This window comes from Oryx dammah, unplaced genomic scaffold, assembly GCF_014754425.2.
Source record: "Oryx dammah isolate SB20612 unplaced genomic scaffold, SCBI_Odam_1.1 HiC_scaffold_16, whole genome shotgun sequence".
In the NCBI taxonomy this organism is placed as follows: domain Eukaryota; kingdom Metazoa; phylum Chordata; class Mammalia; order Artiodactyla; family Bovidae; genus Oryx; species Oryx dammah.
Window position 1 is genome coordinate 43,885,286 of NW_024070200.1, and position 144,179 is coordinate 44,029,464.

Genomic DNA, 144,179 nt, shown 5'->3' on the forward strand with positions numbered 1-144,179 from the left:
AGGGGATCTTCCCGACCCAGGTACTAAACCCGCATCTCCTGCATTGACAGGCAGGTTCTTTTACTTTTTTTCCCCAGTCTTGGGGCATGTGGAATATTAGTTCCCTGACCAGGGATCAGATCCACAGCACCTGCAGTGGAAGTGTGGAGTCTGAACCACTCGACCACCAAGGAAGTCCCTAGACCAGGACAGCTTTTGTGGTGAGGGCTGTCCTGTGCATGAAGGAATGCAAACATCCCTGGCCTCTACGCATGGGACCAGTGCCCCGTCCCCACCCACCCCCCCCCCCGAGTTATGAGGGCCAGGAAGGTCTCCAGCCATGGCCAGATACCCTCAGGGAGGCACAACTGCCCCCACTGAGAACCACATAGTGAGACAAAATCTCCCATGATGTTTCTCCAAACGAGGACACTGAGGGGCTAGTGGCTGGCCCAAGGATTGGGGGAAATGGTGATAGAGCCGGGCCTTGACCCAAGCCAGTGCCCTGCGGTTTGCCTGAGAGGCCAGGCCAGCTGTCCTCGGGCAGCAGTGACTCAGCCCCTTGTCACATGCCGAGGCTGCACATTCACCTGAAACATGGGTTTGCTGTCACTCTCGTTAGATGCTCACTTGGGGTTCCTCCACTAGTCTCTGCCTCCGTGTTCCTCTCGGGCACTCGAGCACATGGCCTATTGGGCTGGCCCTTGCCCTTGCTCTCTGTTCCTAGGTGGCCACTTGCTGGACCTCCCAGTGCCTGGGAGACCCCAGGGCCATGGCTCCAGTGGAGCCTGGGAGCACCTCCCCTCCTTTCCAAGAGGGACCCCATGACCACTGCCCACACCAGGCCCACTAAAGCCCCCAGCACCTGGGGATGGAACCCTTCACACCTCCAGCCCCTCTGGTGACTTCAGCACCCCACGCCCCCTCCCTGCCAGCCCCGTCCACCTTTCTCATTTCTCTCCTGTCTTCCCTGGTGTGTCCCTCGTGCTAGCTCTGTGTCCCATCGCCTTGACCATCATCTCCACTTTGTTTGTGTCCTCAGACAGATGTTCCACCCATCTGTGCTGTCCGGCCGTGTCTCCTCCGCCCGGGCTCTGCGAGCCCCCGTGGACTGTGCTTGTGGGGAGCTGCCCCCGCATTCACCAACCTGTCCGTCCGTCCGTCCGTCCGTCCGCCCCCAGGTGCTGCTCCATCCGCCTCCTTCACATGGCTTCCTCGCCCAGCGCCGCCACGGCCTCACCGCCTCCGTGGTCCCCATTCTGTCTGCGTCCCCATCCTGACTGTCTCCCCTCTTTCAGGTTCCCCGTGGGCTTGTGTAAGTGCCTCTCCTAGACGCCTCTTCACCCAGCCATGCAGGGCACAGGTGGCCTTCAGGCGTTCTGGCCGCTGAGACCTTTATGCAAACCAGGTTCCTGCCTTACGGAGATGCAGGCCAGGCCAGGCAGGGGAAGGACAGATTGGGACATGGGTTTATCCCCCTTTACTCCGGAAGCACCAAGATTTACGCATAAAGCAGCAGTATGTGAAGACTTGGGGGTCATGTCACCAGGTGCGGGGCAGAGGTCAGAGGGCATGAAGTGGTAGGTGGGCATAGTTGGTGAGTTGCCCAGACAAGGAGCTCATGATGGGCCTCACTGTGTGGGTCCATGGGTCCTCAGACCTGTTCTCATGTCCCGGGTGTCCTTTTTAGTCTATCATCATAATATGCAGCCTTATGCAGCACCCAGGCTAGCACATGGCCTTTTAGCTTTACCAGCCAAGAGTGCACCCCCAAATCCTACCTCCTGTCCCCAGCTACTCTCTTAAATATCTCCTGGGCCAGCTACAAGGCTTGCTGTGTGCACCCCGTCAGTCCGCTGCCCTGATGCCCCCACATGGATGTGATCTCCCCCTTCTCCTTCCTCAAACCACACCCTGGTGAAACCCACAAGACTGTCCCCTCCTATCATCTACTGAGTGACCAGAAGCTGCCCACAGCTCCACTCAACAACATTTTGCTGTAAAATTTGGTCACAAGCTCTTGAGGGGCCAGTTCCAGCTTTGCCCATCTGTGTCATCTTAACCCAGCAGATGCTTGCTCACTGGCATGTCTGTCTTTAGTTTGAATAGGATCCCAGTGGAGGGCATGCAGGAGCCAGGCTCTCTCTGCTCGTGTCACAGCCCTTCCCCTCTATTCCCCTAAGTGGAAGATGGGAACAGCTCTGGGGGAGCAAGTCTGCTGGCCGAGCATCAGGCCACCCCATACAACCTCCTATGGTGTGGACATCCATCTATCTACGTGGATGTGATGTATCCACAGTCCTGGAGTTTCAGGGGCTCCAACAAGAGCAAATATCTGTTTGCATCTTTATTTTCAGCCTGTGGCCACAGAGCGAAGCCTAGTCTCTTGCTCATGAAACTACAGAGCAGGTAGAATCCACATGGCAAAAACCAACGTTGGATTCTGAGCCCCACCCCACTCCCAATCCACTACCAAAAAAAAAATTTCCCCAAAATCTGAGGACCTGATTTCCCTGCACCACATACCAGAACTGTTGGTGCTGACCCCAGGGATTCTAGCCCAGCCCCTGGTGGCCCTCATCCCCTCCCGAAGAAAGAGAGGAGATCCCAGACCAGAGCTTGTAAGAGAGGGCAGTCCAGCCCACAGCCAGGGGTGGGGTTGGAGGGGCAAAGCAGCAGGTGACCCCTGCTTGTCACCACCCCTTTCCTGGGGTTCGGTGGAGAACCTCATCAGGCAGCTGCATCTTACTTTCAGTCCCTGATGCCAGCTCACTTCTTTCATCCCCTTTGACATCATCAGGAATTTCTTGGCAGAAACACCAGGCTTGGGGGACCCAAATGATCATAGATAAGATCCAGGTGCCAGGAGTCACCAGGTGTTGGCATGCATGTTTAGGTGCTGCCTGGGAAACCAGAAGCAGCTTTTAGACTGGGGGGTGGGCACTTTCTTTCTGCTCCCTAGAACGTCAGGTACAGACATGTGAGGGCTCTGCCTCTGTCCATAACAGCCTTGTTGGCCAGGCCCTGATGCAAGGCAAGGCTGAACCCCACCCAACAGGCCAGATGCCCACGTGGAGAGTTCAGAGCTAGCCACACATCGGGTGTTTTACCCACACTAAGCCCCCACTGTACTTCCCTGTACACTCAGATGCTCAGCACGGTCTGTGTCCACACAGTACTGCCCTTTGCGGGCCCTCCTCCAGCCTTTTCTGCCCCCACCGCCCCTTACTCTAGCCACTCTGACAACACCATATATTTCCCACATGGCTCTGGACTCTGGGGTGTATGTGTGTGTGTATGTGTGTGTGTGTACATGACTGAATGAAGTGTGCTGTTCCCTAAAGCCCCTCACTATGTAGGTGATGAACAAGAATAGAGTCCGGGACTGGTGGTGCCACATGCAAGTGACTAAATTGCCCACCCATCATCTTTCCACACCTGGATCATAATCCCCAGTAAATCATTCAGGGAAATCACTGAGTGGCCCTAGGACCCCAGATATTTTTTCACTGGTCTGGGTGGTCAGTACCCCATGAGGCATTCAGAAACATCCTGCTTCTTTCAGTCATTCACAGTCAGCGAGCAGTCACTCGGCCTTCCCTCTGCCTCTGTCCGAGATAAGAGGTCCTCCAAGCTCTCCAGGCTGCCTGGTGCCCACCAAGGGCAGGAGGAGTGGGGCACCCCCAGAACCCACCAGTCAGCCCTCCAGCCCCAGAGTGGCTTCTAAGACCTTTGAACTCTTTTCTACATCAGATCCACCAGCCTGTGCTTCAGATTTGGAGTTTGATGGAAAACCAGGCATGTATTGGGCTGGCCAAAAAGATGATTCTGGTTTTTCCATAAGATGTTAAAAATTGGAACAAACTTTTTGGCCCACCTGATAACAATCATGAACTATTAATGGCTGGAAGGACTCAGAGAGGTCTGCCGGTGACAGCATGATTCTTGCTTTTTTTTTTTTTTTTTCCTTTTTTACAACGTGCAGTAAAGAAAAAAATAAAATTATATTTGACAGTGTTACCCTGTATACAAACGCATATATGCCTAACAGGGACAAAAATGTCTCAAAGCAATTTTAGACCATGCAATGAACTCAGATATTTCCCTATTCTCTCTTTTTTAAAACTTTTTTTAAAAATTTATTTATTTTTTATTTTACTTTACAATTCTGTATTGGTTTTGCCATACATTGACATTAAAACTTTTTTTTAAAAAATCTGATCAATGCTCACCAAATTGATTTTAACATCCATGAAAGAGTCAAGACTGACAGTTCAAATAGTATTTCTCCTCTCCACTATTTCTCAAACTCCAAAAATCCACCTCCTTTAAGACTTTGTCATACCCATGTGTCAGCTGTATTTGCATGTACTTAATAGTCTCCTTTAAATTAACTGTTTCCCAGAAATAAGTATTTAAATTTATTTTCTTTATTTAAAGAAGAAAAACTATCATGACAGCAAATGGGAAACCAGCATATTTGCCATAAATATATATGGTTACCATAAAAAATAAATACAGTGAAAACAAAACAATGTTATTAAATTCTTACCAGATCCTGATGTATGCCAAGGCTCTGATCCTTAGTGAGTCCTGTTACTATTTGTTCAAAAAAGAAAAAATGAGTGAGGAAAATGGCAAATGTTAGGAAGTGTCAAAACCATGATGCTGACACTCATGCTGCTGGGTGGTGGGGGTGAAAATCAAATGTTTATCATCATATGAATCAATTTATTTAAACAGTGTCTGAGCATCACCTAAAATCAACTCTCAAATCACCTAGAATTGTCTCAGCTAACATGAGCTCTATTGTACAAGGGGAGCCTGAGGACTAGAGGGAAAGATATGGCTCAGGGTCACACAGCAAGCAGACAGGGGACTGAGACCAGGTTTCTATCCTTGCTCTACCATCCTCCCTGTCTTGATCCCCTCTGGAGAGGCAGAGTTGCCACCAGGAGACAGAGGTGAGATGGGTAGCAAGGAGGATCGCTGCGGCTGTGTGCTGAGCTGAGAGGAGTCGATAGAGCACTTTGTGGGGAGTCCCTCGAGGGAGCAGTAAGGAGCTCTCCCGGGGCAGAGTGACCACCAGAGCCGTCACAGCATCATCCCCAGACCCAGCACCCTATAAGAGGCACCAGACAGGGTGTGAAGGACCAGTGACTGGAACCCCTGCTTCAGAGCCACAGATCAGAGAGGCCTGGCCCATCCCCGACAAAGGCTACCAACCCCGACCCAGACCAAATCCAGGACGGTGGTCTCAGAGAGCAGGGCTTTCTGTGCTGGTAGCTCAGTGCCTGGGTGGGCAGAGGTCCCGGTGGGGCGAGAAACAAAGGCAGAGACATCTCGGGGAGAGAGTGTCTGGGGGTGACTGGTGGGAATGGGGGTGGCACTACAAGGCACCCTCAGGACATGATTCTGGGATGAGATTGCAATGGAAAGTTTCAGGGGAGAGACGGAAAGGAAAGGAGAGCCCGGTGGGGGCTGGCGGCCAAGCCCCAGGACTCTGGGAGGGGGAGCAGCCAGGTAGAGGGGCACCTTCTGGCTTGGCGTGGGAGGGGATGGTCCACTGAGAAGCCCCAGCTGGCACCATGTCACCTCCACCATCCAGAGGACTGACCCTCTCGCCCAGCTGGCGATTCAGGCCCACGTGCTACTGTTAACTCTTGGCAAATAGAAACCCCTTTCCGTTCAGCAAAGCGAACAACCCAAGGGGTGTGTCTGTTCTTGGGAGAGGCGCCAGCGTTTTAAGTGAAAAACCTCTGTCAATGCCGTTTGCTTCAAAGTTGCGACCCACCCTGTGTCCCTTACCTGGGGATGTACCTCACTGACCTGGCCTTCATCGAAGAGGGTACGCCCAACTACACGGAGGACGGCCTGGTCAACTTCTCCAAGATGAGAATGGTGAGTTCCCCGCAGCAGAGGGGGCAGGGGCAGGGGGACATCAAAACCCGAGCCCGGGCCCACCAGAGCTCTGCCTCCAGGACTGGCCGACTGGGGGGAGCCTGAGCCCAGCTCCTCCTGTAAGAACAGTCACCCCCTTAAGTAGCGATTAGCACTGGCCTGCTCTGAGCCCCTGTACCTCCATTCCCTCCTCTAACGCCTACAGGCTGAGGAGTGGGGTTGTCCACCTTACAGGGAGCAAGCTGAGGCTGGGAGAGATCCAGGACCAGCCCCAAATCACCCCTAAGTAAAGGGCAGAACTGGGTCTGGGGCTCTGTCTGACTCTAAAAGGTGGATCTTTATTCCAAGCCCATCCAGTGTTATTCAGATAAGCACTTGCTTTTTTTTTTTTTAACTTTATTTTCTTTATTTTTGACTGTGTTGGGTCTTCATTGCTACACATGGGTTTTCTCTAGTTGCGGTGTCATTGCAGCGGCTTCTCTTGTTGCAGAGCACAGGTTCTCAGGCACACGGGCTTCAGGAGTTGCAGCTCACAGGCTCTAAGCACAGGCTCAGTAGTTGTGGTGCATGGGCATATTTGCCCCGAGGCATGTGGGATCTTTCCAGACCAAGGATCAAACCTGTGTCCCCTGCATTGACAGGCGGATTCTTAACCACTGAGACCATGAGGGAAGTCCTAGATAAGCCCTTGCTTTATGTGGCCACAGCCGAATCATTTCTAAGCAAGTAGGTTTCCAATTTCCCCAGAGAAATCTAGGACCTGGGAGGGGAGATGAAGACCCCCTTCCAGCAGGGAGCCTTGTTTATACCCATCCTTCTCCCCTGTTGTCTCCAGCCAGGGAGCCTCTATTTGTATTGGTTCTGTGTCCTGGGCTTCCTCCTAAGGTTTTGTTTAATTGGTAAGATTTCTCTGTCAAGGGCAAGTTGGCAGCACTGCCCTAGTGGCAGGACGGGGAGACTTTGTGTGGTCTTGCACACCGTGGGCACATGGAAAGTGGCCTTTAGCTGTTGCTGGAGTTGAGGGGAGCTGTTTTAGGATGTTGTATAAGCTGGCACCACTGATCAAGTGATGTCTTTCTCGCTCAGTCACATACTGTAATTTTTGTTGTTTTTCAGTCCATAAGTCATGTCTGACTCTTTATGACCCCATGGACTGCAGCACACCAGGCTTCCCTGTCCTTTACCATCTCCTGGAGTTCACTCAAACTCAAGTCCATTGAGACAGTGCTGCTATCTAACCATCTCATCCTCTGCCACCCCCTTCTCTTCCTGCCCTCAATCTTTCCGAGCATCAGGGTCATCAGGATTTTTTTTTTAGCAACAAAATCACTCATTTATTTTCACTACTCAAAGAAAATGATTGGTAATTTTCTCTTACTATATTACCTGTGAGTTTTTAAAATAATTGTCATCATCTTTAGTGTAATCTGACTGAATATATGTTTTACATTTCAGAATATTCATCTTTTTATTGAAGTATAGGGATTTATAATACTGTGATAGTTTCATGTATATGACATAATGATTCAGTGTTTTTTATAGATTTTTTTATATATGAATGGATAAAGAAGATGTGGTGGTGGTGGTGGTGGTTTAATCGCTAAGTCGTTTCTGCCTCTTGTGACCACATGGACTATATAGCCCACCAGCTTCCTCTGTCCATAGAATTTTCAAGAATTCTGGAGTGGGTTACCATTTCCTTCTCCAAAAGAAGATGTGATGTGTATATGTATATATACACATGCACACACACACACACACTGAAATATTATTCAGCCCTAAAAAAGAATGAAGTGCTAAGAGGTACAAAATGTTATGTATAAAATAAGCTATAAGTATATATTGTACAATACAGGGAATGTAACCAGTATTTTATAATAACTACAAATGGAGTATAACCTTTAAAAATTGTAAATCACTGTATTGTGCACCTGTAACATATAATAATGTGCATCACCTACACTTCAATAAATAAATAAATTGAGGTTCTGCCATTTGCAGGAACGTGGATGGACCTCGAGGATATTGAGCTTGGTGAAATAAGTCAGAGGAGGACAGATAGTCTGTGTTACTCCTTATAACCTATAGATTTATCGATTCTTACCAAGGATCAGCCTTTGAAGCAGGTTGCTGCTATAAGGAACATCATGATGCTTCAGTAGCATCTACCAGGAGGTAAATTAATAGGCTGAGTTGATGGCTATTGATGTCCCTTCTGTTCTGCAGGGGGAGGGGGTCCAGGGGTGATACTAAGAGCAAATTGTTTCTAAAACTCACCTTCCTGGGACTTCTCTGGTGGCCCAGTAGCTAAGACTCCATGCTCCCAATGCAAGACATAGGTTTGATTCCTGGTCAGGGAACTAGATCCCACATGTGGCAACTAAGACATGTCTCAGCCAAATAAATAATAAGTATAGGTTAAAATAAATATTTAAAACTCTCCTTCCTTCCCACAGATATCCCATATCATCCGAGAGATCCGCCAGTTTCAACAAACTGCCTACAAGATCGAGCACCAAGCAAAGGTGAGCTGGCAGCATTTGCAGTCACTTCTGATTTCTCACGAGTGCTATGGCGGCACCCCCACCTCTTCTTGCCTCTTCCCCTCCCCTCCAAACCCAAACATTTTCTGCCTTGAATTCCCTGGGCCCCACTCTTCCAGGAAGCCCTCCTCCCTGTGTCCTGTCCCCTGACCCGCCACAAGTTCCCCCTCCTTCAGACAGAGCTTGTGATCATCCCATAGCTCCCGTCTGATCTTTACCTGCCACAGGATGACTTAGAATCATGCCTGGTCTCCTCTGAGGCAAGAGAGGCCATGTTTATCACATCTTTTCGATATGCTCACAAGTTTCAAAATTCACAACTAGAAAGGGCACCCAGCAGAAATTCCCCCAGCCTCCAAGTAAGTTCCCCTCCCAATGCCAATTGCATCACTCATTCTTTGTGTGTGTTTGCAAGCACAGCAAAACTTGTTTTTTTTTTACTCTGTTAGCAGACCATACACACGCACATATTTCTTTGAGGCTTCCCACATGGCTCAGTGGTAAAGAATCTGCCGGCCAATGCAGGAGACGTAAAAGATTTGGGTTCAATCCCTGGGTTGGGAAGATCCCCTGGAGGAGGAACCCAATCCAGTTTTCTTGCCTGGGAAATCCCATGGACAGAGGAGTCTGGTGGGCTGCAGTCCATGAGGTCACAAAGAGTCGGACACGACTGAACATGCATGCACTCTTTTATGATAAACTTGCCCTGTCTCCTGCCAGGTTCCATGAACTCACTGTCTTTAGCTGATTACCACAGGGAGAAGAGAAACCTTAATCAAGTGTGCCGCTTTTTCCTTGTCATTCACTCATTCTTTCATTTGGCAAGTGCTTATTGAGCACATACCAGGTACCAGGCACTGTATTAGGCCTTTGCCCCCTTCTTAAACTTGCCCTTGAGCTCCAAGGTGCAACACAAATAAATGTTACTGCCCTTTAGACTTGGAGAAGGAAATGACAGCCCACTCCAGTATTCTTGCCTGGGAAATCCCATGGACAGAAAAGCCTGACGGGCTACAATCCATGGGTGGCAAAAAGTGGGACACAGCTGAAGAGACTTAAGGATACTAAGCACGCCCTTCAGGCTCCTTCTGTTAACAACTTTGCAGTGGTGGTGTTTGCTGCCAGTCTCAACAGAAGCAACACTCTTAGGGAAACAAATGCTCATGATGGAGAAAACTGACCAGTCTGCTGATTTCCAGAGTGTTTGGAGGGTTGAGATTTTGTGCTCTACAAAGAACTGTCTGTATGAAGCTACTGCTGCTGCTGCTAAGTCACTTCAATCGTGTCCGACTCTGTGCGACCCCATAGACGGCAGCCCACCAGGCTTCCCCTATAAAAGTCTGGTCCTGGGACTTCCCTGGTGGTCCAATGGTTAAGACTCTGCCCTTCTACTTCAGGAGGCATGGGTTCAATCCCTGGTTGGGCTACTAAGATCCCACATGCTACATGGCATGGCCAAGAAATAAAAATAAGTAATTTTTTAAAAGACAGAAAAAAAAAAAAGTCTGGTCTACTTCCCATAGCTGTAAGATTGCCGCGTCTTTATCAGAGTTCGTCTAAATGTGAAATCTGAGGTCATCTTCCTGGAGGTGCTGATTGAGAGCCATTATTCAGACACAGTAACCTTTTCATTGGTGACTAATGGTCAGCATCCTAGACAGCCAGATCTGTCTCTCACAGTAGCAGAGGGTCAACTAGCAAAGAAGCTCACAGGACTTGATTTTTCTCCAGCAGCTATCAGAAGGTTCCCAATTACATACTAAGAAATGTAATTGTTTTCTTCCTCCTGATCTAAGTGTCTGTGGAAAAGCATGAACCTTCAGCTCCAAACAACTGACAAGTCACTGAACCTTGGAAACGTGAAAGTGTTTAGTTGCTCAGTCCTGTCCGACTCTTTGTGACCCCATGGACTGTAGCCTGCCAGGCTACTCTATCCATGGAATTCTCCAGGCAAGAATACTGGAGTGGGTTGCCATTCTCTTCTCCAGGGGATCTTTCTGACCCAGGGCTGGAACCCAGATCTCCCATGTTGCAGACAGATTCTTTACCATCTGAGCCACCACTGAGCCTTGGAGAGATTCTTTATGAAGGGTGGGGGTCTGACTGTGAGATGTGGGCTCTGCTCTCTCGTCGTACATTTAACACACAGGAGTCCAGCAAAGCACTCGGGAGCTGGGTAAAGTGGGGCACGTGGAGGAAGGAGAATAGTTTAATCCATGTGGTGACTCTTCCTGATTTTCCAGTCTGAGATTTTGCCCTGGAGTGAGCCTCGTGAGGGGAAGAACAGGGAGCCTCCTTTCTTACACAGCCTCAGCTTCCACGGTTGGCTCCTGGGGGATTCTCTCTCATGCTACACAATCCCGATGTTAAAGAACATTTTTCCAACATATGGAAATACTGAAAGAACTGTCTCTGGAGTAGGAAATGGTAACCCATTCCAGTATTCTTGCCTACAGAATCCCATGGACAGAGGAGCCTGGTGGACTACAGTCCATAGGGTCACAAAGAGTCAGACACAACTGAAGCAACTGAGCACACACGCATGAAGGAACTGTGAACACCCATACATCCACAGCCTAGATGCTACAATTGACATTTTAGATATATAGATACAGATGTGAATGTGAAAGTTGCTCATTCATGTCCAACTCTTTGAGAGCCCATGAGTCCATGGAATTCTCCAGGCCAGAATACTGGAGTGGATAGCCATTCCCTTCTCCAGGGGATCTTCCCAGGTCTCCCACATTGCAGGCGGATCCTTTACCAGCTGAGCCACCAGGGAAGCCCATAGATAGAGATGATTATATTTTGAAATATCTATTTATTTGGCTGCACCAGGTCTTTGTTGCACCATGACGGGTCTTTAGCAGCAGCACTTGGACTTTTAGTTGCAGCATGTAGGGATCTAGTTCCCCAACCGGGATGGAACCCCAGCCCCTTGCACTGGGGGTGTGAAGTCTTAGCCACTGGACCACCAGGCAAGTCCCATAGATATAGACGATTTTTTTTATATGAGCCTAAAATATGTCTTCTCTTGCCTGGAGAATCTCATGGACGGAGGAGCCTGGTAGGCTGCAGACCATGAGGTCGCTAAGAGTCGGAAACGACTGAGCGACTTCCCTTTCACTTTTCACTTTCATGCATTGGAGAAGGAAATGGCAACCCACTCCAGTGTTCTTGCCTGGAGAATCCCAGGGACAGAGGAGCCTGTTGGGCTGCCGTCTATGGGGTCACACAGAGTCGGACACGACCGAAGCGACTTAGCAGCAGCAGCAGCAAAATATGTCTTCTAACACATAGGAATGGCGGTCAACTGTAATTTTGACCATACGTGATTTTCTATTATTGTGAAGACAAACAATTAAGACAATACTAAAAAATAGTATTAAGACACAACAGGGACTTCAATGGTGGTCCAGTGGTTAAGAGTCCACCTTCCAATGCAGGGGACATGGGTTCAATCCTGGTTGACGAATTAAGATACCGCATGCCTTGCAGTGCAGCCAAAAAATAATAATAATAAAGAAGCAAAATCATAAACATTAAAAAAGAGACCCATTGTTTTTAGTGCATCTCTGCCTCATGTGCAAGCCTGATGCCCCTCTCCCCGTGATGCTGCCTGATTCCTGGGAGACACTCAGTGACCACCTAGTATATTGTGTAGATTGCATCACCTTGCATTCCTTCTTCTCTTTTCCTTTTCTCAGGTAACCCAGTATTTACTGGACCAATCTTTTGTAATGGATGAAGAAAGCCTCTACGAGTCTTCTCTCCGAATAGAACCAAAACTCCCCACCTGAAGCCGGTACCCAGCCCAGATCCAGCCGCTCCCATGGACACGTGCTATATGATACTGTACATAGTCGTTTGGTTTCTCTGGGTTTTCTTCTTTAGTATGTGCTTCTCCAAGAATACAAATCCGTTCTTGTTCTTAGATTCCCATAGAACCAGAATATGAATTTCTGCACCGTTTAATACTTGGTCTGCCCACCCCACCCCTCGTCTCCTGCAGTGCCTGGTTCTTTTCATCAACCGTCCTCTCAGTCTGTCCTTCCCGGCCCCTTACTCTTCTCCAAAGGGAAAACAGACTCCGCTCATACACAACTCTTAGGCACCTGTCCTGCTTCTGTCCGTCCCCAGCCCAGGCCCCTGGGCTGAGTTGGCCAGGCTACATCCTCCGGCATGTTCCATGTAGTTGTGATAACTGGGTGGGGGGTGGGGGGAGGCGGGAGGGGGAACCATACCCCAGAGTCTGGTCATCGACAAATCTTCCTGCTGATGATGACGCCGATTTCCAGAGCAGCTTTTCCAGCCCAAATCACAGGTCTCCAAACTCCGCACCTCCCAGTGACCCGGAGGGAAGAGGGCCCTGTCCGCTGAGAACCACGCCCCGCGACAGCCCTCGAGGCCACTGCCTCGGTGCCATGCCGTTCCCGGCTCTGGAAATAGCACCAGGGGGCATGACCATAGGTCTCCGTAACCCTGGACAAGGCCCCAGAACTTCCCGAGGAAAACAGAATCACAACACCAAGTCGTGTCGACTTTGCCAAAGGCGGCCAGCATCCACTGCAAGTCGAGAACACGTGAAAAATGTCACTTTTCCTCTGAGCCGCCTAATGGTCACCACAAAGCTTACGTTGAGATGCTCCCAGTCTGTATGCCTTGTGAAAAATAGTACCACACTGTAGATTTAGAAACTCAATAACCAAGTGTTTTTATTGCATATACTGTAGTCCTGTCTAAATGCCTTCTAGCAGGAATATAGTACTGTAGTGCTTATTCTGTGAATACTACCATCTATTTTTTACATTGTACAGTATAGAAAACACAGGTCAACTCTGAAGTGGCAGGCATGCTCCACTCCGACAAACAGACAACTTTTGCTGTAAGCAATACCTAGTGGTATGAGAATTCTATTTCAAGTCCTATAATATTTCAACTTACAGCTTGTTTGGAAAACAATTTCCATTTTTGTAAAAATATATGTTTCCTGATTACCTCTTGCTAATAAATCTATTCTATCTCAGGGTGAACGGTGGAATTTTGATGGGTTTCATTTATCCATTCAAGGAGTGTTTTGATGAACACTTGGTCCTTCTCAGGCTCTGCACTCAGACCAGAGGTCTGGAGTGGTCAGGGCACCCACTCCTGCTTTCTGGGGCAACTCATAGTCTGAGGTCAAAGAGCATGAATTCGAGCAAACTCTGGGGAATAGTGGAAGACAAGAGGAGCCTGGTGTGCTACAATCTAGGGGGTTGCAAAGAGTCAAACACAACTAAGCTACTGAACAACAACAACATAGTCTGATGAGGGGGACTGTTGCAGTTTTCTATTGTATCAGGAACAAATAGCTCCAAAACTTAATGGCTGAAAACAGTTTTGCACAATTCTATGGGTTGTCTGGGTCCAGCTGGTGGGCCTTGCTTGGGGTCCTTTGTGAGGTGAGGATCTTAGTTCTCTGACCAAGGATGGAACCTGCACCCCCTGCATCAGCTGCTGGGGAAGGAGTGTCTGGAGAGGTGTGTTGTAGTTGTCTCAGGAGTATGGCCATACCACCCCGGTGCATCCACCACCCCCCAAGAATTTATATCTAGCCTCTGGGCATGCATACCTCAGTAACTATAAGCCTGCCCTGATCCTGACCTCCTAGAGCTGGTGACCTGGCTGAAGAGAAGAAACACAAAGCAAACAACCCTCACGTTCCTAACTGCAGCTCACATCTCCTCCAGGCTCCTCAAAACAAAATACCTAGAGGGCTTCCCAGGTGGCTCAGTGGTGAAGAATTTGCCTGCCAGTGCAGGAGATGCAGGTTCGATCCCTGATCTGGGAAAACTCCACATGCCATGGGGCAACTAAGCCCATGCGCCACAACTACCTGTGCTATAGAGACTGGTAGCTGCAACTCCTGAAGCCCATGCTCTCTAGAGCCTGTGCTCTGCAACAGGAGAAGCCACTGCAGTGAGAAGCCCATGCATCACAGCTGGAGAATAGCCACTGCTCGCAGCAACAAAGACTCAGTGCAGCCAAATAAATAAACTACATAGAAACTGCCACCACCTCGTGCCCTACGGCCCCCTCACTCTACTGGACCAACCTGACCTCATCAACTTCCCCACTGCCCCTGGGTCTCCTTAACACCCCTCCCTGTGGTACGAGCTAGAAACCCAGAGGTCACCCTGACTCTCACTTTAAAGGGTCACCTGATCCGGGCACTGTTAACCCCTAACTACCTCTCCACAATGGCCACAGCTCTTCATCTCCTCTGCCACCACCTTTTATGAGCAGTTCCCAAATTTTTTATCTAAGGGACCCATCTATACTCGCAAAAACTATCAAGGACCCCTCCCAGAAAAAGACCGTATAAGTGGGTTACATCAGTAGGTATAATTGTATTAGTGGTTATTTTATTTGAAAAACTTCAGGAAAGATTTTAAATAATTATTTATTAATTCATTTAAAAATAGCAGTAACACCAGCAATCCCACTTGTAGGTATTTGCCCAAAAGAATTGAAAACAAGGTCTCAAAGACATAATTGTACACTCATTTTCATAGTAACTTATTCACAATAACCAAAAGGTATAATCAATCCAAGTGTCTCTATCAACAGATGAATAAACAACCAATGGTAAACAAACAACAGAATGGGATTCAACCTTTAAAAGGAAAGAAATTCTAGGACTTCCCTGGTGGTCCAGTGGTTAAGACTCTGATCTTGCAATGCAGGGGGCTCAGTTAGTTCAATCCCTGGTTGGGGAACTAAGATCCCACATGCCGCACCATGTGCCCTCCCCAAAATAAAAATGAATAAAAGGACACAAACTACTGTTGCAGAATCTGAAGTCACAAAACACACCTCAGAGGACACTCAAGACAATGGAGAACAGTTTATTACACCAGCGGGTCCAAGGGGAATCGGTTCCCAACAAGGCCTAGGATGATTTCGGGGGACTCGGTTTCATACCCTCTGCTACATGACTGGTTACACGTTAGTAATTAGTTTTACAACATGCAGGCGTGGAAGAATTAACAATTACAACATGCAGGTGCAGACGTTATCGTTAATCTGAGACAACCTGACCCTTACTTCCAGTCGTTGTTTGCCACCTGTGAGAAGGGGGTTTCCTGGTTTTTCTTTAACGATGGTTAACAGGGTTCATGTAGAAGGCAATGGCAACCCACTCCAGTACTCTTGCCTGGAAAATTCCATGGATGGAGGAGCCTGGTAAGCTGCAGTCCATGGGGTCGCTAGGAGTCGGACACAACTGAGTGACTTCACTTTCACTTTTCACTTTCATGCATTGGAGAAGGAAATGGCAACCCACTCCAGTGTTCTTGCCTGGAGAATCCCAAGGACGGGGGAGCCTGGTGGGCTGCCATTTCTGGGGTCGCACAGAGTCAGACACGACTGAAGCAACTTACCAGCAGCAGCAGCAACAGGGTTCAGGCTCAGTTCACATCCTGCCTTAAGTCTTCAAGATGGAATCCCTCTTGCCCTCCTCCCAGTGACCCCAACTCTACCACTTGGATAAAGCTTGAAGACATTATGCTAAGTGAAATACACCAATCACAAAAAGGCAAACATTGTACAATTCCACATGTATGAGGTCCCTAGAGCAGTCAGATTCATAGAGACAGAAAACAGAATGGTGCTTACTAGCATTTTGTTGTTGTTGAAATTTTTAATATTTTAAAAAAGACATTCACTATCTGATAGCTTTCTTCCAGTATTTTTTAACCATTCAGATGTATTTCGTGGGAATATTTATTCACATAATTTTCCTTAATACATTTCTTTCTACACAAGACTGAATTTAAAAGTCTCTGTAACATTTTCAATTATAGCAATAACACTTTAATAAATTATAAATTAACAGAATCTTCATGTTTGCTTTAGAAAATCATTTATCAAATGTTAAATTGCACAAAGGCAAAAACATGGCTCATTCATCCACTTCTGCTCAGCACCAAGCCTGGCATGTCATGACATTCTGCACAGAATGTTTGTTGAATGAATGAACCACATCTTCACTCTTTAGATTGTGAACCCTGAATGGGCAACACTAGCGTTGCCTGGGAATCTGTAGAAAAGCAGGATCGCCCCACCTCAGACTTCTTGAACCTGAATCTGAACAAGCTCTCCAAGTGATATGGGAGCACGTGACCATTTTAGAAGCACTGTATTTGCTTCTAAATCATTTCAGCCCCTGGATGTGTCCATACACTGCCTCTCCAATTGCACCACTCTCTATGCCAATTAGACCTAACTACTGATTGTTCTCAATTTTTTATTTTTATGTCAGTCACTTCCGCTTTTCTTTAACTGTCCTTCTCGGAAGCCTTTACCGATTTTCCTCAATCAGGGGCTTCACCTGTACCCATCTCAGGTTGATCTCTGCCTCATGTCAAGGACCTCTGTCACTTCCCTCCTGTGATATTCCACATGGTCTGGGTGGTCTGACTCAGCCCGTGTCTCATGTGGCTCCCAGTACCACACCTAGCCCATGAGAGATGCTCTTGTCAGGTCTGATTCAGAGTGGGACTGCCAGGAAAAGGGAGTGAAAGGAAAAATAAAGTAAAGCTCATCAAAATTAAAAACTGTTGCACATCGAAGAACATTCTCAAGAAAGTTAAAAGACCACCTACAGAATGAAAGAGAATCTTTCTGCAAATCATATATTGGATAAGAGTTTACTATCCAGAATATATAAAGAACTCTAACAACTCAAAAGCAAAAAGACAACAAACCAGTTTTAAAAATGGTCAAAGAGGGGACTTCCCTGGGGTACAGTGGCTAAGACTCCTAATGCAGGCAGCCCAGGTTTGATCCCTGGTCAGGACACTAGATCCCACATGCTGTAACTAAGACCTGGCCCAACCAAATAGATAAATAAATAGGTGGGGGGGGGGTTGTTTTTTGTTTTGAATGAACAAAGAACTTGCATAGACATTTCTCCAAAGAAGATATGCAAATGACCTATAGGCACATGAAAAGATGTTAAACAACATTGGTCTTTCAGTTCAGTTCAGTTCAGTCGCTCAGTCGTGTCCAACTTTATGAGACCCCACGGACTGCTTTCGCCAGGCTTCCCTGTCCATCACCAACTCCTGGAGTTTACTCAAATTCATGTCCATCAAGTAGGTGATGCCATCCAACCATCTCATCCTGTGTCATCCCCTTCTCCTGCCTTCAATCTTTCCCAGTGTCGAGTCTTATCCATTGAGTCAGTTCGCATCAGGTGGCCAAAGTATTGGAGCTTCAGCATCTGTCCTTCCAATGAATACTCTACTCAGGACTGATTTCCTTTAGGATGGACTGGTTGGATCTCCTTGCAGTTCAAGGGACTCTCAAGAGTCTCCTCCAACACCACAGTTCAAAAGCATCAATTCTTCGGCACTCAACTTTCTTTATAGTACAACTCTCACATCCATACATGACCACTGGAAAAACCATAGCTTTGACTAGATGGACCTTTGTTGGCAAAGTAATGTCTCTGCTTTTTAATATGCCATCTAGGTTGGTCATAGCTTTTCTTCCAAGGAGCAAGAATCTTTTAATTTCATGGCTGCAATCACCATCTGCAGTGATTTTGGAGCCCCCCAAAAATAAAGTCTCTGTTTCCATTGTTTCCCCATCTATTTGCCATGAAGTGATGGGACTGGATGCCATGATCTTGGTTTTCTGAATGCTGAGTTTTAAGCCAACGTTTTCACTCTCCTCTTTCACTTTCATCAAGAGGCTCTTTAGTTCTTCGCTTTCTGCCGTAAGGGTGGTGTCATCTGCATATATGAGTTTATTGATATTTCTCCCAGCAATCTTGATTCCAGCTTGTGCTTCAGCATTTCTCATGATGTACTCTGCATATAAGTTAAATAAGCAGGGTGACAATATACAGCCTTGATGCACTCCTTTTCTGATTTAGAACCAATCTGTTGTTCCATGTCCAGTTCTAACTGTTGCTTCTTGACCTGCATACAGATTTATCAGGATGCAGGTCAGGTGGTCTGTTATTCCCATCTCTTAAGAATTTTCCACAGTTTGCTGTGATCCACACAGTCAGAGTCAATAAAGCAGAAAGTGAAGTGAAAATAAAGTCGTTCAGTCGTGTCTGACTCTTTGCGACCCCGTGGACTGTAGCCCACCAGGCTCCTCTGTCCATGGGATTCTCCAGGCAAGAGTACTGGAGTGAGCTGCCATTTCCTTCTCCAGGGGATATTCCCGACCCAGGGATTGAACCCAGGTCTCCCACATTGCAGGCAGACGCTTTAACCTCGGAACCACTAGGGAAGCCCCCAATAGAGCAGAACAGGTAGTCAATAAAGCAGAAGTAGATGTTTTTCTGGAACTCTCTGGCTTTTTTGATGATCCAGCAGATGTTGGCAATTTGATCTCTGGTTCCTCTGCCTTTTCTAAATCCAGCTTAAACATCTGGAAGTTCACGGTTCATGTACTGTTGAAACCTGGCTTGGAGGATTTTGAGCATTACTTTGCTAGCATGTAAAATGAGTACAATTGTGCCGTAGTTTGAGCATTCTTTGGCATTGCCCTTCTTTGGGATTGGAATGAAAACTGACCTTTTCCAGTCCTGTGGCCACTGCTGAGTTTTCCAAATTTACGGGTATATTGAGTGCAGCACTTTAACAACATCATCTTTTAGGATTTGAAATAACTCAACTGGAATTCCATCACCTACACTAGCTTTATTCATAGTGATGCTTTCTAAGGCCCACTTGACTTCACATTCCAGGATGTCTGGCTCTAGGTGAGTGATCACACCATCGTGGTTATCTGGGTCATGAAGATCTTTCTTTGTACAGTTCTTCTGTGTATTCTTGCCATCTCTTCTTAGTATCTTCTGCTTCTGTTAGGTCCATACCATTTCTGTCCTTTATTGAGCCCATCTTTGCATGAAATATTCCCTTGGTATCTCTAATTTTCTTGAAGAGATCTCTAGTCTTTCCCATTCTATTATTTTCCTCTGTTCCTTTGCATTGATCACTTAGGAAGGCCTTCTTATCTCTCCTTGCTATTCTTTGAAACTCTGCATTCAAATGAGTATATGGATGCAATCTCAAAAACAACAGAATGGTTTCTGTTTGTTTCCAAGGCAAACCATTCAATATCACAGTAATCCAAGTCTATGCTCTGACCAGTAAAGCTGAAGAAGCTGAAGTTGAACAGTTTTATGAAGACCTACAAGACCTTCTAGAACTAACAACCAAAAAATATGTCCTTTTCATAATAGGGGACTGAAATGCAAAAGTAGGAAGTCAAGAGATACCTGAAGTATCAAGCAAATTTGGCCTTAGAGTACAAATTGAAGTAGGGCAAAGGCTAACAGAGTTTTGCCAAGAGAATGCACTGGTCATAGCAAACACCCTCTTCCAACAACACAAGAGAAGACTCTACACATGGACATCACCAGATGGTCAATACCGAAATCAGATGGATTATATTCTTTGCAGCCAAAGATGGAGAAGCTCTATACAGTCAGCAAAAATAAGACCGGGAGCTGACTGTGGCTCAGATTATGAACTCCTTATTGCCAAATTCAGACTTGAATTGAAAAAAGTAGGAAAACCACTAGACCATTCAGGTATGACCTAAATCAAATCCCTTATGATTATACAGTGGAAGTGACAAATAGATTCAAGGGATTAAATCTGATACACAGAGTACTTGAAGAACTATGGATGGAAGTTCATGACATTGTACAGAAGGCAGTAATCAAGAGCGTCCCCAAGAAAAAGATATGCAAAAAGGCAAAATGTTTGTCTGAGGAGGCCTTACAAATAGCTGAGAAAAGAAGCAATGCGAAAGGCAAAGGAGAAGAGGAAAAATATACATTGGTCATTGAGTGAGTGAGTGAGTGAAAGTCGCTCAGTTGTGTCCGACTCTTTGCGACCCCATGGACTATATAGTCCATGGAATTCACCAGGCCCGAATACTGGAGTGGGTAGCCTTTCCCTTCTCCAGGGGATATTCCCAACCCAGGGATCAAACCCAGGTCTCCCACATTGCAGGTGGATTCTTTACCAGCTGAGCCACAAGGGAATCCCACATTGGTCATTAAAGAGATGCAAATCCAAACCACAGTGAGATACTATTTCACACCCACTAAGATGGTGATGATAAAAGACAAAACAAAGACAAAACAAAAAATAACAATTCTCCGAAAGAGAAATGGGAATCTTCATACATTGTTGGTGGGATGTAAAATGGTGCAGCCACTCAGTCACTGTGGAAAACAGTCTGTCATTTCCTTAAAAAGTAAAACATAGAATTACAATATAATCCACTAATTCCACTCCTAGTGTATACTCAAGAGAAATAAAAACATATGTTCACTCAGAAACTTGTACATGAATGTTTACAGCAGCATTATTCAAAATAGCCAAAAGGTAAAAACAACCCAAATAACCATCAACAACTAAATAGATAAACAAAACATGGTACACATACCATGGAACATTATTCAACTTTTAAAAGGAGCAAAATGCTGATGCAGTCCATAAGTTGGATGAACCTTGAAAACATTATGCTACATTATAGAATCCAGACACAAATGATCACAAAGTGCATGATTTGTTTCATATAAAATGTTCAGAACAGGCAAATTCATAAAGACAGGAAGTGATTAATGGTTGCCAAGGGGTTGGGGATGGAGGGAAGGAGTGTGGTTACTTAAAGGACATGGGCTGTTCTTTGACAGAGGGTTTTTTAAAAGTTTTTAAACTAGAGAGAGGTAGTGCTTGCACAATGCTGTGAAGGCACGAAACACCGTTGAATTCTATACTTTAAAATAGTTAATTCATGGCACTTCCCTGGCATCCAGTGATTAAGACTCCATGCTTCCACTGCATGGAGCATGGGTTCGATCCCTTTTCATAGAACTAAGATCCCACATGCTGTGCAGTGCAACTAAAAAATAAAAATAAATAAAACAATCAATTCATGTTATGTGAAATGTTCCTCAGAAAGAGACAGAGGAAGAACTGACTGTAGTTTCTCAGTTGTGTCCGACTCTGCGACTCCATGGACTGCAGCACACCAGGCCTCCCTGCCTTTCACCATCTCCCAGAATCTGCCCAAGTTCAGTGCTCACTAAAAAGTACCCCTGACGTGAAATTATATCAGTTATTGTATCAGAAGTTATATCAGTTAATGGGAGAACTCTGAATTGTATGCTTTAAAATGGTGAATTATAGATACTACATAGATTTCACTTCATTTGAAAAAAAACAGTAAGAAATGAAACAGGGAATGGGGCTGGTCAGAGAGAGCTTCTCATTTCTCCCAAGTGTCCCAAACTGGGCCTGGAAGAACTAGAAACCCCAAGTTTTCTGGCTGAGACAGCCTGAGTGACGGCTGAACAGGTCTGGTGAGATGCCCAGGGAGACGGCAGGGGGCAGGTGAGGGGCCTGCCGGGGTCCCTGAGCAGCTGGCAGGGGAGTCATGCAGGGCCTGATGGTGAAGTGGCCCAGCCTGATTCTATTTTCAGTCCATCAGCCCCTTATCAGCACTTATCACACATATGCCGTAACGTATGTTTACTGTGCAATTATTGCCCAAACTCAGATCAAGTGACTCCCAGCCCAGGAAGAGTCAGGGTCCACTTCTCTTTGCTGGGAGGGGAAGTAAATCCTGCTCGCACAGGACAGGGTCCCGGCAAACCGGCTCCTCCTCTTCCAATCTAGAGCCTCCCAGTGGTACCTCCAAGCTTCATGCCCACCCATAAACTCCCTACACCCATTCTCGTTATTCCCCAGGGGCCTCACACAACAATCCTAAAGGAAATCAATCCTGAATATTCACTGGAAGGACTGATGCTGAAGCTGAAGCTCGATTACTTTGGCCTCCTGATGCGAAGAGCCGATTCACTGGAAAAGACCCAATACTGAGAAAGATTAAAGGCAGGAAGAGAAGGGGGCGACAGAGGATGAAATGGTTGGATGGCATTACCGACTCAATGGATATGAGTTTGAGCAAACTCCAGGAGATAGTGAAGGACTGGGAAGCCTGGCATGCTGCAGTCCATGGGGTCACAGGGAGTCGGACACGACTGAGAGACTGAACAACAACGTCTCTCACAGCTGCTGAAAGCCTCATCAGGAGAGGAGCATAGAACCTCCAAGCCTCTCTCAGCCAGGACCCGAAGCCCCTCAAACACCACCATTAATGCCACCAGCGTTTTATCATCTGACTCAGAATAAATAACAATGACTACTGCTGCTGCCACCTCTGTCCAGCCTGCAGCGCGTCCGGCTCTGTTTCTGAGCAAGAACTCCCGGGTGTTTTAAACCTCCATTTCACAGAGGAGGACAAGACACAGGAAACCTGATTTTCAAAATATTTAACTGCCATGAGTTATGGCATGAGTACTGACCACCAAGACTAACGGCCAAGAGGGTGCAAACTGGCTGAAAATCAACCAGTTCTGCAGGGCACCCTCCAAAGTTGTAGAGGCTAAAGCATCACATTGTGGATACAGATGATGGATTCAGGAGTTGGGGAAGAGAAAGTTCATGCACAGGAGGAAGAAAGGGGTTGGAGGCTGGGCTGAGGCAGGGCAAGAAGCTCAGCTATGGACTGGTGTGAGGAGTGCAGTGGAGCTGGACACTGCAAGCAGAATAGGGATATATCAAAGAAAGTCTTAAGGGAAAACAAAGGAGTGCAGACCATGACAATTTGACATGCTCTGGGCTCCAGCCCCCAAGTGCTTTCTTTGATATATCCCTATTCTACTTGCAGTGTCCAGCTCCACTGCACTCCAGGGTCAGGAGTGAAGCCAACTCAACAAGGATAAGTGTCCACCACACAGAAGTGGCTTACAGAAAAGTCTAGAAACGTGCTCCCTCACAGGGCCAGGACAAGGGTGAAAGAAGTGAGACATACACCCCAGATGCAAAATTTAGGATGTGCGTGCTCAGTCATTAACTCTTGTCTGATTCTTACAATCCCATGGACTGTAGCCTACCAGGCTCCTCTGTCCATGGGATTCTCCAGGCAAGAATACTGGAGTGGGTAACCATTTCCTCCTCCAGGGGATCTTCCCAACCCAAGGACTGAACCTGCATCTCTTGCATTGGCAGGCAGATTCTTTTCCACTGAACAAGCAGGGAAGCCCACAAATTTTAAGGGAATGTCAGAAAACTCAGTCACCAAGATACATAATATTTTAATACAATATTATAAAATAACAGAAATTAATGGAAAAATCTTTGATGAGTAACATCACATGTTAATAAAGAAAACAATGACAGGATCAAACCCTGTACTTGTTCAGCATAGCTTTAGTGTATTCTCCCAAATCCTGGCCATAACGACTTACAGCTTTGGGACTTCTCTACTAGCACTTTCTTGGATGTGAATGCAGCATCTTTAGGACTTCACCAAGCCAGTGGTGGTTCCCGTGTTCCCTGACTTCTTAGGGGACAAACAATGCCTTCTCAAGCAGCTGGAGGACATTTTCAGGCCCACTTCTCTGACTCAGGGCAAGGGAAATAACCAAGAGGGTTAAACAGGATGTCTCCTTGTCAACAATGGAACTTGGGATATATGTTTGTGTGAAAGTGAAAGTGCTCAGTCTTGTTCAGTGATGTCTGACTCTTTGTGACCCCATGGACTGTAGCTGGCCAGGCACCTCTGTCCATGGGCTTCTCCAGAAAAGAATACTGGAATGGGTTGCCATGCCCTTCTCCAGAGATTGAACCCAGGTCTCTGCCATTGCAGGCAGATTCTTTTCCATCTGAGCTACCAGGGAAGCCCAGGGATATAAGTGTGTGTGTGTGTGTGTGTGTGTGTGTGTAGCTAATTATCTTTGCTATACAGTAGAAACTAACAACATTGTAAAACAACTATACTCCAATAAAGATTAATTTAAAAAAATAAATAAAAATATAGAGGCAAACTTATATATAGGATGGATAATTAACAAGGTCCTACTCTAGAGCACAGGGAATCATATTCAATACCCTGTGATAAGCCATAATGGAAAAAAAACATGAAAAAGAATGTATATGTGTATAAGTGTGTGTAAGTGAATCACTCGGGCTTCCCTGATAGCTCAGTTGGTAAAGGATCCATCTGCAGTGCAGGAGACCCTGGTTTGATTCCCCAGTCAGGAAGATCCACTCGAGAAGGGATAGGCTACCCACTCCAGTATTCTTGGGCTTCCCTTGTGGCTCAGCTGGTAAAGAATCTGCCTGCAATGCAGGAGACCTGGGTTTGATCCCTGGGTTCAGAAGATGCCCTAGAGAAGGGAAAGGCTACCCACTCTAGTATTCTGACCTGGAGAATTCCATGGACTGTATAGTCTATGGGGTCGCAAAGAGTCAGACACAACTGAATGACTTTCACTTTCATTAAGTGAATCACTTTGCTGTACTGCAGAAATTAATACCATATTGTAAATCAACTATTGAAGAGCCTAAGCTATTCCATCTTGTAAAAGAACTCCATTTTGTAAAGGTACCGGGCAAACAGACTTAGACTTTGGATATTGCCTAAACTTGCCCCACTGTGCGCGAGCCAATCAGCCCTCAGGTTAAACCTCCTGACTTTAAGTTCAAGAATTTGTGATTTACCTTGGAAGTAATGATTTACATTTGTGATTTACCTTGGAAGTAATGATTTACCATGGAAATGAAAACCAATCAGAACCCAACACCTAACCCTTCCACAGAAGGTAACCAATTAGACGTCTCCCAACACGGAAACTCCCGTTTTTCGAATTTTTCACGTGAGAATACCCTATATAAGCAGTGTAACCCAGAGTTCGGGGCTCCTCTCCTTAGCCGCTGCGTCGGTAACGGTGGGAGCCCCAGCTCAAGCTTGGTAATAAAAACTCTCTTGCTTTTGCATCGGATATCGGCTCCCTGGTGGTCATTGGGAGATTTCTCAACTTGGGCATAACACTATCTACATTCAATAAAAAATTTTTTTAAAAACCAATGGAACTAGCAAGAGGTGCAAGTTCATATTACAATCCAATTGAAGTTGCTCTTTGATGCAGAATTATACACTTCCTGCATTCATTACCTTTCTCACGCTACAAATTCTCTGGTCACTCATCTCTATATCCACTGATCCATCCTTCCCCTCCTCCATCCATCTACCCACCCATCCATTCATCCACCCATCCATCCATTCATCCTTGTTTCTAACCAAGCATCCATTTTGTCATTCAACCATAAAGCCGTTTCCCTATATATCCATCCATCTATCCTTTCATCCATTTATGCATCCCTATAGACCACCTGGATAAGGAGATGGCAACCCACTCCAGTATCCTTGCCTGGAAAATCTTATGGACACAGGAGCCTGGTGCCCTGCAGTCCATGGGGTCGCAAAGAGTCAGGCACGACTGAGCGACTAACACTTATAGACCATCATCCACCCAAACCACTTAATCAACCCTCTGCTTACCTACTATGCAAAATCAGCATGTGGGTGTGAAAAGAGCCTCATCACTTACCAGCACACCTACTTAACTCTTCAAATCTAATTTCTTCATCTAGAAAGTGGGTGTGTGTCTTCTCAAAGAACCTTCATAATGTTGTTATGAGCATGAAAGAACAAGATCCATGTACATGGTAGTTATTATATTATTATGGCAATTATTATTATTGTAAGATGCTAGAGACAGAAAGAAATAAATCTGGTGAGGGGCCCAGTTTTCCAGCCAAGATGTTCACTCTGACAAGTGATCTGGAAAACCAGTTAAAGCCATAAGCAACAATTGTGGAAGGGATAAAATTCTGAGGGGATAAGAGGAATGACCAGCAGATTTGGTTTAAAGAAAAAGGACAAATGAAGGTGGACTGAGCAGTGACCCCTAGAACAGTTAGCAGGAGGCAACCTTTTTTTCTTTTTGGGCCCACCATGCAACATGTGGGATCTTAGTCCCCTGATTAGGGATTGAACCTATGTCCCCTGCCACGGCAGGCAGATTCTTTACCACTGAGCCACCTGGGAAGCCCCAGATGCCCACTTTGTGGAGAACTCTGGACTCAGCTGGCCAGGAGTTCAAACCCCAGCATTCTTAGGTATTAGCTGTGGGGCCATAGCTACTTAAGCGCCTCTGTCACCTCATTTCTATCTTGGGAGGGGGAAACAGAGAGAATTAAGAAAGTTTATTCACGTAGAGTACACACATTGAGTCTAACACATCCCTAGAGGAGGTTGTTGAAAAAAATAGATGCGACATGAGAGTTGGAAGTTAAGCTTTATTTGGGTAAAAATGAGGACTGCAGCCTGAGAGAGCACCTCAGAGCTCCGAGAAACTGCTCCAAGGAGGCAGGGAGCGAGCCAGAAGTTTTTCAACAAAGGGCAGATAATCAGAAGTCAAAAGGAAAGAAAAACCAGATATCCCAAGTTAAGGAATTAAGCAGTTTTCCATGTATGGGGAGATGCAAGAGTCTGGGCTCACTGAAATCATCCTTTGATGTGCACCTCAGCTGTCTAGGGCCAGTATCCTGTGTTTGAACATCCTAAGTTTCTCAGGGCTGCAGTCTGTTGGCTTCGAGATGGCACATGTTCTTTCCTTCCTGAATTTCCCAAGGCTCACCAGCTTACACCAGACTGTGATATCCTTTGTTTACTGATAAGGCAGGAAATATTTTCTTTCTCAAGGTAATGACTCCTGGGTGTGGAGGATGAGACCTGCTGTCCCCTCTCAGCCTGCCCAGACTCCAGAAATGCAGCAAGTTGGCACCGGAGCCTGAGACCACACACGCCCAACCCTCTGTCCCCAGAGGCACCAGTCAGCCTGGGCATGTCACCTGCTGTACTAGTTTCCGGTTGCTGTGCACGAGATCACCACAAATGTAGGCACTTAAAACAATGCAAATTTATGACCTCACATGTAGAGAAGTCCACATTGTCAGCTACAAATTGGCACTTGCCATCCACCTCTACAAGGATTAAATCATGTGTTTCTGCAGCTACTGACCTTCCACACCCTCGGAAAGGCATTCAGGGTGGAGAGCAGAAACGAGGCACACTGTACTTGGGCATGGAGGGTGGAAACTGGCAGGACAGGTCTTTAGATAGTTAAATATTTTCAGGAGCCATTTTGATAAGCTCAATTCATGTGTCTCCTCATATCTAGAAAAGCAGTAAATTCCTTCATGGTGATATCTGCTTCCCATGACTAGCAGAAACCTTCTGCAAAAAAATATATGCTTGATGGCACATACTCCCCCTTCCCCAAAATCATGTCTATACTGACCTTCCCCCCACTGCCTCTTTGGAGCAGTTTCTCAGAGCTATCTGAGGTGCTGACTCCCAGACCCCAATTAAACTTAACTCACAATTCTCATATTGTGCTTTTTTTTTTTAAGTCAACCACGTGACTTTGGCCAGTTCCTCTCCAGGTCGCACACAGCTGAAAGCAACAGGTCAGTGAGGCTGCCTTCTTTTCCAGTTGAGGTGGTGGAGATGAATCTGCTTCCAAGTTTATTCAGGTCATTGGCAGAATTCAGCTCCATGTGATTGCTGGACCAAGGTCTCCATTTCCTTACTGGCTGTGCACTGGGGTCATTCTCAGCTCCTAGAGGCCAATCACTTTCATTGGCTCATGGCCCCCATCAAAGTCAGCAATGGCAGGGACAGTCTTTCTTTTTTTTTTCTAATTTAATTTAAATTTTTTTATTTTTAATGTGAGGATAATTGCTTTACAATATTGTGTTGGCTTCTGCCATACATTAACATGAATTAGTCATAGGTATGTGTATGTCCCCTCCATCTTGAACCTCTCTCCTACCTCCCACCCCTTCCCACTCCTCTAGCTTGTCACAGTAGAGTCTTTTTCATGGTTCAAAGTTCTCTGACCTCCCCCTGCCTCCTTCCTCTGACCCTTCTTCTTTCTTCTGCTGCTTGGAAGGACCCCCGTGATTACATCAGGGCTGTTCAGCTAATCCAGGATAATCTTTCAAAGTCTGCTTATTGGAAGCCTTCATTCCACCTGCAAAGTCCCTTCCCAGCTCTGTGTAGATCATGTTTGATCAAATAACCAAAGCATGGAAACTAGAATTCTGCCTGCCACCCCTGGCTCAGGGCTCTGTTGCCAGCACCAGTCCTCAACGACCCTCTGTAGGAGCACAGAGGACCAGGACTGCAGAGAAGCCCTCGCAGAAGTGATGCCCAGCTGGAACCAGAGGAGCCGATGAACTCACCATGCAAGCGGGTACAGTCAGCGAAGGACAGAGACAGAACCCAAAACTGAGCCCACATCTGGGTGGATCACTATTACAGTGCCATGCTTGGGGCCAGTGTTTCACCTATAACTAAAGTGTACGGATGTGACAGTTGGTCCATAAAAAGGCTGAGCGCTGAAGAATTGATGCTTTCGAACTGTGGTGCTAGAGAAGACTCTTGAGAATCCCTTGGACAGCAAGGAGATCAAACCAGTCAATCCTAAAGGAAATTAACCCTGATATTCACTGGAAGGACTGATGCTGAAGCTGAAACTCCAATACTTTGGCTACCTGATGCAAAGAGCCAACTCATTGGAAAAGACCCTGATGTTGGGAAAGACTGAGGGCAGGAGGAGATGAAGGCGACAGAGGATGAGATGGTTGGATGGCATCACCCACTCAATGGACAAGAGTTTCAGCAAATTCCAGGAGGAGTGAAAGACAGGGAAGCCTGGTATGCTGCAGTCCATGGGGTTGCAAAGAATTAGACATGACTTAGTGACTTAACACACACACAAAATGTAAACCTGTATTTAACCACTGTGGAAGGCAGCGCACCTACCTCCATTTCACAGATGAGGAATCTGAAACCCCATGTGAGAGAACTACCAGCTTAGGTCATACAATGAATGTGTGACAGGACTAGAACCAAACATTACTCTAAAACTGATCAGGCCAGTGCTGTTCGTGTTTCGGGCCTTCCTGAATGATCCACCAAAGAGGTCACTGGGGACCCAGCACAGAGAACAAGTTTGGGGTCTGAGGTCTAATGTTAAGGCCCTCAGTCCTGCCACTCTCTGGGTGGCTTGGATGGGCAGAAAGAGGAGCGGTTCCTGCACACCTGAAGGATAGAACATTGCAGAGGCTGGCCAGGTTTATCCCAAGGCCAGGGGCTTAAATTTCCAAGTAGCAGCAACCATGCAGGGTCATTCCTCAGACAGTTGCCTCAAAGTGTACCCAAGGGGCATCCAGACAAGGGCTGATTTATAAATTGATAAAGATCTGCTTTATCTGAAAAGACAGTGTCCTATGGCACTGCTAATCTTCATGCAGATTCAGTGTCCACCCAGCAGCACTGAGCGACCACCTGTAAGTGCAGACTCACAAGCTGTACCCATACAGGTCAAATCCAGGAATCTGCTCCCTCGAGGGCTCCACTCCACACAGGCAGAGTCAGGCAGAGATGGAGGTTTCCTCCTGTCTGAGAGAGGGAGAGGGCTCAGGTCTGATGGGCCAGTGCCAACAGGCTCTGACACACCAAATGCCTAGGACTCCAGAAGAGCAGAGTGAGCAATCGTGGTACTGGGAAGCACACTTACTGGAAACGTTAGCATCAATGCTTGGAGCCTCAGTTTCCCCATCTGTAAAATGGAAGAGCAACAACCTGCCCCTTGGCAAGGTGATGATGTAAGTGAACAACTCGGCCCCACTGGCTGCTTGACAGGTTATTGCAGGCAGGTCTAACTGCCCTCTCCTCTCCCTTGAAGCAATCCCTGAGCACACTTAGTTGAAAATGTTCCCTGTTCTGTTTATCTCACACCCGGACTCTTACACATCCTATTCTTTTTTTTTTTTTTTTTTTTTCAGATTTGCAAAATAGAGAAAATGGCCCTACAGCTGCTAATATGACTCTCGACAGAAAGACTAAAACTCCTTGGGGGAGGTGCTTGCAGGGATGGAACAACGTCATAAAAATAGCGATCTAACTGCTCTAGTTTGAATTTATCCCAAGTCTGAAGGGCCCATCAGGGTAAAGTGAATAATGAGGGTGGGAGATGGGAGCCCTGGCGTGAGGAGAGGTCGGGATATGCGGAATCTGGGCTGAGGACAGGCACCACCCTGGCCCACCCGGCCAGGTCTGGCAGATAAGCAGATGGGCAGGACCCCTGCAGACTGAGTGGTCCAACTCGCCTTTCCTTGCAGAGGAGAAGGGGAGTGATGTCCCCGGAGGAGAGGTGAAAGATGAGAAGAGGGTAAGGAGGCGACTGAGACCGAGGGAAGTCGAAGGCCACCATCTCTCAGGAGCAAGGTCTCCCGGGGTTGTTTTGCTCCCTCCACCTCTTCCCCCTCCTCCTCCCCGGCTTCCTCTCCTCCTCCCATCCCCCTCCCTCCCCCTCCTCCCGCCCCGCCCGCCGCCCGGCCCCGCCCCTCCTGCCGTCCGGAGCACATTTTGGCCGCCTGCCCCGCAGCCCTCCAAGCCAGTGCGCCGGCCGAGCCGTCACAGCCGCCGCGATGTGGGCCGTCCTGCCGCTGCTCTGCGCGGGAGCCTGCCTCCTGGGCGCCCCCGCTTGCGGCGCCGCCGAAGCCGTGAACTCTTTAGGTACGGGGACTCCGGGGACGGGGACGGGGTGCTCCCGGAGAGGAGCCGGCAGGTCGGAGACTCCGGAGAACTTGGGCTGGTCCGGACTCCGCGCTTGGGAGGAGCCGGGCAGCGCACGTCACAGGCCCGAGGCCCTGGGGCTCTGCAGGTCGGGACCGGAGTCCAGGAAGGGTAGCCTGTGTGATGGTGTGGGGTGTGGGCTAGAGAAGGGGGAGGTTTGGAGGGTGAGGGTCTTGCGGGACCCGAGGAGAGGATGGATAGGTGCCCGGGGGTCCCCCTTGCTCAGGGGCGCTGACAAGAAACGCCCCAGCGGCCCCTTCTGCTCTCCACCCAGTACCTGGAGACTCAGAGGACCCGGATCTCCCCCTGCCAGAGGCTAGCAGGGACTTTCCAGCCTTTTCTGGCAGCTCCCAGGAACTGGGCACAGGGGACGTCCCCAGGGGTGCCTTGAGAGCCTGTGAATGGGTAGGACCTGCCCTTTCAAGGAGTGATTGTGCAGAGCCATAGCAGATTTAGCCCCTGAAAACTGAGGCTGTTTGTTCCAAGGACCCAGGGTGTAAGGTCAAGCCCCAGGGCTCCCCTGTACGCCCCAGGGCTTCCACTCAGGAAGCTGAGTGGTCCAGCTTCCTGCTGCTCTTACCCTAGTTCTGTTGATGCAAATCCAGCCATCTTCCCAAGCTAAAGGCTCTCCCGAAGGCCCTCCTGCCTTGCCCCCTGCCCACCACCCTCAGCCTCAACCCACCGCCCACAGGCTCTGACCTCCCAAGACCACCTGCCGCCTCACCCTGAGGACAAAGAATTGTAGCCAAAGAGTAGCCTGGGGATAGGACAAAGATCCCTGAGGAGGAATCTTTTCCACTAGAATCTTGCCTCATTCCTCCCAACCCAATGATACAAAGAAGCCCCCCAGTCTTGCAGACCTGGGAGGACGCCCAACTCAGCTCAGTCCCAACCTAAAGAAACCCAGCTGCCCGCAAGCCAGGGCCGTGTGGCCTGCGTGGAGGAGGAGGGCTGGTGCTGGAAGCCGTTCTTCCAGAGTAGGGTTTGGCATGCTTCTCCTGTGAATGGCCAGATAGTAAATATTTTAGGCTATTTGTGGACAGTCTCCGTATGAGCTACTTAATTCTGTGCTGAAAGCAGCCAAAGGCGGTATGTAAATGAATGAGCCAGTTGTGCTCCCAGAAACTTTTATTTAGACACACTGAAGTTTGAATTCAGATGATTTTAAAGTGCTACACAATGTGGTTTTCAAAAAAACATTTTTAAACATGAAAATTCTTAGCTCGTGGGCCATACAAAAACAAGTGGCAAGTCAGAGTTTGCTAACCCCTGTTCTAGAGAGTACCATGTGCTCCCCGAAACAGCACATAAAGAAAGGATGTGTGCTTTCTTGCAAAAGTCACAATGGACTGAAATGGTTCTGAGATTAATGTGCAAGGGTCACCAGATGTCCTTCTGGTCCCACCCCAAGATCACCTCTGGCTTTTTGTCCCTCTGACCTCCAACGAATGAGAAGTAGTGCTGGATTTTCATGCCTGCTTGTAGCTTTTGAAACCTCTGCAGGCAAACATTGGTCAGTTGTCCTAAACTCCATCTGCCTCAAGCCCTGGTCCTACACTGAGATCTGTCTTCCTCTAAAGCCATCAGGCTTCCCTGGTGGCTCAGATGGTAAAGAGTCTGCTTGCCAATACAATAGACCTGGATTTGATCCCTAGGTTGGGAAGATCCCCTGGAGAAGGGAATGGCAACCTACTCCAGTATTCTTGCCTGGGAAATCCGTGGACACAGGAGCCTGGCAGGCTGCAGTGCATGGGGTCGCAAAGAGTCAAATACAACTGAGCAACTTTCACTTCACTTTTTCACTTCTGAAGCCATCAGCTATAATGGCTAACCAAGATTTGCAGTCCTCCAATGGCACCCCACTCCAGCACTCTTGCCTGGAAAATCCCATGGACGGAGGAGCCTGGTGGGCTGCAGTCCATGGGGTCGCTAAGAGTTGGACACGACTGAGTGACTTCACTTTTCACTTTCATGCTTTGGAGAAGGAAATGGCACCCCACTCCAGTATTCTTGCCTGGAGAATCCCAGGGATGGCGGAGCCTGGTGGGCTGCCGTCTATGGGGTTGCACAGAGTTGGACATGACTGAAGCGACTTAGCAGCAGCAGCAGCAAACCGCACGCAGGGGATATCCTGGAGAAATGTGCATTTCTTTCTCAGGAAAAATGGCTATCACTTGGTTTCTGGAACAGATCTATGACCCACAAGGGGAGAGCTAAATTCCATACAACTGTGATCTTCCAGCTGCAGGGTGTGGATTGGTGGCACACGTGTGTGGTCAGTTGTGTCCAGTTCTTTGTGACCCCATGGATGATAGCCCGCCTGGCTCCTCTGTTCTTGGGATTCTCCAGGCAAGAATACTGGAGTGGGCTGCCATTTCCTCCTCCAAGGGATCTTTCTGACCCAGGGATCAAGCCTGTGTCTCCTGCTTTGGCAGACGGATTTTTTTACCACTGCACTACCTGGGAAGCCCGTGGACCAGTGGAGGAACACAGAAAAGTACCAAGTGATACCAGTACAGATAGTAAATCCATTTCCACACCCTTTACTTCCAAGTGTCAGCTGCTGGGGTCCTAGAAACAATGTTTAACAATAGAGTGCCATGTGATGTGGGGATGTACAAAGGAGTATGAGGAATTGTGTGACTTTGCTCTAAAACTTGCCTTCTGTTCCCAGAAGCAATAAGCAATCCTGCTTATCTGAGCAGAATTTCTCAGCCCTTTGAAAGGGCTGAGACAAAGATCAGAATTAATGCTAACCCATTCAGAAAAACAGGTAATAATCACTCGTGAATATATAAATCCATGAGGAGGGCATTAATTAAGTTTAATTTACCTCATTAAGAGATGCCTCTCGAATGCAGGTTTACTTTTTATGTTTAACAATTGCTTTTCATTAGGTATAATATATTTGACATATTTTTAATCAGTTGGAGTCTTAATAATGATGATGACTTAATCCAGAATGAACTTTTATAATATCCAGAGGTATATGGGTCACCAGGAGTAACAATAATTTAAATTTATACTTTCCATGCTTGTCATTGCATAAAAGGATACTAGAGCAATAAAGTATAAACAGATACTCCCTGGGACTTCCATTGTGGTCTAGTGGTTAAGACTCTGCACTTCCAATGCAGGGGGCATGGGTCTGATCCCTGGTCAAGGAACTAGGTCCTACATGCCCTGCAGTGTGGCCCCCCAAAATAAATTAAACAGATGCTCCCTCAGGATAAAATTCTGTGAGATGTGGATGGAGATGGGGGTTCAAGGAGAAAAAGAAACTACATGAACTATTCAGCTCTTATAGAAGGGCTTGTTCATGTTATTGATGGTGGGTATCACATCGTGATGGTATATGGAATTCTTTGGCTAGCATCCTTTGAAGATGATGGAACAGTCGTATTTTTAAATGTCATTAATTGCAATAAACTGGTGTACATCCTTTGCAGCTATTTAAATTTGAAATGCAATTTTACATTTAAAAATGTACAAGGGTGGATATAGTAAGAGTCTACAAACAACTAGGCAGCCCGTTTTTGTAAATATAGTTTTATTGAAACAGTCACACCCCTTCATTTTCACATGCGAGGGTAGAGTTGAGTAGTTGTAACAGACTGTAGAGATTGCAAAGTCTAGGATATTTATCATCTGTCCCTTTTTAAAAAATTGCTGACACAGGGTATATAAGGGTTTTTAAAGTATTTATTTGTGTTATCATGAATAACAAGCTCTCTGTTAAATTCAAAACTTTTTTAAATTTAATGTATTTATTTTTGGCCTCGCCATGCAGCATGTGGGATTAGTTCCCCAATCAGGAATCAAACCCCCTGCACTGGAACTACAGTGTTAACCACTGGATCAATAGGGAAGTCCTGGCATATAGGTTTTTAAATTAACTTCTTAAAATATGACGCAGAAGAGAACACAAATCATTAAATATGCATTTCAGTGAATTTTCATCATCTAAACATACTCGTGAAACTGGCACCCAGATGAAGCCACAGAACAATACCAGCACCCCACAAGCCCCCTTTGACTCCTCACTAAGTATTACCATTATCCTGATTTTTAATACTATAGGTTAATGGCATGTACTTTTTCAAAATTGATTTGGAGCACAAAAGCAGTAAGAATTTAGTTCCTTTTCAAATTCTGCGTTATATACCACCATTTTTGGTGCTTTAAGTTTAACCCAGTTTATTAAAATGCAAATCAGTTCTCTTGTGCCCCACTTGGCTATAGACATGACCACAATGCACCCAGACCTAATTTTTTTTTCTCCTTTTTGCAGAGAAGTTTCACTTTCAGTCATGGATGGTGCAGGTCAGTGTCCAACTTCTTCTTTCTGAAGTTTCTCACTTCACTGTTTCCTATTATCAGAACAAACTGTCCTAGATTTGAGACGATGAAGGAGGAATTTCCAGCCCCCTTCCCCTGGGTCTTTCCCACATGGGGATGAGTCAAACGCTACAAAAAGATTTCGTTAAGTGAGTTCCTTCCAAACAGTGGTCTGGTCCCCAGTGGTGAATTTGGCTAGCAGCCTTGGAAACCTTCAGATTCATTTACATTTTTTGTATTCAAATCACATTGTGTAACTGGCTACAAAATCAATCGAAAAACACTGGTATGCATATTTTTGAAAAATGGTGATTTCTGCCATGAACTTGACCTAGTGCCAGTTGTAGCGTCCAGGCTGACCTAAACGTGACAGGCCTTCTCTGTCTCTTGACTGACTCTACGGCAGCTGCATAGGCTTCATTCTGGCCACAGGCCCCTGGAGGCAGAGGGGTTCCTATATAAACTTCCCCATGCTCTGCAGAGACCCAGGACAGTGTCCCACCTCTAATACAGTTTTGGCCTGAGAATCATGGCAGGAAGAAAACCTCCATTCCTCCTCTTAGAAGACAAAACCGTTACCCTCTGGTGAGCAGCATCCTGTTTCCATGACTTATTACTAATGTGTTTCAGCATCAAAAGAAATACAGCTCAGAGGAGTACCACCACAGGCTGCAGGTGTTTGCCAGCAACTTGCGGGAGATCAATGCCCACAACGCCAGGAACCACACATTTAAAAGTACGTGGGAACACCTTGCCTCCAGGCCGCTCATCCCTGGGAGAAGGGAGCAGCTCAGATCTGGAAAGAAATGAATGATTACAGGGTCCACTGGGCTTGGGAGCGGGGCAGGGGGAGAGCAGCCACCAAGGCTCTGAAGCTAGGCTGAGCCAACCTCACTTCCAGCTCTGCTATTGTTCTCTGAGATTCAAGGGGTTGTAACTTTAGGGTGTCCCTCCGAAGGGTTGTGGTGTTCCTGCCATCTGAGGGTCCAGCCCAGATGCTGAGCCCCTGGGCTGCCGAGGGGAGCAGTGCTTCTGGACTCACGAGCAGCTCCTTAGGACATCTGCCTTCAGTCTGGGTTCGTTTCACTAGAAACACTCGCTACATACACTGAGGACTCAGAAGTGACGGCACTGTCGACTAAGTGAGTAACATGGGCAGAAGCATGAAGTGGAAGGAAACCTCAGTTTGACCCTCATTTCTGCCCAATATTGGCTGTGTCAACCCTGGGGGGCCTTGCCAGCTCTGAAGTTTCACTTGACTGTCAAGTGGAGATCCTAAGGCTCCTCCCGCCAGGCTGTGAAGACTGAAGGAGGTAACAGGTGGCAGGCACTTGGCGCAGGTGTGGTGGTTCTGTACCCGGACGTCCACCAGAGCTACTAACGGGGCATCTAAAAAATGAGTGCCCAGGCCCACTACGTCCGCATCTCTAGGGTGCAGCCCAGACACTGGTACTGTTGCAAAGTTCCCCAGGGAATTTCGAAGCACAGTCAGGGTGACCTTGGTGTAGTAAATTATAGTTGACCCTTGAACAGTATGGGGTTAGAGGCACCAACTGTCTGCACAGTTGAGAATCTGAGTATAGCTGATTGTCTGCCCTCCATATATGCATTTCCTCCATACGTGTACTTTCTCTGTATCCACGATTCTGCGTCCCATGATTACACCAACCCGGGATCATGTTGCACTGTAGTATTCACTATTGGAAAAAAATCCACGTATAAGTGGATCTGCCCAGTTCAAACCACGTTGTTCAAAGGTCAACTATACCTCAATAAAAAATAAATTTAAAATTTGGTTTTAAAACAGTTCAACTGTGTCCATTCCGTTTAAAAATTTAAAGAAGCCAAGTTGAGGGCCTGTAAATAGGACACGAGGGAGTGTGAGATTTCATTATCTTTTCTGTTTCTTTATTAGTGATCTACTGAACACCTCTGTTTTGTTTTGTTTTTTTGTTTGACTGTTTCCTCTTCTGCCTTCTCTTTTTTCAGTGGGACTGAATCAATTTTCAGACATGAGCTTTGCTGAATTAAAACGCAAATATCTTTGGTCAGAGCCTCAGGTGGGTATTATTCATTGGGACCAAATCTGAGTCTTTTCTGTTTGGCTTTTTTTTTTTTTTTTCCGCTGCGCTGGGTCTTCGTTTGCTGACAGGACTGTCTTAAGTTGCAGTGAGTGGGTTGAGTGGGTGCTACTCTCTGGCTGTGGTTCACAGCCTTCTCCTTGCAGTGGCTTCTCTTGTTGCAGGCTCCAAGGGACGTGGGCTTCAGTACTTGTGGCACTTGGGCTTAGTTGCTCCAGAGCACGTGAGATCTTCCTGGAACAGGGATCAAACCTGGGTTCCTTGCATTGGCAGGCAGATTCTTGACCACTGGATCACCAGAGAAGTCCCAGCAAATAATATTTTAGCATAAGTAATATCCAAAGTATTGCATGGGATGTACACTACAACCTTTTCATCATTGATCTAAAATTCAACTTTAACTGGGTGAACTGTATTTTTATTTGCTAAATCTGCCCTCCCTGTCCTAACTGCCCCAACCTGAGCCTCCACAAAGGACCTGTCATTTAGCATTTGGAACTAATAGAGTACAATAGGATGGTTCTGACAACCATAATCTTTCTCATTCTCCTGTGGTGACTATTTTAATTACATACTTTTCCATCAGAAATGGGTTTTTTTTTTCCCCTGAAAAAATTGTAATTTGTCATTTCAGAATTGCTCAGCCACCAAAAGTAACTACCTTCGAGGTACTGGTCCCTACCCACCCTCCATGGACTGGCGAAAAAAAGGAAATTTTGTCACACCAGTGAAAAATCAGGTATGCATGATGGTCCCCAGTTTTTCCTCCAAAACAGCAACATTCTCAGACAGTATGCTAGGAAGAAAAACTCAAGAGAATCCCAAAACACAAAGAGTAATACCCCCAACTCCATTCATTATCTCTCCAGCTGCCTTCCTCCAAAAGGCCAGGAGGTCATTGTTTTTATGGATGTAGTTCCTCTCTGGGCTGAAGTGTACCCCTTCCCTCCTGCCCCACTGCCCTGTCTAAAGCTCCCCGCTGGCCGTAGGCCTCTCCTACAGTCACCCTAAACATCTGTGCCCTTCTGTAACTGGATACGGGACCCCATTTCTACACGTCTTTTCTTCCTGTCCTCCATCCACTCCACAAGGCACCAGGCCCAGCCCCTCCCTGGCCCTCTGCCTCCCTCAAGGGAGCTGCAAGTGGTCAAGGAATGCAGCTTTGCAGACATGCTCTAAAGAGGACCTCCTGCAGGACACTGCGTGTCAGGCAAGGAAGGTGGTGGCAGGTCCCTGCACTGAGGGCTGAGGACGGGCAGCTGGCTGGAGGGCCCCACACACTGCTGGGCCCTGGGAAGCCTGGGCCCTGCTGTCCCCGGAAGTGACAGTGCAGTGGCCATCTTCAGAAGCATCCCCACCCCTTGCTCCTAGGAAACACAGGGTGAAGGTTCCCCTCCTGGTAGCACTTGGCTTTCCACTGAAACTCGCCATGAGAAACATTTTCTCCTTTTCCTGAAATCCACATGACACGGCCATGATGCCCCCAGGCTCACTGGATTCCCAGAGCCTGCCTAGTGAACTAGACAGTTCAACCAGAACCCGGAAGCCAAAACGAGCCTCCGCTCCAGCAGAGGGGTAGGGTGAAGTCAGTTCCCTCCCCCAAGACCCCAAGGTGGCTTTTAACCATCTGAGAATCCCAGGACAGTTCAAAGCCCAACAGGTATTCAATGTGGAAGCCTGAACCCCCTCACCCTCTGGGCAAGGAAGAAGCAGAGGTCTGCCAAGGATGTTCTGGGTCCTCTTGTTAGCTAGCTATCAGGCAGGAGAGAGACCCCTGAGCAGAGGGGCTGGAACAAGGTGGTCACCCCTGTGGGTGTATATGGGCTCTCACTATAGCCACCATATGGTTACAGGTCTGACGACAGGATCTGACATTAGCTCAGCAGCCTCAAGGGAGGCTGAAAGTGCAAAGCAAGCGGGTCTGCACTCAAGGCCTTCTCTGTCTCTTTCCTCAGTGGCCAAGCCCGCCTCCTTGACCAGAGATACTCTGATCAGGCCCTCCCCACCTGCTGCCAAGGGAAGGATTTGAGAAGAAGAGACTGGGGATGGGGGGAGGGTGAAGGCTCTTTCCAGGAGACAAGTGAGGAGGAGTGGACAAGAACAGTGAGGAAAAGATCTGAGGAGACATTTCAGAACTAGTCTATGGACGGTTGAGCCAATGAAGGGCAGAAAAGAGACAAAGATGGGGATGAGAGAAAGATGCTAACAGCAGGTGGTGTTACTGAACCTGTGGGGTAACTGCATGACTGGCAGGATCTTATCTGTGCTCTGACAGTTCTGTGGGGCAAGCATGGTGGTTCCTGTTTTACAAGTGATGAAACTGGGGGATGAGAAGACACCCCTTGCCCAGCTCACATGGTAGGTGGAGGCAGGCCTGTGATCTGAAGTGGGCAGGCAGGCTCCAGCACCCGACACCTGGCCCCAGTGAGGTGTCAGGAGACTGGTCAGTGGCCGTGATCATGGTAGAGGATGAGGAGATGGATGGCTGGGGCAGGACACCCAGGGTCTATGGTGTCTGGGGTGTATACAGGTGGGGTCCTCTAGGAGGCAGGTAGTCTGGGTCTGGGCAGAGGTCAGGGCCGAAGTGGGGTCTGGGAAGTTGTTAGTTTGACAGGACTGTGGTGATACTGGAGGGGGACAGGTGAGAGAGAAGGTTCTGGAAATAGGACTTTGGTGAGTCCTTCTATTGAAAGCAGTGGGAAGAAGAGAAGCCAGCAGGAGATTCAGAAGTAGAGGGACTTCCTAGGCAGTCCAGTGGTTAAGACTCAGCTTCCACTGCAGAGGGCGTGGGTCGATGCCTGGTTGGGGAATTAAGATCCCCTGTGCCTCATGGTGCAGCAAGGAAAGAAAAAAAGTAGAAGGACATGTAGAACAGCACAGAATGGAGTCAGGAGGAACTCCGGCCCTTGCAGGACAGTGGGGGTTGGTCAGCGAGGGGCCGGATGGGGAGTGCACAGCTGCTGCTGCCCCTTTTTTACAAGCCTCAGTCTTCTCATCTGTAACATGGGGAGAAGGATGCCAGCCACTTGGGGCTTGTGAGGATCAGCACGGACAGATGTGAGTTGGGGCTTGGTCCACTGAGGTTCTCAGGAGCCCGAGGGGCCCAGGTTCTGACTCCCCTTCTCCACTCCAGGGCAGCTGCGGCAGTTGCTGGACCTTCTCCACCACCGGGGCCCTGGAGTCTGCTGTCGCCATAGCAACGGGGAAGTTGCCCTTCCTGGTGAGTGACCAGCCACGAGGCGGGGTGGGATGTGGGGTAGCGTGGGGTCAGGGTCTCCTCCTGCAGGGGTCACAGCTTGGCTCCGAGCCCTGACTTGGTGGGGCAGGCCAGGCCTTCAGGCTTCTTCAGGGCGTTAGAAGACAGTGGCCATGTCAGCTGGACTTTGTGTCCCAGTCTCATGGATATTTGGCATGCAAACCTTCCCTGACGGTTTGGAAGGACTGAGGCTCATTCCTGAGTGGGTCTGGGTGTTCCTCGGTCTGGGAACCCAGGGCCTTCAGGGAGCAGAGCCTGCCTGGAAGGCAGCCCTGTAGGAGCTGCACCCCCTCCCAGGCTGGTCGTCTTCCTGCAGGGGAGAGCAGGGACCTGTGTATTCACCCCCAGAGCCCCCAGAGCAAGGGGTGACTGTCGGACCACGGCATCCTGCATAGGGAAGCGGGGGAAGAGAGGGCTAAACTGGCAAGGGCCACCAGGGCCCAGGAGTAGGGAAGGCCTGTCCCCTCCCTCCCACATGCCACCATGGGGGCCCACCTACGTGCACCCTTCCGGCCCCTCCTCACCCTCTCACATGCCAGCTTGGCTGCCAGGTCATCACTGAGCTCTTCCCCCAAAGGCGCTGGCTCTGGGCTGGCCCCTCGGACACAGAGATGGACCTTGCCGTGGGGGAGTATAACCTGATCCTCCTGACCCAGAGCTGGTGGGGCCACGGGTGTGGTCGGCTCAGGGGCCCCTGAGCTGGGGGCTCTCCCGGTGAACACCTAGCTCACCAGGTATGTGTTCCTTCTCCAGGCTGAGCAGCAGCTGGTGGACTGTGCCCAGAACTTCAACAACCATGGCTGCCAAGGGTACGTCCCAGACCGGGGTAGGGAGGCCTGGAGCCCCTTCTCATTTCCCGGGGTTACTTCTGTTGGATCTAGGATGGGCCAAGACTCTGTCCTGGGTGGGAACAAAATTGGCCCCGCTTAAAGAGGAGGATGGTCACCCCATATACCCGAGGTCCATCAGCTGGAGTGGGCAGACCTATAAGCCAGGCCCAGGCCTGTCTGCTCCCAGAATCTGTCCTCTTTCCCTGTTGTCACCTGGCTGTCACCCCTCAGCACATTTGGCCTCATCCACCACCCGGGCCTCTGGGTGAGTGGCCAAAAGAATTCACAGCATGAGAAGCACATTGTCCTGCAGAAGCAAGATCCACACACGTGTCTGGTCGGCTGTCTGCGAATTCTCTAGGGCAGCAGTCCCCAGCCTTTTGGCATCAGGGGCTGGTTTCATGGAAGACGATTTTCCCATGGACTGGGGGTGTGGGGAGAGGGGAGATGCAGTGGGGATGGTTTCAGGATGATTCAAGTACAGTACATTTATTGTGCTTTTATTTCTAATCTAATGTTGATGATGACAGGAGGTACTGGTCTGCGGCCGAGAGACTGGGGTCCCCTACTCTAAAGCTTTGGCTGCCCGAGCTCGGCAGGCTGTGTGAAGGAACTTTTCTATAGATGAGGTGCCACGTTCAGGCGGAAACACTGTATTTTGCTGGGCCTGCTCTCCTGGCCCGTTTATTTATTTATTGAGGTCTAGTTGAACGACAGTGTTGTGTTAATTACTGCCGTACAGCAAAGTGACTCAGTTATACACATAATTGTTTTTCAGTCGGTAAGTCGTGTCCGACTCTTTGCAACCCCATAGTTATAAACATATTAAAAAGCAGAGACATCACTTTGCTGACAAAGGTCCGTATAGCCAAAGCTATAGTTTTTCCAGTAGTCATGTACCAGTGTGAGAGTGGGACCATAAAGAAGGCTTAGCACCAAAGAATTGATGCCTTTGAACTCTGGTGCTGGGGAAGACTCTTGAGAGTTCCTTGGACAGCAAGGAGATCAAAGCAGTCAATCTCAAAGGAAATCAACCCGAAATACTCATTGAAAGGACTGATGCTAAAGCTGAAACTCCAATACTCTGGCCACCTGATGCAAAGAGCTGATTCATTGGAAAAAACACTGATGCTGGAAAAAACGGAAGGCAGGAGGAGAAGAGGGCAGCAGAGGATGAGATGGTTGGATAGCATCATTGACTCAATGGACATGAGTTTGAACAAACTCCGAGAAATAGTGAAGGACAGGGTAGCCTAGCGTGCTGCAATCCATGGGGTCAGAGTCAAATATGACTTAGCGACTGAACAGCGACAGTTATATACACATACATACATTCTTTTTCATATTCTTTTCCATTATGGTTTATCACAGGATATTGAATATAGTTCCCTGTGTTATACAGTAGGACCTTGTTGTTTATCCATCCTAGATATACCAGTTTGCATCTGCTAACCCCAAACTCCCAGTCTGTCTACCTACCTCCTGGCCTATTCTTCAAACAAGTTGTTAGGGATTGACTCACGGTTCCCAGTGTCTCCAGCCCTCATCTCCTCCTCACATGCAGTGCTCTAAGACCTTTCCTGTGCACACAGGTATAAAGCCAGGCCCCTCGTGTTCCCCCAGAGCAGGCTCCCAGCCTTACCTCCCGCCCCCTCCCAGCGGCCCAGCCCTCTCCCAGGCGAGTCCTGCTTCAGCAGCAGCCAGCACAGGAGTCTCCTGCAGGGAACCACGCTCAGGCTCATTATGGGACTCAGGGCTGAAGTCACTACCATGGCCCCCCAGCCCCGCCAGGGCAGACATCTGGCATGCACCAGCCTCCGCAGGCCCTACCTCTATAGGGGCCGGTCCCAGGTGGGCACATCTCTGTGTGCTTCTTGCAGGGGTCTCCCCAGCCAGGCCTTCGAGTACATCCGGTACAACAAGGGCATCATGGGTGAAGACACCTACCCCTACAGGGGCCAGGTAACTCAGGCAGCCTGGGCTCTGTCTTCTTGGTCTGCAGGGTGCTCCATCTCTGTGCTCCCAGCCTGGGCTCTGTCTTCGTGGTCTGCAGGGCACCCCTGGGCTCCCCCCATCTTTGTTCTCCCCACCTGGGCTCCATCTTCTTAGTCTGCAGGGCCCCCATTTCTGTTCTTCTCCCAGCCTCAGGACACACCCCTCCCCTACACCCTCTTGAGGACTCCTGCTCCCTCCTGAATTCTGTGTTGTCTCTTCATGTGCACTCTTTCGCCGCCTCTGTTTGTCTGAGCCCCAGTGCTCAGCTGTCCTGGGGCCTCTTCGCCCTGTCCATGGCAGCACCGTCTCTGCTCATGGCCTGGCCCGCACCTCCTGCCGAGGGTGCACCAGAGTGCCATCTGTGGGCTTCTACACTCCGTGTCCATGCAGACAGTGCTCCTGGGCCCAGGGCCTCCCCTGATCTCACCTCAGCCCCGCCTGTGCACGACTGGGCACCCTGACTTTCCCCCAAACCCAGGACTCTCCTCCGGTGTTGCCCCTCCCAGCCATGGGAGGCACCACCTTTCCCAAAAACCTCTTGGCTACTTGTGTCCCTTTCTCAGGGCAATCCCCCTGGCCCAGATCCTCCCCCTACAGAGACCTTCTTGCTTCTGCTCCTTGGTCTGTCCTGTGTCCCTTCCCCCACTCAGCCCTTGGTCCCCCTTCATCCTGGATCTCTGAGGGTGGTCTGTCCTGGGCCACCCTCCCCCAGGGGCTGCCAGAGTGGACTCTCAGACCAAGCTCTGAGTACACTCAGTTCAGAACTCTTCAGAGGCTCCCCAGGGCTTGCAAGATAAACTCCAGACTCTCTGGCCTACCTTCCAAGTCCCTGTGCCCGAATCTGTCTGCCCAGTCTTGTCTTTGACTTAACTCTCCCCTTGGAAACCTTCCGCTCCCACCCAACTGCTTGCTGCTTCCTAAACTTCAGGTCCTGTGTTGTCATCCTGACTGTATCTCCGTCTCAGAGGGGCTTGCTCTTCCCTGCACGTGTCCTGCCTCTTGTTGGTCATCTTCCCTGGACTGAGACTGGCCCTCCCCCCTTGCCGTGCAGGCTCTTACTGGGTTCCTTTTCTCAGCAAGCCTCCTTGGACTGGGTCAGGCCCCTTCCTCATGCTCCCACCAGGGGCTACTTGAGCCCACCTCTGCCAAAGCCAGCATGGTCTCCTCCCACTGGACTGTAACGTTCTCAGGGACAAGGATGCCTCTGATTCTCTCCTAAGTGATCCCCCTCACCCAAGTCCTGGTACCTGTAGCTTTTGCTTTGTCAATGTTATCAAATTGCATGGGGTGGCGAGGGCAGGGTAAGCATCCCCAACCTGTATCCCATGACCTTTGCCCCCTGAACAGGATGGTGACTGCAAGTACCAGCCCAGTAAGGCCATTGCTTTTGTCAAGGATGTAGCCAACATCACACTGGTGAGTAACAACCCTTCTCTGCAATGGGGAACACGTTTTGATCAGGAGGCAGCCTCCACTGCCATCGGATGGCCAAGGATTATGGCACAGCAGCCTTTCTGGGCAGCACATCCCTTTGACTGAAAAGGTTTTGATTATTAATGAATGTCAGTCACCGTGATGGCAGCAGCGTATAAGATGGAAGGGATAGGGATAGAGCAGGAGTCAGCGGTCAGGTGCTCTGGTCCTGGCCCAAGTCTGCACAAGTCTTCATTCTCTCTTATTTTTAATTTTTGGCTGCACTGGGTCTTCATTTTTGCACACTGGCTTTCTCTGGTTGCAGCGTGTGGGATTCTCGTTGCAGTGGCTTCTCTTATTGTAGAACATGGGCTTCAGCAGTTGCAGCATGTGGGCTCAGCAGTTGTGGTGCTCGGGCTTAGTTTCAGTTGCTCCATGGCTCTGGGACCATGGATTGAACTTGTATCCCCTGTGTTAGAAGGCGGATTCTTAACTACTGGATGACCAAAGAGGTCCCGATATTAAACACTTTAAATTATAGTTACGCAAAGATTACTTTGCTTAACAGTGAAATGATATACCTGAATCTGTGGCTGTGAGTTTGGTTCACTTTTTTTTTTTTTCAAATTCATTTGTTTGGTTGCGCTGCGTCTTCATTGCTGTGCATGGGCCTTCTCCAGTTTCAGCGAGCGGGGGCTACTCTTTGTTGTGGTGCACGGGCTTCTCATTGCAGTGGCCTCTCTTGTTATGGAGCACAGGCTCTAGGTGCATGAGCTTCAGTAGTTGCAGCACACAAACTCAGTAGTTGTGGTGCATTGGGCTTAATTGCTCCATCGCATGTGGTATCTTTCTGAACCAGAGATTGAACCCCTGTCCCCTGCATTGGCAGGCAGATTAACCACTGGGCCACTAGGGAAGTCCAACAGTTCAGTTCAGTTCAGTTGCTCAGTCATGTACGACTCTGCGACCCCATGGACTAGAGCACGCCAGGCTTCCCTGTCCATCACCAACTCCTGGAGCTTGCTTAAACTCGTGTCCTTAGAATCAGTGATGCCATCCAGCCATCTCATCCTGTTGTCCCCTTCTCCTCCTGCCCTCAATCTTTCCCAGCATCAGGGTCTTTGCCAATGAGTCAATTCTTCATATCAGGTGGCCAAAGTATTGGAGTTTCGGCCTCAGCATCAGTCCTTCCAATGGATATTTAGAGTTGATTTCCTTTAGGATTGACTGCTTGGATCTCCTTGCAGTCCAAGGGACTCTCAAGAGTCTTCTCCAACACCACAGTTCAAAAGCATCAATTCTTCAGCAATCAGCTTTCTTTATAGTCCAATTCTCACATCCCTACATGACTACTGGAAAAACCACAGCTTTGACTAGATGGACCTTTGTTGACAAATTATGTCTCTGGTTTTGAATATGCTGTCCAAATTGGTCATAGCTTTTTTTCCAAAGAGCAAGTGTCTTTTAATTTCATGGCTGTAGTCACCATCTGCAATGACTTTGGAGTCCAAGAAAATAAAACCTGTCACTGTTTCCACTGTTTCCCCATCTATTTGCCATGAAGTGATGGGACCAGATGCCATGATCTTCACTTTCTGAATGTTGAGTTTTAAGCAAGCTTTTTCAGTCTCCTCTTTCACTTTCATCAAGATGCTCTTTAGTTCCTCTTTGCTTTCTGCCATGAGTGTACTAACCACTTAACTTGTGTTATCTCCTTTAGACTCAAGACAATCTTAGGAGATTTTGCCTTCATTATTGCCTTCATTTTATAGATGAAGAAAGGTTCAGAGTGGTTAAGTAACTTGACCAGGGCTGCAGAACTAGAAGTGTAAGCTGGATTGAAACAGAGATCATGGCATTCCAGAACCTTTAATTGGGATGTTTCTGACTATGATACATTTATCTTGAGAAAACAGCCGGTTTCTCTTAGACACACTCACCAGGGGCTGACCCACTCTGGCCCATTTGCCAGGAGAAATATCAATAACCTCAGATATGCAGATGACACCACCCTCATGGCAGAAAGTGAAGAGGAACTAAAAAGCCTCTTGATGAAAGTGAAACTAGAGAGTGAAAAAGTTGGCTTAAAGCTCAACATTTAGAAAACGAAGATTATGGGATCCAGGCCTATCACTTCATGGGAAATAGATGGGGAAACAGTGTCAGACTTTATTTTTGGGGGCTCCAAAATCACTGCAGATGGTGATTGCAGCCATGAAATTAAAAGACGCTTACTCCTTGGAAGAAAAGTTATGACCAACCTAGATAGTATATTCAAAAGCAGAGACATTACTTTGTCAACAAAGGTCCGTCTAGTCAAGGCTATGGTTTTTCCTGTGGTCATGTATGGATGTGAGAGTTGGACTGTGAAGAAGGCTGAGTGCCGAAGAATTGATGCTTTTGAACTGTGGTGTTGGAGAAGACTCTTGAGAGTCCCTTGGACTGCAAGAAGATCCAACCAATCCATTCTGAAGGAGATCAGCCCTGGGATTTCTTTGGAAGGAATGATGCTAAAGCTGAAACTCCAGTACTTTGGCCACCTCATGCGAAGAGTTGACTCACTGGAAAAGACTCTGATGCTGGGAGGGATTGGGGGCAGGAGAAGGGGACGACAGAGGATGAGATGGCTGGATGGCATCACTGACTCAATGGATGTGAGTCTGAGTGAACTCCGGGAGTTGGTGATGGACAGGGAGGCCTGGCGTGCTGTGATTCATGGGGTCGCAGAGTCGGACACACCTTAGCGACTGAACTGAACTGAAGAGGTGGACTGGGGGTCAATCCAATCCCTTTTGCCTAGTGCCCAAGAGAAACTTGTCTGTGACACGTGCAGGCCCTGACGAGCAGGCAAGCATGGGCATCCAGCCCTCCTTGGCCATAGGAATGGCCAGCCCCATGATGCCCACCACCTCTTGGTGGGCAGGCCTTCCTGGTCTCACCGGCCCTGACAAGGCCTTTGCTGAGTACAGGGAAGGAAACAGCTTGCTTTCCAGGCAGTCATTTGCCCTTTGCAGCCAGGTCTCTGCCCCTTCTCCAGGGAGAGAGGACTGAGGAAGGCTGGTGCCCTGACCTCTTCAGCCTGCTCCTTCAGCAGAGCTCTGGTCTCAGCTCTTCCTTGCTTCAACTCCCCAAGGTCTCTAGCCAGGGGAATGGCCTCCTCAGCTCATGGTAACCCACTGGTTCCCAGCACAGATGCTTTAGGAAATCCTCCTGCCTTGGACCCACCCCAGAAATGCTAACATTATTGTCTGGGGTGCAGCTGGGGCGTTGGGATTTTTTTAAAGCCCTCCAGGTAATTCTAGGGGCTTCCAGGTGGTGCATTGGTGAAGAATTCCCCTGCCAGTGCGGGAGACTCGGTTTCGATCCTTGGGTTGGGAAGATCCCCTGGAGGAGGAAATGGTTACCCACACCAGCATGGGTTACAGTCCATGGGGTCAACAGAGTCCGACGCGACTGAGACAGCACAAGCACAGCTGGTTCCAGCCGCTGCTGTCTGCAGCTCCACTTCAAAGCTGCAGCTCCTAGGAAGCCCCGGACTTCCTCCCACTGCCCCACCCCGACCCCAAGCTGACGGGGCTGAGTCCTTCTCGGGCACACGGTCCTTTGCCAGGTCTTGTTTCTACCACCATCTGAGCCTTGTCTGCTCACGTACTTCTAACCCTGGTGTTCTACCAAAAACAATGAAAGCTCCTTAGACTAGATTTGTGGGTGCAGGGGTCCTGGGGATGGGAACAGATGAGTCCCACTCACCTCTGCACCCCCGGGAGACCCTGGCTTATGGAAGGGCTGTGGCATGTGGTTGTGAGTGAGAGTGTGAATGAGTCTCCACTGCACCCTGGGCTCAAAACCAAAGGGTGCAGATTCTCTTGGAGCAAAGCAGAGAGGCCCAGCAAGGTGCAGGGAGGTCATAGGGGAGCCAGGGTTTTGGGGAAGGGGCCATAAGCAAATAGAAAACACAAAGGATCCTGGCCATTCACTCACAAGAGGGCTGTGCTGTGCTTAATCACTGTTATGTCTGACTCTTTGCAACCATATGGACTATAGCCCACCAGGCTCCTGTCCATGGGATTTTCCAGACAAGAGTGCTGGTATGGGTTGCCAATTCCTCCTCCAGGGAATCTTCCCAACTCAGATCAAACCCATGTCTCTTTCATCTCCTGCATTGGCAGGCAGGTTTTTTACCACTGCACCACCTGGCAGGGGACCCCTCACCAGCCCCCAGTGTCCAGAGCAGGCTCTGCTTACAAGGAAGGGAAGTTTCCCTTTGATGGCAGCTTTTTGGTCTAAAACAACTTTCTCTTCCCTCCTCTGTGCCTGTTACCTACTTTGGAACAAAGGGCAACATTTCTCGCGTGGGGTGGGGAAGTGGCAGAGGCCAGCATGTCCACGTGTCCGCCCCTCTGTCCACAGAACGACGAGGAGGCGATGGTAGAGGCCGTGGCCCTATACAACCCCGTGAGCTTCGCCTTCGAGGTGACTGCTGACTTTATGATGTACAGAAAGGGCATCTACTCCAGGTGAGCAGGACCCCAGCATCCTCAGGGGAGGAGGGGCAGGTGGGCTCCCCATGGCCAGGCCTGGGACTCACTCCGGGTCTGACCGTTTCTCCACCCATGCCACGTTTGCTGGCCTATCACATCGCCCTGCAGCCCTGAGGGTCAGGACCCCCGGTCCCTGAGTTAGGGAGGAGGAGAGGAGTCACACAGCAGGTCAGGGTCCCCTGTTTGAGCCCAGAGCTCCCCCTCGCTCAGCAGAAGAGCTGCCTCTGGTGGTGAACACCTGTGTTCAAAGCTGTGAAGATATGAAACAGGGAAGGGAAAGCAGCTGCTCCCAGATGCCAGAATCCCATGCTGAAGAGTCGAGAGTTCTCGTGTGGGCTTCCTCTCATCCATTCCTCTTGCCTGTTTTACAATGAGAGTGAGTGCAGCCACTTCCGGTCGCTGCCCCGCATCTCCTCGATGGCCTCGATTGCAGTCTGGCCAGCCCTAAATGCAAGCGTATTCCAGGACTTTCTCCTCTGCCCTCTTCTCACATATGTCTTGAACTCCACGGCCAACTGTTTGCTGAGTCTCCAAGCCCCCTTCTGCCAGCGGGCCTCTTGAGCAGTAGACCCTGAGAGGCAAGGGCCTCCCCACCACATGAAGCTGGATGGCCCACAGGGACCTCAGATCCTGCCTGTCTCCTCCCCCTTATCAGATGCTGCCCCATGATTGCTGCTCAGAAACATGTCCTCTCCTCACCATTGCCTCCTTACTGCTTTGTTCCTGTGCCCCGACTAATGGTCCATCCTCCACCCGGAGCCAGTCAGCTTCTGAACACCCTTCTCACCACACCACTTCTGCACACACACACACACACACACACACACAAACACACCCACCATTGTCCCATGTCTTAGCTTGGCTTGGGGAGCCTCTATCTGTCCTTTTTTCTCCAAGTTCGAATCCCATCAAAGCCACCCACATCCTCCTTGTTCTACCCTGCTCCTCTGCCCATGGAATTTCCCAGGAAAGAATACCAGAGCGGGGTGCCATTTTCTACTCCACTGAGCACCCACCTTCCCAGGGAAGCCTTCCTTGCCCCAACACCCTGCCCATTCTGTTCCCACTTGGTCGGGTCCGCTTCCCTTGGGCTCTCGTCAGCCCCCTAGTTGTCACTGTATAGAACCAGCCTCTTTACCTGCCTGCTCCCTGCCAAAGGGAGCTTCCTAAATCCAAGAGCACAGTTGGGCATGCTGCTGGTATCCCACACCTTGCCCCAGGCCTGACATGTGCCAACAGCTCAGTTACACATCGGTTGAATGATTGCATGGCCACTGCAACTTGTCCGCTTGAAATTCTCAGAATTTCCTCATGAGAACTAGTTCACTGTCTTAAATGAGAAGCCTGTATAATTGCCCTAAATATAGAGTAATCATGAAAATTAAATACAGTGGCAACAAAGCAGTGTCGTGAAGCTCTAGCCGGACAGTGCTGCCCTCAGAAGGTGCAGTCGGGGCTGCTCCTTCCTTGTAATGTGAGCGGTATTGGAAAGCATCAGGTGTCAGGGCCCAGCCAGCTCCATGCTACATCTCACTCCTTTGGGTCAACAGAACCCAAGGGGCTGAAGAGAACACTTCTCCTGCCCTGTGACTATACCAACGTTAACTTACCAGCTTCAGTGCCTCCCAGTCCCCGCTCTGGAAAACATTGCTCTAAATCACTTGCTGGGTGTGACTGAATCATATGTTATCCTTTCATCCTTTTTTTGGCCACGTGGCATGTGGGATCTTAGGTTCCCGATCAGCGATCAAACCCACACCCCTTGCATTGGAAGCACAGCAACTCAATCACTGGACTACCAGAGAAATCCCACCCTTTCCATATTTTCAAGCCTTTATTTATTTTCCTTTTCCAGTACTTCCTGTCATAAGACTCCGGATAAAGTAAACCACGCGGTGCTGGCTGTTGGGTACGGAGAAGAGAAAGGGATACCCTACTGGATCGTGAAGAACTCTTGGGGCCCCCACTGGGGAATGAAGGGGTAAGCAGCTTCTAGGTCCCGAATGCTGAGAGGGAGGCATGATTGCCCAGGTCTGGGGGGCCCTCGGTGGGAGGGAGGGTGTGTGTCTCCTCTGCCTCAATGTGGCTTCCTAGAAGGGGCTGCTCAACTAAGCCTGAGCCCAGGCCAGAAAGAGGGAATTTGAGGATGTAACCTTCACACCCCTCAAGAACCCTCCAGCAGCCCCTCTCTCATCCCAGACCCCAGATTATAATGACTGTGTATCCAGGCACAGGGGTCTGGTTCAGTGGGTTCTGTGACCACTGCTAGGAGACAGTCCACAACACAGGGCCCAGCTGGGATTCAGCCATGTCTGAGAGGCCCTGAGGGAGAGAAACCAAAGGAACAAGTTTATGGATGGTGGACAGCCCCTCCTTCTAGAAGGGGCTGCAGTCAGGTGGCCTGGGGACATATCTCAATGTGATTTTGTCTCTCCAAGTCTCAGACTTGATGTCCTCATCTGAGGAGGGGTCCCCAACATGAGGCCAACTAGGCAAGACTGAGAAGGGGGCCCTCAGGAGATTCTGGAGAGAAGTGAAGCAGGGACAGAGTAATGGGAGAGAGTTCATGTGGTGGCCAAGTCGGAGGTTTCCTGGAGACCAGTAAACCCAGCGCTACTCTTTTGTGAATAAATGGGAGGGCCTAACCCCTGGAGTCAGATCTTGGCCAGGGCTCAGCCCCTCCCTCTGCCCAGGTACTTCCTCATCGAGCGCGGGAAGAACATGTGTGGCCTTGCGGCCTGTGCCTCCTTCCCTATCCCCCTGGTGTGAGCCCCGGCGGCAATGACGGGTCCGTGCAGAAAGCGAGGACCAGGCAGTCGGGGCCCCAAGATCCTGCCCTGGAGGACATGTTGGGAGACCACCCCTAACCCGTGGCCCTGCACTTTGCACCTCACCCCCACGCCAAGCCTGGAAACCCAGAAAAAACTGGGAGGTGAATCCCATGGAGCAACAAGCCTGCCCACGTCTTCTGCTGCAAGAGGTCACCACCAGCCAAGTGCCTTACACATGGTTTCTCACTGATCAACCCCTTGTGGACAAGGAATGTTCTTTCTTCCCAGAAGGGCTGCATTTCACACTGGGGAGGAGCTCCACTGTCTCTTCTGTGGTCTTTAATAAACCTGCAGTGGGCACCTCCTGAGCCAGGTCTGTGCTGTGGGCTGGGGTCTGGGTCTGTCTCCAGGCCCAGTCTCCTAAGAGGGAGGCATCCAGGGGTGGCTGGCTCTCTGGCTGGAAGGATGGCATGCAAGGGTGCTGGTGGAGCTGTCTCCCAGGTGGAGGACCCTGGATGAAAGAGCAGATTTTGATATTTTGAGCATGTGGGGAGGGAGGAGGAAATACACCAGGCTCTGGCAGAGAGTGACATCAACCCACAGCATCAGTTAGGAAGTCTTACTCTCCACGTGGCTTACCCATGCTCAGCTTCCTGCTCCCGGCTCACCTGCCCTACCCCTTGGGATGGCCCCTATGTCTCTCTTATCAGCCCCTTCCCCTGACCCTCCTGCCACATCCACCATCCCAATGTGTAGCTGTGGAGCCTCTGGCCCCTGGGGAGCAGGGTCTGCAGCATGAGTTGGTGCTGTTTTTCCTACAAGTCACACTTTCCTAACGAGAAAAGCTTTCCAGACTTCCCTGGCAGTTCAGTGATTAAGACTGCACTCCCATTTCAGGGTCATGGGTTCAAGCCCTGGTGGGGGAACAAAGATCCCACATGGTGCCTGGAGAGCAAAAAAAAAAAAAAAAAAAGCTTTCGTGTGATTTACAGCAGCTGTATTCATAACTACCCAAATGTGAAAATAACCACATTCATCATCTGACAGAAATGAAGAAAATGTGGTCTATGCGTATGACAGAATGTTGTTCAGACATAAAAGGGAAGGAAGTTCTGATATAGGCTACCACAGGGATAAACTTCAGAAACACTACAGTGTGTCAGTGAAAGACCACAGGTTGTGTGATTCCATCCACCTACGATGTCCAAAGCTGGTAAAGCCACAGAATCAGAAGGAAGACTGGTGATTGCCAACAGCTGGGGAGGAGGAAGATGGAGACACTGCTTATGGGTCTGGGCTTGCTTTTGGGGGCCTTGAAAATATCCTGCAGTTATCGACGGTGGTGGCTTGCACAACCCACTGAATATACTTAAATGCACTGAGTTTTATACTTTTACAGGGTGAATTTTACGGTATGTGAATTTTTTTTTTTTTGGCTGCACCAAGTGGAATGTGGGATCTTAGTTCCCCAACCAGGGATTAAACCAGTGCCCCCTGCAGTGGAAGTGCAGAGTTCTAACCACTGGACCACCAAGGAAGTCCCTGAATTGTTCCTTAAGAAAAGCCTGTCTAGGGTTGTGTGTTGTGTGGGATTTCCACGGGAGGCTACCCATGTAGCTAGGCACTGGCTCTGCACCCAAGAAACCAGGCCCTTCAGAGATGAGAGTTCTGCGCTGAGCTGAATGGGCTTATTTAATGAGTAACAGTGAAGGCATTCCACGTAAAGGGCAGAAGATGTCAAGAGCTCAGTAGAGGCAGAGAGCATGGCGGCACAGCTCTGTGTGGAAGCCTGTATGTGGCAGGGAGTCGAGTCTGGGAGGTAAGAGGAGGGAAACACACCAGTGAATCTGGAAAACCCGGAGAGTGACAGGCTCCTGTACGCCCTCCTGTACCCTTCTGAGTCCCTGAGGTTTTACTGGAAGGATACTTATCTTCACCCACGGCCCCTCCCCAGGACCATGTGACCTAGGCCTGTGAATGACAGGCTTCACCCTCCCAGCCATGGTGACTGGTCCAGGGAGCCGCACAGGGCTCAAGATGGGTGAGTCAGAAGCAGTGAACGTGGGATTTTGTGGGAAGCATCAAAAAGGCTCTTCTGGTGATCACTTTGTAACATATAAAAATATTACAGCAGCCTGCTGGACATCTGGAACTAACACAGTGTTAGTCTAATACAGGTCAATTACACTTCAAGTTAAAAAACAAGAGGGTTTAGAAATGGATTCTTCCTAGAGCCGCCAGAATGAATGCAGCCTGCTGAAAACTGATTTTAGTTTCAGTGAGAGTGACCTCCCAAACTGTCAATAATGAAAGTGTGTGTGGTGCTTTAAGCCAAAAAAGGAGGGCAGGGCAGAGTGGGGCCTCTTCCCTGGGTGACCAGGTTACTAAGATATAACTTACAGCTTCCTGTTTGGCCACTCTGCTGAAATGTGAAAATGCCAAAATTGAAAATGAAGCCAAAATAGAGGAAAGCAGGGTCAAGAGATGAAACATTCCAGAGAACACAGTTTAAGCATCTGGATCAATGTCTGAAGCCTTTCCAGAGTTCTCAGTTACATAAGCCAATGAACTCTGAGCTAGTTCTGAGTTACAACTATCATTTCCAACTAAAACCACCCTGATGAATGCAGTAGGCTACGTTCAGAAAAATATGTCTGTGTGTACTCAAGACCTAGAAACGTCAAGACACGTGAACTGTGGAACACCAGGGCCCACGCTTGCCACCATCAACATTAAGTAAACAAGGCCTCTCCCTCTAAGAACAGGTCTGTTGGTGAGTGAGATAACTCAGGTGGCATTTTTAAGAGCCAGTATCACATCTGGCCCTTAGTGCTCAGAAGAGGGTTATCTCTGCTCAAGCGTGCAAGTCAGGTCTGGGAGCTACATTCACAACCAAGTCACCTTTTCGCCTCTCTGAAGATAGCCAAGAACCACCCCGCCATGTCTCACATACAGCTGTTGTGAAGGTTCCACCTGTGCACAACAGTGCCTTGTGATTATTAAGCACCTGCTGCAGGCCAGGCTCCATGCTGGGGCTTCAGTCACCCAACTCCACTCAGTTCCTCCCTCCTTGGCAGACAAGCCTTTCGTAAACTCTCCTCCAACTACCCCTCGAGTGGCCCTTTTCTCATGCAGGGATGCTGGCTGGTATTAACACAAGGGGGTATCTGAAGGGTAGCACCATTTACTTTATGATTCTTGGTATAGAGAATTTGAGTCTAAGCTAGAGACAGAGAACGGATGTTCACTATTACAGGAGAATCCCTTGGCTATGACTATGTGAGATTAAGAGCAGCAAGCTATTCCAGGTGGGGAAAGGGGTTTACTGTGTGAGGTTTCGCAGACACTGTGAGGTTCAGCAAAGACTGCCCACTCTCTGGATTCCAGGGGGCAGGGTGGACCAGTCTGCACAGGAAACCAGAAGATGAAACTGGGACAGCCATGGGGGTAGTCTGGGATGGCCTTGAAGCAGGCACATGGCAGGAAAGACCCTGAAGGGGACACCGCTCTGCCCCCCGCAGAAGGGCAGAGAGACCCTGGTGGCTGGCCCAGATTAGAATCAAAAGGTTCAAGGGAACAGCTGACAGAAGCCTGCAAGGATCCTGGCAGATGTCCTGCTCCAGGGAGGGAAGGCTGAACAGTGCAGCCAAGTGGAGCAGTTCCAGGGCCCAGAGTGGGGTGGGCCTGCAGCCCTATGCATGTGTCCCCAGAGCACAGGCAGGCCAACGGACTTTCGTCAGCGACACTGTGATCACCGCAATTAGTGTAGTGTCCCAGTCCAGCTTGGGAAAAACTGACCTTTGGAATTCTCTTGACATTTAGGGGATGGGTGATCAAAGAGGAAGGCACTGACATAAGATTCATCACTTATGGACATAAAGGCCTGAGCATCACTGGAAAAGTAAAAATGAAAGACCATGTCCCAAGCTGGGGACACAGGTCCAACCAGGAACCTCTGATTGGACCAGACCAACCCGCCCATAGGGGCATCTTTGTGTCTCCAGCTCTGGCACCAGGAAAGGTAGGATGATCTGGTCCCTGAGTAAGAGCACAGAGCAGTCTCCTACCCGTGCACATGGTGGCAAGCATGTGGTCTTTCCTGTGTATGCTCACCAAAGGGGTGGACGGGGTGGGGATATCAATGTCACCATAATGCCACCACTGCCAGACCCACTAGACAAGCGCAGATCAGAGGTACAGCTCTGCTCATGGATAACTGCATGCTAGAGAACATCAGGTAAAGGACACACCAAGCCCTCAGGTTTGTCTAACCTCCATCACTCCCAGACCCAACACCCTGAGGCCCACCTCCACCCCAACCCCTCCTGGGGGCAGGAGACATAACCCCAGGCTCAGCTGCCCTCCAGTCTCCCCCAAGGCTGCGTGACAAAGCACATCCATCTGTTCTGAGACCATCCACCCATCTTTCTTCTTCCTCATTTTCAATTCCTACTTTTCTATTTATTCACAACATTTAAGTGTTGCAACATGAATAAAGCAATACTTCAGACTATTTCAGTTTGGTTTTTTTGCACCTTTCCCAAACCAGATTCTCCTGAGGGTGCTGGGACCAGCCCAGCCTGGCAAGCCCCTCTGCATGGCCATCTGACAACTGGCTTATTGACACCACAGGACAGCGGGGCCCCTCGGGGCTCATCTGTCCCCTTGGCCCTGGCCCCAGTGAAACTCAAAAGACGTGTCTGTCTGTACACAGGAAAAGATACAGGGGGACCTGCACCACCTGGCTAACAGCATTTAACTTGGAATGGTTGTGAAGAAGAATCAAAACCATTAATCTGGGTCAACTTTCCTTCAGCAAGGCACATACATCTTTGTAGCTAAAATCCTGGGGCTGTTAATTACATCCCTCTCCAATTCCAGTGTTGAGCTAAGAAATAAACAAAGGCATTGTAGGGACTAAGAGTATCTGCTTTATTGCTAGATCTCACAGTGAAGGGGGCACTTTACCCACCTGCCTTCCCCCCCAGGCCGCACTACAAATGCAGAGGTGCAGGAGGTCAGGGCACACGGTGGACTTCAGAGCTACCTGAGCATGATGGAGGGGTTTAAGACAGGGCCAGAGCCAGGTGGAATAATGACCTTCTTGCCACTTTGGACAAATCAAGACAAATATGAAAGACATGATCATGTGTCACAGGGGAGTGAGGGGTGAGGGAGGCACAGTTCTTCCCAAAACTGCCCAAGTGGATCATACCAGTTGGCAACACCTCTTACTATTCTATGGATAAAGAAGCTTCCCCTTAGAATTGTATTTTTTCCCCCAAAGCTGTTTAGGAAGTCTACATGACCTATGTATCTGTCCCTTCCTGTGAGCCCCCTGAAGAGGTCCTGCTCCCCTCTCCTTATTCTGAGGGTTTGCCAGAGAAATAGAGAAGGGAGGCTCCCCAATACTCTTCACTGCACATGAGCCATTTAATACCCTCTTGAAAATAAATAAAACTCAAAAATAAAACCCTCTCGAGTTCAACCAATTAGCTTAATATGTGGCTCCTAGATCAGTGTGAACTTGACCTGGCCTACCTTTTTCAAAAGTTAATAGTGCCCTATTTCTGGACAGAGAATATTGTTAACCCTCTCCATCTCCTCCCCCCTCCAATAAATTAGTGTATAATGAAATCTCTAGTCCAGCTTTTCTCACACAGGATCTTGCACTAAGACTTAAAAATGCAGTTATTTTTACTTTCAAATCACTCAGAGAAATAAAGTGATTTTCTGTGGAGAGTGCATGTGTGCACAAAAATGTGACAAAGACACAAGAGGTAAATCTGAGAGGTGAAGAGCACACAAGGAAATACTCATCTACTACTCTGGCAACTTTCTTGTGGGATTGAATTTGAAGAAGTTGTGAAAACTTTGAAGACAGATGTGTGAACCCCATGCTGAGCCTGCTGGCAGAGAATCTCACCGCTCCCCTGGACAATGAAGTCTCCGATGAGTAAAAGAAAACATGAGGTTACTGTGCAAGTTGACTGTTGAAAGCTCACAAGCAGAGGCATTCTGGACACCCACACACATCTCTAACCTGCTTAGGTGACAGGAAAACCTTGAACCAGCAAAGGTGCCAACCTTCTAACGTTTCCTGACTCACCAGGGGGACACTGAGGGTGAGCACCGAGAGGGTCCATGTAGATGGGGTGGCGCTGGGAACCTCGAGGCGTCTGTGTTGACAGTGGTGCTTCCAGGCTGACGAGGTGGCCTTGTCAGCAGTGGGGGAACCTCTGCAATTCAGCCTCCAGTCTCAGCCTGTTCTTCCTTTGAGCAAAGTCACATCTGCTGAGCCATCTATCTCTTTGCCAAGCCACAAAGAGGGAAAAAGATCCCAGAGCTGACTGATTCTGTCCCAGGACAACCAGGGTAAAATGAGAGCTATTCTTCTTCATCAAGGAGAGCATGGCAGCCCTCTCCAGTGTTCTTGTCTGGAGAATCCATGGACAGAGATGTTGGGCAGGCTACAGTCCCTGAGGTCACAGAGTCAAACATGAGTGATCAACCAAGTGCAGCATTCTCCTTCATCACAATGACAACTCACCTGTCAACAGTACATAACCACCGTCTGGTATGTTGTTTTAACCTCATCTCTCAGAGAAAAACAGACTGAGCCTCAGACAGTGAGTGATGGTCACACAGCTGGGGAAGAATAAAAACAGCTCTGAGCCTAGCTCTCTGCTTAAGCCCAGCTTCTGGCCAGTAGATTCTATGGTTTGTAACCATTCCCAGGAATACCTGGGCACTGAGGCAGGAAGGACTGTACAGAGAAACAGAAAGGAAATCATGGGATGCTCCTAGAAGCAGAGGTGAGACTACTTTAATTTCAAGAACTTCCACAGACTAAAGGTGAGGGAGGTCAAGGAAACACACGTCAAACCGTCTCAAGGAGGTCTGTATTTAAGTTGGGGGAAGGAGCTCAAATTTTAGGCACTGAATAATGTTAGTAAACACCTCAAACAATTAGCAAAAGGCTAGCAGTCACACAGAGAAGGCAATGGCAACCCACTCCAGTACTCCTGCCGGCAAAATCCCATGGACGGAGGAGCCTGTAGGCTGCAGTCCATGAGGTCGCTAAGAGTCAGACATGACTGAGCGACTTCACTTTTTGAGCGACTTCACTTTTCACTTTCATGCATTGGAGAAGGAAATGGCAACCCACTCCAGTGTTCCTGCCTGGAGAATCCCAGGGACGGGGGAGCCTGGTGGGCTGCCGTCTCGGGTCGTACAGAGTCAGACACGACTGAAGCGACAGCAACAGCAGCAGCTGTCACACAGCTAAAACTCCCTCAATGCTCAAAATTTACATTCCATGAAAAGTAGAAAAATAGTCATACAAACTTCTAACTTTTCAGCCAGAACTCAAGGGAGCAGACAACCAAAGCTGCTCTGGCAAATGAAAGTAGATACTGAAGACAGATCAGGAAGCCAAACTTCTCATCCCACAGAAAACAAGACAATCACTCACCTCAAAGAAAAATCACTGTCTGAACAGGAGAAGACACACACAACACACAAAGGTTCTGTAATGCATCCACACAAGTACACTGCTCCTTGAAATTTAAAGAAAAAATTTATTGAAGATCTGAAAAACAATTTCTAAAAGATTAACTTTTCCAGAAAACTGTAGCTACACAATGCATTGCGTCTATCATGTTAAAACGTGCATTAGACACAAATACAAAAACCATGAAACAAGCCACCGTTCTTCAACAATCTGAGCAAAGATAAAATGCCTAAGGAACAACATGGATGGATGACTCGCAAAGGATGGGATCTTTACTTTAAGCACCATAAAAAAAAAGGGGGAGCACAAATGTATGAGTGTTCAGTTATATACACTGAATTGAACCTTTGGCACTAGTAATCAGAGCATTCTGTCATAGCATTAACACATTATTATAAAAGTGCGTAGTGTCAAAGGAATAGAAACCACCAGCGTTCAAAAGCAGCTTTGTCAACTAAGCAATAAAACACTCTACAGTATGTCTCTCTGTTGTCCATCACTGAATACACTGGTAGCAACTTTGAAATGAAAAAAAGGAAAGAAAAAAGGAGCTGTAACTCCTTTTATTTTCTCTGTTTAAAATCAAACAGAAAACAAACATCAATTTTGTTATACACGAACATTTCCAAAGTACATTGTTTATACAAGAGAAGGACTAAGAAACAAAAAGGTTTACAGAGATCACACATGGGTGGGTGCACGCGCCTCACACAGCTTTCCGATGGTACTCAGGGGGAGCCACTTCATAGTCACTGGCACTAAACAAAGTTGCAGAGTTCTTTGCCAGGTATCTAAAAATGAAATGTTATCCATTACAAATATGAAGAAGAATTGTATTTTGATCCTAATCTCTTATCAATTACATACAGAAGCCACACAAAGCACTTTAAAATACATATCACAACCATTTAATTACAACTCAGGTAACAGGGTTACATACCAGACAACAATGCATAAAGAAGATGGAAGTCTAGAATTACTCCCCTTATTTCAAAGAAGCAAAAAACAGGAGTCACTAGAATACCAACCTGAGTGCTTGGGACCCCCCGTAACAGGTATCATTACCCTGAAAGAGTTAACAGCTAGGGTGTCTTCTTTAGCTCTTTGAAATCCATTATATTATAGATTCAGAAGTTGACAAGTAAATCTCAACTTGAAAGTAACACCATAAAAATCAAAGGGCCCTAAAATGTCAAGTAGTAGAGCACTTTTATTTCATAAAGAAATTGGGTGGAGAGAATATTCATCACTGGTAGAGCAAAGACTATAAAAGCTAGGTAATTTCCAAGTTCACATTGATTTTAAAATTATTATACAATACATGGCGCCATTTTAAGAAAATTAAAATATAGAACTATTATATATAAAGTAAAAAACTTTACTTCTCCCAATACTATGTCCAAGAAATAACTCACTGTTAAGCATAATACCATATTTTTCCAAATCTTTTCCAAAGACTGAAAATGTTTCTCTACAAAAAAGATCATAACAAACTCTACTGCAATATAATTTTTTTTAATTGACATACCTTGGACATCTTTCTTGATCAGTATATGTAAACCTACCTTTATCCATGAATAGCAATTTAATAAACATGCTTGGAGATTTTTGTGCATATAAAGTATTTCTATAGGACAAGTTCCCAGAAGCCTAACTGCTGGTCATTTAAAATGTTTATATATATTACCAAAGTGCCCTCCAGAAGATTATAAAAATCAGGATTGCACTTTCCATTTTCCCAAAAATATAAGCCAGCCCTAGTTCATCCCCAAAATAACAAGAGACATTTTAACTATGCTAAACATATATTGTTTTACTTTATTTCTATTATAGTATCTACAGTGCCAATCTACTGAGAGTAATTTGCAGTACACTAAATAAATTCATGTTTTTAACTTCAAGCATTAATTTTTAGACTTACTTTAGGAAATCGTGAAGATAATTCAGTAATAAAGCAAGACTCTTCTCATCCAGAGGTGTATACGCCAACATTGCTCCAATTCGTACTATTTAAAAAGAATGAAGTCAAAGTTACACCCAAGGTAGCATTATGAGCATATACTTTTAATTATGTGAGCAAATGCAACCATCACTAATTTCCTTAAGACATATGATTTTAGAAACTGACTTTAGATTTTAATATATATGAAACAGAAGTTCAAATTGGAATTAAACAGTCTTTTAGAATGTTATTTTATGTTACCCCTTAATATAAATTAGGAAAGACAAAAATATCAAAGGCTCCAAGCAAAAAAGTAAAACTATTTTCTAAAAGGGATCATTACCAAACAGTCTCAGGAGATGTGGCGCCCCGTACACCTGGGACATGGGTGCATCAGGGTGGTCCGCAAGGATCTCAGCGTACTGCGGCCTCTCAAATTTGTAGAGCAGTTGAGTGCCCAGCATCACATTGAAGTACTCCTTTATCCCGGCCACAACCTCATTGACTGCATACTCCCTGACAAGGGAACAAAAGTATCTACCTTCAGAGCAGGTCACTGAATGAATTGAGAGATGAAGATTCAGTCAACAAACATGAGGGTAAGAAATTAAATGCTAAACCAATGACAATGAACCTCTGCTGAACAGATTTAGTAAGAGGTAAGAAATCAATTTGAAAAAACAAACCACTGGTGAGCACACTACAATAAACAGGTTAGGGATGGATTTTAGTTTTCACATTTTCAAACAGTTGTATTTTAAATGGTTATACACACAGTTACGTAGATTAGCTTCTTCAATGTCACCTGGAACATTTACTGACTTGGCCCTTTAATAAATGTCTACCAGCTAAACCTTATGTCTAAGCAATGAAATTCTATTTTGCTAGTTTCTGATGGTATTGTTTTAAAGTACATGTTTCAGATAATTTATTCAGAAATAATGTTTTAAATGTCTTTGGTATACTTCAAAGATGTGTGTATTTTCTTACTTATTATCTGTGTTTCCTCGAGATTTCTTGTAATTTGCATAATCCTCTAGAATGGAATCCACATTCTTCTTGGCAGGAAGATAGAAGAGCTTTGAAAACAAAAATACACTTGAATACTAACATTCTTTTTCAAAGAAAAAGTACACTGGCAAAGTTTTAATGCAATAAAAGATCACCTAATAGTATCAGCAAAAAGAAAAGGACACCATTCAGCACTTAAAACATGGATCATGTGGCTGAGGAACTAAAAATTTAATTTAATTCAATAGCCAAATGTAACTAGTGGCTGCCACACTGGACAGATATACTCTCACCACATGTGGAGTACACCTGCACATAAATTCACCTGTGACATGTTATCAAGTCACCATGTATCATTCTGCCTATAACACTTAGCTTAATACACTCTTTATCTTCACATCAAGGTTGGGTCCCAGTGTTCCATTAAACGTCAAAACTAAAACACAAAAAGCTGCAAACACAGTAAGTGGGAGAACAGAGCTAAACCTTTAGCTTCAGAGTCAGATCAAGACTCAAAAGTCCAGATATTGCACAGCCTATGACTGATGCCTATCCCACACAGTCCTCATTCCTCCCCTACCCCTGGTTGTGCTATTTTAAGAAACTGATTCTTCTGTCCTACAGAGTGCCTCACTCTGGACTTTGGTGGCTGTACCGTTCTGACGTTACATACATACCTCACAACGACCCTCTTTCCTGTACACTTGTAATTAAAACCTAGGAGCTTGATCAGATTCAGGTTCTTTTGGAAATCACAAATACCTGCAGAAGTAGTTGTGTGCTTCCTATTTCTACACAGCACTATATGTGATGATGTCCCACTTTCAATGATATTAAACAAGAAATATGGTTTTTAATCAATTTTCAGAATGATGTATTCATGTCCTAGCCACTGCCAACAATTATCTAAACCTCTGTAAAAGTAACTGTAAACGCATAGTCTTTTGTACATGTACCTTGCTTATTCCTCTCCCAGTCCTTTCTGATAATCAAAGTGCTCAGCCTAGTCCCTGAAATTCCCATCAGTCATACCTTCGATGTCCAAGTCTACAACCTTTTCTTTAGAAAAAAAATTTTACACTAGCAAGACCATTATCATATAGATTGCAATCTATCTAACACCAAGTTACCTGTTTTTGCCGGGTAATTAAGTCCCAGTCATCAACAAGCCATGGCTTCAGTTCTTCAGGAATCTTGACTTTAACTTCAACTCTGCTCATAAATGTTTCTTCCTAAACAAAAAGGAATAGTACTAAATACCGTTCTTTCTAGCTGAAGAGCCGCTCTAAGAGTTTTCGAAAAGCCTTTCTGAACCTTTAGAGGCACTTGGGATAAATTCTTTACTCAAACAGACAGGTGGAACTGTCACTTGGAAACAGTAAAATGAATTAAGATCATACAGCTAATTTCTGGGAGAACAGAATCTTGATAGTCTACTTGATGCTTTTTCATGTGAAGACTTTTTTTTTTTAAAGCAAAATTTCCCTTCTTCTATAAATGACCTCTCCAACTTGATGTATTTTAACTTAGTATTTTCAAAACTTATTCATTTCGAATAGCCACATCTTCAATGAAGCCCAAACAAGACTCTCTTAAAGTTACATCTTTATAAGATTAAATATATCTTCTAATCTTCTAATTTGTCAGTAACTGCCTAAAAATGTCTAATTTTCAGAACATTCCGGTGTTTTAACCTCAGCTTCAGAAATGTAAGCGGTCAGTTACACTTTTAAAACTTCTCTTTTCAAATTCATAACTTAAGATTATAAATATAATAAATTAGACATTTAATTCACTTATGGAAAAATCCTAAACTATTATACCCACACACATACACATGGTAACTGATAGGCTTTCTCGGCATTTTTCTGTGGGTTTATTAAATCAGTAAATCCATTTAATGTGACCTAGTAAGTCAATTCAATCTTAATACCAAAGAACTATTTAGTCTTATACAAGAACACAGGGCTTAAAACAAACATGTGATGAGTTAGGGATAAAACCTGGAAGGAATACATCTAGTGCAACACATGAAATAAAGATGTATACAAATATATCCTTTATCTAAAAAAGAATATTTTCACTTCAGTAATTAAAAGAAATCTGTATGCAGATCAGGAAGCAACAGTTAGAACTGGACATGGAACAACAGACTGGTTCCAAATAGGAAAAGGAGTATGTCAAGGCTGCTTATTTAACTTCTGTGCAGAGTACATCATGAGAAACGCTGGACTGGAAGAAACACAAGCTGGAATCAAGATTGCCGGGAGAAATATCAATAACCTCAGATATGCAGATGACACCACCCTTATGGCAGAAAGTGAAGAGGAACTCAAAAGCCTCTTGATGAAAGTGAAAGGAGAGCGAAAAAGTTGGCTTAAAGCTCAACATTCAGAAAACGAAGATCATGGCATCCGGTCCCATCACTTCATGGGAAATAGATGGGGAAACAGTGGAAACAGTGTCAGACGTTATTTTGGGGGGCTCCAAAATCACTGCGAATGGTGACCGCAGCCATGAAATTAAAAGACGCTTACTCCTTGGAAAAAAAGTTATGACCAACCTTGACAGTATATTCAAAAGCAGAGACATTACTTTGCCGACTAAGGTCCGTCTAGTCAAGGCTATGGTTTTTCCTGTGTGGATGTGAGAGTTGGACTGTGAAGAAGGCTGAGCGCCGAAGAATTGATGCTTTTGAACTGTGGTGTTGGAGAAGACTCTTGAGAGTCCCTTGGACTGCAAGGAGATCCAACCAGTCCATTCTGAAGGAGATCAACCCTGGGTGTTCTTTGGAAGGAATGATGCTAAAGCTGAAGCTCCAGTACTTTGGCCACCTCATGCGAAGAGTTGACTCACTGGAAAAGACTGATGCTGGGAGGGACTGGGGGCAAGAGGAAAAGGGGACGACCGAGGATGAGATGGCTGGATGGCATCATAGACTCGATGGACTTGAGTCTGAGTGAACTCTGGGAGTTGGTGATGGACAGGGAGGCCTGGCGTGCTGCGATTCATGGGATCGCAAAGAGTCGGACACGACTGAGCAACTGAACTGAACTGATAGCAATGCTTCTGAGTCAAAGTTCTATGACTATTTTATCTGTACTGTAACAGGACAGACTGACCAAAAATTCTAACATGCAATTTATTAACATAAATTTTAGGAAAGACTCACATTTTCAACAGTAGGGTCTACTCGAGCCCTTTTCTTCCGAGGAGGCTGAGGTGTCTCACTGGTGCTGCCACCATCTCCATTTCCAGGTGCTGTAAAAATTTGGGGGTAAGGAAGGGCAATTGTTGGCTTAATGAGTAACTCTTTACTCCTTGACCCTTCCATTACATAGACGTTACTTAAATCTACACTGAAGAATCAGATTCCTACCAAAAATATACCTCTCATGAACAGCTCATCTAGTACAAAGCAATATTTAATATTACCATCTATTTTTAAAATATAGTTATCTCAGGGTCACTTATTAAAAAACACAAATAGAATAAACGCTTATGTTTCTCCACAGTAGAAAGAATGTCAGCTCTCTATGGCTATGTACCTAATTCTGTAACACTGCTGTGACTCATGAGACCATCAACATATGCTTACTCTAAAACTTCGTAACTTAAAATTTAACAATGAATTCAAAATGCAAATGTTACAAAAGCAGATTAATTAATTCAGACAGTTAATATACTTACTCTTCTGTTTGTTCTTCTTTGTCTTCCTGAAAGGAAAAAAGGAAAAAGCTAATTATCACTATTGTCTCTGGCTTAAATTCCCTTCTACCAGATTGAGTCCATAGAGAAATACTACCTTAATGGTAAGATCAGGCAGCGATCTCTGCCTGATCTTATTTCTTGCATATTCTTATTTACTACTCAAGACTCAAGGACTCTTTTACTGATAGTTGGCTCAATCCACATCTCCCTCTAGACAGCAGAAAAATCAAAACCGTATCATGAGATCTTCTCCCAGGGTTTTATTATTTACGTCTATTAGTAAGTTTATAGCATGTAAATTATATTAAAAAGAACCTGCTTCATAAGACTATTAGTTCAACAAACACAAAAAAGCTCCAAAGATTAAAATATTTTCCCCAATTACTTTGGAACCAGCATAATTTGACATTAGACTTATTATGTTTCACACCAACTCATTATTCCACTCTCACTGATCAAATCGTTTCACTTTATTTATTCTCGAAACTACATTCCTTTCTTTACAACACTAAACACTCTGCTCATCCACAGGACAAAGCCTGTGTCTAGACTATTATGTCTAACAGTAATTTATCTCATGGCTATCTATGTATGCACCAACAGTAAATTACTAATCCTGACATAATATCTAATTATTTCTGGAGCACAAGGAAAAAGTTTATAAAGCCATGATTATAGATTATGCCTGGAGGGACCATCACATTACACCTGAATGTGTTTGCTTTTCTACAGTTTTAGTATTTATAAATGTTAATTACCTGTGTTTACTCTAAGTTTTCCAAAGATCAACATCATGGAAATGTGTTACTACTTATTTACAAATAAAGCTATGAATCAATCTCAAATAGTAATCCTTGCCAAATTAATCAATTATCTTAACCAAATCAATTATCTTACCAAATCCATTAATCCTTGCCTAATTATCTTCTTACCCCCAAAAATAAAACTCCAAACATTTCAAAATGCATAGTTATCTTCAATACTGTCTTTAATTTTTAGGTAGTAAAGTCACACTAGTTAAGGTCTAAAAGCAATAGAATCTAATCTCAAGGAAAAAGATACTGAAAAAGCAAATCTACCCCTCAAATCTCAAAACTTGTGTCTTGAGAATCCAATGCTAATGCTTGTAAAAGAAAACCACATTATGTGCACACATGTTTGTTCTAACTTGAATGACTATAAGGGAATTCCCTGGTGGTTCAGTTAAGACTCTGCACTTCAACTGCACAAGGCAGGAATTTGCCACCCAGTATGGCCAAAAAAGTAAAGATTAAACAAAGGAGGGGTTGTGTATGTACTTAATGCTACCCAACTATACACTTAAAAATGAGTTAAGTGGCAAAAAAAAATTTCTAAGGAAAATTAAGGAATCAATATGTAATCAATACGTAGTTTCAATAACCCAACGCCAATGAGGTTCTCATTGGCATTTTTCAAATCACAACGATGTTCCAGTTTCCACTTTCAACAAATTCTAAGTGTATCAAGCTTGAATTTCACAGTGTGTAAAATTAAAACAAAGAGCTTCTTACACTTCAACATTTTTCTGTTGCAGCCCAGCAGTCTTCTTTCCAGGGGCAGCCCCTCGCATCTTCCCCTCTGCATACTGCTCCCTTCAAAAATAATTTCAAAGATATATCATCATAAAATATTTATATAGAATAAATTGATAGTTTGATTCCATTTTGAAATTTATATTCAAATTGAAGTTCCAAGGCTATACATATTCTGGTACAAAATTTTTATTAAAAAGTTGGACAAAGAGATAACACATTTACAAAAATCAATTTAAGAAAGAGTAAAAAGGCTACAAAAGGCCTCTCTGATCACTTGAGATCAAAATCTGAACAGCAGCTGACAGATATCATGAATCATTTTAAAAGCAGGCAGCCAACATGATTTCTGCTGTGAATTCCATTTCCATAAACTTACAGGCATGTCTCCTCCTATTCATGTTGCAAACTTACTGATTGGCTTTTTGAAGTTCTCTTTGTTTCTGCAAATTGGTATCCACATACTTGAGTACTCTGCTTTCTGGAACCCATTCATCCCAACTGAAAAAGAGAAAAGTTAAAATATCATTCAAAAATATTTCATTAGTATTCAGACTCTGTTCTACAATTTTTTCTTTTAAATCCAAGAGGCAAGAGTTTGGACTTCTCTGAACTAAGGTGATGAACTGGCATTACAAATCCATTCTCAACTAGACTGAAAGTCTAGAGAAAATGTTTTATAAAATGGTAATATAAACATTCTCAGAAGCAATACCCCAAATCAAAAGTACCAGAGTTCAAGGATTATCCAAATCGTTTGTTTAAACGATTTGGATAAAAGTACAGCATATTAAAATAGCACATAACCTAAGAGCCCCTAAGTAATTATCCTTGCAGAATAAAGGCACCTGAAAAACTTTTTAAAAAAAAGCACAGGGATCCATAACATGACTTCTTAAAAGAACTAAAACCAGCTGGTTATCTCCGATACAAAATTTCAGAACTCACTGTGCCTTAGTTTCACCTGTATAATGGGGATAAACATTATCTATCTCATAGGACTGTTAAGAGAATTAAATAATAGATATAAAACACTTGAGAGTTTTGATGCATAGAAGATAAACACTCAAGCTCCATGAGAAACATACTAGGAGGTCTACAAAACTCAATACCACCTACATCTACTCACTTAAAACTAAAGTGCTACAATGGTTATCACTCACTCACAAATGAATTTACCAATTTCCAAGGCAAAATCTTCTTGGCTTTCTAAACATCAAAAGGTAATACCAACCACTCTCTTTAAAAATATCTAGTTGCTAAAGCATGCTGGCACTCAGAAAAGCTTCAAAACAAGATTAAAAAAAAAATTTATTTTGATATTAAACTGACTTATATTGTGTTAATTACTATACAGCAAACTGATTCTACAATAGATTATACACACACACTCCTTTCATAATCTTTTCCATTATGGTTTATCATGAGATATTGAATATAGTTCCCTGTGCTATACAGTAGGATCTTGTTCAAAACAATACTTCTGATGTGGCTTTTTCCCCCAAAGAGAAAAAGACAGGATATTTCTTAGGCAGTGCTGAACTTTTTGTGCAAAGTAATCTTTTTCCTCCTGCTGATGGAGCTCCTTTAGTGACACAATTAGAGTGTATCCTCAAAGTCTTTTATTTAATGATTTCCCACCTTTGACCTCTTATGTAAGGTAGCCAAAAGAATAATAAATAATAAAAAGCAACCCTCAACATGATTTCCTAGAGAAAACTTTAAAACATGCATTTACCTAGAGGTCAGGAAGGGGTGGTGGTGTACTGAGGGAGCTCCTTCAGGAACAGGAAAAAGGGCTACAATATCCTCACGTGTCTTCAAAGTTTTTTCAGAGCGCCTGGGCCTCACAGCACTTCTGATACAGACAGCATAGTACAAAGTAATCTCAGTAACTAGGTGTAGAATTCTGCTTACGCTTTATTAAGATTTATTTACAAATGGAATATTTAAATGTCTGTGTCAACAAATCAAGTATCTACTGTGCTTTTGAAGAAAGATATATTTACTGAAGTTTAAGAAAATTCCAATTTGGAGATTGGGCTTCCATTGTAGTCTTTTCTGAAAGTATGGTATCTTATAAACCATTTTCAAAATGAGAATCTTATTCCTACTACTACTTATATCTGTTCCAATTCTCTCTAAAGGGAGTTAGCAAACTTTTATTTACTAGGAATTTCCACATGAGAACCTTGAAAATTCCTTTCTTCTCATAAAAAATGCATCTAAATAAGGATATTGATCTAAAAACCAAAGTCCATTTCAGAGTTTCTTTTAAATGCCAGGCGCTGAAAACAGTTGCTGACCTACAGGAAAATGAAATGATGTCTTTTGCTCTGAGGAACATCACTATTGGGGTAGGAACTGAAGGCCAAACATCCAGAAATTTTTCCATACAGCTCAAACAAAAGAATTTCAGAACTTTCTAAAGGTAGCTTGTCATTAATTCCCAAAGTCACAATGATCCATGGCATTAACTTACACAGCACTAAATAAAAAACATTCTGTACAGATTTAAAGGCCCCTCTAAATAGTTATTAAAGATCAATATTACAAAAATCACATATATTTATCTACATACCAAGACAACTACAAAAAACACATCCTCTACAAAGATACAAAAAACTATGCAGCCTATCATTTATTTGTGTTACTAGATACTATAACAGGAAAAAACATTTGCAGGCAATACTATCAAAAAATACAAGCTTTTTATTTATTTCCACAATATAAGTTGGAAATGTCACTTAAAACCCAGTCTTGAAGTTGTACACATCTACATGGAATTTAACAGAAAATACTATACGTGAAAGAGTTAAGCACAAAAGCTGTGTTCACAGCTATTAAGATGTAATCCTAAATTACTTTTAGGATTAAAAATACCTGAGGATGGGGCACAGACCTAGTCCATGAATCTGCTATTTGTTTTTCTTTTATTTCCTTTAAAGTTCCCATTCATGACGTGCATAAATATTTGCTTTCCTATACAGAATTAAGATTTTCATGATATCTAATACCCTCTCAACTTTACCAGAGTATTTTTATATAAAACATAATAAGTGTAATGAAAGACACAGTTTCAGCATTTTTTTTAAAAGGGAAGGGCAAGCTGTAAAATAATGGAGCTCCAGAAGATAAATGTTCCTGGATATTTGAATCAATTTAGTATTAATCCTAAAATTCCATTTAAAATCAGAGACAAGTTTACTTCTGTAAGACCAAAGGGATTAAAAGCTCACAGGGTCACTTTGAGTTACTATATTACTGTCATTACAAAGAATATTTTAATTATTAACTGGAAGAAAAACCAACTTATTGAATGTGCTTCTATACATTTTAGATTTCCACTTTTCTACAATTATACTAATGGAAGAAAAGACAAAAAAATCTGATACTATTTCTTAGCTACAACTATCTTGTGAAAAAATCTTCTAACTAATAAAATTAACTGAGTTGGTCACTAGCTAAGGGACTGCCTGAAAGATCACAGAATCAGTAAATGTCAAAAAAAACCACAAACCTTCCCAAACAAGAGTATACATCAAATCAGATAGCATGGCTGAGCTGACATAAAGCCTTAAAAAAAAAAAAAAAAAAAAAAACCTCAAGAACTACTCTTTTTGGCAGTGCTATCCTTGAAGGACAAAACACCATTAGCAAAATTAAAATCCTCTCAGAGTAAATATTACAAGCTATTCAATTTCAGATGACCATTATATCTACTACTGCTGGCAGGAATTCCTCAGAAGAAATGGAGTAGCCACCATGGTCAACAAGAGTCCGAAATGCAGTACTTGGATGCAATCTCAAAAACAACAGAATGATCGCTGTTCGTTTCCAAGGCAAACCATTCAATACCACGGTAATCCAAGTCTATGCCCCGAACAGTAACGCTGAAGACGCTGAAGTTGAATGGTTCTATGAAGACCTACAAGACCTTTTAGAACTAACACCCAAAAGAGATGTCCTTTTCATTATAGGGGACTGGAATGCAAAAGTAGGAAGTCAAACACCTGGAGTAACAGGCAAATTTGGCCTTGGAATACGGAATGAAGCAGGGAAAAGACTAATAGAGCTTTGCCAAGAAAATGTACTGGTCATAGCAAACACCCTCTTCCAACAACACAAGAGAAGACTCTACACATGGACATCACCAGATGGTCAACACCGAAGTCAGACTGATTACATTCTTTGCAGCCAAAGATGGAGAAGCTCTACACAGTCAACAAAAACAAGACCAGGAGCTGACTAGACCATTCAGGTATGACCTAAGTCAAATCCCTTATGATTATACAGTGGAAGTGAGAAATAGATTTCAGGGACTAGATCTGATAGAGTACCTGATGAACTATGGAGTGAGGTTCGTGACACTGTACAGGGGACAGGGATCAAAACCACCCCCATGGAAAAAAGCAAAATGGCTCTCTGGGGAGGCCTTACAAATAGCTGTGAAAAGAAGAGAAGCGAAAAGCAAAGGAGAAAAGGAAAGATATAAGCATCTGAATGCAGAGTTCCAAAGAATAGCAAGAAGAGATAAGAAAGCCTTCCTCAGTGATCAATGCAAAAAAATAGAGGAAAACAACAGAATGGGAAAGACTAGAGATCTCTTCAAGAAAATTAGATACCAAGGGAACATTTCATGCAAAGATGGGCTCGATAAAGCACAGAAATGGTACAGACCTAACAGAAGCAGAAGATATTAAGAAGCGGTGGCAAGAATATACAGAACTGTACAAAAAAGATCTTCACAACCCAGATAATCATGATGGTGTGATCACTCGCCTAGAGCCAGACATCCTGGAATGTGACGTCAAGTGGGCCTTAGAAAGCATCACTACAAACAAAGCTAGTGGAGGTGATGGAATTCCAGTGGAGCTATTTCAAATTCTGAAAGATGATGCTGTGAAAGTGCTGCACTCAATATGCCAGCAAATTTGGAAAACTCAGCAGTGGCCACAGGACTGGAAAAGGTCCGTTTTCATTCCAATCCCAAAGAAAGGCAAAGAATGCTCAAACTACCGCACGACTGCACTCATTTCACACGCTAGTAAAGTAATGCTCAAAATTCTCCAAGCCAGGCTTCAGCAATATGTGAACCGTGAACTTCCAGATGTTCAAGCTGGTTTTAGAAAAGGCAGAGGAACCAGAGATCAAATTGCCAACATCCACTGGATCATGGAAAAAGCAAGAGAGTTCCAGAAAGACATCTATTTCTGCTTTATTGACTATGCCAAAGCCTTTGACTGTGTGGATCACAATAAACTGTGGAAAATTCTGAGAGAGATGGGAATACCAGACCACCTGACCTACCTCTTGAGAAACCTATTCGCAGGTCAGGAAGCAACAGTTAATGCTGGACATGGAACTACTGGTTCCATGAAAGACTGGTTCCAAATAGGAAAAGGAATACGTCAAGGCCGTATATTGTCACCCTGCTTATTTAACTTCTATGCAGAGTACATTATGAGAAATGGCAGGCTGGATGAAGCACAAGCTGGAATCAAGATTGCCGGGAGAAATATCAATAACCTCAGATATGCAGATGATACCACCCTCATGGCAGAATGTGAAGAGGAGCTAAAGAGCCTCTTGATGAAAGTGAAAGAGGAGAGTGAAAAAGTTGGCTTAAAGCTCAACATTCAGAAAACGAAGATCATGGCATCTGGTCCCAACACTTCATGGGAAATAGATGGGGAAACAGTGGAAACATTGTCAGACTTTATTTTGGGGGGCTCCAAAATCACTGCAGATGGTGACTGCAGCCATGAAATTAAAAGACGCTTACTGTTTGGAAGAAAAGTTATGACCAACCTAGATAGCATATTCAAAAGCAGAGACATTACTTTGCCAACAAAGGTATGTCTAGTCAAGGTTTTGCCAGTGGTCATGTCTGGATGCAAAGAGTTGGACTGTGAAGAAGGCTGAGCGCCAAAGAATTGATGCTTTTGAACTGTGGTGTTGGAGAAGACTCTTGAGAGTCCCTTGGACTGCAAGGAGAGCCAACCCGTCCATTCTGAAGATCAGCCTTGGGATTTCTTTGGAAGGAATGATGCTAAAGCTGAAACTCCAGTACTCTGGCCACCTCATGCGAAGAGCTGACTCATTGGAAAAGACTCTGATGCTGGGAGGGATTGGGGGCAGGAGGAGAAGGGGATGACAGAGGATGAGATGGTTGGATGGTATCACTGACTCGATAGACATGAGTCTGAGTGAACTCCGGGAGTTGGTGGTGGACAGGGAGGCCTGGCATGCTGCGATTCATGGGGTCACAAAGAGTCAGACACGACTAAGCGACTGAACCGAACTGATTCAATTACAAGCACCAAAAATGAGTCAATTGTCAGATGTGCTATTTGTGAGATCCAAGAAGAAAGACCCATCACTTACAGAGCTCCACAAGCTGAATATTCTAGAATGTGTTTCAGTCTACAACCATTGTCCATTCCCAGCAACATCAATATATCACTTGTTAAAAAAAAAAAAAAAAAAAAGCTCTTCAGAGTGGAAAACTAGATTCTGTAATTACATTTCTGCACCTGTGTTAAACCATATGCTAAAAGTGAACGACATGAATTCACTGTTAGTATTTAATTATGCTTTCAAAGTTCAAAACATGATTTGGTCAATACATCCAACCAAATAAAGCAATTTTTAAATCTTTTCCCCCTTCCTTAGTAGAAAAACCCCAACTAGTTTAGAGTGTAACTGCTTGAAATATCATTTGTAGTCACTAAGTCTGTTAATAAGAAAAAAAACTCAAGCTGTACTAAAATGTACCGAAACTAGAAAATAATCAGGCTAATGACTATTAGACGTTATACCAAAACACAAGAAATAGGCCACAGAATGTAAAACAAAATGGCAGTAAACCCTAATTTCTATTATATTTCAACATACTACAAAGTTCACCTCTGCCCCAATATGTACTTACAGTAAAACTGTACAAGAATTAAAAAGCACAGGCTTCTATCAGTTTATGACACAAAGCCAACTTGTTAATTGTAAATAAAAATTGCTTTAAAAAAATCCAATACTCACTTTTTATTCCAACCACTGTAATGGATGAAGTATTTGACTTGTTTATCCTTTATGGCAACTTTTACACACTGAAATAAAGAAAAAAAATTATTCAGAAATAATGAAGGAAAAGAAAAAGACTACCTGGGTAATTTTGAACTATCCAACACTGAAGCTCTTTGGTGGCCAAAATAAACATAATGAAACTCTTGAAAAGAACACTATTTAAGCCTTTAGACTAGTATTCAAAGTTATACTGCCAAACAGTCAATAAAGTCATTTGTTGGGAGTTAGTCCAACAAATCTAAACAACCATAAGCACTGGAGGTTACCCTAAACCTTAGATCAGTGGGCTAGATAGCTATCCAAGAACAGCTAAGGAAAGTTGGAGTTGTGCTTTCTCAAAGTCCAGCTAGTCAAAAGCTACATTTGGAGAAACAAATTAAGCTCAAGAAAAATATTTACACCACATTATTTTAAAAGCTCACTAGTTTACATAAGGCAATAAGCTATTCTGCTGATTATCAGCAACTAACAAAGTGACAGATGAAAAACATCTTGTCATCTTGTGTGCTAAGTTGCTTCAGTCGTGTCCAACTCTTCACCACCCTGGGGATCATAGCCCACCAGGCTCCTCTGTCTGTGGGATTCTCCATGGAGGAATACTGGAATGGGTTGTCATGCCCTTCTCCAGGGGGTCTTCTCAATCCAGGGATCAAACCTGTATCTCTTATGTCTCCTGCATTGGCAGGCAGCTTCTTTACTACTAGTCGTACCTGGGAAGCCCCATGTTCTTCTTAAAAGCAGCCAAACAAATTAAAACTGATTAGTGAAGTCATTAACCATGAAAAAGTGATGACTATCTGGTTTTGGATTTTAAAAATTTTTATCAGAGGCAAACCAAGAGAACCACAATAGTTTAAGTTACTCCAATTGCGATTTAAAATCGTTCCCTGGTGTGTTTCTGCTGCCAGAGCAGAAAAAGTTGCCAGTTTAGAAGAGCCTGCTAGAAGCTCGTTAACAACAGAAACAACATTCAATGACAGAAATGATCACTGGGACATAAAATGCATTTATAAACTGTATTGGTATTATACCATTAAGATATATGTACACACACATGAAGTTCTTGACCATCCCATAAATCCAATTTCAGTCATTTTAGAACTTTAAAAACATATACCTATTATGTATTCAAAATAAGTAAAATGTTTAGCAACACTGACACTTCACAACTGTTAAGACTTTTTCACAGACAAAAACTATTCACCAAGAACATACATAGAAATTGCCTTTACCGTTTGTTTTCTTAAAAACAATTGTCAAAATAGTTGACACGGCTTAAATATTTGTGCCAAAAGTTAACAGAAACAAAACACTAAAAACATTAATGCATTATCCAATTTATCTTTGGTTAAATGTAAAATCAGTTTTTATAACCTCCGCACAACACTGATACACAGAAAATGCCCCAGGATTCAAACTTTGCCAACCTAACAAATAAAAATTGAATGTACTCATTTGAAATGTTAGCTTTACCCTCAATGTAATTTTACTCAGTGCTTACTCAGCATGTTATATTTGCCAATAAAATTGACTTTGGCAGTATTTTCTCATAAGTCATTAACTAACAATGCTATTTTGCTTCCCTAGTCAAACCTCTACATTTCTGTTCATTTTCCAACTACTTGCCTTTAGCAGATGGGTAACACGAATGGCAGGATGCTTTATGTGAACCACTGAGCAAGCAGTGAGACGACGATAAAAAAGATGAGGAACTATGAACCTGAAAATCTATGAAAAACGTAGCTCTCACTAAAGCTACCTATCACTGAAACCTAATTATCAAACCAGTTAGTTTCAACTATCAAACCAGTAGTTGCAACCAACTTCTTAAAAGAAAACGGGTTTTGTACCTTTGCTTCATAAAGAAGAGGCCCATGAAAGCACAGCACTCTCTCACCTGTAAAAGGAAAAAACAGGGGAAAAGCACTGCGTTAGTTGTGATTTCTCTTCATATATAAGAATATTCACATCTAGGAGAGCCCTCACCCTTGTACTATGGTGTTCCTCAAAAAACTAGTAAGCAAGTGGATAAGGGAATGTATACATCAACGCTTCAGATCAAATTTCAAGACAAAAAACACCTCAGCATTTGATGGGAACAATTAATATATCTATTTAAATCATCAAATCATCTATCACCTGCTAAGCAAATAAAATCTACTATAGCTATCTACTGGCAGGGTTGATTTATTTTTCAATGTACATCTGAGATTTAAAGAAATTTTAAGTTTAGAACCTTCTGCTCTACCTACTCTATGCTTCCAACCCAGCAAAGGAAATAAAGGGCCCAACTGAGGAAAACAATTAATACAAAAGCACAGATGAAACAAATTCTTGTGCAGTGGTCCACTGTGACGAACCACTGCCCGATGCTAAGTCTATGCCGAACTTAAGTGGAGACTAGAAACAGGGAAACCAGTGACTCTCTCAAAATCAGGAATAAGAACAGAAATAGGTATGAATCAAAGGCCGTGAGAAGGACAACTAAGCCAAAGTATGAACACTTTAAACTTGACTTCCAGCATGGTGGAAGTATTATCCAGAAAAGGAAATGGAGAGGGGGTTTCAGATCAATTCTGGAATAAGTTACAGTAGCTACAGAACACCCAAACTGGAGCCATCTAGTATGCAGTTGAGTACACATATCTGGAGCTCAAGAGAAAGCCACTGCTGAATACTCAAGAATAAGACCACAGGGACAGAGGAAGAAGGTATAGAGCCTACTCCGAAGCACCAAAGATGGGAGACCTGTGCGCCTAATTTTAGTCTTTCTTTAAAGGCACCCTGACAATAGCCTTAACAGTGTCTCCCTCCTTTTGGTTGCTGCCACCAAAGACAACCACACTGAGGCTAAGGCCCTTTGACCTCCATTCTAGCTACCTATCCCTAATATCCCGCTGAAAAAAATATACATTAGGTTGAGGAATATGACCCAGCAAAACAAGTGCCTAATTTCTCCTGGGAAGTGGAAAGACTGTTAATTGGAGAAGGAGCAAACCTCTGTCTCACTTTTTCTGAACTTTTCCATACTTAATGCTTAATTCAAAATGTAAAGCTAATTTTGCCCAATGCTCTCAAATTCAACAGTGATGAGATTCCAATTCCTCATCCTCTCATTGGTTTTCTTACTAGGAACACTACTCAAATTCCAGCATCAGCCACCCTCCTGACAAGCCAAAAGGTCTTCCCCTCTCCTCCCCTCCCCCCACCACACCAGTTAGATGCCCAATAGTTTTCTTTACTTTTTGCTTTAACACTTCAAGTGGAAGAACCAAGTGCAGTGCAGAACAGTCACTGTGCTGAAAAAATGCTTGTAACATATGTTGCACCATTATTTAACAACAGAAATTTTCAAGTTTAAGAGAGAATCAGGAAAAAACTTTTCCATCATTCGTATTTTTACCATTAGCTCAATTCTTCTGTACTGTTTTAATATAATTCTGCTAGTTCCTACAGAATATTCCTTTCTCCTTACAAGATATGCTCTTCTAAATAACTCAGTCCTGTCCAACCCTTTGTAATCCCATGCACTATAACCCACCAGGCTCCTCTGTCCATGGAGATTTTCCACAGACAAGAACACTGGAGTGGAGCCTTTCCTTCTCCAGGGGAGCATCTCTACCCACGCAGAGAACCCTCAGCTCTCCCCTTCTCCTGCACTGGCAGATGGATTCTCTGGGAAGCCCCAAAATAATAATTTCTTAAAAGATGGTTATACAACCCAACTTTGACACAGGAGTAGAAAACACCTCTGCAAAGTGCAAAGACTCCGGTAGCTTTCAAAACCATAGCGCTACATTGGCTTCTTTTGTTGTTCAGTCGCTCTCTTTGCGACCCCATGGCCTGCAGCACCGTCAGGCTTCCCTGTTCTTCACTATCTCCCAGAGTTTGCGCAAATTCATGTCCACTTAACCTCTGTGATGCTATCTAACCAACTCATCCTCTGCCGCCCTCTTCTCCAATTCACCGCTACAGCAGCATATGGATCCTCCTTCACTCTACCATCCCTTCCAGTTTAGAACTAAAGCACTTCTTCCAAAAAGCCATCCTTAACTGTTCCAAGTCTGTGTCGTTTTCCTTTGATGTCCTACAGTAAGGATTAATTTTTTTGTACAATGGACCCTTCAGTCTGGTTAAGTCTTTGGGCCTTTTCTCAGAATGTTTCTACAAACATATAAAACCGTACTACAAAAGAAACGAACTATATTGAGACAGTTATAAAAACATTTAAAACATCATGTGTTATGGTATTATATGAGCTCCTTAATTGATACAATAAACATTTAGCTGCTGATCCAGGGAACTACCACAATTCTGAAACAACGAAAAGCATACATCTGAATGTATCTTTTACAACTTTAATGCTGGGATGTGAAAACATTACAGCTAATACTACTGTGGGAGGGTCTTGTTTTGCTTTTCGGTGGGGGAGAAAATCTAATCATAACTGTAGACTTAATTTTAATTAGAAAATAGAAAAAAAAACTTTTTCCTGTCCAAGTACAAGGAGTGTTCTGAATTATAAACACCCTAGATCAAGAATCCTTGCTCTAAAACATCTGGTTTTAAAAAAGCAATCCAAGCAATCCACAGTAGTCCCCACGTAGCTTCTGAGAGAGAGAAAGCAGGTATTAAGAGCCAGTTACAGGGAAAACACCCGCGGCAATCTTTTAAATATTCCATACTGTTACAATACGCTTAGGTTTTGTGTGTATGACTCAAAGTAATTCTGACGCACATCAAAGTTTGAACATCCCTACAATTTTTTGCCGACGTTTCCACATCCGTTGGATCTAACACGTACAACCACAATAATGTGAATGAGGATTTTAAAGTGTTCTTGCTTGCCTTACATCATTTTATATCCACTTTAGTCTACTGTTAAACCTCCACTATATAAATTAACAGATACAGTAATAGTGAAAATTACAGAGCTGTCTTCCTCTGGAAATCAGGCTCTCTACAGTCAGCCTCCACGTTGATCAGAGACAATAAAAACTCAACTTTCAAATCACTGTTAATCAATTATTGCAATTAACCAAACCACTGCCGTACTTAAAAGGCTGACATCAAGGCAACGGGACTTCACATAAATGAGGTCGTAACACCGCATTAAAGCAGTTTTTCATTATTGCTTTACAAGCCACCGCGCAGCCAGAGCGCGTTCACGTTCCCATAGGACACGGACACTCCGCTTTTCCGAGAGCAAAGGGATGCCTTCGGGCGACACAAAGCCGACCTGAACGCTCGCGCTTTTCCCTCTTGTCCCCACCCACCTCCCCGGGGCCAGCGCCGAAAAACCGGTTCCCAATCGGCGGCGGGGGAAGAAGGGGGCGGTCCTCTGCCCTAAAGCGGCGTCTGCGGCCGCGAGCCGGGGATCCAGGCGCCGGCGGCCATGATGGGCCCGCCATCTTGCAGCGGCCATCTTACAACGCAGTTCTCCCGCCCCGAGACGCGAAGCCAACGCCCTCCTGCCGCGGCTCCGCGGCTCCACTCGCGGCTGGAAGTCGCCGCGGAGCGCCAACCCTCGGACGCCCACGCAGACGGGAGCCCGAAACGGCAGCCGCCGCCGCCGCCTCCCCTCCCCCACGCCACATCACTTCCCCTAACGGCCGCCATGGCGCGCCCGCCGCCTCCCTACAATAGGCTACTTTCTCCGCGCCCTCTTCCTCTCAACGACAACAAACATAGCACCAAGGCTGTGCCACGAGGCGACGGCTCCCTCTCGCACTCTAACGCCTGCCTAACGCTTTCGCTTCCCAAAGTGTTTTTAGCCTCACGAAGGACAGAAAAACCTCGCCGCAATGCGCTTTCTTCGCACAAAGCCCTGCCCGCCGCCGCCTCGGGGCACGGCCCTCGCCATCCCCGGCCCCCAAATCTCAACCGTCCCGAGACCGCCTCCCTCTCCGGGCCGTTAGATGCTTTGTCCCCAGGGAATCAAACTTACCCTCCTGGAATTTAGGCTTCGGGTCCTGCTTCGGCGCCATTTATAAAAGATTCACTGCCGCCGCCTCCTCCTTCTCCCACCACCCCTGACTACCGCCCCCTACTCTCTACCCCACCCAGCTCCGCGTCAGACGCGCCGTCAGGCACCGCCAACTCTACATCCTGGGCCCGATTTGCCAACGCCCGCAGACCGCCCAGCACCGCGACCGGCCCAACTGCTGCTCCAGCCAACGGCTGCCCGCCGCGCGCGCGCCCCTGCGTCCGCGCCGCCCCAGGGCACGCCGGGATTGGTAGTTCTGAGGCGTTGGAGGCGCCGAGGGGCGGGGGCGGGGCGGTGGCCTCCTCCCCTCCCCCACCCCTAACGCCCTGCCCCACCCCCATCCCCGGGGGCGGCGGTGTTTTTACTTCCTAGATTTGATTTTAAGTTGTTGTCTGAGTGAGGGACAGCAAGGCTTTGCCTAACCCACACAAAAGAAGGGGAAAGGCTCAGTTGCGGAGGTCCATGGGCAATATAGGGCCGCAACGATATGGGCTTGGGAATGGCCAGAGAGAAATGGCGGCCTCTGAAGCTCCTTTTCAGTAGCATGTTCAGCAGTTTCTGCACAGGGAAGCTTCAGGGCCAGCAATCTTGGCCAGAAACAGGGTAGTTCATGGAGTCTGCGTCTGGATGTTTCCTTGTTCAGCAAGCTGGGTCCTGGGCCTCCCCTTCCCCACCCGAGACCTGCGAAAATGGGACGAAGCGGTCGACACTAGGCAGGCTGAGGGGTCGACCTCTGGCTTTTAGAGATGCTGGAGCTCGGCTTGCCGCTTAAAGAGGCGACCGTGAATAACGCTACACCTACACCGTACAGACGTCGGGGTTCTGCACCTGCCCTACTTGTGCAATTTTTTGTCACCTAGTTGTTGTTAGGGCACAGTTAGTTGCTGTTACTCAATATACACGAGTCCGCCTGCAATGCAGGAGACGCGGAAGGCGCAGGTTCGATCCCTGAGTCGGGAAGATTCCCTGGAGAAGGAAATAGCAACCCACCCAGTATTCTTGCCTGGAGAATGCCACGGACAGAGGAGCCTGGTGGGCTCCAGACCATGGGGTCCCGAAGACAGAGACTGAGCACTAACTATTGAATATACACAGGATTTAAAGGAATTTTCTCCCGTGGTTCACCTGTTCAAAAAGTCTGTCGTGTTCTTAGCTGCAAAATGGGGAGAATAAGACCACTTTCCCATGGGTTTCCTGTGAGAACTGCACAGACAGGCTGAATAGTGAACTGGTGCTCAACACACAGTTAAGGAGGATACATCCCAAAGTCCTTACCTTGGCGTTTGAAGTCCTTGCACAAACAGTCCCCAACCGTCCCTCCAGGCTTTATACTTGTCCCCATGCCTTTCTAAATTCTGCCCTACCCCCCGTGAACAGACGTGCACCCCGTGAGTTCCAGACCCGTGTCCATTTATCTGACTCCAGTTTCTCCTTCAACCTTTCCTTAACACAGCCCCTTCTCTAACCGCAGAAACCCACAAAGAACCCTCACTCCATTTGTCTGTATACCATCTGCTCTGCACTACTCCTGAAAATATCGAAGAAAGGGCCAGGGGCCTCCTGGTGACGCCACCATCACACCAAAACTCTGAAGTACACGTCTTGTTTTAACGTTTTGAATACAAAATATTTTTTAATTATTCAAAAATTCAAAACACGTTTCATATAAAAATGAGGACAGTGAGACTTGTCCTGGGTCTGTGCTTCCAGTGCAAGGGACCCAGGCTGCATCTCTAGTCAAGGAAATAAGATCCTGCAAGCCACCCTAGGTAACCAAAAACAAACAAACAAAAAGCAGAAAAACAAAATAAGGCTTTGGACTGGTCAGCTATTGCTCTAGGCTCCAGGCTCTTCTGTTTATGGAATTCTCCAGGTAGGAATACTGGAGTGGGGTGCCCTTCCGTGCTCCAAGGGATCTACCTCTTGCAGGGATTGCACTGAAGTTTCCTGTATTACAGGTAGATTCTTTACCATCTGAGCCACTAGGGAAGCCCTATGTTCTTTACTTATCTGCAAAATATACCTCGTTGGCTTAAAAATCAGGTACTATGCTTGAAGCTTTAAAAAAAATAAAGTGAAGATAGAAAAAAGACGCTTTCCCACCTCAGTCCCTCATCTGTTCCTACCTCCAACAAAGGTACGGCTATTAAAAGTTCTTTTTTTTTTCCAACTATCATAAAAAGTTATTTATTATCACCAACTTATTAAAAGTTCTTTAGTATCCTAGCACCCTCATTGCCTTCTTTCTCCATATTTTTTAAAGTTAATTTTTTTTGCCTTTATGTTTATGTTTTAATTATACAAATAATATTTACTAGAGTCTCCCACAGTGCAACAATTCAGAGACATAAAATACAGGGCAAAATTTGAGGAACCTTTTATTCTTCCTCATTTTCCTCCCCATCATTTTGCAGGGACATTTTTCTCTCTGTTTTTTTCTCTTTACCATAAATGGACTGTATATATAGTTCTCTGTCTTCTTTTTTTTGGAACGCTTCACGAATTTGCGTGTCATCTTTGCGCAGGGGCCATGCTAATCTTCTCTGTATCGTTCCAATTTTAGTATATGTGCTACCGAAGCGAGCACTGTCTTCTTTTTTAACTTCATAATATGGCTAGGAGGTTACTGAAATTACATGTGTCCATCTCACATTTTTAATTGTGATGTAGTATAAGTAGACCATATTTATCCAACCTTGGTTCTTGTTGCTTTTAGTTTTTTCACTGTTAGAAATGTATGCCTTTCAACCTAAATCTTTGTGACCATAATTTTTATACTTTCAGGACCCTAGATGTAGGGTCCTAAACTTAAATTTAATGAATAAATAATAAAAAATAATTTAAACTGGTCAAAGTCTTCATCAACTTACATTTCAAACAACAATTTAAGAGAAGACCTGATTCCCCACATCCTTGCCAAACATAGTATTATCTGTCTCTCAAAACTTGTTTTAATATAAGAGGAAGTCATGTGCACAGGGAGCCAGACATCAAAGACAATATACTTCAACGATGGTGTCAGAAGTCTGGATAGTGGTTAGCAGGGTTGGAAGGGGGAACTGACTAGAAAGGAGCATTAGGGAACTTCAGGGTGCTAGAAATGTTCTATGACCTTAATCTGGTGTGGTTCCATGGGTGTTTACACATGTAAAGTTTTTCAAGTTGTACACTCACTAGAAATGCACTTTAATACGACACCTATCAGTTCACATCAGTCGCTCAGTCGTGTCCGACTCTTTGCAACCGCATGAACCGCAGTACGCCAGCCCTCCCTGTCGATCACCAACTCCCAGAGTTCACCCAAACCCATGTCCATTGAGTCGGTGATGCCATCCAACCATCTCATCCTCTGTCATCCCCTTGTCCTTCTGATTCAATCTTTCCCAGCATCAGGGTCTTTTCAAATGAGTCAGCTCTTCACATCAGGTAGCCAAAGTATTGGAGTTTCAGCTTCAACATCAGTCCTTCCAATGTATACCCAGGACTGATCTCCTTTAGGATGGACTGGTTGGATCTCCTTGCAGTCCAAGGTACTCTTATGAGTCTTCTCCAACACCAGTTCAACAGCATCAATTCTTCGGAGCTCAGCTTTCTTTATGGTCCAACTCTCACATCCATACATGACCACTGGAAAAACCATAGCCTTGACTAGATGGACCTTTGTTGACAAAGTAATGTCTCTGCTTTTTAATATGCTGTCTAGGTTGGTCATAACTTTCCTTCCAAGGAGTAAACATCTTTTAATTTCATGGCTGCAATCACCATCTGCAGTGATTTTGGAGCCCCCCAAAATAAAGCCAGCCACTGTTTCCACTGTTTCCTTGTCTATTTGCCATGAAGTGATAGAACCGGATGCCATGATCTTAGTTTTCTAAATGTTGAGATTTAAGCCAACTGTTTTACTCTCCTCTTTCACTTTCTGTTTTTATTTCCTCTTTCACTTTCATCAAGAGGCTCTTTAGTTCGTCTTCACTTTCTACCATAAGGGTGGTGTCATCTGCATATCTGAGGTTATTGATATTGTCCCAGCAATCTTGATTCCAGTTTGTGCTTCCTCCAGTCCAGCGTTTCTCATGATGTACTCTGCACAGAAGTTAAATAAGCAGGGTGACAATATACAGCCTTGACATACTCCTTTTCCTATTTGGAACCAGTCTGTTGTTCCATGTCCAGTTCTAACTGTTGCTTCCTGACCTGCATATAGGTTTCTCAAGAGGCAGGTCAGGTGGTCTGGTATTCCCATCTCTCTCAGAATTTTCCACAGTTTATTGTGATCCACGCAGTCAAAGGCTTTGGCATAGTCAATAAAGCAGAAGTAGATGTTTTTCTGGAACTCTCTTGCTTTTTCCATGATCTAGCGGATGTTGGCAATTTGATCTCTGGTTCCTCTGCCTTTTCTAAAACCAGCTTGAACATCTGGAAGTTCATGGTTCACATATTGCTGAAGCCTGATTTGGAGAATTTTGAGCATTACTTTACTAGCATGTGAGATGAGTGCAATTGTGTGGTAGTTTGAGCATTCTTTGGCATTGCCTTTCTTTGGGATTGGAATGAAAACTGACCTTTTCCAGTCCTGTGGCCACTGCTAAATTTTCCAAATTTGCTGGCATATTGAGTGCAGCACTTTCACAGCATTATCTTTCAGGATTTCAAATAGCTCCACTGGAATTCCATCACCTCCACTAGCTTTGTTTGTAGTGATGCTTCCTAAGGCCCACTTGACTTCACATTCCAGGATGTCTGGCTCTAGGGCAGTGTGAGTGATCACACCATTGTGATTATCCGGGTCATGAAGATATTTTTTATACAGTTCTTCTGTGTATTCTTGCCACTTCTTCTTGATCTCTTCTGCTTCTGCTAGGTCCATACAATTTCTGTCCTTTATTGAGCCCATCTTTGCATGAAATGTTCCCTTGGTATGTGACATAATGTTGTCCACTGGAGAAAGGAATGGCAAACCACTTCAGTATTATTGCCTTGAGAACCCCATGAACCGTATGAAAAGGCGAAAAGATAGGACACTAAAGATGAACTCCCCAGGTCGATAGGTGCCCAATATGCTACTGAAGATCAGTGGAGGAATAACTCCAGAAAGAATGAAGGGATGGAGCCAAAGCCAGCTGTGGATGGGACTGGTGATAGAAGCAAGGTTCAGTGTTGTAAAGAGCAATATTGCCTTACACAAGAACCTGGAATGTCAGGTCCATGAATCAAGGCAAATTGGAAGTGGTCAAACAGGAGATGGCAAGACTGAACTTCGACATTCTAGGAATCAGTGAACTAAAATGGACTGGAATGGGTGAATTTAACTCAGATGACCATTATATCTACTACTGTGGGCAGGAATCCCTTAGAAGAAATGGAGTAGCCATTGTAGTCAACAAGAGTCCGAAATGCAGTACTTGGATGCAATCTCAAAAATGACAGAATGATCTCTGTTTGTTTCCAAGGCAAACTATTCAATATCATAGTAATCCAAGTCTATGCCCCAACCAGTAATGCTGAAGAACCTGAATTTGAACAGTTCTATGAAGACCTACAAGACCTTCTAGAACTAACACCCAAAAAAGATGTCCTTTTCATTATAAGGAACTGGAATGCAAAAGTAGGAAGTCAAGAAACACCTGGAGTAACAGGCAAATTTGGCCTTGGAGTACAGAATGAAGCAGGGCAAAGGCTAATAGAGTGCTGCCAAGAGAAGGCACTGGTCATAGTAAACACCCTCTGCCAACAACACAAGAGAAGACTCTACACATGGACATCACAGATGGTCAACACCAAAATCAGATTGATTATATTCTTTGCAGCCAAAGATGGAGAAGCTCTATACAGTCAACAAAAACAAGACTAGGAGCTGACTGTGGCTCAGATCATGAACTCCTTATTGCCAAATTCAGACTTAAATTGAAGAAAGAAGGGAAAACCACTAGACCATTCAGGTATGACCTAAGTCAAATTGCTTATGACTGTACAGTGGAAGTGAGAAATAGATTTAAGGGCCTAGATCTGATAGACAAATCACCTGATGAACTATGGACGGAGGTTCCTGACATTGTACAGGAGACAGGAATCAAGACCATCCCCAAGAAAAAGAAATGCAAAAAAGCAAAATGGCTGTCTGGGAAGGCCTTACAAATAGCTGTGAAAAAAAAACAAGCAAAAAGCAAAGGAGAAAAGGAAAGATATAAGCATCTGAATGCAGAGTTCCAAAGAATAGCAAGGAGAGATAAGAAAGCCTTCCTGAGCGATCAATGCAAAAGAAATAGAGGAAAACCACACCTACCTTATACCATAAAAACACCTTAAAGAATCACCTTATTTTAGATTTTATTATGAAAATGTCAAACATACAGAAAAATAGAACAAGATATTACATATCATTTTAAGTCAACAACTGTGCATATTTCCCATATTTGCTTTTTTTATGTGTGTTTGGTGTGTGTGTGTGTGTGTGTGTGTATAAAGACATCAGGACCTATTATGCCTGATTTCTGCAGTGTGTACTTCTGAAATAGAAAGGTATTCTCCTGCATACCACAATACCATTATCACACCCAACCCAATTAACCATAATTCCCTAAAATTAGGTAATTCCTGTTTCACATTTTATCACTTGTTCCTAAAAATTTTTATGTTTCTTTGCTTGTTGTTTTTTTTTCAAAACAGGATCTATTAAATGACAATGTATTGAATTTGGCTGTTAAATTTCTTAAACCTTTTAATCTAGACAGAAAGTTCTTCATGTAGGAGTCCATGGATACCATCAAAATGTCCATGAACTTGGATGGGAAAAAAATTACATTTTATTGTCATCAAATTCAAGGTGAAATTTAGCATTTCCTTTCATTATAAATAAAGGTAACAAACCATGATAAAATCAGCAGCACCTGTGGTTTTATCCCAATAAAAATAAGGTTTTTTCATTATCACTTTAGTTCTTGCATATGTCTCAGAGATATTATTTACAGTCACCATTGTTTTGAAATTACTAAAGTTATTAGATCTTGCCTGTACATGCTGAGTCCTGTTCAACTCTTTTCAACCCCTATAGCCCTCCAGGCTCCTCTATCCATGCAATTTCTCAGGCAAGAATACTGGAATGGGTTGCCATTTCCTCTTCCAGGGGATCTTCCTGACCCAGGGATGGAACCAGAGTCTCCTGCTTGGCAGGCGAATTCTTTATCACTGAGCCGCCTGGGAAGCTGAAGTTGATGACAACTACTTAATGTAAGGTATCCTAAAAGAATTTAAAATAAAAATCACCTTCCCAGCAGAACACTGACTGCATTTGCTTCCTGGGGCTACCACAACAGAATACCACATGCTGGATGGCTTAAACAACACATGTATTGTCTCACAGTTCTGGAGGATAGAAGTTCAAGAGCCAGGTGTTAGTAGGGTTGCTTCTTTCAGGAGGCCCTGAGGGAGAAGCTGTTCCAGCATTTTCCCTCAGCTTTTTTATTAAAAAAAATTTTTTTTATTTAATTATTTTTGTTGTGCTGGATCTTAGTTGTGGCATGAAGAATCCTTAGTTGCAGCATTTGGCATTTAGTTCCCCAGCCAGGAATGGAACCCCGGGCCCCCTGCATTGGGAACTCAAAGTCTTAGCTACTGGGCCACCAGGGAAGTTCCAGCTTTTGTGTGTTTTTGCTAGCAATCTTTATCACATCTTGGTTTGTAAACTCATCACCCTGATCTCTGCCTTCATTTCATATGGTGCTCTCTTGTGTGTCCAAACGTGCATTTCTAAGGGCATGCCTGCGTCATTCCCCTCTTTTATAAAGACACTAGTCATATTGGATTAAGTGTACATTCTACTCTGATTTGCCTTCATCTTATTACATCTGCAACAACTCTATTGCCAAATGAGGTCACATTCTGAAATATTAGGGGTTAGGACTTCAATGAATGAATATCAGGAGAACATAAACTCAACCCATATCACTGATCTTCAATTTAAAATAGCAGTATATTTAAAAGTAATATATTATATTCATTGACTTCTCATCAGTTTACCAGTTTGCTTTTTCTCTGACAGAGTTTGCCTTTTGAAAAATTGTACTTACTTCCCATCACCTAGAGATGAAGGATTCTTTGGTAATAATAGAAGTATTTAGGGATCTTCATTTTCAATTGCAAATTTTTCCATGTGTTTCTTTCAAAGTCTAAATTTGTATCTTGAACTGCTGATGATAACATGATAATTGTGGAGAATGTTTGATAATTACTGGGAATGACAGAAAATATTTCAGATAAGAAAAGGATTTATAGTTCTGAACATAAAACCAGGAGTAATACCCAAGTCTTTTGGGTCTCTTGCATTGGCAGACAGATTCTCTACCACTGAGACACCTGGGAAGCATGCTTTGAGATATGTTTTTGGTTTTTTTAAATTGAAGTCTCAGTTCAGTTAAGTTGCTCAGTTGTGTCTTTGCGACCCCATGAATCACAGCACACCAGGCTGGAGAAGGCAATGGCACCCCACTTCAGGACTCTTGCCTGGAAAATCCCATGGACAGAGGAGCCTGGTCGGCTGCAGTCCATGGGGCGGCTAAGAGTCGGACATGACTGAGCGACTTCACTTTCACTTTTCACTTTCATGCATTGGAGAAGGAAATGGCAACCCACTCCAGTGTTCTTGCCTGGAGAATCCCACCATCAGGGGAGCCTGGTGGGCTGCCGTCTGTGGGGTCGCACGGAGTCGAACACGACTGAAGCGACTTATCCAACACCAGCTCCCAGAGCCTACCCAAACTTATGTCCATTGAGTCGGTGATGCCATCCAACCATCTCATCCTCTGTCATCCCCTTCTCCTTCTGTCCTCAATCTTTCCCAGCATCAGGGTCTTTTCAAATGAGTCAGCTCTTCACATCAGGTGGCCAAAGTATTGGAGTTTCAGCTTTAACATCAGTTCTTCCAATGAACACCCAGGACTGATCTCCTTTAGGATGGACTGGTTGGATCTCCTTGCAGTCCAAGGGACTCTCAAGAGTCTTCTCCAACACCACAGTTCAAAAGCATCAATTCTTCAGCGCTCAGCTTTCTTTATAGTCCAACTCTCACATCCATACATGACTACTGGAAAAACCATAGCCTGGACTAGACGGACCTTTGTTGGCAAAGTAATGTCTCGCTTTTTGATATGCTGTCTAGGTTGGTCAAAAGTTTCCTTCCAAGGAGTAAGCGTCTTTTAATTTCATGGCTGCAGTCACCATCTGCAGTGATTTTGGAGCCCCCCCAAATAAAGTTTCTCACTGTTTCCACTGTTTCCCCATCTATTTGCCTAGTTGATTTATAATGTATTGATTTCTGCTCTACAGCAATCCAGTTATACATATATATATATATTCTTTCTTATGTTCTTTTCCATTATGGTTCATCACAGGATATTGAATGAGATATGCTTTGAGACTCTAGTATTGCTGCTAGAAATATGTTCAGTTTGGGTTAAAAACTTAGGGGAAAAAAAGAATTAAGAAAGCCCTGTGTCTGTTCTTAATAGCTCCCTGATTAACCACTGAAACAATGAAATAATCTCACAGTGATTTAAACAGCCTATAATAGTCACTATCCCTTCCCAAAGGCATAAAGTAAATTGATTTACTTAGAGGAATTCAAGGATGTGAAATACATATGCATAGTATAAACCCTGTGAATTAGAGTTGATCTCTGAGCTAATTTTCAGTATAGAGAGCATAAAGTTAAAATTATGCATTTCAAACATTTTGACAAAAATCACTTCAGAAATATTTATGAACCCTTTCAATTTCATTAATCTTTCATGTCTTCTGTCTCCTAGTCTTTGGCATTCTGCTCTCCTTGGAATAGACCACTCCGTAACAAATATTTTCCTGCACAGATAATCTTTAACTGTGTATTTATCATATGAAATTGTTTACTAGCTTCATTGTTCCCTCTTTTAACTTGTTCAGTTGTAGTAGTTTTTAATGCACTGAATTGTGTGAAAATAAAAAACTCTGGACTGAAGTCGGTTATACATTGAGTTGTTTGAAAATAAGATCCTCTGGATTGAGATCAATTATTATGAAGGATGAGAATTGATAGTGAATTTGAAAAGTTTGGGAGAACAACCACCCAAAGTGGGACTCAAAGCCTCAACCCTGGGATTAAGAGGTCAACACTCTGACTGAGCTAGCCAAGGAGTTAAAAGTGGTCCTTTCTCTATGTCTTCTTTAAGTAATAACATCAGTTTAACTTGTTCCAAGACTTATATTTTCCATTTAACTTTTTTTCTCATAATTTTTTTGGTAAAGTTTTTACTACTCTCAGAATTGTGTTTCATTTCTGATTCTGTACACATAAAATTTTATTGTTTAATAAAGTATGTAAGCAGTCCTCTAGTGGTCAGCAGTGAAGCCGGCTGATGCAGGCAATTCTGAACTACTGCCAGGAGAACCGATCTTTTCTACTTTCTAGAAAAGACCAGACTACAAAACACAGCTGTAGAGCGGGCTGGCCTCTGTAGGCCCTGAGTGGCTTTGTGGTTTCTGGCATTTTTCTGTGGCAGGAGGGTGGTTTCATGAATCCCTGCCTCATTGTTAACATACAAGAAGATTATTAAAAATGATAAACTGGGAGATTGTGATTGACATGTATACACTACTATATATAAAATACACAACTACTGCACAGCACAGACAGCTCTATTCAATGCTCTGTGGTTACCTAAATGGGAGAGAGGAGAACTCTAAAAAAGAGAGGATACATGTATGCATATGGGGGCTTGCTTGGTGGCTCAGTTGTAAGGAACCTGCCTGCCGGTGCAGGAAATGTGGGTTCCTGGGTGGGAAGATCTCCTGGAAGAGGAAATGGCAACCCATTCCAGTATTCTTGCCTGGGAAATACCATGGACAGAGGAGACTGACAGCTACAGTCCAAGGGGTCGCAAAGAGTTGGACAGGACTTAGTGACTAAAACCACCTCGTATATACGTATAGCTGATTCACTCTGCTGTACAGCAGAAACTAACACAACATTGTATAGCAACTATACTCCAATAAAAATTAATTTTAAAAAAAAGCATTGCTATAATCCAGTGTTTAGGGGAAAACAAACAGAAGTACCAAACACTAAAAAAATAAAAATAAAAAATAAAGCCAATGCAATCTCAGAATTAATTGAATTAATTATGATGGTTGCTCACACATAGATCTATTAATAAAAGTGAAGTGAAAGTGAAGTCACTCAGTTGTGTCCGACTCTTTGCGACCCCATAGACTGGAGGCCACCAGGCTTCTCCGTCCATGGGATTCTGGCAAGAATACTAGAGTGGGTTGCCATTTCCTTCTCCAGGGGATCTTCCCGACCCGGGGATCGAACCCAGGTCTCCTGCAATGTAGGCAGACGCTTTAACTTCTGAGTCACCAGCCATTTATCCTATAGTATGGGAACACCTCTATGTGGGAAGGGACCATTATTCCAAACCTCTCTCCACTAAAATGAAAAAAATTTAGACATTTATTCTGCTTTTTCAGTAGGAACTGTAGTTTCCAGTAATCAAACAGACCCAGCTGATGAGGGAGTGCTCTACTTTATAGGGTTGGGGGGAATGTAGGATTAGAAAAAGCATAAATTGGCAAATCCCAGGATTATCCATTGAGGTTAAACCCTTTGGTAACTAGTCGATAAGGATCACGCAGGGTCAAAGCAACACTACACAGGTCACTTCCTAGATCAGGGTCCCCAACCTCCGGGATCTTATGCCAGATGATCTGAGCTGAGCTGATGTGATGAGGATAGAAATACAGTGCATAGTAAACGTTAATGCACTTGAATCATCCCAAAACCATCCTCCTGACCCCTGACCATGGAAAAATTATCTTCCACAAAACCAGTCCCTGGTGCCAAAAAGGTTGGGGGTCACTATCCTAGATGCAAGGGGTCACTCTAACTGTACAATGGAGAGATCAAGCTGTCACCACCATACTGAGGAATTAGAGTTTTGCCAATGGTTTGCTAATCTTCAATGAGATTGTGTGTCTTTAGTGGTGATACAACAAAGTACACAAGCTCAATGGTAATTATTTATGCTAGCCAAAAAATGTTTTACATGGATCCATCAACCATTAGATATTAATTCCAGTTTACAGGAAATAAAGAGAGATGAGAAACCAAACGAACAACAGCACAAGGAAGCAACAGCACAAAAATCAGAAAGTGGGAAATTCCATAGGACAACCAACCAGGTGTCTTCAACAAATAAGTGCTGTATTTTCTAAAACTATCTTCTAAGTTGAAAGAGAGAAAGTGGCCATAGTAATCAGATGCAATAGGTGATCTTGGATACCGTTCTGTATTGTCTATGTGTTTCCTTTGTTTAAATTATGGTAAAATAAATAAAACAAAATTTACCATTTTAACCATTTTTAAGTGCATAGTTCAGGGGCATTAGCATATTCACACTGTTGTGCAGCCATCACCACCTTCCAGGTCAACTCCAGCACTATTTCATCTTCCCAAATCGGAGCTCTGTACCCATTAAACAGGGCTCTCTTGGTGGCTCAGTAGAAGAGAATCCGCCTGCAATGTAGGAGACCCAGGTTCCATCCCTGGATCAGGAAGATCCCCTGGAGAAGGAAATGGCAACTCACTCCAGGATTCTTGCCTGGAGAATCCCATGGACAGAGGAGTCCAGGAGGCTACAGTCCATGGGGTCAAAAAGAATTGGACAGGACTGAGTGACTAAAACCATCACCACCCATTAAACAGCTCCTTATTCCCCCTCTGCCCCTGGCTACCACCATTCTACTTTTTAAATATTTATTTATTTGGTTGCACCAGGGGCTTCCCTGGTGGCTCAGTGGTAAAGAATCTGCCTGCAATGCAGGAAACAGGATTTGATCCCTGGATCAGGAAGATGTGCTGGAGAAGGAAATGCCAACCCACTCCAGTATTCTTGCCTGGAGAATCCCATGGACAGAGAAGTCTGGTGGGCTACATTCCATGGGATCCCAGTGAGTCGGGCACGACTGAGCAAGTAAAACCACCACCACCTATCTGGCTGTTCCAGGTGTTAGTCAAGGAACGCAGGATCTTCCATCTTTGTTTCCGTCATGTTTCTGACCAGGGGTCAAACCCTGGCTCCCTGCATTGGCAGTATGTACTCTTAGCTACTAGACCACCAGGGAAGTTGCCTGCTTCCACCTTTGACTCCTGTGAATCCTGCTGCTCTGAATGTGCTGTACAGATATCCGGTCGATTCCCTGCTTGCAATTCCTTTGGGAGTCTGTCCAGAAACGGAATTGCTGGATCACATGGTAATTCTATGTGTAATCTTTGGAGGAAGTTCCTTTGGAACTTTACCCTCTATTGCAAGTCACCTCCATGGTCTCTGTTTCTTCTACAAAATATGAGGTGGAGGGGAAAGACGAGATGAGAGTGAGAGAGGGGAGGCTGAGGCTGAGATGGGATGGAAAATGGATAAGCAGAATGTGTGGTCCGTGCTCACAGTGGAATATGACACAGCCATGAAAAGGAGTGAAGCTCTGACACAGGCTACAGCGTGGATGCTCTTTGAACACACAAGCTTAGAGAGAGAAGCAGACACAGAAGGACGCATGTCTTAGTCTGATTGGGCAGCCATGGCAAAATAGAGGGCTGGGGCTTCAGCAACAGAAATGAGTTTCCTACAGCTCTGGAGGCCAGACGTCTGAGATGAGAGTGTCTGGATGGTCAGGTTCTGGTGAAGTTCTGTTCTTGGTGGGGGCTGGGGTCTTCACTGCGTCTTCACACGGAGGAAGGGCTGAGGGGGCTCCTTGGGAGTCTCTTTTATAAGAGCATTATTCACATTCCTGGGGTCTCTACTCTTATGACCGCATCACCTCCTCAAGGCCACCCCTTCCTCCCACCATCACCTTGGAGGTTAGGTTTCACCATGTGAATTTTGGAGGGACACCAACATTCAGCCCAGAATAACCACAAACTATATGATTCCCTTTACAAGAAACATACAGTACAGGCAAACCCAGAGAAGTGTGTGAGTGGTGCTAGGCACTGGGGGAGGAGAAGGGCAATGGGAGGGCCTCAATAAACCCTGCATTTTAGGATGTTCAGGAATAAGCCAGTTCTGACTCCATGTTGGAACTGTTTCTTTGACTTGCTCTATGTTAATTTTGTTACTATAGTCACACATAATGGCCCGCCTCAGAGAATCTTGCCCCTCTGCTTGACTGTTAAAATAAAGTGCCTTTGTTCAGGAGAAATGAGCACATCCCCTGCCTGAGGCTTGCTGTTGTTCTATAAGATATGATTAACGGCCTATTTAGTTTGTTTCCTCATCTCCTCCATCTTTAATTCATGAAAGAACCTGGCATCCAGACCCTGACAAAATGGTTATTTGGAGACACTAATTGGCCGTCTTCTTTGGCAGCCAGCCCTCAGAATGCAGTCTTACTCCTTGCCTCCACACCTCGTGTCATGCAGGGAGCAAAGCAAGCTGGGACTTCTGCGTGTCCACACTGGAGGGACCCCTGACCTTGCTCTTGACCTCTGCCCTCAGCTGATTTTAATCTGCGTCCTAAGCAGCTCTATGCCAGAAGGTAAAAAGTAAAGTAAAAAATTTATTGAGAAGAAAACTATCAACAGAAGGGTGCACGGGTGAGCTCAGAGAAAGGCATGCCTTTGGAAGTTTAAATCCTTTATAAGGGCATAGTTCTCACGGTCTTTGCCTTCCCTCAGACCAATCATCTTGCTTTGTTCCCTCGACCCATTTGTCTGTACAGCATCTGACTCTACGCCAAATACATCCCCTATCTAGTGTTTACTCTTATAACACCCTTCCCCTTGTAGTTACACATCAGAAAGAAGACCACCAAACTGCCAGACTCAATCAGTGAGTTACTGACACCAGTTTATGACTGTCGCTGAAACAATGCAAGAGGAAGAAATTCAGATCCTGTCCCCTTTGTTCCTCATCACTGACTCCTGACTGCGAGCCCTCCTCTTATATGAGCCCCTAAACTCCTCATGGAGGGCACAGTGCTTGAAGCTTGAGCCTACTGTGTTCCCCTCTTTGCCAACTGAGAATTAAAACCACTTTCTATTTCCTCCAAACTCTGTCTCCATATTTTTCATTTGGCTTCACCCGGCAGAGAAAGCCAAGATTTTGGCCAGCAGCAATTCTAGTTCTTGGCCGTTGTCAACCGTGCTGCCCTGAAAACAAGGGTGCGCGGGTCATTGTGAATTCTGACCTTCTCTGGGTCTAAGCCCGGACTTGGGATTGTCGGACCTTACGGTTTCTGGAGGTTTAGTTTATAAGGAACCTCCTTGCGGGTTTTTATAGTTTCTATACCCGTTTACATCCACACCAAGAGTGCAGGAGTGTTCCCTTTTGCCTCCATGCTCTGCCAGTCGGATTCTCTGTAGATGTGTTAGATGGTGGCCATTCTGACCCGTGTGAGGGGACTTCTCACGGTAGTTTTGATTTGCCTGGGCTTAGTAGTTAGTGAGCAGAGACCCTTTCCTGGTGCTTTTTGATCTTGTGCAGCACGAGTACAGTTTGCCTCTTGAAATTCTCTTCTTGAAAGTTGGCCCTGTTTGAATTCCTTTACGATGATTTACCCCAAGACATAACTGAAGGACAGGTGTCATTAACAGACCTCCGGGCCTTGTGAATATTCAGAGCCCGACAGCACCTGTTTTAAAGTTGTTCTGGAAAGCGGTCCTAAGGAAACAGCATTACTTCCTGCACAACTCTGGTCCTCAGGCAATGAGTCTTATGGAAAACTCTGCTCCTGAATCATCAACTAAGGGGAATGTGCCAGAAGAAATACCCAAGGCTTGGGTCTCCTTTCTCCTCCCCCTTACCCTTTATCCCCAGGACACACCAATTTTTGGAACACCACTCTGCAGAGGGTGCTATCATCTGTCAGTGGGGCAGCCCTAAGGACAGAGGCTAGAGTTGGGAAATAGGGGACACATGGTGCCCAGGGGACCGTGCAAAGCTTTTCCAGCCCAGAGGCTCCACCATTTTGGGGGTAAAGTAGGTCTGGTTTCTCTGCAGGTGGGCCCGCCTGGATCTGGAGATTGGGTGCTCATGCAGATAGCAAGAGGCCCTCCAGGCCCATTGTAGGAAGCACGTTTCCTGCCACATGCTCCCAGCTCTGTCTGCCCCGAGACCTCCAGTTTTGAAACCGAAGCCTGCTCAGGCTCCAGGAATGTGACACCAGGCCAGGTCACATGGTGTGAGAGCAAGAGTCAGCATTCTTTATTGCTTTTCTTTTTTGTGTTTTTATTCCCTAATTTGAAATGGAATATATAGCTGAATGACAAGGTTGTGGGGTTTTTTTTTTCCTTCTATTTTGGGTCTACAGCAACTAGATTCACTTATACAGAGATGTACATATGTTCTTTTCCGTGTTCTTGTCTGGTGCAGAATATTACAGAGTGTTGAATAGGATTCCTGTGTTACACAGTGGTTCCTGGTGGCTTCTTTTTATATTAGCCTCCCTATGTTAGACTAAAACAGCTCTTTTCTCCCTGATCCACACCTTTATTTTCTGGGGACCATAGTTTCTTTTCTAAGTCTGTGAGACTGATTATGTTTGGTAAAGAAATTCATGTGTATCCATTTTTAGATTTTAGCTAGAAGTAATATATGCTAATATGTCTCCCTGCGTCCCTCACTTCAGTTAGTATGGTCATCTCTACTTTCTTCTCTAAGGCTGGACATAGCATTATACTCTGCTTCTTTATGGCTGAGTGACGTTGCTTCGTGTCTATGTACCCCATCTGCCTTATCTGTTCATCTGTCCTTCTGCACCTAGGTTGCTCCGTGTCTTTGCCCAGGCATAGGATTGCTAGGTCTGAAGGTACTTCGCTGTTTTGTTTTTTAAGAATCTCCATACTGTTCTCCCTAGTGGATTTCCATTACACATTTCCAACCACGGTGCAGGAGAATTCACTTCTCTCCACACTGTCTCTAGCATTTATTTTTGGATACACTTTGAGATGGCCATTCTGACCTGTGTGAGGTTGGACTTTGCTTTGTGTTTGTGTAAGAATTAGTGGTTCTGAGCATGTTCTTATGTGCCTAATCACAGTCTATACGTCTTCCTCTAAGAAATACCCATTTCTATGTCTGGCCCATTTGTGTCTTGGGTTGTTTGTGTTTTTGATATTGAGTTGTATGAGCTGTCTGTATGTTTCAGAGATGAATTCCTTGTGGGTATCTTCGTTTGCAAATGTTTCTTCCCATTCTGGGTTGTGATTGTCTTTCATTTAGGGTTTCCTTTGCTGTACAAATGTTTTATGGTTAATTAGGTCCCATTTTCTTACTTTTAGTTTATTTTTCATTCATCTAAGAGGTGTGTCCATAAAGACCTCGCTGTGATTTATGTCTATGTGTATCCTGCCTATGTTTTCCTTAAGCTTTCACGGTATCCATCCTCACATTTGATCTTTATATTCTTTGGAGTTTGTTTTGTGTATGGTGTTAGGAGTATTCTAACCTCATTTTCTTTGCCTCAGTAACCATGAGACCATCCTTCGCAGTGTCTGTTACCAATTTATATTCCCAGGATTAGGGGAGGATATTCCCTTTTCTCCACACCTTCACCAGCGGTTATTGTTTGTAGAGTTTCTGAGAATGGCCATTCTAACTGGCGTGAGGTGATTACTTGCTGTGGTTTCGATTTGCATTTCTAATATTTAACAATGTTGACATCTTTTCATGAGATTCTTTTTAAAGGGTCAAAAGTTTGATATTCTGTGGAAAATTACAGAATGATCTTATTTCATTTTCAAGGCAAACCATTCAACATCACAGTAATCCAAGTCTATATCCCAACCACTAATGCCAAAGAAGCTAAGTTGAACGGTTCTGTGAAGACCTACAAGAGTTTCTAGAACTAACAGCAGAAAAAAGAGGTCCTTTTCATCATAGGGGATTGGAATGAAAGAGTCAGAAGTAAAGAAATACCTGGAGTAACAGGTAAGGTTGATCTTGAAGTACAAAATGAGGCAGGGCAAAGGTTAACAAAGTTTTGTTAAGAGAACACACTGATTGTAGCAAACATCCTCTTCCAACAACACAAGAGACAACTCTACACATGGACATCACCAGATGGTCAATATTGAATCAGATTAATTATATTCTTTGCAGCTGAAGATGGAGAAGCTCTATATAGTCAACAAAAGCAAGACCATGAGCTCCTTATTGCCAAATTCAGACTTAAATTGGAGAAAGTAGGGAAAACCACTAGACAATTCCGGTATGACCTAAATCAAATCCCTTATGGTTATACAGTGGAAATGACAAATAGATGCAAGGGATTAGAGCCGATAGAGTGCCTGAAGAACTATGCATGGAGGTTCGTAACATTGTACAAGAGGCTGTGATCAAAACCATTCCCAAGGAAAAAGAAATGCAACAAATCAACATGGTTGTCTGAGGAGGCCTTACAAATAGCTGAGAAAAGAAGAGAAGCAAAAGGCAAAGGAGAAAGGGTAAGATACACTTAACTGAATGCAGAGTTCCAGAGAATAGCAAGGAGAGATAAGAAGGTCTTCATTAGTGAACAATGCAAAGAAATAGAGGAAAACAAAAGAATGGGAAAGACTAAAGATCTCTTTCAGAAAATTGAAGATGCCAAGGGAACATTTCATGCAAAGACAGGCGCAATAAAGGAGAGAAATGTCAAGGACCTAACAGAAGCAGAAGATATTAAGAAGAGGTGGCAAGGATACACAGAACTGTATAAAAAAGGTCTTAACGACGTGGATAACTATGATGGTATTGTCACTCACCTAGTGCCAGACATCCTGGAGTGTGAAATCAGACCTTAGGAAGGATTATTATGAACAAAACTAGTGGAGGTGATGGAATTCCAGCTAAGCCATTTCGAATTCTAAAAGATAATGCTGCTAAAATGCTGCACTCAATATACCAGTAAATTTGGAAATCTCAGCAGTGGCCGCAGGAGTGGAACATGTCTATTTTCATTCCAATTCCAAAGAAAGGCATTGCCAAAGAAAGTTCAAACACCTGCACAATTGCACTCATCTCACACACTAGCAGTGTAATGCTCAAAATCCTTCAAGCTAGGCTTCAACAGTATGTGAACCAAGAACTTCCAGATGTACAAGCTGGATTTAGAAAAGGCAGAGGAACTAGAGATTGCCAACATTCGTTGGATCATAGAGAAAACAAGGGAATTCCAGAAGAACATCTACTTCTGCTTCATTGACAGCACTAAAGCCTTTGACTGTGTGGATCAAAACAAATTGTGAAAAATTCTTAAATAAATGAGAATACCAGACGACCTTACTTACGCCTCCTGAGAAGCCTGTATGCAGGTCAAAAGCAACAGTTAGAACTGAACATGGAACAATGGACTGCTTCCAAATTGGGAAATGAGTACGTCAAGGCTGTATATTGTCACTCTGCTTTATTTAATTTATGTGCAGAGTACATCATGCTAAAGGCCAGGCTGAATGAATCACAAGCTGGAATCAAGATTGCCAGGAGAAATATCAACAACCTCAGATATGCAGATGATACCACTCTAATGGCAGAAAGTGAAGAGGAACTAAAGAGCTTCCTGATGAGGGTAAATAAGGAGAGTGAAAAACTTGGCTTAAAACTCAACATTCAAAAAACTAAAATCATGGCATCTGGTCCCATAACTTCATGGCAAATAAATGGGGAAAAAATGGAAACAGTGACAGACTATATTTTCTTGGGCTCCAAAATCACTGCAGATGATGACTGCAGCCATAAAATTGAAATACACTTGCTCCTTGAAAGACAAGCTATGAAAAATGTTTCTTCAGCCATTCAGTCATGTCTGACTCTTTGTGAACTCATAGACTGCAGCACACCAGGCTTTCCTTTCCTTCACCATCTCCCAGTTTGCTCAAACTCATGTCCATTGAGCCAGTGATGGCATCCAACCATCTAATCCTCTGTCGTCCCCTTCTCCTCTTGCCCTCAGTCTTTTGCAGCATCAGAGTCTTTTCCATTGAGTTGGCTCTTGCATCAGGTGGCCAAAATATTGGAGCTTTATTTTCAGCATCAGAGCTTCCAATAAATTTACAGGGTTGATTTCCTTTAATATTGACTGGTTTGATCTCTTTGCAGTCTAAAGGACTCTCAAGAGTCTTTTTTAGCACCACATTTCAAAAGCATCAGTTCTTTCCTGCTCAACCTTCTTTTTAGTCCAACTCTCACATCCATATATGACTGCTGGAAAAACAAGTAGCTTTGACTCACATATGGGGTATCAAATTTGTCTTCACACATTGTCTGCTATTTTTAGACTCTTGGTTCATAGTCCATGTTACCATGTAGTGTGATAAATACAATTAGAAACAAAGTTTTATTTTAAGGATGTGGTTTGCCTACCAGCAGCATAGGAATGTTCCATTTTCTCTAGCTCCTGTTACTTTGGTATGACATCTCAAAATTCAGAAACTCTTACTTGTTGTTATGATTATCAATTTCATTTTAGCTCAGTTTGAACAGAGAAGCAAAAAAATGAGGGGCCAGTTTTTTCTGGTTTCTTTAGGGAGAGAAAGGAATCTGTTAGAAGACAAAATACATGCAGCTTGTAGGCTCTTTGAGTCATTCATTTTTTGCAGGAATTTTCTTGTCTTTTTTTCAAGTGTGATCTTTCATTCACATAATAACAAATAACAGAATTAGAAGAAACAAATGTGAAATGATAGCTTGCTTCGACCCAGAAAATCTGAACACAAAGGAACCAATGTGAACCGCAAAGATCAGGGAGCCAAGCTTTTAAGAGTATATTAGGTTTGCAAAAAATAACTAGTATGCTTGTTTTTTCAAGAGTATATTTTTACTCTGATAAATAATAAACTTTTCCAGAAGGCTGTCAGTGTGGCTGCCTCCTGCCTGGGATGCTGGAATCAGGCAACTTCCTGTCTGTCTTTATAAGACACTGGGCTGCACTCTAGAATATCTTGGCTCTCCCCAGGATCTGGACCATCACAGGGCCACAGAAATTGGTAACAGTTTTGTTTTGCTTGTTGAAATGTTTAATGACAAAAGTTCTTTCAATTCTTGATGTGGCTGAAGTGTGGAGCCCAGTGATGATTTCTTTAAGAGATGTACATCCTAGTTCCCACCTGAGGGTGATTCCTCTGTCCAGCAATGACAGACCCTGCATGTGTGTGGCCTGTGCATTTTTCAGCTAGTTTAAACCTGACCAAGTTCTGTCTACATGGTAGATTTACACCTCTCCGAGTCCTGTCTAGGGGTTCCCTTGTGGCTCAGACGGTAAAGAATCTGACTGCGATGCAGGAGAACCGGGTTTGATCCCTGGGTTGGGAGGATCCCCTGGAGAAGGGAATGGCTACCCACTGCCAATATTGTTGCCTGGGGAATTCCATGCATAGAGGAGCCTGGCAGGCTACAGTCCATGGGGTCACAAGTGTCAGACTTGATAACACTTTCATTTCACTTTTCAAGTTCTCTCTACACTGATTATGTTTAACGAGACCATATGCTTTCTTCAATAACATTTAGACCTGACTGTTCTGTGTGCACTAAAACATGGAGATCTGGGTAGAGACCTGGCCTGGCCTTTGTCTGGAAAACTCTGTACCTGCGTCTGAGCGTCAGTGCTCAGATGTCTGGGCTCTGGGGCTGGCTGGGCTTCTCTGGGTAACCATGCTCTTTTCTGAGTGGGGTTCCATGGCCCTCCCAGGGGTCAATGCTACAGTAGGACTCTTAGCCTTTTCTCCCTGCCAGGTTCACCTTCCTGGGCTCCTGAAGACTCCTCAGGTGGCAATCATTCCAATTTTCCAGCACATTCACATTCAGGTTGAGTAGGGAGACAGGTTCACCTGCTGAATTGGTTCCAGGGCACAGGGATCGGGTATAAAGTCAATGGGCAGCAGGTGAGGCTACTGCTGTGCTCTCCTTCCAGTCGACTCTCTCCTCCAAAGAGAACAGAGCTGCCCCTCGTCTTTCAGCCCAGCTCTCCTGTTTTCTCAACACCTCAGCAGGACGAGACAGAGCCTGCCAGAACCAAGGTAGTGTGTTCACCTCTAGCATGAGCTTTCAAACCAGTAAAAAAATCACAGAGAATCAAAGTGAAAACAGGAGGGGCCTGACTTCTCAGGGACAATTGAGGGCAGAGGAGACAGACCCTACACTTCTTTTTAGGATCCCAGGGGGTCCCAGAGACCTGGCTTGTTTACACATTGGGGGCCCTTTGACCACAGCCATGGTGTCCTGACCTAGGGGATGTGTGACCCCAGGTCGGGGCTCTGGGGACTTTGTGAGTCTCACCCCATCTACATGCGTCAGGATTATGTGTGGGGGAGACCACACACACAAAAATAAGAAAAAAGGAAGAATACATGAGAGCTTCACTTGTGTGCAGGAATTAATACTTTATGGTATTCACTTTATACAGGCCTGTGCCTGTTTGTCTCTTTACCCCTGGGAGGTTCATCCTCCCTGGGGCTCCTGGAGACTCCTCAGGTGGCTGCTGCTGCTACTGCTGCTAAGTTGCTTCAGTCGTGTCCGACTCTGTGCAACCCCATAGACGGCAGCCCACCAGGCTCCCCCGTCCCTGGGATTCTGCAGGCAAGAACACTGGAGTGGGTTGCCATTTCCTTCTCCAGTGTATCAAAGTGAAAGTGAAGTTGCTCAGTCGTGTCCAATTTAGCAACCCCATGGACTGCAGCCCACCAGGCTCCTCCATCCATGGGGTTTTCCAGGCAAGAGTACTGGAGTGGGTTGCCATTGCCTTCTCCGCCCTAGGTGGCTACCTGGTGATAATTCCAGTTTACCAGGACAAGCATGGCAAGAAGGGAGGCAGATTCACCTGGTGAGTTGATTGCAGGGCACATGGATCAGGCAAAAGGCCAATGGGCAGCAGGTGAGGTTGCTGCTGTGATCTCCTTCCAGGTGACCATCCCTACTCAGCAGAGACCAGACCTGGCCCTCGTCTCCCAGCCCTGCATCTGGTGTGTTTTCTCAACACCTCAGTGGAACAAGAAAGGACTGAGCCTGCCAGAACCAAGGTAGTGTGTTCAACATTATCATGACAGCTGTAAAAATAGTTAATATCACACAGAACCAAAGGAAAAAGAGGAAGACTTCTCTGGGACAGTGTAGGGAGAGGAGACCGACCGTACACGCCTTTCTACCATCCCAGGGGATTACAGAAACCCACTCACTTCCACTTTAGCTGCCCAAGCAGCAGACATCTGGTGTCCTAACGAAGGGTCGTGTGATCCCAGGTCTGGGGATTGTGTGGGTCTCACTCCATCCACATGGGTCAGGATCCTGAACCCGGAGACCCCATGTCTGCTCTTTACCTGCAGTGTGTCCTGTCCCCTCTGAGATTCCCAACATCTGAATTGAGGGTGTTGCCCTTATTAACCTGTGTTCCTTTTTCTTCCCTTCACCTTGTTGCATTCACATGGCGTCAGGCACCTTTGGGTGGGTTGCTGCTCTGTGTTATGCTGAGTGAAAATCTTTGATGGTGTCATATTAGTATCAGAGCCTATCCCATATCTAATCAGAGAGGTAACCACTATTTGGTGTCCCCTAGAACGAACTCAGGTAATTTAATTTGTTATTTTATGTTGGAGCAGAGTTGATTTCTGGTGTTTTGTTTGTTTTAGGTATATAGACTTGCAGGAGACATGGATTCGATCCCTGGGTTAGGAAGATCCCCTGGAGAAGGAAATGGCAACTCACCCCAGTATTCTTGCCTGGAGAATTCCATGGACAGAGGAACCTGATGGGCTGCAGAACATGGGGTCACAGAGAGTCGGACACAACTGAGCGACTAAACAACAACCGCACCTGTTTTAAGGTTTATATATTGATCTGAACCAGCCCATTATTCCCTGCTCCCTCCTTTCCATTTTGGCAACAATAACTTTCTTTTCCAAGCCTGTGAATCTGTTTCTCTTCTGTAATGAAGTTCATTTGTATCCATTTTTAGATTCCACCAGAAGGGGTATTCTATGATTATCTGTCTTTCCCTTCATGTAGTATGATTACCTCTGGTTTCTTCCCTGTAACTGGAAACGGCATTGATTCATGATTATGTATGTCTGAGTAACACTGCACTGGGTATATGGACCCCATTTCCTGTACTGATCCATCTGTCCTAGTATACTGGAGTTGCTTCCTTGTCTTGGCTATTGTACCTTGTGCTGCCATGATCTTTGGGGTGCAGGTGTGTTTTTAAATTTTGGTTTTCTCTAGATCTAAGGCTAGGTAAGAAATTGCTGCATCACTTGGTACTTCTGTGTTTAGTTTTTTAAGACCCTCCATAATGTATTCCCTAGTGGGTGTACCATTTTACATTCCTATCAACAGTGTAGGAGGGTTGCCTTCTCTTCACACCCTCTGCAGGATGCATTGCTGTAGGTTTTTTGATGGGGCCAGTCTGATTAGTGTGAGGTGACACCTCATTAAATATTTGATTGTTTTTCTCTAAGAACTCATGATGCTGAGAATCATTTTATGTGCTTTATGGCCATCTTTATGACCTCTCTGGAGAAATGTACGTTTAGATCTTTGGGCGATCTTTTATTTATTTTTTTTTTGTTGTTGTTTATATTTAGCTGTACTAGTGATTTGTATTTGTTTGCTTCAAGTGTACAGGAACTTGGTTGAGTTATATTAACACTTCAGTTCAGTCGCTCAATTGCGTTCTACTCTTTGCAACCCCATGCAATGCAGCACTCCAGGCCCACCGTCCAGCACCAACTCCCGGATCCTGCCCAGACTCATGTCCATTGTGTCAGTGATGCCATCCAACCATCTCATCCTCTGTTGTCCCCTTCTCCTCCAGCCCTCAATCTTTCCCAACATCAGGGTCTTTTCAAATGAGTCAGCTCTTCACATCAGATGGCCAAAGTATTGGAGTTTCAGCTTCAACATCAATCCTTCCAGTGAACACCCAGGACTGATCTCCTTTAGGATGGACTGGTTGGATCTCCTTGCAGTCCGAGGGACTCTCAAGAGTCTTCTCAAACACCACAGTTCAAAAGCATCAATTCTTCAGTGCTCAGCTTTCTTTATAATCCAACTCTCACATCCCTACATGACCATTGGAAAAACCATAGCCTTGACTAGACAGACCTTTGTTGGCAAAATAATGTCTCTGCTTTTTAATATGCTATCCAGGTTGGTCATAACTTTTCTTCCAAGGAGTAAGCATCTTTTAACTTCATGGCTGCAGTCACCATCTGCAGTGATTTTGGAGCCCCCCCAAAATAAAACCTGACACTGTTTCCACTGTTTCCTCATCTATCTCCCATGAAGTGATGGGACCAGATGCTATGATCTTCGTTTTCTGAATATTGAGCTTTAGGCCAACTTTTTCACTCTCCTCTTTCACTTTCATCAACAGGCTCTTTAGTTCTTCACTTTCTGCTATAAGGGTGGTGTCATCTGCATATCTGAGGTTATTGATATTTCTCCCAGCAATCTTGATTCCAGGCTTGTGCTTCATCCAGCCCAGCGTTTCTCATGATGTACTCTGCATATAAGTTAAATAAGCAGGGTGACAATATACAGCCTTGACATACTCCTTTTCCTATTTGGAACCAGTCTGTTGTTCCATGTCCAGTTTTAACTGTTGCTTCCTGACCTGCATACAGATTTCTCAAGAGGCAGATCAGATAGTCCGGTATTTCCATCTCTTTCAGAATTTTTCACAGTTAATATTAATACATAATATTAATCTATTCTCATCTGGGTTCTTTTTTCATATAGATGATTACAGTGTGTTCAGTAAACTTTCCTGTGCTGTTCAATAGGTACTTGTTGATCATCTATTTGATGTACATTAATGTGCCAATGTTAATTCCAATCCCTTAAATTATCCCGCCTGCATCTGGAGGACCACAGGCACTCCAGATCCATTGTGGAGGCACACAGCCTGCCACATGCTCCCAGCTCTCTCAGCTCCAGGACACTCTAGCCTTGGGACCCAAGCCAATCAGGCTCCAGGGATGTGACACCAACCTTTATTTTATTTTATTTTTTTGACCCTTTCCTACTTAGTCTTTTTTTTTTCTTTTTAAAAATTTCTATTTTTAAGAATTAATTTTATTTTAGTTGGAGAATAAGTACTTTACAATATTGTGATGGTTTTTGCCATACATCAACATGAATCGGCACAGGTATCCATGTGGCCCCCGCATCCTGAACACTCCTCACCTCCCTCCCCATCCTATCCCTCTGAGTTGTCCCAGAGCACCAGCTCTGGGTGCCCTGCTTCATTGAAGTTGCGCTAGTCATCTATTTTACATACGGTAATATACACGTTTCATTGCTATTCTCTCTCTCAAATCATCCCATCCTCACCTTTCTCCCAACTGAGTCCGAAAGTCTGTTTTTTACATCAATGTCTCTGATCAGAGTCAGCGTTTCTTTTTTGTTTTTTTTTTCTGTTTTTTTCCACCATTTGAACTGGAGTACGTAGGTGAATTACTATCTTGTGGGTGTTTTTTGTTCCTTTTCCTTCTACCACAGCTTGTTTCAAATGTGTATATATCCAACACATAAATGTGTATATATTTTGGGTTTTTTCCATATAGGTTATTACAGAGTGTGGAGTAATGTTCCTTGTGTTATATAGTGGGTCCTGGTCATTTATTTTATAAACAATATTGGGCATATATTTGTCTGAAGTTGCTCATTTCTCCATGTCCCACATCTTTATATCTTGGTGACTGGAAATTTCTAAGTCTGTGAGGCAGTGTCTCCAGGTAAGAAATTCATTTTTACGCATCTTTAGATTTCACCTAGGAGTGACATCATACGATACTTGTCTCTCCCTGTCTGCCTTAATTCACTTGGAATGACCATCTCTCTTTTCTTGCCCATGGCTGAACACGGCTTTATTTCCTACTTCTTTATTATTGAGAAATATTGTGTTACGTATGTACCCCATTGTCTGTACCCATTCATCTGTTCTTGTGCAAATAATTTTATTCCCTGTCTTGGCTGTGGTATATAGTGGGGCTAAAATCGCAGGATGACCAATCTCTTTTAAAATTTTGGTTGTCTTCACCTAGCTTTCTTGACCCCATCCCAGTTCAGATATGAGACACAGCCTGCTGAGGCTCCAGGGATGGGATAGCAGCCAAAGAGAGGGAGGTTGCAAGGAATAAACTAGGCATTGATATTTTTTCCTTTTCTTTTCCTCATGCCAATCCTGTGTTGGACTATAGTCAATCTGCAGTTTTGTGCTTACTGTCAGTGTACGATACTTGGTTCACTATTGACACATACACACAGGATGTCTGTTCTTCTTTAGATTCTTTCCCCATAGAATTTACTGCAAACGGTTGAGCAAAGTTCCACATGCCTGTACGTACACATCTCCTTTAAGCTTTGATCTGTCCGTGGACATTTTGGCCAGGTGTTTGTCTCGGCTTTTGTAAGTAGTGCTTCAGTGAACGTTGGAGTGTGTGTGTCATTTTTGAATGATGGTTTTATCAGGACACCAGGCCCAGGCGTGAGAATGTCAGATCCTAGGCGTAGTTCCCTTGAAAGTTTTTCTTTTTTTGGCATGTGAAGACTGTCTTTTCTAGTGGCTGTTGCCGGTGTCCCTTCCCGCCAACCATGCAGGGGAGTCCCCCTTGTCCTCGCCCTCTCCCCCATTTATTGCTTGTAGACTTGTGAGGGTGGCCATTCTAACTGGTGGGATTTGATTTCTTGTTGTTTGATTGGCATTCCTCCTGTAAGAATTCAGGATGTTGACCATCGTGTCCTGTGAAGGTATGGTTTTTTCTATTTCTTTTTTTTTTCCTCTTTCAGGGTTGCAAAGAAAATATACCTGTTGCAGTTAACTCTTTGATAGTGGGCTGTATTTGTGATTTGTTTCTGCAGTATTCTCCCTAGGACTTTTCCTGAGGGTAACTGTCATTAATGGCCCCAAGGTCTTGTGAATTGGAGGTGCCAGTAAGCACAGGCCAGGCTTCCCTGGTGGCTCAGATGGTAAAGAATCTGCCTGAAGTGCAGGAGACCCAGGTGTGATCCCTGGGTCAGGAAGATCCCCTGGAGAGGGGAATGGCAACCCACTCCAATGTTCTTGCCTGGGGAATCCCATGTTCCGAGGAGCCTGGCAGGTAAGCACAAATGGTCAAGTTGTAGTTACAGAAAATGTCCACATGGTGGCAGCAGTTTTCATTCCCAACTCTGGTTCTTGGGGCAACCAGAACCTTAGGAAGAGTTGGCTTCCTAGGCTGTGAACTGGAGTGGAATGTGCCTGAGCAAACTCCCAAGGGCCTGTGTCTCACTACTTGTTCCCCCTAAAGCTTCACCCCATTCCTCAGACTTTCCTTATCCCAACCGGGGCCACAGCACCTTGCTGAGGTGCTAGAAGGCTGCACTCTCAAGAAGGAGGCTTAAGCTGTGAAACCCCAGCCCCAGGAGAACCGAAAGCTAGGTGGCATTTCCAAGGTTCTTGAGGCCAGACGGTTGTCACAACATCCTTTGGTGCACTAGGGACTATGGTCCCTGTCAGAGCAAACCAGAGGGTGTAAGTTTAAGAGGGGGCTCAATTAAGGGCACCCTATCTGGTGGTTTCAACCCCACCCCACTCCAGCCTTTGGACCAAACCCTGTCCAGGCTGCAGTGATGGGATTGCAGCCTGGGTCAGGAAAGTCAGCAAGAATAAACTAGGCAAGGCTTTTTTTTGTATTATTCTTTGATGTCATGCCTGTGGTAGTCGGTGTGCAGTGTTGCGCCTGTTGTCAGTATCCAGCCACCTGACTGAGCTATGACGTGTATGTAAAGCATAAGTTTCTTTTTCAGATTCATCTGCTGTAGAAGTTATTGCAGAAAGTGGGGCAAAGTTCCCTGGGCTGAACATCGCATCCTTGCAGAGTATCTGTTGCATGTACAGATTTCTGTGGATATGGTAGAGATACAGATTTCTGTGGAAGGAACAAAGAAAGGAAGGGGATAATCCTTGTGGATTGTCTACTAACATACACGTTTTTGTGTATATGTTAGTCCTGACTTCCTAATTCATCCCTGGACCTTTGGTTTTATTTATTTATTTATTGGAATTCTTTGTTTGTGTTTGAATTTTCTGAGTCTCTTTTTATGTTGTAATTGAATTCCTTTGTATCTTTTTTTTTTCTTTTACCTAGAATGGACATCTCATGCTAGTCTTCCTCTGTCTGGCTGACTTCCCTTAGTGTTTGATCCTCCAAGGTCTATCCCTGTGACTACCAGTGGCATAATTTCATGATTTTAGAGGTAGTATTTCATGCCTGAGTAATAGTTCATTTTCTGTATGTACCTCATTGTTTTTAAGCTTTAATCTGAAGGTGGACACTTTGCTAGGTCTGTGTTCAGCTGCTTTAGTGCTCAAGTGAACGTTGAGGTGCACGTGGCTTCCTGAAAGATGGTTTTCCTGGGATACAGGCCTAGGTGTGGGAATGTCAGATGGTAGGTTTAGCTTGCATTTATTGTTTGTAGACTTGTAAGGATGGCCAGTGGTCTTGCCTGGAGAATTCCAGGGACGGGGAGCCTGGTGGGCTGCCATCTATGGGGTCGCACAGAGTCGGACACGACTGAAGCGACTTAGCAGCAGCAAGGATGGCCAGTCTGGTAAGGTTTTATTTCTCGTTGTCATTTTGGTTGGCATTCCTCCTGTAATAATCAGGGATGCTCAGCATCCTGTCCTGTGACAGTTTTCGTTTTTTTCTCCTTCATGGTTGTGAGGAAAACTTAGAAGTTTAGTTGATTTTTTGAAAGTCAGTTGTGTTTATATTTTTTTCTGCAGTATTCTCCTCAGGACCTTTCCTGAAGGCAGCTGTTGTTAACAGCCCCTGAAGTCTGTTGAACTGGAGGTACCGGTAAGCACAGGGGTCAAGTTGTAGTTATAGAAAATGTCCACAAGGCAGCAGCACTTTTCCACACCCAAATCATCCTTCAGGCAACCAGAGCCTAAGGAAGAGTGGCTTCCTAGGCTGCGAATTAGTGTGGAGTGTGCCTGAGCAAACATCCAAGGGCTTAGTCTCAATACTTCTTCCCCCTAAAGCTTCACCCCTTTCCTGCAAACTAATCTCGGCCTGGACCACAGCACCCTGATGAGGTGCCTAGGAGGCTGCACTCTTAAGAAGGAGGCTTGAGCTGGGGACCCCAGCACGAGAAGATGTGGAAGCTGGGTGACTTTTCCAAGGTCATCGAGGCCAAAGTGTCAGGACACCATCGATAGTGTGTCCTGGGGACTGTGGTCCCTTCCGGATCAAACCAGAAAGTACAGATTTAAGAGAGGCCTTAATGAAGAGCAAGAGCTTCCCTGGTGGCTCAGACGGTAAAGAGTCCACCTGCAGTGTGGGAAACCCAGGTTCAATTCCTGGGTCCGCAAGATCCCTTGGAGAAGGAAATGGCTACCCACTTCAGTATTCTTGCCTGGAGAATCCCATGGATAAAGGTGCCTGATAGGCTACAGTCCAGCCATGAAAACAGCCTGCTGAGGCTCCAGGAATTGGATGGAAGCCCAAGTCAGGTGAATGTTTCATATCTGAGGATGAGATTGTTGGATGCATCTAATATTCACAATATTCATATAGAGGACGAATGGCATTACGGATTCAACGGACATAAGTTTGAGCAAGCTCCTGGAGTTGGTGAAGGACAGGGAAGCCTAGTGAGCTGCAATCCATGGGATTTTAGGGTCAGACATGACTGAGCGACTGAAAACAATATACCCTATATGAACACATGAGTGCAAATTTAATGAATGAAAATACAATTTTCTATATTTCATGTATGAAAATGTGTGCATATTTCATGTCTAAAAATAGAATTTTCTTTATATTAAAGTATGCATGAATTTACATATATAAAAAGACAGGTACATATTTCATGGATGAAAAATAGAATTTTCAATATTTCATATATGAAGAAATGGGTGCATATTTTATGAATGAAAATATAATTTTCTATAATTTATATATAAAACCATGGGTGCATATTTCATGGATCAAAATGAAATTTTCAAATTTTATATATAAAAACATGGGTGTATATTTCATGTATGAAAATAGAATTTTCTATATTTCATATAAATCATGGGTGCACATTTCAGGGATGAAAATAGAGCTTTCTAATGTCATATATGAAAACATGAGTGTATATTTCATGGGTGAAAATGGAATTTTTAATATTTCATATATGAAAACATGGATGTATATTTTATGGATGAATATAGAATTTCTATGTTACATATATGAAAACATAGGTGCATATTTCATATTTGAAAATAGAATTTTTGGTATTTCATATATGAAGCTATGGGTATGTATTTATATGAAAATAGAATTTTTGATATTTCATATATGACATAGTACATATTCATATATGAACATAAAAATTTCCATATTTCTCATATGAAAATATGGGTACATGTTATACATAGAAATAGAATTTTCTATATTTCATAAATAAAAATATAGATGCGTACTTCATAAATGAAAACATTTTTTTACATTTCAGAAAACTATATTTTATATATGAAAAGAGAATTTTCTGTATTTCACAGATGAAAATACATGTACACATTTCATATATGAAAGAATTTTCTATATCTCATAGGTGAAAATATAGGTACATATTTCATATGTGAAAGAGAATTTCTATATTTCATAAATGAAAAGTTAGGTGCAAATTTTATATATGAAAATAGAATTTTCTATATATCATAGTTGAAAATGCAGTTGAATATTTCATATATGAAAATAGAATTTTCTACATTTCATATAGGATAATAAAAGCCCAGCTATGATAATGTCAGATCCTAGGCTTAGTGTCTTGATAGCTTTTATTCAGCAGACATTGTCCTTTATTGTGGTTGTTGACAATGTACGTTCCCACCGACAGTGTAGGAGGCTTCCTCTTACTCCAAACTCACTCCTGTATTTATTGTTTGTAGATGTAAGGATGGCCATTCTGACTGGTGAGATTTGATTTCTCATTGTTATTTTGATTGGAATTCCTCCTGTAATAATTAGGGATGCTGAGCATCCTGTCCTAGGTGGAGGTATAGGGTTTGTTGGGGTTTTTTTTACCCTTTAAGGATGTGAGGAAAATAGACCTGTGGCAGTTGGCTTCCTGAAAGTTGTTTGTGTTTGGAATTTATCTTGCAGTGCCCGCCACGGGACAAAATTCCTGAGGGCACCTGTCATGAGCTCTTGTGAATTAGAGGTGCCAGTAAGCACTGGTGGTCAGTTGTAGCTACAGAAAATGTCCACAAGGTGGCAGCACTTTTGATGCGCACCCCTGGTTCTTGGGGCAATCAGAAGATTCAGGAAAGTCGGCTTCCTGGCTGTGAAACAGAGTGGAATGTGCCTGCTGCTGCTGCGTCACTTCAGTCGTGTTCAGACTCTCTGCGATCCCATAGACGGCAGCCTATCAGGCTCCCCCGTCCCTGGGATTCTCCAGACAAGAACACTGGAGTGGGTTGCCATTTCCTTCTCCAGTGTATGAAAGTGAAAAGTGTAAGTGAAGTCGCTTAGTCGTGTCTGACTCTTCGTGATGCCATAGACTGCAGCCTACCAGGCTCCTCCGTCCATGGGATTTTTCCAGGCAAGAGTACTGGAGTGGGTTGCCATTGCCTTGGAATGTGCCTGAGCAACCACTAAAGGGCTTGTGTCTCACTACTTTTTCCTCTTAAAGCATCACACACACACACCCTTCTTGATAGCATTACTTTTTCCACCTTAGCCCTTCTTGAAAGCTTTTTTTGAACATGTGGAGTCTATCCATATACTGACTGCAGCCAATGTATCTTTCCGCCAGCAGCTTAGGGGATTCTTTTCCTTCCATTCTGTCTCCCATATTTACAGTTTGTCGAATTTTGACAACAGCCATTGTGATTGGTGGGATTTGATTTCCCATTGTCATTTTGATAGGCCGTCCTGCAGCCATTAGGGATGCTGAGCATCTTGTCTTGTGGTGGACATTTGATTTTTTTTTTTCTTTAAAGGGTGTGAGGACAATTTACCTTTGGCAGTTGGCTTCCTGAGAGTTGGCTGGTTTTGAAATATATTTCTCCAATACCTGCCCCACGGCATTTCCTGAGGGCAGCTGACAATTTACTGAACCACAGCCCTTGTGAACTGAAGTGTCTGTGTGCACTGGTGATCAAGTTGTAGTTACAGAAAATGTCCACAAGGCGGCAGCACTTTTACGTGCCCAACGTTGGTTCCTGGGGCCACCAGATCCTTAGAGCCACGTGGCTCCCTGGGTGTGAAATAGAGTGGAGTGTGCCTGAGCAAGCAAGAAAGGGCTTGAGACTCACTACTTTTTTCTCCTAAAGTCTCACACAAGCGTCCTGTCCAGACTAATGCCTTCCGGGTCCAGAGCACACTGCTGAGGGTGCTTAGGTGCCTAGGAGGCTGCCCTCTCAGGAAAGAGGCTTGTGCTGGGAACCTCAGTGCCAAGAGAGGTGGGAGCTAGCTGAATTTTGCCTTCAAATTCCTGGAGGCCTTCAGGCCATGTGGGACTCTGATCCCCCCGGAACATAGCAGATGTGCTAGGTCACTTCAGTCGTGTCCAACTCTTTGCAACCTCATGGACTGTAGCCTGCCAAGCTTCTGTCCATGGGATTCTCCAGGCAAAAATACTGGAGTGGGCTGCCATTTCTTTCTCCAGAACGTAGCAAGTAGTAGTCCTTTAAAAAGCATTCAAAGGCACTGTGCCAGGCTGTGTCAAGCCCTCCCCAGTCTAACAGTGGGACCCCAGCCTGCTCCACCTGCAAGGATGGGATTTGTGTCCCAAGTCAGGGAGGTAGATAAGAGAGCAGGCACTCCTTTTCTTTAACCTCTTGCTGATGCTTCTTTGCAGAATAGTTGATTTTCAGTGCTGTGATTGTTGTTAGTGTACAGCTGCCTGATTCAGTATTACATATCTATGAGGTAGCTCTTTTTTTTTTTTTTTTTGGACCTTTACCATAGAAGTTCAAGGGAAGTGCTGAGCATCAGGTCCTTGTGGAATATCTATCTCAAATACACTTCTGTAATACCAAGAAGGAAGGTGGTAGATCATTTTTGTGAATTATCTCTTAGAGATACCGATTTCTTTGTATAGGTTAGAGATACATATTTCTGTGTATATGTGGAAGGAAGAGGATAATCCTTGTGGATTATCTATTACAAATACAGATTTCTTGTCTATGTAGGTTCCTACCTCCTAATTCATTCCAGGCCCTTCAGTTTTTTTGTTTCTGGAACACTTTGACTTGAAATGCTCAGAGTCCCTCTTTGGCTTGTAAATTTGTTGCCTTGTATGTCTATTTTTATTTTTCCTGGCAAGTATATCACATACCATAGATTTCCTCTGCCTGACTGACTTTTCTCAGGGCATGATCCTTCAAGGTCCATCCCTATGGCTCCCAGCATCAAATTCCCTAATTTCAGTGGTGGTTTTTTAGGAGTGAGAAACAGTCTACCATATGTATGTACAGTCTACCGTATATATGTACAACACCTTGCTTAAGCTTTAATCTCAGTGGAGATTTTGCTGGTTGTATGTCTTGGCTATTGGAAGTAGTCCTGCAGTATTTCTTGGGGTTCATGTACCTTTTGATTGGTGGTTTGCTCAGCATATAGACCCAAGTGTGGAAATGTGAGATGCCAGGTTTAGCCCGTCTTGATAGTTTTTTTTTTTGGTGGGTTTTTTTTTTTTTTTTTTTTTGGTGTTTTTTTTTTTTTTTTTTTTTGAGGCATTTGGAAACCATTCACATACTAGCTGTTTTCTACCAACAACTTAAGGGGCTTCTTTAACTTCCAGAGATCAAACTGCCAACATCCACTGGATCATGGAAAAAGCAAGAGAGTTCCAGAAAAACATCTATTTCTGCTTTATTGACTAGGCCAAAGCCTTTGACTGTGTGGATCATAAGAAACTATGGAAAATTCTGAAAGAGATGGGAACACTGGACCACCTGACCTGCCTCTTGAGAAATCTGTATGCAGGCCAGGAAGCAACAGTTAGAACTGGACATGGAACAACAGACTGGTTCCAAATAGGAAAAGGAGTACGTCAAGGCTGTATATTGTCACCCTGCTTATTTAACCTATATGCAGAGTACATCATGAGAAACGCTGGACTGGAAGAAACACAAGCTGGAATCAAGATTGCTGGGAGAAATATCAATAACCTGAGCTATGCAGATGACACCACCCTTATGACAGAAAGTGAAGAGGAACTAAAAAGCCTCTTGATGAAAGTGAAAGAGGAGAGTGAAAAAGTTGGCTTAAAGCTCAACATTCAGAAAACGAAGATCATGGCATCCGGTCCCATCACTTCATGGCAAATAGTTGGGGAAACAGTGGAAACAGTGTCAGACTTTATTTTTGGGGGCTCCAAAATCACTGCAGATGGTGACTGCAGCCATCAAATTAAAAGACGCTTACTCCTTGGAAAAAAAGTTATGACCAACCTAGATAGTATACTCAAAAGCAGAGACATTACTTTGCCGACTAAGGTCCGTCTAGTCAAGGCTATGGTTTTTCCAGTAGTCATGCATGGATTTGAGAGTTGGACTGTGAAGAAGGCTGAGCGCCAAAGAATTGATGCTTTTGAACTGTGGTGTTGGAGAAGACTCTTGAGGGTCCCTTGGACTGCAAGGGTATCCAACCAGTCCATTCTGAAGGAGATCAGCCCTGGGATTTCTTTGGAAGGAATGATGCTAAAGCTGAAGCTCCAGTACTTTGGCCACCTCATGCGAAGAGTTGACTCATTGGAAAAGACTCTGATGCTGGGAGGGATTGGGGGCAGGAGGAGAAGGGGACGACCGAGGATGAGATGGCTGGATGGCATCACTGACTCGATGGACATAAGTCTGAGTGAACTCCGGGAGTTGGTGATGGGGCCTGGCGTGCTGCAATTCATGGGGTCGCAAAGAGTCGGACTCCACTGAGCAACTGAACTGAACTTCCAGGCTCCTTCCCACATTTATTGTTTGTAGATTTGTGAGGATGGCCACTGTGATTAGTGGAAATTGATTTTCCATTGTCATTTTGATTGGCATTCCTGCAGCAATTATGGATAGTGAGCATTTTGTCCTGCGGTGGAGGTTTGGGTTTGTTTGGCAGTTGGCTTCCTGAAAGTCGACTGTGTTTGGAATTTATTTCTCCAGTATCACACCATGACATTTCCTGAGGACAGCTGGTGATCAAGTTGTAGTTAAAGAAAAAGGTCACTAGGCAGTAGCACTTTTGCATACCCATATTTGGTTCCTGGGGCAACCAGAGCCTTAGGGAAAGTTGGTTTCCTGGGCAATCTCTTTTTGGGTTGTAAATTTGTTGACTTGCATGTCTATTTTTATTTTAGCTGGATTGTACCTCATATGGAGAAGGCAGCGGCACCCCGCTCCAGTACTCTTGCCTGGAAAATCCAATGGACAGAGGAGCCTGGTGGGCTGCAGTTCATGGGCTCGCTAAGAGTCGGACATGACTGAGCAACTTCACTTTCATTTTCACTTTCCACTTTCCTGCATTGGAGAAGGAAATGGCAACCCACTCCAGTGTTCTTGCCTGGAGAATCCCAGGGACGGAGGAGCCTGGTGGGCTGCTGTCTGTGGGGTTGCACAGAGTCGGACACGACTGAAGTGACTTAGTACCTTGTGTACCATGGTCTTCCTCTGCCTGACTGCCTCCCCTTAGTGTATGGTCCTTCAAGGTCCATCCCTGTGGCTCCCAGTATCCTAATCCCCTAATTTCAGTGGTGATTTTTAATAAGTGAGAAATAGTCTGCTGTATATACATATAGTTCTTGTTTAAGTTTTAACTTCTGGTTTGAAATTTTGTTGGCTGTGTGTCTCAGCTACTGGAAGTCGTGCTGGAGGTTTGTTGGGGTGCTTGTGCCTTTGATCGATCGCTTTCTCAGGATACAGGCTAAAGTGGGGAAATGTCTGATCCTCCGCTTAGCAGGACTTGATAGATTTTTTCAGGCATTCGGAGACTGGCCATGATACTGGCTACTGCCGATGTATATTCCCACCTAGAGCTTAGGGCAATTCTTTGTCCCCCAGACTCTATCCCATATTTATTGTTGCAAATTTGTGATGTTGGCTATTGTGAGTGGTGGGATTTGATTTTCCATCATCTTTTTGATTGGCATTTCTGCAGCAATTAGGAATGCTGAGCATCTTGTTTGGTGGGGGAGGTTTGGGTTTGTGTTTTCTTTTTTTTTCCTTAAGGAGTGTAAGGACAATTTAGCTTTGAGAATTGGCTTCCTGAAAGTCGGCTGTGTTTGAAATTTATTTCTCCGGCGCCTGCCACAGGACGTTTCCTGACAACGGCTGTCATTCACAGAACCCCAGGCCTTGTGAACTGAGGTGCCTGTGAGCAAGAATGATCAAGTTGTAGTTTCAGGAAATGTCCACAAGGCGGCAGCACTTTTCAGGCTCAGCTTGGTGCCTGAGGGCAACCAGAGCCTTAGGGCAAGTTTACTTTCTGGGCTGTCAGATGGTTGGAATATGCCTGAGCAAACAGGAAAGGGCTTGAGTCTCACTACTTTTTCCCCCTAAAGCCTCACACAAACACTGTGTCCAGACTAATCCCTTCAGGGTCCACAGTACACTGCTGAGGGTGCTTAGGTGCTAGGAGGCTGCACTCAAGAAGGAGGTTTGGACTGGGACTCCCAGCACCAGGGGAGGTTGTTAGTTAGTTCAGTCGCTCAGTCGTGTCCGGCTCTTTGCGACCCCATGAATCACAGCACGCCAGGCCTCCAAGTCCATCAACATCTCCCGGAGTTCACTCAGACTCACATCCATTGAGTCAGTGATGCCATCCAGCCATCTCATCCTCGGTCGTCCCCTTCTCCTCCTGCCCCCAATCCCTCCCAGCATGAGAGTCTTTTCCAAAGAGTCAACTCTTCGCATGAGGTGGCCAAAGTACTGGAGCTTCAGCTTTAGCATCATTCCTTCCAAAGAAATCCCAGGGCTGATCTCCTTCAGAATGGACTGGTTGGATCTCCTTGCAGTCCAAGGGACCCTCAAGAGTCTTCTCCAACACCACAGTTCAAAAGCATCAATTCTTCGGCGCTCAGCCTTCTTCACAGTCCAACTCTCACATCCATACATGACCACAGGAAAAACCATAGCCTTGACTAGACGGACCTTAGTCGGCAAAGTAATGTCTCTGCTTTTGAATATACTATCTAGGTTGGTCATAACTTTTTTCCCAAGGAGTAAGCGTCTTTTAATTTCGTGGCTGCAGTCACCATCTGCAGTGATTTGGGAGCCCAAAAAAATAAAGTCTGACACTGTTTCTACTGTTTCCCCAACTATTTGCCATGAAGTGATGGGACCGGATGCCATGATCTTCGTTTTCTGAATGTTGAGCTTTAAGCCAACTTTTTCACTCTCCTCTTTCACTTTTGTCAAGAGGCTTTTTAGTTCCTCTTCACTTTCTGTCATAAGGGTGGTGTCATCTGCATATCTGAAGTTATTGATATTTGAGGTTGAGGCTAGCTGAATTTTGCCTTGAAATTTCTTGGGGACTGATGCCAGACGGGACTCTTGTCCTAGCCAGACAGAGCACACTGTAGACCTTTCAAAAGTGTTCAACGAAGGGTACCCTGCCAGGCTGTGTCAACCCCACCTGAGTTCAGCAGTGGGACCCAAGCCTGCTCAGCCTCCAGGGATGGGACAGCATCCCACGTCAAGGAGGTTGGACATAATACGGAAGACAATGCTTTCCTTCCCCTTTCTTTAACATTTTGCCAAGACTACCTTGGAGCATAGGCTATTTGCTTTCTGCCATTAGGGTGGTGTCATCTGCATATCTGAGGCTGTAGATATTTCTCACAGCATCTTGATTCCAGCTTTTATTTCATTCACATGGCATTTCACTTGATGTACTCTGCATGTAAGTTAAGCAAGTGGAATCACAATACATAGTCTTGACGTACTCCTTTCCCAATTTTGAACTAGTCCGTTGTGCCTGTCTGGTTCTAACTGTTGTTTCTTGACCTACATACAAGCTTCTCTGGAGGCAGGTAAGGTGGTCTGGTATTCCTCTCTCTTTAAGAATTTTCCACAGTTTGTTATGATCCACACAATTAAAGGCTTTAATTCTTTGAAAGTTTTTAATTTTATGATGTAAAAAGATATACCTTATTTTATGTGTGACATATATATCTTTATTTTTATATATGAGATATATACCTATATTGTCATATAAGGGATATATACTAATATTTTCATATAATACGCATGTACCTATATTGCCATATATAAAATATATATATCTATCTTCACATATGAAATCTATATTGAATACTACTCAGCAAAATAGCAAAATGAAAATGGGAAATTTTTGAAGATAGACGATTCCATCAAGATACTGATTTTAATGAGATTTTAAAAAATCACATTAAGTAGTTTCACTCTTTTAAGTTATGCTTTACAAAGAATTTATCAGTGAAGTCAAGGCAATTAATCTAAATATAATTTTTTTATTTAAGATGCTTCTGTCAATGTTCTCTAACAAAACACTTTATTTTCATTAGTTTTGATGCCTAGATAGTGATTTCGGTTCACAGTGCTCTATAAATAGAAATAATTTAGCAATCTTCTTGGAGAAGGAAATGGCAACCCACTACAGTGTTCTTGCCTGGAGAATCCCAGGGACGGGGGAGCCTGGTGGGCTGCTGTCTATGGGGTTGCACAGAGTCAGACACTACTGAAGCGACTTAGCAGCAGCAGCAGCAATCGTCTAGTTTCAAATTAAGTCTTTTGTAAGTATTAAGATGTAAGAGAGTGTATTTCAGTTAGAAGGGTTATCTTAAGTCTCTAAAAGCATTACTCAAAAGGCACAGTAATGATTTTCATTATGGTCCCTGGTCTGGTATTTGCAAAACTTCTAAATCAGAAGTTGTAGAACTGCCAACTTACAATTTTAGTTAATAAGCCCTCCAGGTGAATCTGAGGCACTGAAGCAAACTGAAGTTTGAGAACTATTGCCCTGGAAGGGTTGGCAAAACTCATATTTTACCAAGCCCAAGTTGTACGAATTATGAGTTATAGTTAAATTTTCATATCATTATGAGTTATAGTAAAATTTTCATTCTTTTGGTTACAGAACAATTGCAAATGAGTGTACTCTGCTAACATATATGTATATTTTGGTATATGAAATATATACTTGTGTTTTCATAAATGAAATATATACCTAGGATTTCATATTTAAAATACATACCTAGGTTTTCATATGTGAAATATATACCTAATTAGCTATAAAGGCAATTAACATAATGGCATTTTCAGCAATATAATCCTAGAGATTATCATAGTCAGTGATGTAAGTCAGAAAGACAAAGAGCAATATCATTTAATATCACTTATATGTGAAAGTTCGGAGAAGGCAGTGGCACCCCACTCCAGTACTCTTGCCTGGAAAATCCCATGGATGGAGGAGCCTGGTAGGCTGCAGTCCATGGGGTGGCCAAGAGTCGGACACAACTGAGCGGCTTCACGTTCACTTTTGGGTTTCATGCACTGGAGAAGGAAATGGCAACCCACTCCAGTGTTCTTGCCTGGAGAATCCTAGGGACGGGGGAGCCTGGTGGGCTGCCGACTATGGGGTTGCACAGAGTCGCACACGACTGAAGTGACGCAGCAGCAGCAGCATTCTTGGGCTTCCCTTGTGGCTCAGCTGGTAAAGAATTCGCCTGCAGTGCGGGACACCTGGGTTCGATGCCTGGGTTGGGAAGATCCCTTGGAGAAGGGAAAGGCAATCCACTCCAGTATCCTGGCCTGGAGAATTCCATGGGGTCGCAAAGGCAGACTGAGCGACTTTCACAACTCTTCATACCTCTTCATAGTGTTGTTACCGAAAATGGCCATATGGTGGCAGCACTTCTTCAGGGCGCACTCTTACCCCCACCCCATGTAATTTCCTCGTTATTTCCTATTGGAATAGAATGGATTTCTGATATTGTGTATGTTTCAGGTGTATAGAAACTCGATTTCGTTATACATAGACATTTATTCAGTCTAGCCTTCTTCTCTGAACATAGGTGATTACAGTGTGTTCAATAAACTTCTCTATGCTATTCAGTAGGTACTTTTTTTAATCAACTCTTTGATGTATATTAATGTGTATATGTTAATTCAAGTCTCTTAATTTATCCAGAATGTACCTGGAGGTTGGGGGCTCTCCAGATGTCCCCAACCAGGTGCTTTTAGAAGGTCCTTTTTGGAGGCACACTGCCTGCTACATGCTCCCAGCTCTCTCAGTCCCAGGACACTCCAGTCTTGGGAACCAAACCAGTCAGGCTCCAGCGATGTGACACCAGCCCAGCTCAGTATGTCCTGAGGAGAACAGAGTCAGAATATCTTTTTTGTTCTTTCTGTTTTCATCCCATCATTTGAACTGAGTATACAGTGAATTACAATCTTGTGGGTGGTTTGTTTTTTCCGTTTCCTTCTACTACAGCTTGTCTCACTCCCACATAGATGTAGACATGATTTGTTAGAATGTTTTCTTTATAGGTTATTGCAGAGCATGGAGTTTCCTTGTGGTACACGATGGGTCCTAGTCACTTACTCTGTCAAGAGTAGTGTGCATATCTTAGTCTGAAGCGGCTCATTTCTCCATGCCCCCACTCTTTATATCTTGCTGACTAGAAGTTTCCTTTCTAAGTCTGCGAGGCTGTGTCTCAGGCAATAAGCTCATTTGTATCCATCTTTAGTTTATACCTGGAAATGATAGCGTGGGATACTTGCCTGTCCTTGGCTCCCTTACTTCACTTGGGATGACCATCTCTACTTTCTTTCCTGAAGCTGGACTTGGCATTATTTCTTACTTATTCATGGTTGGAAATACTGTATGTACATGTGCCCCATCCTCTGTTTCCATTCATAATTAGCTTGCTTCCCTGTGTTGGCTATTGTACCTAGCGGGGCAAAAATCATACGGTTACCCGTCTCTATTAAAATTTTAATTGTTATAACCTGGGTGCCTGGACCCCAACCCAGTTTAGACATCAGACACAAGCCTACTCAGGCTCCAGGAATGGGAGAGCAGCCCAAGTCAGGGAGGTCAGAGGGAATAAAATAGCCATTACTTTTCTTTCCCTTTCTTTTCTTTAATCTCATGCCAATACTCTTTTGAAGTATAGCCAACTTGCAGTTTTGTGCTTCTCCGTGTCCAGCCAATCAGTGAACTAAAATGGACTGGAATGGGTGAATTTAACTCAGATGACCATTATATCTACTACTGTGGGCAGGAATCACTCAGAAGAAATGGAGTAGCCATCATGGTCAACAAGAGTCTAAAATGCAGTACTTGGATGCAATCTCAAAAATGACAGAATGATCTCTGTTCGTCTCCAAGGCAAACCATTCAATATCACAGTTATCCAAGTCTATGCCCCAACCAGTAACGCTGAAGAACCTGAAGTTGAACGGTTCAAGACCTACAAGACCTACAAGACCTTCTAGAACTAACACCCAAAAAAGATGTCCTTTTCATTATAGGGGACTGGAATGCAAAAGTAGGAAGTCAAGAAACACCTGGAGTAACAGGCAAATTTGGCCTTGGAATGCGGAATGAAGCAGGGCAAAGACTAACAGAGTTAGTGGGGTGGCTAAGAGTCGGACACAACTGAGCGACTTCACATTCACTTTTCACTTTCATGCATTGGAGAAGGAAATGGCAACCCACTCCAGTGTTCTTGCCTGGAGAACCCCAGGGACGAGGGGAGCCTAGTGGGCTGCCGTCTATGGGGTCGCACAGAGTCGGACACGACTGAAGCGACTTAGCAGCAGCAGCAGTATTCAGTATGTATCTCACATATGAAAACCTAGGTATATATTTCATATATGAAAACCTAGGAAAGCTAGGTATATATTTCCTATATGAAAATATAAGTATATATATTTGAAGAGTGGAATCCTTTGCTATTGTTCTTTAACCAAAGGAATTTAAATTTTACGATAACTTATAATGATACTAATTCTTACAACTTGGGCTTGGTAAAGTGTGTTTCACTGGGACTTCTATGGCAATAGTTCTCAAACTTTGGTGTGCTTCAGAATCACCTGGAGGCTTTATGAATCCAAATTGTCAGACTGCAGTTTCATAGCTTCTGATTTAGTAAATTTGCAAATACCAGTCCAGGGACCATAATGAAAGTCACTGTGTCTTTTGAGTAATGCTTTTAGACACTGAAGATAACCCTTCTAATTCAAGTATACTGTCTTACATCTTAATACATACAAAAGTCTTAATTTGAAACTAGAAGATTGCTAAATGATTTCCATTTATAGGGCACTACAAACTGAAATCAACATGTAGGCATCAAAAATAATGAAAATAAAATATATTGTCAAAGAACATTGAGAGAGGAACTTAAGTTAAAAAAAATTATCCTGTAATTAGATTCATTTGGCTGAATAATTCTTTGTAAAAAAAAATTAAGAGGAAAACTACTTTATGTGATTTTTTTAAATTCTCATCAAAATTAGTTTCCTAATGGAATCTTCTATTTTAAATCTCCAACCTTTATTTTGCTGAGTTATATTCTATATATATTTCATATATGAAAATAGAGGTATCTATCTCTTATATGACAATATAGGTACATATCTCATATATGAAAATAGAGGTATATATTTTTGTACCATAAAATTTAAAACTCATAAACATTTTCAAACAATAAAGGCTTTCATTGCATGGCTCAAAACAAACTGTGGATAATTCTTAAAGAGATGGGAATACTAGACCACATTAACTTGCCTCCTGAGAACCCTGGATGCAAGACAAGAAGCAGCAGTTAGAACTGAACAATGGACTGGTTCCAACTGGGAAAGGAGTACGTCAAGGCTGTATATTGTCACCCTCTTATTTAACTTATATGCAGTGGTGGTGGTGGTGTTTAGTTGCCCAGTCTTGTCTCTTTGCAGCCCCATGGACTGCAGCACGCCAGGCCTCCCTGTCCCTCACCATCTCCCAGAGTTTGCCCAAGTTCATGTTCATTGCATCAGTGATGCCATCCAGCCATCTTATCCTCTGATGCCCTCTTCTCCTTCTACCCTCAATCTTTCCCAGCATTAGGGACTTTTCTAGTGAGTTGTCTGTTTGCATCAAATAACTAAAATCCTGGAGCTTCAGCATCAGCTCTTCCAGTGAATATTCAGGGTTGATCTTTAAGATTGACTAGTTTGATCTCCTTGCTGTCTAAGGGGCTTTCAAGAGTCTTCTCTAACACCACAGTTCAAAGGCATCAATTCTTTGGCATTCTGCCTTCTTTACAGTCCAGCTCTCACAACCATATGTGACCACTGGGAAGATCATAGGCTTGACTAGATGGACCTTTGTCGACAGAGTTAACGTCTCTACTTTTCAACACACTGTCTAGGTTAGTCATCATTTTCCTGCCAAAGCAATCATCTGATTTCATGGCTGCAGTCACCATCCACGGTGATTTTGGAGCCCAAGAAGTGGAAATCTGTCACTACTTCCACATTTTCCCTTCTATTTGCCATGCAGTAATGGGGCTGGGAGCCATGATCTTAGTTTTTTTTTAATATTTAGTCTTAAGCCGGGTCTTTCACTTTCCTCCTTCACTCTCATCAAGAAGCTCTTTAGTTCCTCTTCACATTCTGCCATTAGAGTGGTATCATCCACATATCTGTTGTTGCTGATATTTCTCCCGCCTATCTCAATGCCAGCTTGTAACTCATCCAGCCCAGCCTTTCTCGTGATGTGCTCAGAGTATAGGTTAAGCAAACAGGGTGACAGCAGACAGCGTTGTTGTACTCCTTTCTCGATCTTGAACCAATCAGTCGTTCCATATGGGGTTCTAACTGTTGCTTCTTGACCTGCACACAGGTTTCTCAGGAGACAGGGAAGATGGTCTGGTATTCCCATTTCTTTAAGAGTTTTCCACAGTTTGTCATGATCCACACAAAGGCTTTAATGTAGTCAATGAAACAGAGAGAGTTGTTTTCCTGAAATTCCCTTGCTTTCTCTACAATCCAGCAAATGTTGGCAATTTGATCTTTAGTGTCTCTTCATTTCTAAACCCAACTTGTACATCTCGAAGTTCTTGGATCGAACAATGCTGAAGCCAAGCAAGCAAGATTTTAAGCATTACCTTACTAGCACGGGAGATGAGTGCAACTGTCCGATGGTTAGCACATTTCTTGGGAAATGGGATGAGGATCAACCTTTTTCAGTCCTGTGGCCGCTGCTAGATCTTCCAGACTTACCGACATGATGAATGCAAAGCTTTGATGGCGTCATCCTTTAGGAATTTGAATAATTTTGCTGGAATTTCATTGCATCCACTAGCTTTATCAACAGCAGTGCTTCTTAAGGCCCACTTGACTTCACACTCCAGAGTATCTGGCTCTGGGTGACTAACCACACCATCGTAGTAATCCAGTTCATCAAGATCTTTTTTATACAGTTCTTCTGTGTATTCTGTCCATCTCTCCTTGATCTCTTCAGTGTCTACTAGGTCTACTGCTACCATTTTTTATCCTTTATTGTGCCCATCTTTGGGCGGAATACTCCCTTGATGTTTCCAATTTTCCTGAAGAGATCTCTAGTCTTTTCCTGTTTGTTTTTTTTCCTTCTATTAAGCACTATTCATTGAAGAAGGCCTTCTTGTCTCCCCTAGCTGTTCTTTGGAACTCTGCATTTAATTAGATGTACCTTTCCCTCTCTCCCTTGCTTTTCACTTCTCTTTGTTCTTCTATTTGTAAAGCCTCCTCGGATAACCACTTTGCCTTCTTGCTTTTCTTTTTCTTCAGGATGGTTTTGTTTGTCACCTCCTGTACAATATTGTGGACCTTTGTCCATAGTTTTTCAGGAACACTCATAACTAGATCTAGTCCCTTGAATCTATTCATTACCCCTACTGTGAATCCATACGGAATTTTATTTCAGTCATACCTGGCTGGCCTAGTGTTTTTCCCAGGTTTTCTTAGTTTAAGCCTGAATTTTGCTATGAGAATCTGATGACCTGAGCCACAGTCATTCCCCAGGTCTTGTTTTTGCTGACTGAATACAGCTTCTCCATCTTCAGCTACAAAGAATGTAATCAATTTGATTTTGGTAATAACCATGTGGTGAGGTCCATGTGTAAAGTCATCTCTTGTGTTGTTGAAAAAGGGTCAACAACATGAAGGAGCCCCTTCATGGATCACTGCCTTGTCGTGGCGAAGGGGCTTGCATAACTCAATGAAGCTATGAGCCACGCTGTGCAGGGCCACCCAAGATGGACAGGCCATAGCAGAGAGTTCTGACCAAACATGATCCACTAGAGGAGGGAATGGCAAACCACGCCAGTATACTTGCTGTGAGAACCTCATGAACTGTATAAAGGCCATATGCAGAGTACATCTTGCTAAATGCCTGGCTGGGTGAATCAAGCTGGAATCAAGACAGCTGGGAGAAATATCAACAACCTCAGATATGCAGATGATACCACCCTCATGGCAGAAAATGGAGAAGAACTGGAGAACCTCTTGATGAGGGTTGGGAAAGGGTTTAAACTGGCTTAAAACAACTTAAAATTATGACATCCAGTCCTATCACATTATGGCAAATAGATGGGGAAAAAAATGGAAACAATGGCAGATTTTCTTCTCTTGGGCTCCAAAATCACTGGGCTTCAAATTATTTCATGGTGACTGAAGCATGAAATAAAAGACATTTGTTCCTTTGAAGAAAAGCTATGACAAACCTGGACAGCATATTAAAGAGCAGAGACATCACTTTGCTGACAAAGGTCTGTGTAGTCAAAATTTTTGCAGTAGTCATGTATGGATGTGAGAGTTGGTCCATAAAGAAGGGTGAGCACCGAAGGACTGATGCTTTCGAACTGCGGTGCTAGAGAAAACTCTTGAGAGTTCCTTGGACAGCAAGGAGATTAAACCAGTCAATCCTAAAGGAAATCAACCCTGAATATTCATTGGAAGGACTGATGCTGAACTTGAAGCTCCAATGCTTTGCCCACCTCATGCAAAGAGCCAATTCATTTGAAAAGACCCCGATGCTAGGAAAGATTGAGGGCAGGAGGAGAAGTGGGCAACAGAGGATGAGATGGTTGGATGGCATCGCTGATTCAATGGACATGAGTTTGAGCAAACTCCTGGAAAGAGTGAAGGACAGGGAAGACTTGTGTGCTGCAGTCCATGAGTCATAAAGAGTTGGACACAACTTAGAATCTGAACAACAGCAAAGAATTAAAAACATTCATAAAATGAAAAAAATTCATAAAATGAAGAAGTTTCTGAAAATTTAAAGCTTCATGAAATTAAAAACTACTTCATTAAATTAAAAACTTCCTCATAATATTAAAATTATAAAATTATTTATAAAATTAAAAATTTCTACTCCATGAAACACCTTATTCAGAAAACCAAAAGATGAATCACAGACTGGAAGAAGTCATTTCCAAAACACATATCGAATAAAGGATATGTACTCAAATTAGACCAAACAGCCCTATTTACATTTGGTAAAGACTGAAAAACACACTTCACCAAGAATATTAGGAGATATGTACACAGATATCTTTTGAAGTGAAAGAAAGAGAAGTCACTCAGTCATGTCTGACTCTTTGCGACCACATGGACTGTAACCTACCAGGCTCTTCCATCCATGGGATTTTCCAGGCAAGAGTACTGGAGTGGGTTGCCATTTCCTTCTCCAGGGGATCTTCCCAACCCAGGGATTGAACCCGGGTCTCCCACATTGTAGGCAGACGCTTTATCGTCTGAGCCACCAGGGAAGCCTTAGATATTTTTTTATCAGGATATAATTTTTTATATCTCTGTGTAGATGTTAACATCTCTAGATAGATAGATATTTCTATCTCTCAGTAGATGTAAATAGATATTCCATAAAATTAAAACTTCCATAAAAATAACTTTCATAAACTGAATAACTGGCATAAATTGAATAGCTTCCATAAAATTAATAACTTTCACATAGTTAATAATATTCATATAACTCACTTCCATACAATTTTATTCACTTTCATATGACTAAAAACTTCCTCAGAAAAATAAAAATTATAAAATTATTTATAAAATTGAAAGCTTTTACTCTATAAAATACCTTATTCAGAAAATCAAATAATGAATGACAAACTGAAACAGACTATTTCCAAAACACATATTAGATAAAGAAACTGTACTCAAATTATATGAAACAGCTCCATTAAAATTTGGCAAGGATTGAAACACAAAGCTGGGGAAAAAAGATAAACATAGTAAATAAGGAAGGAAGGAAGAACTAGGGTGGGGTAGAGACAGCCCCTTGAGACAGCTAACCCTAGGATCTGACATCCCCACACCTGGGTCAATGTCCTGAGAAAACCATCATTCAAAAATGCGCATGCACCCCACTTTCATTGCACCTCTACTTAAATAGATTAAATCTTAAAGAAATATGGTATGTATATACAATGGGCCATTACTCAGACATGAAAACTGCCACTAAAATTATGAAATTATGCCAATAGTAACCACAAGGTTAAACCCTGGAGGATCAAACACTAAGTGGAGTCAGCAATAGAGGAAGAAAATAGCAGATGATATTCCTTCTAGGTGAAGTTAAACAATGAGATACACTGGAAGTAATTTACAACACCAAAGGAGACTCAGAGATTAAAACACGAAAAAAGAATCCAGAAAAAAAAAGAAAGGGGTAAGAATGAATTAGGAGGTTGGTACTAATGTATGCACAGAAATCTGTATCTCTAACATACCCACAGAAATCTGTATTAGCTAATCCACAAGGATTATCTCTTGCCTTCCTTCCCTTTTTTGCCTTTCTTCCATTTACGTATACATAGAAATACTTATCTCTAACATATAAATAAATACCTGTCACTGTAATAGATAATCCATAAAGAATATTTCCTTCCTTCATTCCCTGCACATATAAAAAAACTGTATCTCTAATAGTTACCCCATGGGGACCCGATGTTCACCACAGAGAACTTTACTCCACCCTGTTCTGTAACCTCTATCGCAAAAGAATGAATAAAAAGTACAAATATGCTGTATGATTATGTCATAACTGAGTCAGTCTGTTGTACACTTATTGTAGTGAAAGGAAAAAAAGAGGAATGAGTTTTTCTTTTTCCCTTTCCTGAGGACAAAGACGATAAAGAGAAAGAACAGTGAACAGGCCTGAACATTCCTAGTTTTTTACTTCAGTTCAGTTCAGTTACTCAGTCATGTCCGACTCTTTGCGACCCCATGAATTGCAGCACGCCAGGCCTCCCTGTCCATCACCAACTCCCGGAGTTCACTCAAACTCACGTCCATCGAGTCGGTGATGCCATCCAGCCATCTCATCCTCGGTCGTCCCCTTCTCCTCCTGCCCCCAATCCCTCCCAGCATCAGAGTCTTCCAATGAGTCAACTCTTTGCATGAGGTTGCCAAAGTACTGGAGTTTCAGCTTTAGCATCATTCCTTCCAAAGAACACCCAGGGCTGATCTCCTTTAGAATGGACTGGTTGGATCCCCTTGCAGTCCAAGGGACTCTCAAGAGTCTTCTCCAACACCACAGTTCAAAAACATCTTTTTTACTTTGGCTGCTTCTAGCTCTGCATGTCTGTAACTAAGTTTGCTTTTCTGCCCCTTAACTCTGCAGGAGCTACAATTCACATTTTTCTTTAGACTCTATGCTAAATACATCCCTTATCTGCTTACAACACCCTTCCCCTTGTAGTTGCACATCAGAAAGAAGGCCACAGAGCCACTGAATGGCCAGACTCAATTACTGAGGTATTGATGCCAGCCTGTGACTGTCTTTGAAACTGTTAAATGACAATCAGTCAGTCAGTCCAGTTGCTCAGTCATGTCAGACTCTTTGCTATCCCATGGACTGCAGCACCCCAGGCGTCCCTGTCCATCACCAACTCCCAGAGCTTACTCAAACTCATGTCTATCATGTTGGTGATGCCATCCAACCATCTCATCCTCTGTTGCCCACTTCTCCTCCCGCCTTCAATCTTTCCCAGCATCAGGGTCTTTTCCAGTGAGTCAGTTCTTCGCATCAGGTGGCCAAAATATTGGAGTTTCAGCTTCAGCATCAGTCCTGCCAATGAATATTCAGGGTGATCTCCTTTAGGATGGACTGGTTGGATCTCCTTGCAGTCCAAGGGACTCTCAAAGAGTTTTCTCCAACACCACAGTTCAAAAGCATTCTGCCATATTAATGAACAAGAAATTTTACCACAGTGATTTCTGGCCCCCAAATGTGAATGAAGGCTCCCCAAATTGTGATCCAGGGGATGCTGCTGCCACCCCAGTGACTGCTGAGGAGCTGGGGGTGCAGGAAGCAAGGTGAGCAAGGAGACAGGACTGGCCCTGATGGCTGAGGTCATGGGAAAGGAGTGGAGGCAGTGACCCTGAGGCTGCATCTCCCCATACACAGAATGCTAGATTCCTTAACCTGGTAGCTGATCTTTGATGTGCAGACTGTCTGCTCCCTGTGTTGCAAACCTGTATATAGCCTGACTTACCCTCTGCCTCCTTGGAGTAGTTTTCTCAGAGCTACTGAGATGCTGTCTCCTGGGTTTGGAGTCCTAAACATTCCCACCAAATAAAATAACTCTCTACTTTCAGGTTGTGACTATATTTTTTAGTTGACAAAACAATGCACGAGGAAGAAATCGAGATCCTGTAGCCTTTGCCCCTCATCTCATGTAAGCCCTGGACTCCTCATGGAGTGGGGGTGCAGTTCTTGAGGCATGAGACTACTGTGTTCCTCTCTCTGCCAGCTAAGAATTAAAGCCACCTTTATATTTCCCCCAGACTCTGTCTCCATATTTTTCATTCAGCTTTGGTGGGCAGAGAGGCCAAGCTTTTGGCCAGCAACACTCTGAGGACAAGCACAAAACAGCAAATCAACCAGACTTCAACATAGCGTTGCCATCAGATTAAAGAAAAGGAAAGAAAACTAATGCCTAGTTTATTCCCTCCCACCTGCTGGACTCAGGGTGCTATTTGATCCTGGGAACATGATTAGTTTTGAGTCACAGGGCTGGACTTGGGTGGGGTCAACACAGCACGACAGGGTACCCTTCACTGAGATCTGTCTCAATCCTGTACGTCTGATTTGCCCTGACTAGGACCAGAACTCCTAGTGCGCCCAAACGATAGTGGCCCAACCCTCTGGCCTCGAGGACAAGAGGTGAAGTCATCAAGTATTCAGGGCCCCTGGTGCTGGGGTCCAGCTCAAGACTCCTTCCTGAGAGTGCAGCCTCATAGGCCCTCAGCAGGGAGTGTTGCCCCAGGTACTGAATAGCCTAGCGTGGAGGGGTGAAGCTTCAGAGGAAAGAAGTAGTGAGACACAAGCCCTTGGGAGTTTGCTCAGACACATTCTACTCCAATTCACAGCCCAGGAAGCCAACTGTCCCTAAGGTTTGGTTGCAGGTAGAACCAGAGTTGGGCATGAAGAAGTGCTGCCACCATGTGGACATTCCCTGTAACTACAAATTGCCCACCAGTGCTTACTGGCACCTCCAATTCACAAGGCCTGTAGGGTTCTTAATGGCAGCTGCCCTCAGGAAAGGTCCTGCCACAGGTATTGCAGAAATAAATTCTAAACATCACCAATTTACAAGAAATCAATTGAAACAGACAAATTTTCCTTCATATCCTTCAAGGGAAAAAAAGCAAAAAACGGCCACAAGACAAGATACTCAACATCCCTAATTATTACAAGAATAATGTCAATCAAAACGAAAACAAGAAATCAAATCCCATCTGACAGAATGGTCATCCTGTATGCAAACAGTAAATGGTGGAGAGAGCAGGGAGATTGCCGGGGTCCAGCCCCGGTGGATCCAGGGTGATTCGAAGGTGATGGGACGGCATTGGCGTCTTTGGAAAAATACATATTTAATTACAGATATAGAGAGATTAGAAATGGATAGTGTAGTAGGAGATAGTGTAGTGGAGAAAAGGAGGCTGAATCCAGATGGGAATTCAGCCAGAGAAACGGGAGCAAGAAAGAAGCAACATGGGGGAATCAGTCTTTCCGGAAACTGATCCGATTTCTTTGTTTTTGGGTTTGCTTATATACCTTTTGTTACACATAGGGATGAATAAAGAGTCACGCGGGGGTCAGCAGTCCTGACCTTTATCAAAATCAGGTGCTTCACATAAATGTATAAAAAAAAGGTTTTAGGGATATTACATCATCTGGCCATGAGTGAGACCTGCTGACATTTTATGATCCTTTCTTTCTGATAACCAAAAAAACTTATTTTTTCCAAGGGTGTTTTTTCTTAAACCAGGTACCACCCTCCAAATAAAGTTACATTCCTATAGGGTGTAGTGAGTTACAATCAAGAGAGGAATTTATTTAACCCAAGGTTAACATGATTAATCTTAAAGGTTAATACTTATTTCTCCTATATGCTTAAAGGTTAATGCTTATTTCTCCTATATGTTAGTTATATTCTTAAGGGCAGGGAACATGGAGATTTAGCAGCAAACATCAGCCCAACAAATGAAAATCCTTTCACCAATGTTCCCCTTAAGATCTATTAAGTCTTAAGATAGTGATAAAGTTACATTTTTACATAGCAAGGACACAGTGATTTATAACAAAGCACAGTGATCTATTACAAAAGAGAAAATCCATTAACTCAAAAAGTCTAGTATTGCTAACATCAAAAACTACTATATTTCCTTTTCTATATTCCAAATACATTGATTAATATATTCCCAGGTGCCTAAGGATATGGAGGCCTGGCAGCAATCATTGACTCAACAAGAAGAAAAAGCCCTATGCTAATTAAGACTCTCAAAATACTCCAAAATTCTCTGTGCTATTTATGGTTGAGAGGTAGTAAACAATCATGTGCTAGTGGCAGGAGTATGGATAATCCTGTCACACAAGCTAGTCTGTCAGCAGAGAGGTTTGACCTGAGACATCCTTGTCCCACCCAGAGCAGGGAATTAGCAGCAATTATTGACACAACAAATGAAAAACCCTTCACCAATATAATTCCTAACCAACCGACTATACGAATAATTTCTAACTCCCCCAAAGAATTTGCCTTTAGTAAGTCTAAAACATCTCGTGCCTCTCAGGTTGGGAGGCTGTAAACAATCACATGTGGCGGGAGGAACCTATACAGGCGGGCTAGATAACCTTCAGAGGAGTCCGTAAGCTGAAACACTCTTGTCACGCCAGAGAATTTTTATTGCCTTGGAGCTGCACATTTACTCCTTCTCCGAGAGAAACGGTTATGGGTGAGAGCATAAAACAGACTCTGGTTTGGGGGTAGATGCTCGGGAACAGGGGGTTTCCTGAGGCTTGATCACGTCTTTGCGTATGCCAAGCCTCCTTCCTCATGACCTTTGCCATGGGTGGAGTTCCTCACGCTGGCTCACTGGTACCTCCAATTCACAAGGCCTGTGGGGTTCTTAATGGCAGCTGCCCTCAGGAAAGGTCTTGCCACAGGTATTGCAGAAATAATTCTAAACACCACCAATTTACAAGAAATCAATTGAAACAGGCAAATTTTCCTTCATATCCTTCGAGGGAAAAAAAGCAAAAAACGGCCACAAGACAAGATACTCAACATCCCTAATTATTACAAGAAGAATGTCAATCAAAATGAAAACAAGAAATCAAATCCCATCTGACAGAATGGTCATCCTGACTGTCTGCAAACAATAAATGGTGGAGAGAGCAGGGAGATGACGGAACCCCCCTACAGATTCTCTAGGAATAGACATTGGCGACAGCTCTAGAAAAGACAGCCTCCAAAGGCCAGAAAGAGAATTTCAAGAGAGCTAAGCTTAGGATTTTAATACTGACACCTGGGCCTATATTACAGAAACCCATCATTCAAAATGACACATACACCCAACATTCACTGCAGTGCTAATTTCAATAGCCAAGACACAGACCCAAGAAATGTCCCTCGACAGATTAAATCTTAAAGAAATGTGGTACATATATACAGTGGAGTTTACTCAGACGTGAAAAACCACCACTGAAATGAAATTAGGCCAACGGTCCCCAAAGGACGGATCTTGGAGGAAAATACACTAAGTGAAGTCAAAAGCAGAGGAAGAAAATAGCAGATGGTATCCCTTGAGAGTGAAGTTGAAGAGAGATACAGAGGAAGTAATTTACAACATAAAAAGAGACTTTGAGATTCAAACACAATCTTCCCCACCAAAAAAAAAAAAAAGGAAAGTGCCAGGAATGAATTAGGATGTTGCTACTACCTTAAACACAGAAATCTATATGTCTCAGATAATCCACATGGATTATCTCCTCCCTTCCACGTATGTACTGAAATGTGTATGTCTAACGTTGTTGCTATATGTTCGCTAGGTTGTGTATAACACTTTGCAAACCCCATGGACTGTAGCCCCCCAGGCTCCTCTGTCCATGGCATCTCCCAGGCAAGTATACTGGAGTGGGTTGCCATTTCCTTCTCCAGGATCTCTAACATAACCACAGAAACATGTATCTCTATTAGCTAATCCACAAGGATTATCTTCCACCTTCTGTCCTTCCTTCATTTCTTCCTTCCAATCATGTATCCAGAGAAATATTTGTCTTTAACATATACAAAGATATCTATAGCTGTAATAGATAATCCACAAGAACTATCTCCTTCTTCGTTTCTTGCACATGTACAAAAAAAAAAAAAAAACTGTACCTCTAATAAATGTCCCACAGGGATCTGATGTTCAGCACAGAGAACTTTACTCAACCTTATTCAATAACCTCTATGGCAAAAGAATAAATAAAAATACTAAAGCCTGTAATGTGTATGTCATAGCTGGATCAGTCCATTGTACACTGCAGACAAGGACAAAACTGAAAACCAACTAGACTTCAACATAGCATCGGCATGAAATTAAAGGAAAGAAAAGCAATGCCTAGTTTATTCCCTGTGACCTGCTTGACTTAGGATGCTATCCGAATCCTGGCACCTGAGTAGGCTTGGGTTCCAGGGCTGGTCTGGGGTGGCGTCGAGACAGCTGAGCAAGGTGCCCATCTTAGATAACCCCCTTAAACCTGTACTGTCTGGTTTGCCCTGGCTGGGGCCACAATCCCTAGTGAACCCAAATTCTAATGGACTGATGCTCTGACTTGGAGGAACAGGGAAAATCACCCAGACCCCAGGTCTCCTGGTGCTGGGGTCCCCATCTTAAGACTCCTTCCTGAGAGAGCAGCCTCCTGGGCACCTCAACAGAGAGCAGTGCCCCAGGTTGGCATGAGGGTAGAGGGGAGGGATGAAGCTTCAGAGAAAAGAAATAGTGAGATATGAGCTGTTGGGGGTTTGTTCAGGCATATTCCACTTTAATTCACAACCCAGGAAGCCAGCTTTCCCTAAGGCTCTGGTCGCAGGTGGAACCAGAGTTGGACATGGAAAAGTGTCGCTTCCTTGTGGACATTTCCTGTAACTACAACTCAAACACTGACGCTTACTAGCCCTCCAGTTCACAAGATCTGTGGGCTGTTAAGGACAGTTGCCCTCAGGAAAGGTCCTAGGATGGCTACTGCAGATATAAATTCCAAACACAACCAACTTTCAAGAAGCCAATTGCAACAGGTAAACTTTCCTCACATCATTTACAGAAAAGAAAAATCCCTAAACGGCCACAGGACAAGATGCTCAACACCCCCAATTATTCCAGGAGGAATGCCAATCTAAAAGACGCCAAGAAATCAGTCCCCACCTGTCAGCATGGTCATCCGCACAAGTCTACAAACAACAAACAGGGGAGAGAGCCAGGCGGACAGGAAACCCCTACGTGGTCAGGGTGAATGGACACTGGAGACAGCCCCTAGAAAGGACAGTCTCCTCAGGGCAGAAATTAAAGCTTCAAAAGGGCTCAGCCCCTGGCCTGACATACCCACACCTGGGCCTGTAGCCTGAGAAAACCGCCAGTGAAAAAGACACAGGCACCCCATCATTCGCTACAGAGCCAAGACACAGAACCAGCCAGATGTCACCCGGTGGATCAAAGGTTAAAGAAGATGTGTACATACACACAGTGTACTATTACTCAGTCATGAAAAATGGCCACTGAAATTATGCTACTAATTGTCACAAGGATCGACCTTGGAGGCTCATAGACTAAGCAAAATCAGTCAGACGGAGACAGACAATAGCATATGATGTCCCTTGTAGGCAAAATACAAGAAGAGATACAAAGGAACAAATTTACAACACAGAAAGTGACTCTGAGAATTTGACACAATCAGAAGTTTCCAAGAAAAAGTGATGTCAGGACGTCAGGGCTAACATATACACGGTAATCTGTATTTGTAATATATAATCCAGAAGGATTATCTCTTTCCTTCCTTCCTTCTTGCCAAATACACACAGAAATCTGTATCTGTAATAGATACTCAGGAAGGACCTCATGGTCAGCACAGAGTACTTTGCTCAACCTTCTGCAATACCTCTATGGCAATAGAATCCATAAAAGGTCAGATAAACTGTATGTATATATCATAAGCGAATCAGCTGAAGACAAGCACAAAACTGCAAACTGACTCTACTCCAAGACAGCACAGGCACGAGACTAAAGCAAAGAAATAGAAAAGCAGTGCCTAGTTTATTCCCCACGACCTCCCTGAGTTGGGCTGCTCTCCCATTCCTGGAGCCTGAGCAGGCTTGAGTCTCATGTCTGGACTGGGCTGGAGTCGAGACAGCCAGGTTGAGACAACCAAAATTTTAACAGACACGTAACCTGAGATTTCAGCCCCACTAGGTACAACAGCCAAGACAGGAAAGCAATCTAATTGTAGAAGCACAGACTAATGGATTCAGACAATGGGGTCCATGTATACAATGGACTATTTCTCAACCATAAAGAAGTAGGAAGTAATGCCAAGTCCAGCCTCAGGAAAGACAGTAGAGATGATCATTCCAAGTGAAGTGAGGGAGACAAGGAAAGACAAGTATCATGTGATATCACTTCTAGCTATAAACTAAGATGGATACAGATGAACTTATTGCCTGGAGACACAGGCTTACAAACCTAGAAAAGAAACTTCTGGTCACCAAGATATAAAGATGTGGGGCATGGAGAAATGAGCTGCTTCAGACTAAGATATGCATACTACTATTGATAAAGTAAGTGACCAGGACCCACCGTGTAACACAAGGAAACTTACTCCACACTCTGTATTAACCTGTAAAGAAAAAACCCAACAAATCATATATACACCTATGTAAAAGTGAAACAATTTGTGGTAGAAAGAAAATGAAAAAACAATACACCCACAAGATTGTAATTCACTGTATACTCCAGTTCAAATGATGAAATGAAAACAGAAAAATCAAAAAAGAAATTCTGATTCTATTCTCCTTAGGATATACAGAGCTGGGCTGGTGTCACATCCTTGGAGCCTGGCTAGTTTGGGTCCCAAGGCTGGAGTGTCCTGGGGCTGAGGGAGCTGGGAGCATGTAGCAGGCAGTATGTCTCCAAAATGGACCTGGAGTGCCTGTTGCCCTCTGGAGAGACCCCAGCTTCCAGAGATAGGCAGGAGAAATTAAGAGATTGGAATTAATGTATACATATTAATATATATCAAATAGATGATTAAAAGTACCTACTGAATAGCTTAGGAAATTATTGAAACTGTAATCATCTATATGCAGAAAAGAACCCTAAAGAGAATAAATAAACGTTTATGTATAACTGAATCGAGTTCCTGCACACCTGAAACAAACACAACATCAGAAATCCACTCTAAGCCCATAGAAAATAACAAGGAATTTAGAGGAGAAAAAAAATGTGGCATAAGGTAGTGCTGCCGCCTTGTGGCCATTCTGTGTAATAACACCGCTAAGAGCTGTGCCCCGGGAATTTAATATTCACAAGGATCCAGGGGCTTTAAGTAAAAAACACTCGTACTCTAGGACTGTCCTTGGGGTTGTTATCGAAAAAGAATCCAAAACAAGGCAGGCGTTAAAGAAGCCAATTTCAAGAGGTAAGTTTAAGTCACACTCTAAAAGAATCACATGAAAAGATGTCAACATCACTAAACATTAGAGAAATGCAATTCTAAACTACAATGAGGTATCACATCACACCAGGAGGAACGGCCGTTGCCAAACACTCTGCAAACAGTCAGTGCTGGAGAGACCTGCAGACAAGGGCGCCCTCCTCCACCGATGCTTGGGATGGAAATGGGTAACAGCCACTCCGGAGGACACCGTGAGGATTCCCTCAACCGTGAAAATGAGAGTGAAATTAGAAAACATCCCAACACCAAACACAAAATAAACCGCAGAGAGCATAAACATCTAAACATAATGACGGATACTATGAAACTCTTGAGAAAAATATAAACAGGACACAATCTGACATAAAATGCAGCAAGTTCTTTATGGGTCCACCTCACAAATCAGAGAGAGGGACTGAATTAACCTTAAAATCATTTGCATGCCTAAAGGAATGCCTCAAGGAAAGACAAGGACAATCCTCAGAATAGGAAAAAATATTTGGCAAAGGAGATACCCACAAGGGATTCATCTCCAAAACATACAAACAGCTTGTACAACTTCATATCAACAATACGTATAACCAAGAACAAAATCGGCCAGAGATTAAAATGGTTAATTCTCTCAGGAAGGTCTATAGATTGCACTTAGGCACATGAAAATACGCTCAGAATCACTCATTATTAGGAAAACACAAATCAAAATCCAATGAGCTAAGCACTCACATTGGTCACAATGGTCATCTTAAAACATCTTAAAGAATAAGTGCTAGGACGTCCCTGGTGGTACAGTGTTAAGAATGTGCCTGGCAATGCAGGAGACGCGGATGGGAACCTTGGTCTCAGGAGATTCCACATCAGTGGGGCCACTAAGCCCACATGTGCCACAACTGCTGAGCCTGTGCTCTGCTGCTGCTGCTGCTGCTGCTAAGTCGCTTCAGTCGTGTCCGACTCTGTGTGACCCCATAGACGGCAGCCCACCAGGCTCCCCCGTCCCTGGGATTCTCCAGGCAAGAACACCGGAGTGGGTTGCCACTGCCTTCTCCGGAGCCTGTGCTCTAGCGCCCCTGGACTACAACTACTGAGACCTCCCGCTGCGACTCCTGAAGCCTGGTGCTCTAGAGCCCGCGTTCTGCAGCCAGAAGCCACCACAGTGAGGAGCCTCATTCTGACAGTGAAACTAGAGAGTAGCCCCGCTCACTGCAGATAGAGAGAGCTGGATTTCTGCAACCAAGGCCCAGTGCAACCAAAGACAAATGAATAAGTAAAATTACTTCAGTTCAGTTCAGTTGCTCAGTCCTGTCCAACTCTGCGACCCCGTGAATCGCAGCACGCCAGGCCTCCCTGTCCATCCCCAAATCCCGGAGTTCACTCAGACTCACATCCATCGAGTCCACGATGCCATCCAGCCATCTCATCCTTGGTCGTCCCCTTCTCCTCCTGCCCCTAATCCCTCCCAGCATCAGAATCTTTTCCAATGAGTCAACTCTTTGCATGAGGTGGCCAAAATACTGGAGTTTCAGCTTTAGCATCATTCCTTCCAAAGAAATCCCAGGGCTGATCTCCTTCAGAATGGACTGGTTGGATCTCCTTAGAAAATAATAAATGCTGGAGAGGGTGTAGAGACAAGGAAACCCTCCTGCACTATTGATCTTAATGAACATAGGTTCATCCAGTAGGGAGAACAATATGGAGGTTCATCTGAAAAATAACACAGAAGTATTTTAGGACCCAGGAATCCCATGCATTTCTATTTCCCAGAGAAAATTAAAAAAATGTAAAATACACTCCTGCAATCATGGCCAAAGATGCAAGAGCCAAGTCTGGGAAGCAACTTAATTGCAGAAATTTCAGATGAATGGATACACGATGGGGTACATATGCACAATGGAATATTTCTCAACCATAAAGAAGTAGGAAACAACGCCAAGTCCAGTCACAGAAAAGAAAGTTGAGAGGATTATTTGAAGTGAAGTAAGGGAGACGGGGACAGACAGCCTCATATGACATCACTTCCAGATGTAATCTAAACCGGATGAAAACGAGCTTCTTTCTTAAAGAGACACAGCCTCACAGACTTAGAAAAGAAACAACTGCCCTCCAACATAGAGAGTAGATGAGGGAGAAATGAGCTGCTTCACACTCGTATATGCACAGTACTATTTAAAAAGTCTCCAGGACCTACTGTGTAACTCAGGTAAACATATGCAACACTGTGTGATTATCTACACATAAAAAAACCCGAAAAATAATGCATATACTCGATATAGACGTGAATCAAGTTATCCTGGATTGAAAAGGAAGAAAAACAATAACGACCCACATGATTGTAATTCACCTATATACTCCAGTTCAAATTATAGGTTAAAAACATCAAAAGAAAAATAAAAAGAAACGCTGACTCTGTCGCCCTCAGGTCATAGTGACCTAGGCTGTGGTCACATCCCCGGAGCCTGACTGGCTTGGGTCCCAAGGCTGGAACGTCCCAGGGCTGAGGGAGCTCCGAGCACGTGGCAGGCAGTGTGCCTCCACAATGGACCTGGAGTGCCTTTGCCTTCTGCAGCGCCCCCAGATACAGGTGTGAGAAATTAGGAGTGTAGAATTAACATATACACATTAATATATATCAAAGAGTTGATCTCAAAAGGAACTACTGAAAAGCAGAGGGAAGTTGATTGAACACACTGTAATCACCTATATGCAAAAAAGAACCTGAAAGAGGATAGATAAACGTCTCTATATAACTAAATTGAATTCCTGTACACTGGAAACAAATACCACATCAGAAATAAACTCTATTCCAATATAAAATAGCAAGGAAATTACAGTAAAAAAACAAAAAAAGAAGGAAAAAAAAAAAAAAAAGACCCCAAAAAACCGTGTGACGTAAGGAAGTGCTGCCACCTTGTGACCATGTTCTGTAATTACACGATGAAGAGTTGTGCCGCCGCTGCTGCTGCTGCGAAGTCGCTTCACTCGTATCCAACTCTGTGCGACCCCAGAGACGGCAGCCCACCAGGCTCCCCCGTCCCTGGGATTCTCCAGGCAAGAACACTGGAGTGGGTTGCCATTTCCTTCTCCAATGCAGGAAAGTGAAAAGTGAAATTGAAGTCGCTCAGTCGTGTCCGACTTAAAAATGTTGTAACAGCAGAGGAAACCATGAACCCCCAAAAAGACAGCCCTCATAATGAAACTAATATTGGTAAACAAAGACACCAACAAGGAATTTATCTCCAAGATGCACAAACAGCGTATGCACCTCAGTATCAAAGAAACAACCCAATCAAATAGGGGCACAAGATTTAAATGGACATTCGTCTGGAGAAGACATAAAGGTGGGCATGAAGCACATGAAAAGATGCTCAGCACCTGTAAGTATTAGAGAACTATGAATGAGAAGAACCGTGTGGTATCGCCTCACACAGGTCAGAATGGTCGGCACAAAACAATCTACAACAGTAAATGCTGGAGAGGATATAGAGGAAAAAGAACCCCCCTCCCTGTTGGTGGGAATAAAAGTAGGAAATCCACGAAGGAGAACAGAACAACGGTTCATTAAAAACTGAACAGAGAAGTACCATAGGACCCGGCAATCCCATTCCTGGGCATAGATTCAGAGAAAACCATTATTTTAAAAGAAAGCTGCATGCGATGTTCATGACAGCACCATGCACAACAGCCAAGACATGGAAGCAGCTGAAGCGGATAAGGACAGGTGAATGGGTAAACGAGATGGGGTACCCGCACACACAGTGCCGTAGTACTCACCGCCCTAGGGGTGACATCATGCCATGTCCAGCAACAAGGAAGGAAGTAGAGACGATCACAGTCAGGGAAGTGAGACAAAGGCAAGTATCATATGATATCACTTGGTGGTAAATTCTAACAACGGATACAAATGAACTTCTTTACCAAACAGAAACGCCTCACAACATAGCAAAGCACCTTATAGTTACCAAAAGGGACAGATGGTGGGCAGAGAGAAATGAGCAGGTGCTGAGGAACACACACACACCACTCTTTATAAATAACCAACGAGGACCCCTACGCAACCCTGCATAATAAACTCTATGCTAAGAGAACCCAAACAATGACATGTACACGTCTATGCATAAGTGAATTATGTTGCTGTCCACCTAAAACAAAACACAAAAACACCCCACAACATTGTAAGTCACCTATGCACCAATACAAAATACAAATTACAAAGAGTGAATGTCAACTCTTTTCCCCTCAGAGCTTGGTGACCTGGGCTGCTGTCACATCCCTGAAGCCTGGGCAGGCTTGGCTCCCAAGGATGGACTGTCACGGGGCTGATGGAGCTGGGGAGGGCGTGCCAGCCAATGAGCCCTGCCCCATGGACCTGGCGAGCCTCTTCCCCTCTGCATCAGCCCACAGCCTCCAGATGCAGGCACGTCCTCTTGCAGTGAAACTACGCCTACTGCTCCCAAAGGATGTGCAGCCTCTGAGCTGGAAGAGCTCTGAAAAGCCCCGTGGGCCCCATGTCTCCTGGTGGTGGGGTTTCCGCCTCCAGCCTCCTTCCTTAGGGTCGCCCCACCTATGGATGAAAGCACCCTCCCCAGAGTGGTGTTGCAAGAATTGGGATTTGTCCAGGGGACAGGGGTAAGGAAGGAAGAAGGAATGGGCCACAAGCTTTAAGTGTTTTTTCTGGCACATTCCACTCTGACAGTCCCGGAACAGGATTTTCCCAAGGCTCTGGTGGTTCCCCCAGTAACCAGAATTGGACATAAAGACATGCTGCCACCTTGTGGCCATTTCTCATAACAACAACTTTGAAACCATTGCTCACGGGGACTTAACATTCACAAGGCCCAAGGGGCTGTAAGTAAAAATAGACCTGCCCTCAAGAAACGTCCTAGGGCAGGTCATTGGAAAAATACCAAAGCAAGGAAATCATTCAAGAAGCCAGTTTGAGTAAGTTTAACTTACACTGTTTTAAAAAATCACATACAAAGATGCTAACATCACTAAATATGAGAGAAGTGCAAATCAAAACTTCAACAAGGTGTCACCTCACACCAGTCACAATGGCCATAAGCAGAAACTCTGCTGCTGCTGCTGCTGCTGCTGCTAAGTTGCTTCAGTCGTGTCTGACTCTGTGCGACCCCATAGATGGCAGCCCACCAGGCTCCCCTGTCCCTGGGATTCTCCAGGCAAGAACACTGGAGTGGG

The 144,179-nt window shown here is 44.5% G+C and overlaps 3 protein-coding genes and 1 non-coding gene across 5 annotated transcripts in view; 2 read left to right on the forward strand and 2 right to left on the reverse strand.

The window, feature by feature from the left end:
- RASGRF1 (Ras protein specific guanine nucleotide releasing factor 1) overlaps positions 1-12,639 on the forward strand; it is a 101,092-nt gene extending 88,453 nt beyond the window's left edge. The window contains exons 25-27 of the mRNA XM_040257441.1: positions 5,763-5,880; positions 8,337-8,405; positions 12,131-12,639. Coding sequence (XP_040113375.1) covers positions 5,763-5,880; positions 8,337-8,405; positions 12,131-12,223 — 280 coding nt within the window. The 3' untranslated portion in view covers positions 12,224-12,639. The remainder of the gene's footprint in view (positions 1-5,762; positions 5,881-8,336; positions 8,406-12,130) is intronic.
- An 18,134-nt stretch (positions 12,640-30,773) lies between these two features.
- CTSH (cathepsin H) lies at positions 30,774-52,594 on the forward strand. Its single transcript, XM_040257444.1, has 12 exons — positions 30,774-30,941; positions 35,293-35,324; positions 35,970-36,075; positions 37,329-37,399; positions 38,055-38,159; positions 40,554-40,640; positions 41,430-41,485; positions 43,387-43,468; positions 44,849-44,917; positions 49,325-49,431; positions 51,311-51,436; positions 52,149-52,594. Exons 1-12 carry the CDS (start codon positions 30,854-30,856, stop codon positions 52,222-52,224), a joined length of 1,005 nt encoding a protein of 334 aa, XP_040113378.1. The 5' UTR covers positions 30,774-30,853; the 3' UTR covers positions 52,225-52,594.
- A 7,192-nt stretch (positions 52,595-59,786) lies between these two features.
- MORF4L1 (mortality factor 4 like 1) lies at positions 59,787-81,263 on the reverse strand. 2 transcript variants are annotated; one of them, XM_040257442.1, is made up of 13 exons: positions 80,987-81,208; positions 76,890-76,936; positions 74,995-75,062; positions 69,695-69,814; positions 68,371-68,457; positions 67,936-68,016; positions 66,383-66,408; positions 65,865-65,953; positions 63,823-63,924; positions 62,672-62,760; positions 62,025-62,197; positions 61,661-61,745; positions 59,787-60,530 (listed from the first exon to the last, which is right to left on the reverse strand). In XM_040257442.1, exons 1-13 carry the CDS (start codon positions 81,024-81,026, stop codon positions 60,446-60,448), a joined length of 1,092 nt encoding a protein of 363 aa, XP_040113376.1. In that variant the 5' UTR covers positions 81,027-81,208; the 3' UTR covers positions 59,787-60,445. The 2 variants fall into 2 exon arrangements, with proteins under 2 accessions (XP_040113376.1, XP_040113377.1); XM_040257443.1 differs by lacking the exon at positions 69,695-69,814 and having other exon boundaries at positions 80,987-81,263.
- A 2,242-nt stretch (positions 81,264-83,505) lies between these two features.
- Positions 83,506-83,612, reverse strand: LOC120875776. The gene has a single exon (XR_005724075.1). It is a non-coding gene; the product is annotated as a U6 spliceosomal RNA (small nuclear RNA).
- Positions 83,613-144,179: the final 60,567 nt, after the last annotated feature.

Excerpts from the sequence above, each read along its gene's own strand:
- CTSH (XM_040257444.1), top strand. The coding sequence starts at position 30,854 with ATGTGGGCCGTCCTGCCGCTGCTCTGCGCGGGAGCCTGCCTCCTGGGC. Across the intron at positions 30,942-35,292 it reads CGAAGCCGTGAACTCTTTAG|AGAAGTTTCACTTTCAGTCA; the intron begins GTACGGGGACTC and ends TCCTTTTTGCAG. Across the intron at positions 35,325-35,969 it reads TTCAGTCATGGATGGTGCAG|CATCAAAAGAAATACAGCTC; the intron begins GTCAGTGTCCAA and ends AATGTGTTTCAG.
- MORF4L1 (XM_040257442.1), bottom strand. The coding sequence starts at position 81,026 with ATGGCGCCGAAGCAGGACCCGAAGCCTAAATTCCAGGAGG. Across the intron at positions 66,409-67,935 it reads CAACAGAAAAATGTTGAAGT|GAAGACAAAGAAGAACAAAC; the intron begins GTAAGAAGCTCT and ends TTTTCCTTTCAG. Across the intron at positions 60,531-61,660 it reads TATCTTCACGATTTCCTAAA|ATACCTGGCAAAGAACTCTG; the intron begins GTAAGTCTAAAA and ends TTTCATTTTTAG.